Below are 144179 nucleotides of genomic sequence, written 5' to 3'. Positions count from 1 at the left end.
CTTGTGAATTAAATCTTATTGGTTGTAAATATTCCAAATTGTATGAAATTTAACTATGATATTTTAGTCAACACAACATAATAGTTAACGGCAATAGATGCAATCTCGAATGTAATCGTCCTCGATTTTCAAATATATTGATTCATAATATATAGTTCATCGGCAGTTAAGCCAAATTGATTGAATTTTGCATTTACGGTACAAATTTGAACATCAACAATAGAATAATTGAATTCAGGTTGAAATCATCGATATCGTTATTATCGAATCGGTGAATAGTAATGTTATATGTCTAGACTGGAATAATCATTCCATTAGCGTGTATTTAATTCACATCAGTCTATTGGCGCAATAGCTATGGATTAGGTAATATTGTTTTATCATACAATATTCAGATTATTGGGTTGATTGCATTTGCCGAAGGTAACTCATTTATCTTACATGAGAGGGAACTGAATTAATTGCACGTATTCGGAGTTAATAGACGCGGAAAGTGTACCATGACAAAACACAACATTAGGACAACTAATCGAATTGATTTTGTCCCAGTTTTAAAATATGATACATATTTATATAACTTTAACAAAACTTCATTGGTCAGAAATCATTCACAAATTGTAACCCAATATGTGTTTTGTGCTCACGATCATGTGCATCAAAACATTGTCAATTATTTATCAATTAAAGAATTTTAATTCAGGATCCTTATCTTATTAATAATATATTTCTTAATAGCACTTGTGTAGAGAATATAATATTTTTTCAATAATCAATATTAAGAATATTAAGAAATCTTATTAAGAAAGGATAGCACTTACGTTTGTTCGTATACATTCGTATTAATTAAAATAAGCATCGACATAAATTTTTCACTGATTGTAAATGTGGCATAATAAAATGTGTGAAATTTTTTTTATTGTATTTTTTTAAATATGATTTTATAGTTTAACTTCAATTTTAGTTTCAGACGAATACAGTTTTAAGAAGAATTAAATGCGGTCATTAATTATAGAAAATACTACAGAAATAAATTTTTCAACCAACTTTTGAAAAACTGTCAAAATTTAGCTTTTGATATAAGATTTCTATTCAAAAGAAATTAATATTATTAACATTTTTTCATCTTTTACTTTTACTGGATTGCTTTTCATAGGTAATTTTTAGTTCTGCTAATCCGGGATAGGAGGGGGCGGAGGTGTGAATGCTAAAAAAAATAATATGAATTTAAAATAACAAATACTATTTAAGAATGAAATAAAATTTATCTTTTTTAAATGAGTTTTTTTTTAAATCAGAATTGCTGACTAAGAACTTAATTATTCGATTATATGTTATATTGGATGGAATTATATGTTTTTTCAGCTTTCACGCTTATTATAAAATTTTATTCATTTTTTTTCATAATTGTTTAAAAATAATTAAAACTTATTCCAGGCAGTCAAAAAGTTCATTTCATAATTTATTGTTAATTTTCGTAAAATTGAAAATAAAAGTTCAAAATTATGAATGTGAGAGGCTATTTTAACTCGCCTCTTTCATATAAGCTCATATAAACTCAACTCATATGAGCTATACTAGTTGTACATAACATTTTCAAAAATTTGATGGGTAGTTGTAATTTTATTATCAAGTAAGAGCGAAGATTTAATGTAAGTCTATACTTTTCAAAAATCCGAAACATTCCGGAACACAAGATCCGGGACAATATTGCTTTTAGAATTACCCGCAACACAAGTTGGAAATCTGGGAGTGTCCGGGCCAAATCGGAACATATGGTCATCTTATTTAAGGTCCTATAATAATTATTTGTATTGTGATTATTTTTACCAATGTTTTTTTTTCTATTTAACATCTTCTAGGGTGAGTTATAAAAATGGCAAAAAATACGTCATATGTAATATGTACGTATGTATGTTCGGATACAGATTTTCGTCCACGGTTTCGAGAGCACAGATTAACCGATTTGAATAATTTAAAAAGCATTCGATTCATATTGATGAGGAGACGTGCTGATTAGTTTGTGGCAAAGGCGGGTCCAGCCATTTCGAAGATACGGGGGAAAAGTGCAAAAAATGGCAATTCATTTTTTGAGAGATCGGTGCGTTCGGTTTGAATGATTCAAAAACTATTTTGTTTGTATTGATAGAGTGAAGAATTGAATAAAATGGATATCAGTATTGCTTGATATCAGGCTGCAACTGGAAACCTTGCGATACTTACCGGCCTATTTTTCAACCAAATTAATTATTCAGTGTGTTCAATTTTGAACAAAATACGGAATAAAAGAAAACGTGTAATAGAATAACAACATATGCTTAGTTAGTTGATTCGTTGAAAATCCAATAATTATTCGTGCGTGCGTGTTTGCCACCAGTATCATTTTTGCCGGCTTTTGTGCGTGTGCCGAAACATTCATTTTGCATAGTTAATATCCGGCATATTATTCGGCATTGCGTTCGTACGTAGCGTTTAATCGACGGTGTGTTTTCATTAGCTTATCGCAAAGCGGGACGTCAACGGGAGTCGAAAAAATTAGGTACCTGGCAGCTCGCTCGCTCCACGCACGTCGGGAAAGCCGCCCGCGTGCGGTGGAGGACGGGAGCAGGAACTACCGGAGCCAGGTGTTTGGCTCTCGGAAAGAGCAAAGTTAAATATCTACGATACTCACATTTTTGTGCAATCAAAGTGTTATCACGTCGAAGATAAAATCAAGCTTTTAAGAAAAATATCAGAAAAATCAAATTATTTAATTAATTCCTTTACTTATTAACATGCAAGAATTTATAAACAATAAATATAAGTAATCAACCATAATATAATAAATAAAGAACGGAAGCAGGAAGTACCAGAGCCAAGTGTTTGCCTCTCGGAAATAACAAGTTTAATTATCCACAAAGTTTATATTTTTGGAAACCTAAAGTGTTATCACGCCGCAGAATACGTCGAAAAGCTTTAAAAACATTTTTCTTATTTGTTAAACCGAAAATCTCAGTTGAGTACACGAAATAAACTTCTTCTGTGCAAAATCATGTTAAAACCAATTTGGACGTACGGAATACAGCATTGAGGAACGGCACGCAAATCCAACATTGCCATAATTTAAAGAATTCAAAACAAGATTTCAAAAGGAATTATCAACGCACCCAAGGATGTCCCAAATTGGTTGGTTCATACAGATTTGAACATGAACACAGTTAAGGAAGAAATTGAAAAATTCAGCATGAGATACAAGGTGAGAATACAAAACCACCCAAACATCATGGTTAAAAATTTAGTAAAGTACCATGGCATCGAACGGCTCAAAAGAAAACGGCCCCTTTCTGAAATCCTTCACTAACATTTGGATACACATTATTCTATTAGCACTGGGTACTAATTTATAATATACACAATTACTATCGTAGGCTTTATTTAATTTTTTTACATCATTTTTTCGATTACTTTTATAAGTTATACATAATCAACAACGAAACGGACCACCACTGGGTGAAATTTCGACCTTTTTTCTTATGTAATAAACCATAAAAATTATTGAATGTTGTTTATAACGACAGATTGTAATTAATAAAGGTAAATAAAAAAAATATTGTTTTTACTAACATGAAGCTATTCAAAAATACATACAAATATAAATACACAAAGATAAAATCAAACTTTTTTTGAAAAAAATAAGTAAAAATTAAATTCCTCTCCTCAATATCATAAAGTTATTTAATACCAATAAATTTAGTGGTCTATTACAGACCGTATTTGCAAAATAAAATTACTTGTATAATGATTTGAATACATAAACGTTAAAACTTTGAGCTTTTACTTATTTGAGATTAATTTATTGACAGTTTAATTAATTACTTTCTTAATTTTGATTATTCATTTTTTTTAGAATCATTATGGTAAAGCATGTAGGAGCTATAGGTTTTTAATAAAGGCCTTGACAGTCATTTAAAATGCATTTAATGCAAGAGCATTTATCAAATTCAATTATTTATTATTAATAATAATTAGTCATGTCATATTGATATTTAATTACCAAAGTTAATTAATTTTAATTTTATTGAGTTTAAATGTATTACTATCATACAAGTTATTCTAGAAATTCTAAAATAAAATACATAACAAAATTGATAATAAGGATTATAGCTAGACTGTATCATTTTTTTCGTTCTTAGTTCTGTTGGTTCCGAGCACTGTTGTTTAGTTTATTTATTTATTTAGTTATTTTTAAGTTAATTTCATCAGAATTTTCATAGAACTTCTATATATAATGGTTTATTTATTTATTTAGTTATTTTTAAGTTAATTTCATCAGATTTTTTATAGAACTTCCATATGTAATGATGTCATATGTAATGGTGTATTTTATTTGGTTTAGACAGTATAATCACTTAAAGTCAAATTGAACCTTTGTGCCTTGCCTCACTCTATTATACCTTTTGTATAATTTTATGTATTTACCCTTTCAATAAATTGTTGTTATGGAATTATGACCAATATTGGATATAAAAACGTTCATTTAATTTGTTTTAATTAGTTTGTGATTTTTATTTTGCTGGTAATTTTTTATTCAATATTAATTACCTGTTAATTAATTTTAAAATATGTTTTAATTACAATATGTTAATTTAAATATGCAAAATTATTACAAATATTTTATATACGATAGAAATATTTTTATTCGTTCTTATGCATATATGCAAATAATTGTATGTATATAAATCATATGTATGATTTTATTCCATTTATGCGTTTGATGAAATATTTATTTAGGCGCATGACAAATAATAATGTTTTAATAAAAAAAAAAAAATGGTACAATTATTTTATGATATTTTTAAATATTCGCAGCGTGACTTTTTTGAATGCCTAATCTGAAAAATAAAATAATAGAGTAGTATTCAAAGAGAAAAACATCCAAATAATTGTGATGATATGAAACTTGAATTAATGAGTTGTTCTTGAAATCATTTTAAAAAAGAAAATAGGAATAAATAGTAAAAATAGGAGTAAAATGGTATAAAATATTATTTATAGATAAATTAGCAAAATTTTGTTTAGGGTAAAAAATTGAATATTTTGAAATGTTGTAGAAACTTTAGACTTTGAACTTTTAGAATTTGACGATGGTGCTGTAGAATTGATTGGTAATTGCGAGTTATTCACTTTTTCTTCTACATGAATTTTTAGAATATACAAAGTGGTAGGGCGGAGCACAAAGCTCCAATTTACTTTTGAGCAATTATATTATAAAAACCAAACCAATTACAACACAACAAATACCACATACCAAACGAATAACTGTCAGTAAAGCTCCCAGCTAAATCATCATTGCAGAAATTTGTTTTTTATACTGTTTTTTTTTTTTAATTTGTAATTTGGTCTTTTTTACGATAAAGGCGTATAAATTAAGACCATTGAGAGCTACATTATTCAACCAATGCATTTTTTTCATACTACAGTGAATAAACTTGATCTGATATGTATCGTCAAAAATATTCATCAGCAGAATTGAAATAATTATTTATTTAATTTATATTCTGTAAAATTGCTTTCTTAACTTTTTTTTAACTCACTTTATTATTGTTTAACTTTGCTTTTTTTTATTTTTAACACCTTTGCCAGGATGGTGCAGTTGATCCTTTTCACCCCACTTAGGTTCATACCTGATTTTCTTTGATAAAAATTACTTAAAAAATGTATTAAGGTCTCGCAAACTAAGCAATAGTGCTCATGACCACAAAAACTAACAACAAAAGAAAATACTTATGTTATGGGTATATTACCGTTTTTCTTGCGATAAAAACATCCTGAAAATCAAGGTAATGGCTAGTTATAGATCTTTTTCCCTCTACTTACAAAAAATTCTTAACTTCACTATTCTCAAAGATATTGGTCTGGATCCCGCCGCTCTGCCGACAATATACGTACTATTTTTGCAATGGGTGAGTGGAAAGGGTTGAAGTTTTACATATTGCATTTTTTTCTAAAATATAATTCAAGGTTTCCAAGACTTTGTTCAAAGCACAAAAGAATTAACTCAAAATAGTGATAATTATTCCATAGTCGTTCGTTTGCTCTGAAATAAAAGCATATCATTGTTAGAGTTTACAATCCTTTGATGAGCAATTAAGCAGACATTTTAATTTTATTTTACGGAAATGTTGCAAGTTGTTCATTAAATATTAAATATATTGCGTAAGCCTGTACACCTCTGGGTAGGCAATATATGATTGATGCAGGTAGCGAGCGTGCGTAAGGAGAAGTCGTGACAAGCGAGGGGTTGATGCAATTGCACGCAACTAACGCGCGGTGTTGTTGAACTCTCGATGTGGTGCTCCACCACCTTTTTATGCAACCCCACGGTGCGATTTGTGAACACCACTCGTCGCTTTTTTGCGTTTGTTAAGGAATTCGTACAACGGTTCAATTAGATAGAGGACACTGGAGCTGTCAAGTAGAATAACGTCGATGCGGTTTACTGATATTTTATATTATTTTGTAATAATTATTCTGATTTATCATTTTTTGGACATTTATTTTGATTTAATATAAAATTGGTTTTGTTTGTTTTTAGTATTTTAGTTGTTAGTGTTTAGTATTTTAAGTGATTCCTGATTTTGCATTATTTTTTATTCTTCTTGGATCCTGGATTTTTCTTAATTGTAAATGTCAATTTTGACATTAAAGCTAAAACTGATAAGCGTAATATTATTACTGAATTGGGATCGACGAGGGCTTAGAGGTCCGCCACTAAAATCGTCCACCACCGATATCTCAAAAACAAGTGAAGTTAAGATTTTTTCTATAACCGTTGTAAGTTGAGTTAAGTTTTATTTCTATAACCTCTAGAACATGTGGTCGGGGCAAGAAAAAAACACTTAAACCTCTCTATTGGCGAGGTGTAAACAATAAGAAACTAGTAAATAAAAATGTAAATTAAAAATATATATTTCAATATACATGTATAATTATGATAAATTAAATAGACAAATCAAAATTTGTTATAGGAGTAAGAGTTAATTTGTTTTTCTATTACGTTTAAAAATACATATTTAGATTATGAATTTAAATTCTATTGTTCAACTTAATAATTAAACTGCATCGCATTGATTAAATTATGAAAGTATTATTACATAAAAACTACTTCTCCAAGTTTTGCCCATTGCTATTAATTTTATGTGGTAGGAGGACCAAGTGACAATTTTTGAAAAAATAGTAAAAATATAGTTCTGTGGTAAGAAAATAGTTGGGAATTTAACTGAGTTGTTCGTTTGATGTGTGTTAACTGTTTTGATATAGTTGGTATAGAAGTCCAATTGGACTATCGTGCCTCGCCCTGCCCTATACATACTTTATTTTTTAATATGCATACTTATTTTTTATGTAAAGCTAAAAGTTATATTAACCAATTTTACTCGTTTTCATATTATTTTGAATTCTTTATTATGCCTCATTTTTTAATATAAATGACTATTTTGAAATTAGAGATAAGAGTAATATTAGTAGTGGGATCACTTGACAAATAGTAGTGCTTACTTCTTCACATCTGATATTATTTGTTAAACATAGATGTGAGCTAATTCTTATAAGTAGCTATTGAAATTGAATTATTATTGTTCATACGTGATAAAATATTCCACATTGAATAAATAATTCAATTTAATAAGATATTGCCCCCGATTTGGACAATTTTATTTTTTCTATAATTTCAAGCAATCACTATTTAAAGATTTTTTTCTGAAATGCTTATGCCTGGGATTTGATCAATGTGACTACTACTTCAGAAATAGATCTAAAAATAGTTATGACTGAATACAATTGGAATTTTATTTTATGAATCATGGCAATTGTGGAATTTTAAACGCATTTGAAACTGTTCAAGATGGACTTAAATATAGCTTTTATTCAATTAAAAACAATTTTGACTACTTTTCTTTAACTCTATAAAAGAGAAACTTATTATTTTTCATTCTTACCTAAATCTTAAAATATCACTTGAAAATACTTCTGATTAGTGTTTGGTGAAGATGGGCAGAGTTCATGGTTTTACCGAACAACCTAAAATATTATAGACCTACGAAAAAAGTCGAAAGCGCTACGAAACTTCGCAAAATTGAACACTTTTTTTTGACTTTTGCTAAATCAGACATTTCATCGATGTTTTCTCAAAAACTGCTGAATCGATTTGAAATTTGGAAACCATTCGACGAGAATTGATAAGCATACTCATTGGTTAGTTTTTTGATACGATTGGCTGAGACGTTTCTTTTAATTTGCAGAAAAGTTCAAATTTTTTGTTCACGTTTTAGTCAAAAACTCTGAATCTATTTCAAAAATTCAAAAACTATTCAAAAGATATTGTTTGGAAAGCGTGCTGATTCGTTTTGGACAAAAATTGGCCATTTCTACATAATAAATTGTTGAAAAAAATGTACGATGAAACTTTTTATGTTGTTAGATATCATGGTCCAGTTGAACATACTATAATATTACGTCCTTGTGACAACTAGTTTAATTCTTAAAAATCATCAAAGTTTAAAAAAATATGATCAAAAGAGTTAAAAGTCGCTTTGGTAAAATCAAAATTTGAATTTTTCAAATTCAAAAGACATTAGAATAAATTTGATAAAGAAGAGTCCCGATTAGATTTGCCAGAAGGTTAGAAATTAGCAAAAAAGTAAGTGAGAAAAAAATATAAAACTTCTCTAGATGTGTAAAAAATGCTACTATTAATGTATTTACTATTTATTTTGAAATAAACAGTTGAAAATGTTATCTAAATATCTAAATTTCATTTTCGGTCGATTAATTACTAAGGTAATCATACGTCCCGGTTTGGCCGGGACAGTCCCGGATTTCCACCTTGTGTCCCGAGTATTTCTAAAAGCAATATGTATCCCGGATTTAGATTTTTTGTACCTGATTGTTCCGGTTTCTCAAAAATTAATAGGTATAATAAACTTTTTTATTGTATTCTTAAATAGCATTTGTTATTTTAAAACACCCCGCTTCCCGTCCCAATTTTGACTTCTGGTCACCTTAATTATTACAGCTATCGTGAAAATTTTACAATTTGCCTCAAGGCTAAACGCTACTTTCAATCCATGTTTAGTGCTAAAACAATTAAATGATCAGAAATTACAAATACACATTTTCAATTTTCAATTTTGAAGGATTTGTTGTTAGTTATAAAATCAAAGTAATAGAAATATAAATAAATTTCACTACTATCGATTAATCCAATTCATTATGTAGAGTACCCTAAAATCTTGCGTAAATACAGGTATATCCATCACCATTAATGGATAGATTGAGTAGATAGTAGATAGTAGGTATACATACATTAAATTTGCCATTGAGTATCCAAGATATGTCAAATGGTATCTGTATCTGTACAAATGGGTTCGGAAAGGAGACTGTCGGAATTATTAGTATTCATTCCTACCGTTGCTTAGAGGAAGTCAGACAGGAAGAGGACTCTGTAGCAAAGCAGACGTACTTGTATCGCCGATTGTCACTTGGATATATAAGCACTGCAATGTGTGCGCCTATTTGAATCCAAATTAATTGATCGACTCAAAGGCGACTGGCAGTGAATAATTTACGATATGTCAGCAAAATCAACTTCCTCTACTCGGGGCACGGCGATTATCTGAAACTAGATTTTGCATTTTGAATTTATTATTCATTTACAGTTAGTGAACTTGTTGGAGTAAAAATTATTATAAAATCCCAATTACAAATGATATTATGAAATTTTAACTTCCCGTTGGGCATTTTATAGTAATCGCAAAAAAATCGAAAATGAAAATTTTTATATATCTTTACGTTTCAGAGGTTTTTGAACATTTTGGCATACCTTAGAAATTGATGTATGTGTGTGTATGTGTGTGTGTTCGGATACAAATTTTCGTCGACGATTTCGGGAACACGGATGAAGCGATTTGAATAATTCAAAAAACATTCGATTCATATTGATAAGGAGACGTGCTGATTAGTTTTTGGCAAAAGCAGGTCAAGCCATTCCGAAGATATGGGGCAAAAAGTGCCAAAAACGGTAACTCAGTTTTTAAGAGAACGGAGCGTCCGATTTGAATAATTCGAAAAACATTTTACTTGTATTAACGAGATAAAGTTTGGATCAAATTTTGATGAAGGCAGGTCCAGCGGTTTCAAAAATCTAGTAAAAAAGTAAAAAAAAAATGACATTTGGCGGTCAAAAATAATCATTAGACATGTGCACATCAAATTATCAGATATTTTATAGAAATTTTAACAATAAGTATAAATTTTGTTAACATTCCTATGGGTTCCGTACCAATGTTTATCCGTTAGACGGCGACGCGGCGCTTACGCGCTTCGATATTTCGTCTCTATGCAGTTAAAGCAGTACGATTGCTTTGAAAAAAATGTTCTGAATTTCCAAAATATTTTAAAATAAATTCTTCTTCAAAAATTCTTTTTTTTTCAAAAAAAGTAAATTTTTGTCAAAAATTTATAGATTCACAAAAATCTGTTTTTTTTCAGAGTAAATTTTTTTTAAAAACAAAAAATCACTAAAAATCACTTGAGGAAGTGAGGTGTATAGTAAGATATAACGTGTATTTATTTTTTAAATGATTTAAGAAAAAATCAAATATTTAAAAAAAAAAAATACAGTTTTATTACGTAACAAAAAATACACGTGAATTTTGAATATCATCATGTATCACCAAGGGGAAGTCATGTATCACCAAGGGTCCAAAAATCCTTACAAACTTGCTCACGTGATTAATGGACGCCCCTAAATTGACAAAATTATGCCTGAGGGAAAAAATGGCACAACCGTACTTAGTTTTCCCTATTTAATATCATCATATTTGTATCTTTATTATATTTTAATAAATATGTTTATATATTTTTTTTAAATACTTCATATTTGATGATTTGATGATTTGAAGATTTGATGTGCAAATTATGCTAGACTTTGTTCTTCCAACCTCGTAGTGCCTGATATAAAGTAGTAACATTAGTTTTCAATTGAAAATATGGGTGGCGAAATGTTCTGATTATATGTAAAATAGCTCTTTCGCGGCTTCTAATAAAAAAACATCACCATAAAAATTTTTTAATAGTAAAATACATAAAATAATAACAAGTCAATTGTTGAGTTGCTAAAGAAAAAAGCCACGTAGTTGAGAGAATTCATAACAACAGTTTATGGGACGTTATAGGTTATGCTGTTTTACAAAAAGAAAGCAAATTTGTAATAGCTAAGTGGTACCATAATATTAATCCTAAAAAATTTACTAAAAAAGGCATATAATTTATTATAACAAACTTTTATAGTAATCTCAATACGGAAGTTAATTAATTAACAATGATAAAACTGCAAGTGAAGATCGTGCAGTGAGTATTATTCAGTAAATAGTATCAGTAGTTTGTAAAAAATTACCGATGAACTAATTGTATCGCATTGGATTCTTATTAACCATTAATGCAAACATTTTTTTTAAATTTACTGGCAAAAATCATCCTTTTTTTATTATTGCAATGTGTTTACAATGTTATCATTATGAGATAAAAAATTAAAAAAACATTGTTAGTATGGTTTAGTTTATAATAACACATGAAGGAATCGAGTCACAGAACTAAAAAACGCATCAACACGTTTTATATTTCAAGTATCCCTGTGGACTGTATTAAACACTGATTTGTTGGTATAATTTATGTATTAGTTGCACGTTCTTATTACACTAATGATTTGTAACTAAGTTCTAATTGAAATACATATATTTATTGATTATTTATTACATATGTTGCTAAGCGGACATAAGTTTTAGAATTGAGAAAAATAAGTCCGATCTAAATCCGCCACCCCCTTTACAGGGTAGCAACCATCCTGCGTAAAAGCTCAATGCCATGAAGATTGTTGTCTTCATGCGCAATATAATAGAAATACGTTCGAACAACGATTGAATAATAAATTTCCTAATTACTTTAGTAATTACGACTTTTGATATGTGAATTGACAAAACGTTGTCGGTGTCTGCTTCCGATCCTAGTTTCCTCCTTCCCGATAGCGTTGCATGTATGCGCCATGTCTTCGCTTATGATAATCGTTAAACATACAAATTTAATATGCATCGTCGCGTCGCTTTCATAGATAGAACTGAAAGATTATTACATCGGTAACATTAAAAAATGAAAATTAATCTAAGTACAGAACAACGAGCGTGCGCAAATGCAATTAACCAATTTAATTTTTAATATAAAATTCACTTGTTTTGAACCTTCCGTCGGTCGTGGCGTTTGCGTGATGGGTGCACACAATACATGCGCTGCATACAGGTATAATTCATTAGTGATGTTTTGAATCGAACTCTTTTCGACTTGAATGAAAAATCAAATCGGTTGATCTCGAAATTGACGACGAAAAATTGTATCCGCACATATATACACACATAAACACACATACATCAATTTTTTTTAAGAATGCCAAAATGTTCAGAAACCTTTAGAACGTAAAGATATGCAAAAATGTTCATTTTCCATTTTGTGGCGATTTTTATAACTTACACTACGGGAGGTAAATAACGGTATTCATTCATAAACTTAATAAATTCATATGACTAAATTGGCCATAAAACAATCAGGATATCTATCAATGGGTTAACAGTTCTCGAAAAATTTATTAAAACTGATACAAATTTTTCTTGTATTTTAAAATTTTGATACACCGCCTTATATAATACCACTTGAAGACGATAATTCAAATACTTTTTGCAAATTGGCAAGGAGCGATATATCAGATCGACGCGAAGCTAAATTTGACAAATTTAATTTAAATTAAATTTATTCATGATCACTTAAACCGATGATTAACTTTTCCATTGCAGTGGCAGAAGATTATTTTCAGAGTAACCAAAAATTTGATTTTTGTACGTTAAAAATCGTTAATTTTTATATTGAAAAATATTAATAAATTCTTGGAATTCTAGAACGAATCCTAGTGAATATAAACAATTTGGAGATCAAGTATGAAGTACATTAGGTAATAATAATAAATCCACACACGTATTGTTTGTAATTTGTACTGTTTGTAGTAATATAAACATAAATACTAACCGGTAAACATTTAGCAAAAAACCAGTCATCACCTTAATAATTTTCGGGAAATAAACGAAAATGTTTGAAAATCCATAAAAAAGTATTTTATTGCGCTGTTAGTTTTTTAGTTTAGTTTACGATACTTGAATATAACTTTTAAGTCTGCGTTATTTAAATGATATATAAGATGTATTTTTTTTTCATATAACCTCTATAAAAGCTTACATGTAAGCGGGGCAAAAAGGACCATCTGGCAAAGGTATTAAACAAACAACTATCTGACTATGTTTCATAAAACTCCCACCTAACTCAACATTGTAGAAATGTGTTTTTTGCTGTTTTTAAAAAATTCGTTACCGTTCCTTTTTACCCCATGGTAGGTAAAATTGCAGGTCAATTGGCGCCAATCAGGTCAATTGTATTATTTTTAATTTTAAACGGATATAACAAAATAATAGCTACAGTATTCAACCAATGCAATATATAAATTTTCTGGAAGCATTTTTACAAAGATAACACTGTATATAACCTTGATCTAGTGTTGAAATACTGAGTTATTTGATTTGAATTCGTTGAAGCGATCCGAATCAAGACAAAAGTGCAGTGTAGTACTCACTAGAAATTATATATATATATATATATATATATATATATATATATATATTTCGTGTGAGTTACTTAATAGTAAAATGAGAACAAACATTTGTTCGTTTATTGTATTATCTGTTCGTCTTATCTTTCAATGCATCGTTCATTGTGCTTATTCGTTAATATTTAAATTTATTGATTTTTTTAAAAAACTGTCGGTAATTATTCAATTTTAGCTTAATGAGATGCAAATTGCCTCGGCCGGCCTACGGCGTTCATTAACTATCATATTTGTTACCGGGTGCAAGTACTTACAAGCTGTACGTAGAATTTGCTAATTGCTTTGTATCATGTACAAACTACTAGACACGTCCCTTCAACATATTGATAACATTGAATAAATTTTAATAAAACAGACGATTGTATGTGTATAAAACAACTGATTTTTGCAAAAGATTTATGAAAAGATATATAGCATTATTTTTATAATATAACACGAGTTATATATGTCCAACAGTATTCTCTGCTCTTCAATACTTAAAATTTAGCTAATTAGGTGCATTAGACATGTGAATTTTGAAATAACTTAAAAATACATCTTTTAAATGCACACGAATATATCATCGTTTGCGCGAATATTTATAAAACATTACTTATTATATTTTAACAGTTTTATTGAGAAATAAATTATTTCTGAGTAACTTCTTCATTCATCATTGTGACCACTTTCCCGTTCGCCAAATTGAGTTAAATCTACGTATAAACAAGTAGTATTTTATACTATTTTTTATTTAACAACATAATTCTGGTACTTAGGTAGAGAAGGGCGGGGCACAAAGATCTAAGTTCATTTTAAGTAATTATACTATCTGATCTAAATGAACTACATCACAGCACATAACACGTATCAAACAAATAACTACCGTACTATGTTCAGTTAATTTTTTAGTTAATTCCTAATTATAGAAATGTGTTTTTAAATACATAAATTTGTAAAATTTTTTATCTGTTCTTTTTTATCCCATAGGCGGGGCAAAATGGGACAACCAGGAGGCTTACAAATCGAATGTGTTATTTTTAATTTTAAATAAATTTAACAAAAAATATTTAACCAATATATCCCATTAGTCGTTTTTAAAAAGTGTTTCAGAACCGTATACAAATATTTACCTAAAATAGATAAATTCAAATTTCTGCAGCATTTATTATATGTACTTGTTTATAATAATGAAGAACAATTTGTTTCGACTTTTTAGTAAGACCATCAAAATACTATATCTTTAATTAATAGTGAACCAATAAAACCAATAAATTTAAAGGTAAAATACTGAAATTATTAGATGAAGGTGTGCGTTGACAAATTTTTGAACTTAATCTATTTTAACTTAATCTAAAAAAGTAAAGTTTTAAGTAAAGCTCTTCTTACAATAACCTTCTAAAATATATCTTTTTCTTTTTATTTTAAACCTTATATTTTTTTTCATTTTCACTTTTTTTTATATCCTATAGAATTTTTCTATATCATATAATGACGTGATTTCGATAATCAGCAATGAAACTCATAGTATATTATTTTTATGTATATTATGAAAAAAAAATCTATTTGCGTTTTTAATTACATTGCATTGAATTATGTGCACGATGATGGGGCTAAATTATTTAAAATATTATTTTCATATTTCGAAATTAATTAAAATTAATATGAAGATGTTAAAAAAAATCACGGAATAATGAATTTGAACTGTTTATGTAAATATCCATGAGGCATTATTATTAAATTTAGGTTACGCGATAACAATTGAATTGCGCATCAAATGGAATTCATGCAATTATTTTATTTCCATCTTTATTGTTCCCATTTTGTGATTAATTTATAAAACATAAATCATCGAATGAAAGCATTTACATTACACATCATCATAATTTATATAATACAAATTTACTGCGCTATATATTAATTAATTGTGTACGAATGCAGTTTTTGGAATTATCAATAACATCTCTTGAAAAAATTATCCTTGTATTTAATATGACATATATTTTTTGAGAACATAATCAATAATAAAAATATATAGAATTATATTATTCAACATGTGAAATAAGAAATAACTCTGTAACATTAGATACAATTAGTTACATCAATAAGAAATCAATATATTAATTAACGATATACAATGAATATATTAGATTAATATTATTCATTGCCAATATTTAGTAATAACATTTGGCAAACGGATTCTGCTAATAAAGCATCCACCTCGCAATGCACAACTTTGCCTTTCAGTGGTAGACCATACCATTGAATCTTTGATATTTTGAATGTATCAGAAATCTGATGTTTCATATGATTGAATTTACTTTGTTCAATTTGAAAAAGGAGACGAACGGCTTGATACGAATTGATCGAGGTAGCTCAAATCTGACTCGAATCAGATTATCATGGGTTTGTTTTGAATAGTTAGAATCATTTGATATATATATATATATATATATATATATATATAAAAGAAACGTAATAACTAACTAATTAACTATAATAATAATAATAAATAAATTATAATGATAATAATATATATATATATATATATATATATATATATATTTGCTAAATTGTAGCCAACATATTTCATCATGCATCTAAAGATATACAATAATAACTACAGAAATAATATAATAACTTCAACTTCATAAATGCATAAAAACAAATACATTTTTAAATTAGTTTTATTTTTTAGTCCAAAATAACCACTTGATTTATATTTATAGATATAAAATTTTTAATCATATTTAAGTCGAAAAAATGTTATTATTCATAATATTGCACAATATTAAACATCTTTATTAACTTGCTGTACGGTAAGTTATAGTAGGAGTCAAAAAATCGAAAAGGAATTTTTTTTGCACATGTTTCAGTTTCAGAGGTTTCTGAATATTTTAGCATTCCTTTAAAAATGATTTCGGGCGGACGAATCAATCTTTTTGAATGATTCAAAAAGCATTCAATTCCTATTGATAGGGAGAAGTGCTGATTATTTTTTTGCAATTTGGTTTTTGCGAGAACAGGGCATCCAATTAAAATGATTCTAACATTATTCGGTTCGTAATGATGAGGAAACGTGCTGATTGGTTTTTTGCCAAAGGCAGGTCCAGCCATTTTAGAGATATGGAGCAAAAAGTACAAAGATTATCATTGAGTGATTATTCAAAAAACATTTGACTTGCATTGTCGTGGAGATGTGCTAATTAGTTTTTTTCTGCAAAGGCAGTTCCAGCCGTTTTAGAGATACGGAGCAAAAAGTGAATATTAATGATTTTTTTTTCATTTTCAAAAAATATATTTTTTCAAATGTCATGAATGATTCTGATTTTAATTTTAATTTATGCTAAAAACATTCAAAATCATTCTACTCTTGCATTACGATATGTAAAGTTCCAGCAATTTGCCTTAAGACACAATGACAAAATCACTACTTCATATCACATAAGTAAAAGCTGATCTAAAAAATGAAAGATATAAAATTCTAAAGTTATAATTTTTATAATTACAAAAAATGTATGTGAAGAAATTATATATTTTTTTATTAATTTTGTATGTAGCAATCAGAGTAATGTAAGTATTGTGAGCTACAGTGAAAGCATAATCTAAACAAATTAATTTATAATAAAAAGTAAAAAAGAAACGTAATAACTAACTAATTAACTATAATAATAATAATAAATAAATTATAATGATAATAATAATTATGAAAACAATAGTTATATAAAAACAATTATAAATGAAATAAAATAAATTAACACTAGAACTAAGTACAATATTTCAAATGAACTGCAAAGTCACCAAAGACATGGTCGCTTTGCACATTTGAGATTTGATTCAATTGATGACCTGTCAAAATTGTTCACACTTACACATGCAGAGGGACTGATCGCAACGTAAATTGTGTGCATGACCTCTTATCTAATGTTTTGAAATTTTACGTGTCTTTGTTTACGCATTCTCGATCGGGCTGGAACAGCATGCGAGTCTTTTGTGCTGCTGCTTTCGAACCGTACGCATCTAACCGGCAATAGTGCAAGTCATCACAGGTAACCCTATAATTCTATTTATTTTTTAACTTTATATATTTTATTATATAAAATATATATCGTAATCTTACACTTTTCTTTTGATTTTTGTTTCATTTCCATATAATACTAGGTGCCTGAAAGGCATTCGTAATTTTGTATACTTAAATGTACAACAATAAAATTAAATGCCTAATCTGAAAAAATGTAAAATTATTTGATTTTAATCACGTGAATTGTGGATAAAACTCTGCATACGAAGTATATGTCGTATGCTCGTCGAGCGACAATTCTTCTGTTTACGTTTACGTAACTCAAACTAAATTTGATACATCGAACAATAACAAATTTATCTGTACACACACAGATATATATATATATATATATATATATATATATAATTTTGCTTATAAAATAATATATATATATATATATATATATATATATATATATTATATATATATATTATATATATATATATATATATATATATATATATATAATAAAAATGAATCCGAGCAAAAAATTGTAATGTTTTACTACTGCTACGCCCTTTGGTGTTTCTTTAAAAAAAATTAAACTTTTCAAAGAATTTCAAAGCATTCAAAAATTTACCATTACGTTACGGGAAGTTTCAGCAATTTGCCTCACGGCACGATGCCATGCACCACTAGTGCACTATTTATTAATTATTTTTTAAACTTTACAAATTTTTCGAGGCTAGGCTTGTTTTATCCTCAGTTTAATAAATTTTAAAATCACAATAATTTTTATATTATGAAAAGGATTTGCATACTATTAAATGGTTTTATCTTATTTTTTTGGGAATTTTCTTATATTCATGTTTTTTTTCAAAAACTTACAAAAAAAGTAATTTGTGTGAAAGCCACTCTGATAAGATCATCTTTTTTCTCGGATTTTTTATTCAGTTTTGATTCCAAGCTACGTATAATTTTTATAATGTCTTCGCATTTTAATTATCTATTCTGAATGGCAAAATTGGAAAAAAGCTAATATATCTTATCAGATATAATTGTATCTTTTTTATTGATGATACATTTATTCCAGTCTAATCCTGCATTTAAAATAAAAATATTTATTTTATAGAAATATACATATGTATATTTTTTCTATAAAATTGTCTATTTGTTTAGAACTTTTAAATTCTAATGAGATGGTTAGAACGTTTTGAGAATTTGGATTTTCTTAAATTGTGATTCCATACCAATAATACTATGCATTTATATTTGACAATCGAACGTTAGTGTGACCTATGGTCATTTAAATATTTTTTTACAGATTTGAATTACATGCATAAATTCTTTTTACTATATTTTCGGTTTTATATCAATATTAAAATCAATTTATCAGATATTTATAGACATTTTAATAAGTACAAGTTTTGTTTACATTTCTATGGGTTCCGTATCAATGTTCATCCGGTAAACTGAGACGCTATTACTTTAAAAAAAAGTTTGCCATTTTCTGAAAATTTCCAAATATAATAAAATCAATTTTTTCAAGTCACTTTTTCTTCAAAATTTTTTAAAGCTATTTTAAAATTTTTGCTATGGGAAGTTCCAGCAATTTGCTTAAGGCACGATGCCATGCATTACTAGTTTATGTTAAGAAATATGAGATCAATCGCGGAAGCACTTTGAGTAGGATGTATTATTTGTATATTTATATTCTGTTTTGATTTATTTTCTTATCGTTTCTTGTTTCGCGAACATACTCGTACATACAGATCGTCGCCCAAATATAAACACTTAAAATGTATTTGGTATATACGATATGAACAATGAAATTTAAAATATCTATAATAATCTAAAAATTTTAAAACTATTATTAATCATTAATCAATTTTTATTGATGGTTATTTTTATGTCTCGAATGTTCACAGTACGGGAAGTTCTCGCAATTTTCTTGAAGGCACAATGCCATTCATTTCTAACTTAATTAATCATGGTATTTGCAAAAAAATTGAAAATGAAAATTTATATATATATCTTTGCGTTTGAAAGGTCTGAACATTCTGGATCTTCGATATTTCTTCTCTTAAACAGCCACGCAGCGCGACTGCTTTGAATACCATATAACGTCAGAGTTTTCAAAAAAATTCGAAAAATGTAAAAAAATATAATTTTTTAAAAGTTTTTTTTTTTCAAAAAGGTCTAATGTTTTAGAAATCTCATTTATTCAGTTTTCAGAAATTTTAGTTTTTTTTTTTTAACTTCCCGTAAGTTATAGTAACCGCAAAAAAATCGAAAATGCAAATTTTTATGTATCTTTATGTTTCAAAACCTTCTGAACATTTTGGTATACCTTAGAAAAAATAGACGTGTGTGTGTGTGCGTGTGCGTGTGCGTGTGCGTGTGTGTGTGCGTGTATGTGTGTGTGCGTGCGTGCGTGTATGTTTGTGCGTGCGGATACAAATTTTCGTCGACGATTTCGGAAACACGGATGGAGCGATTTGAATAAATTAGCAAATTTTAAATTTTAACGAATTATCAGATATTTTATAGAGATTTTAACAATAAGTATGAATTTTGTTTACACTCCTATGAGTTCCGTACTAATGTTTACCCGTTAGACGGCGACGCGGTGCTTACGCGCTTCGATATTTTGTCTCTATGCAGTTAAAGCAGTACGATTGCTTTGAAAAAAGTTCAGAATTTCCAAAATATTTCAAAATAAATTTTTTTTCAAAAAAAGGAAATTTTTGTCAAATTTATAGTTTCTCAAAAATCTATTTTTTTAGAGTAAAAGTTTTGCAAAAATATTAATCTTTTTAAAAAAAATAATTTTTGGTACGGGAAGTTCCGGCAATTTGCTTTAAGGCACGATGCCATGCGCCCCACTAGTTGAAATTTTAATTTTCGGTAGATGTTCCGGCAATTTGTCTTAAGAAACGATGCCATGCACCACCAGTTTAACAAATTTCATATCGTCGATTAGCTAATGAAAACGTAATCGAAAACTTTATCTATTCACCCTCTGCTCTCATCGCCAGTCGAAAGCGTTCGTTTGTATGGGTCGCGCAGACGGCACCCACATCGTCAGCAGCGGGACCGCCGCGTCGTCGTATTCAGATGGCTGTGTCCTATATTCCGAACGCGGTCATTCGCATCCATACGTGAACGATCTCCCTTTCGTTTGGGTGTCCTCGTTTCGTTTCGAGCCTAGGGTTCGGTGTCGGGCATTGAGGCAGGTTGGAGGTTGTTCGCAATTCGCAATTCGTAAATTGTCCGTGTATGGGTGAACACGTGCCAGGGGTGGATACTGGATACTTTCACCGAAACAACGAACGAGACTTGAATGGAATCGAAGTAGATGGAGAGTCGGTGGTTATGGAACAATTATACGAAATGATTAGTCAGGCTTTAGTACAGGGTCGTTTCGTCAGGGATCCTATAATTATTAAAAAAAAAATTTGACTGGGACTTTGATCTTAAATGTTCAATGATCAATCTACTTTACCGGCTGTAAACTTGATTTCATTGTGTATATTATGCAATTTGTTTGATAAAAATTTGTGGTCATTGAAGGACATACATTTTCAAAATTAATTTATTTTTGATCATTTTATAAAGAATGGTGACGTTCAAAACAATTTCCAAAATGCATTGCTGGTTGATATTGACATGTTTTACAATAAAATGTTGTTCGCCGCCTTCTTCCTGGTGCTTTTCTGTCAGAACAGACAATACAATCCCTTTTTCTTTTATGGTTTATTTTTTTATTAAATTGTCTAATAATTCATTTATAAAATATAAAGTAGAATAATTTATTGGATGTCTTATATTGCTTGGTATTTGTAGTCGGGTGTTTGTTGATGTATGTCAAACTCGATTATTGAAGGAGAATCGGCACATTCGCTAATGTCTTCCCGCTCTTCATTTATTTTGTCGAACTTCTTCTTTTTGTTGGTTGGATAATATCATCATCACATTCATCGCTATCATCGGTGCGAATAGTAATTTCGTAAAATTTATCTGTATGAATGTCTATTTGAAACTCATCTTCACTACTGCTTAATTCACAAAATTTACTAGTCGTTTTGCCATATTTAAAAGCGCTCGGTCGTTTTAAATATTAAAAAAAAGACCATATAGCAAAAAAAAGACTAAAAATACTACTAAAATAATTTAAAATTATTTTCAAAATACAATTTTGTTTATCACTGCTATATGTAATTTATTAAACTTTTCGATGCAAACTGAGTCATTGTTTATAAAATAGCCTGTGCCTCACAGAGTATGTTTGTCCACTGAGGTGGACAACCGTCCCCAAAGTTTTAATACATCTATTGTCAGTTGATGTAAAACAGTTTCTTGTAACTAATTTCATTTTTCAGCCGAAGTTTATGTGTTTGTTGATTTTATTAAACTTTTATTAAGCAAAGACAGAAACCTAAATCTTGTTTTAATATTTTATATGGTCTCACTCGTGGATAAGTGGATGAAACGACCGGACCTAAATCCAAGGTCTTTGTTTCGATCCCACTTCGAGGAGCCTAATGTCAAGCAGTAGTAACATCCGTTTTCACTTGAAAATATATATAGCAATATATTTTCAATTGAAAATAGCTCTCATCTAGCATTGCTGCTTCAATAAAATATTCGCCTCATTACAGAAAATATAATAATAAAATTTATCACATAGAAATGAGACAACTGTTTGCGTTGCCATCTGTAATTAGACGTACAAAGTATTAAAACAAATTAGTCCCTTAGTGTTAATTCTATTCTATATTAGCTTGTGGAATGCATAAGTTCTGATAGCTGTTAATCACAAAAAAGTTTTATATTTATAACATACTTGTACGCTAATAACATACCTTTTGAGTTGATTATGGTTGAATTTTGGTAGATGGTTATAAATTTTGAGTAATTTAATATTCCATTTTTACTCAATTTATGACAAGGCATTTAAAATCGATTTCTAAGGCGCAAATATTTTATGTAATGAGAACATAAAACTTGAAACATTTTTCTCAGTGAAATAGTAATAATATTTGCAACTAAGTGCCAAAAAAATACCACATAACTTTCTTCTGAAATGCATTGTCCATTTTTATCACCGACATTTTGTCAACTTCCAAGTAACATCATTATTCCACATTCATAAAACTTCTGGATTTTATTTACAAGAAACTGAATCATTTAAAACTTGGCACCATCATCACTATTGATTTTTCTTTTCAAATTCAAGGAGTTTTGTAAGGATCAAAACAATAATAAATAATTTGCCTAGTGTCCAAAAATATGTGATGTCAATTATGGAATTTGTATTATTTCAACTGCATTGCTTAATTTTGTTAGATTGTTTGATACAGACATCAGAATTAGTCATTCGGTTAGTGATATCAGATAATTTCTTTTTAATGAACATCAACTGGTCAACCAGATCGTTTTTAATCTTTGAGTGAAAGAACATCAGAACGAAATTTGGCAAACCAATTTTGAAACTGCCGTTTTTAAGGCTTCATAGTCATAAACAGCGCATAACTTTTTGTGAATCTTAAACGCAAAATATGAGGAAAATTATCGATTTGATTATTTAGTTCTTTTTCCGCAAAGCTTCACTGCATTTATAATGACTAAATCTTTATATATTTTATATTACATACTTCCATGGTCCATGGATTTAATTTTTACCATTTGTGATTAAAGTCGTGTTCGATATATCATCATAAAATACTGAAATCAATTGCCTTAATATTGATAGAATATAAATTACTCAAAGAACACTTAGCATCTGAAGAAAATTTAGCATATGTTTTCGAAAGTGGTGATAACACCATTCAATTGCAAAATATTTACTACAATACATAAAATACAAAAACTTGTTTCTAATCATTGCTTAAAATTGTGTTAGGTGATTTTAATGCTATTCTGGGAGTGGTGTAGCATCCATAAAAATTGGAATTCTATTTCGTAGTTCTGCGGCTATTAAAACTTAATATGTGCCATGGATATAATAACGGTTTTAGCTTTTAGATATTCATAATTACATATTAAATATAAGTATGTATGAAAGAATGTTTAAAAAAAATCTTGATCAGAGTAGTGCAATAATGGTGTAAAGCTATATTGAAATTACACTTATAGTACAACGATTGTATAAGAATTGGTTTGCATTTGTAGATTTTTTCATCTCTCGATGAAATATTTTTGCATTTGAAATTGCATTTTGACATAGAATAATTTACATTATTTTATTTTTAATTTTGTGAAAAGATACAAATGATCTTTTTTGTGGAAATGTGATTTTTAAAATAATTTCAAAAAACAGTTACGAACAATAATTTTTCCAAGCAATATATACGATGCAATTTTAGTATATATTAAATTTCAATGTTATTCAATATAATTAATAACTTTACAAAAAATATCTTAAATTGAAAATAATGTAAAAACAGTAAAAATCGATAAATTATCATAAAAATTTATAAAATTATAATATTTACTTTAATTTTTACACAAATACATTTGGCATGAGTATTACGTTTAGTAGTATTTCAGTATTATCTCACGTGTTTTTGCAACACACTTCAGTTACAGATTTAAACATTTTTACAAAAAAAATGCTTTTCAGAACGATATATAAATATTATTTATAGTATATATTGAAATTCTATATATATATATATATATATATATATATATTATTTAACATTCAGCAGTAATATTTTTGCATACCTTTACGTTTCAGCAGTTTCTGAACATTTTGGCATACCTTAAAAAAATGGATATATGTATGTGTGTGTGCGTGCTTGAGTCTGTCTATGTATTGTATGTGCGGATACAATTTTTCGTCGACGATTTTGGGAACACGGTTCAACCGATTTGACTAATTCAGAACACATTCGATTTGTATTAATTGGGAAACGTGCTGATTAGTTTTTGGCTAATGCAAGTTCAGTCGTTTTGAAGATATGCGTCAAAAGTGCCAAAAATAGTAATTTTGTTTTTGAGATACCGGAGCCTTTAATTTGAAATTACCTAGAATAAAGAATAGAAATAATGATACTTGTCGAATGCATTACAATTTTTTACAATAAAGAATATTTTATGGTTTTGGCAAGTTCTTAATATTTATCGGATTATCAATTTAGCCAAAAGTATTTGATCCGAATCGAAGTATAGCCCTGTCTCGTGTAGATTCGGCGTGTCGAGTGCATAGGCCGCGCGTCGTGTTCGTTCACCCGCGCCTTTGGAGCGAAAGCCGTCAGGACACGAAACCCTTTGCGAGCAAATGTTTCGCGACTCGGGCCGGATACTGTATAATGATCTCACGTTAAAAATTCAACTAATTTACGGCTTCCGTGCACGACCCGATCGAGTCCCCCCTGAACCGGGGCGCCGATTTCACTTACGCCGAGTCTCTATGTCAAATGGATATTGTCTATTGATTTGTTATTAATGTTAGTAAAATTAATTAGATTTTTATATAAACTGCATTGTAATCCAAATACCATAATATCGTGTATTATTAGTTTTAAAAACATTGAAAAAAAAAATTAAAACTTTTATTGTATTCGCAAACTTGAAGATCATAATTGGGAATTAAATGTAGCCGTTCGAATTAACCAAATTAATTCGTGTTCTCGAAATCGTCGATAAAAATTTGTATTTGCACACACACACTCACACACACATACACACACGTGCACGCACACATACGTACATACATTTAGGATAACTGCAAATAAACGTTACTAGAATAAAATTCAATAATCTAACCTGGATTTTAGACAACGTGTCCGCTTATTTATATGCATCTAAAATGTCTCGCGATAAATTACTTATTGTGACTGAAATAGATTCCCAAACTAAAGTATATATTTGAAACAGATCATAGCATACGATGCAATCAGCTTTTTAAATTCCCGAAGCAAAAGTTTGGCAAAAAGGCCGAATTGCCAATATTGTTTCAAGTCTTTCTGAAACGATTGAGACTAAATTTAAAAAAAGTATGTGTGTGTATTTATGTTACCTCATTTTTGATCTTCTGTCCACGTTTTCTCTAAAAGGGCTAAACAGTTTTCAAAAATTTAAAAGCAATTCGTTGTATCTCAATCAATCAAGTTGATCAGTTTTGCAGTAGCAGAAAAGTGAAAATTTTTCGGTCCACGTTGTAGCCTGCAATCCTGAATCGATTTTATAAAATTCAAAAAATGTTTGAGAGATAGTTGAGTTTGAAAGAGGTTTGAGATTCGCATTGATCAGTTTTTGGTAAAAATTCTGCCGGGCCGTTTCTTCGTAATTAAATGTTGAATACAAAATTTGGATGATTTTGTTGAAAATCACTATATTAATGTAATATGCCACGGTCTGACAAGTGGTTAATTCATAAAAATTGATCAAAATTAAAAAAAGACAAAAGTCGATTTAGTGGTGTGATAAGTCAAAATTTGAAATTCGTCGACGGTTTTCTCTATAACGGCTAAACCGATTTTACAAATTCAATAGCCATTGGATTAAACTTGATGAAAAAGAACCTCGATTAGGTTTGCAAGTTAATCCACTAAGCCGTTATTTTGGAATTAGACAAAAAGTGCTTTTTCTTACATGTGAAGTTATGAATTTATGCATTGTTCACAGAAATTAATTAATAAGTATCTAAATAGATTTATATTTGTGTGACCTAACGAACAAGCTCTAAAACTTATAGTTGTGTGAAAAATGTCACCATTTATTTAAATGATTGAATAATATCAAGTGCACTACGTGATATTCGTAATTGTGCCAGTATTTTCTTATAGCAGATCTTTATATTTTACAAAATAATTCAATAAGCTTATAATGAAATTTAACATGCCGATGACGTTTTAAAAATTTATAGGTATAAATTCATTACAATTTGGGATAAAAGGCGCTTTTAGAACATACAAGCACGTGTTTGTACACCATAATTAATATAGTTACAATTATTATAAATGCATTTAGGAGATTTCAATTGGAAATAGTTACGTTTAGTTTAGGGAAAGTAAAAACTTTATTTTTGAAATAAACAGAAAAAAACTATCTAAATGTCTAAATGTCAGTTTTGATTGATCAAGTCAATCGTTACACATATCGGGAAGTTTCTTTTACTTGCCTTGAGGCAAAATGTTATTGTCTACAAAATTGATTACAATATGGTCGTATATATCAATTACGTACGTACATATCATAACTTAAGCATTGTTTAACTGTTCTTCCAAATTCTTATATATTATCAGTTATTTTATATTTATGTGCTGACAAAAGTAAACAAATTTAAAGACGTTTTTTTTGCGCCTAAAAAATCAAATTTGAAATGAATGCCACATGTTTTTAGAATGGTTGCTGTGTTATATCCATTGTACTCACACACTGAACGTACTTAAATTCGAAAGTCCGTCATAATTAATCGCAATATTACAAACCTCTCATCTTTGCTTTTTTGGAATACGGTTTAATTAGGGAATCTATTTTATAAAAAACCATTAAGCTATCGCAATAGACATTTGAGATGCATTTAAAGAAAAGAAAAATTGAGCCATGTTATATAAAAACAAATACTGCGAGGAGAATTTCTCCGTGTCATTGTGGTAAGACTTTCGTCCTTGAACTCGAGCTTTCATGTTTGATACCCACTTCGGATAACTACCTACTAATAGATATATATCAGTAGTGATATCAGCTTGAAAATGTAGATGCAAAATATCTGTACAAATAAAAATAGCTTTTTCCCGTCATTGCTGAACCAATTTAACACTCGGCTTTTAATGCACGTCTTATGTAAATTAATCATATTAGCCTATTTTGTCATATTAATAGAATGAGTATATAAATTAAATATCATATTAGTGTACGCAAATCGAATGCCTCGTCTGCGAAATACTAGTACGTGGAAGAGCCATGAAGCCATTATCACTGGACAAATATGTGTTTAATTTCAAATTCCAAATATAGCAGAAGTCGTTGACCCGATTGCGACGTCTGTTACAATCAGAGCGACTTATTTTTAATATTTATCTATAATGCTTCGGGACTACCTCAACATGCCTAAAAAGACTGCAAATTGTTTACAGAAGACCGTCTGATAAAAGCAATCATTTGCACAGTCTGGTATCGGTATGATGAGCTTCAAACAATATTATTTTTTTCGTATGTATTTTGATAAAAATGAGACAAAAATACTATTTCATATGACTAAAGATTCTGAAACCTCTGTGATATAGTTATTAATTCAACATTTTGAGTTAAATGTAAAGTATTTGATACTGTAAACATTGTAGAAATTAACGCAATCCTTACACTTTATGAAATATTTAATTTATATGCTCACCAAACCAACAAATATCATTGATCAAAATCGGAATGCTATTTTGTTTTTTTATTAATCGAACAATCAGAACTGATTTTAGTTGTGAGCTGATGTGATGTATTTTCCACTACCTAGCTTTATTAGGCGGCAACGACTTTCCTTTTTGTGAAGAAATTTTTCTTTACAGACTTGTAACGTATGATGTTGAATTGCAGCAAAATTTCCAAAATGCGATATTACTTATCATATTTAGCTTTATATTTTTAAGTTTAAACAAATACCACTGCTGCTTGATTTTACTTAGCACGGGATTTGAACTCAAAACTTCATCATTTCAAGAACGAAGCTTTTACTACTGTACTACGAACTTCCTGAAATGTCTTTAAATCACAATTTTTTACATTATCATTATTGTCGTTCTTTCATAGCTATTTGTTGTCAAATTCAAGTTTCTTCGAGAAATTGAAAAATTGAATAAAGTAAATTTAGCAAGATCGGATTTAATATTAATTTATTACTTACAGATTTAATATTAAAGTCTTTGGAGGTTCAATACCTTCAAAAACTGCTTCTTTATAAAAATAAGTACTTCGTGCCTTAAGAGTTTTAAATCCAAACAAGAGGATTCTGTACTGATTGATGTAGCATATGAGTCGAAAATTTTACAGATTGCGTTTTTTTTATTTAAGAAAAAGAAATTTATAATTCAAAAATATTTCATTACGAATATTTTAATTTGTTTTTTATTTAGATATGGCGCATGAGTTGGATCTGCTTAACCAATCATTTTGTCAATTATTTTAAGCCTCCGTCGGTCGAATATTTTTTCACCTTCGAACGGTCGGAAAGGTCTGGCTGGACCACCATTCATTATACATGCATTTATATGGGATAAATGAGTTTTTGGTGTCTTATATATTAACGATTATTAGTAGTAAATATTTATAGTTTTGATTTTTCTTTTTCTTACCGTCTTTTGCATGTGTTGAGCTTGCTTATAATAAAAATATTACATATTATACTATATAAAAAAAATCAAGAAATATAAAAAAATCGTTTTTTTTTGTTAATTTTTCTGTTTTATATCAATGAAAAACAATATTTATTCTTTTTCGGCGCCTTTGAAATGAATGTGAAATTTAAATGAAAACGAAATGAGGTGCGTCGCCTAGTCGCCTTTGAAATGAGCTGTAAAACTTCAAGTGAAAATATAATTTCACTAGAGGTTCGCAAAAAAAAAAAAAATTCGAACGCAGTACGGGTAAAAAAATTGTTAATAATGTGTCCATTACTCATCCGATTTTCAGTGTTTGCGATTACCAATAAGTTTGGTAGGTTTTCAAGAAACTCTCGTCATGAAAATACTAACATTCATGTTACAACACATAGCAAAGAATATATACAACGCAGTTTGAATAGAAAATACCATGAAAAAAGACAAAATACTGGTTTACATTACAATACTGGTATATTTCATACAAAATGTACAGGTGGTCTAGACAGACCTTTCCGACCGTTCGAAGTATAAAAAAGTTAATATCCTTATAAATATCCTTCTGTACATTTTTTTGTCCCGATTTTTTCATTGATCGACAGCTAATGAAATTTTAGGAAAAGTCTAGAAATTTCAAATCGATAGGATTACTAAAAGTATTTTTTTTTTAATTGAAGTCGAAAAAAGTCTGGCCAGACCACGCCGACCGACGGAGGGTTAACTCTTTCTATTCAATACTTGAAATTATGAGTAAAAAAAATTAAATATAAGTATCTAAGACATCAGCAAATTTTCTTTGTTAATAATTTTCTTCATTAAATCCAGGAGTATCATTTTTGTGCAGAAAGCTCATTGACTTAGCAATAATTTGACACCTTTATTAAATAATATTTATTTCTGCCTGCTCGTCAATACACTACATATATTTTCATTAATTACTAGCGTTAAAGATTGCATGCAGAAAAATCAAAATAAAACGCTGCTATTAAAAAATTACACACTTTGTATTTGTATGCAATGTTAGGAGAATTTAGCATTGTTTTTTTTATTTCTTAAATATTATATGCAATCATATAAGTTTATTGACTTCCCTTTTTAGTAGTATATATTTTTGATAAATGGTAAATTTCGACAATTCATATCCAAAGGCACAAATGGATTATATATATGTAAACTTAACGCTCACTGTCACAAGCAAACAAATAATACAAGAATATTAATGCACGATTCAACTTAAGATTGTGTAAGGCGTGAATTTAAACTTCGGTTAGTATTTTTTTTGGGTGAACGGTGTCTATTCTTCATCATTAGAATAGTATCCGCAATCGCAACACTCCGGGCAGTGGCATTCGCATTTCCTGGGGATTCTTCCACTGCATTCCCAACAAACTCTTTCCTTATATCTTCTAGTGAGCCTCTTTGCTCTAAGACTCTGGGTCCTACAATCAGTCAATACTTGTCCTCGCTCCAACAGTTTTCCAAATTTTGGTTTAAGCCATTTCCTCACTTCGTCTTTAAGCGTGTACTTTGACCTCCCTGCAAAAAAATTATAGTCCTGATTTTATTTCGTTGATTTTCTTTATTTTTGAAATTGTATTGAACCGTAATTTAGAATTTTTTTTAAATTAGCTAATAATCTTTGAATTTTTAACTATTGATCAGAGTTTTTAATATCAGTAATCGCTTAATAAATAGTACTGTATTGTTACTTTTCATTTAATAGGATGTACGATGGACATTCCTTCATCACGTAGAAAATTGTTTTTTTTTTTTAATTTTCTAAAATATATGTTCATTTATCATGAGTCGGATAAATTGTGTGTTATAACGAATACAGTATTTTTTTAAATTTTAATAAATCTCAATTTAATGAACCGGAAAAGGAGTACGTAATGCAATATCAAACGTAAGATAATCAGAAATATTTATCAAAATATTTCGGGCACTGCGGTGTGAAATAGCAATAAAAAATCTTTCACACTATTCTTCGCTGAATCGAGTTGCAGTTTAACTTAGCTCACGGACCTGCCCTAGGGCGGTACTACTCATTGTTCGTATGATTAAATTCTCACTTTTAATAATCGATGCGAAACCAAAATTGAGTTTTATAAAATGACTGAGTATTGAAATCAATATTCACATTCTCAACTTATTGTCGACAAATTGTTTTTTTTTTTAATTGCGTTAAAACAAGCAAATGGGATTGTGTAGCAAAAATGAACTTCATCAGGTTAGAGTACTTACCGACTTCTTTCAAATAACCACATTTTATTCCCGTAATGAAGTGTCTTCTCAGTATCTTCCAAAGAACATCCGAATCAGTATTAGGTTCCTGCACTAGATTGAAAATGTCCCGGAGTGATGCTCCTATTAATACAAGATATCGATATTAGCTGAATTTTACCAAGTTTATGTATTTTGTAGAACTGTACAGTATATTTACTTGTTACAATGAAATAACGAACATTTTTTTAGTTTAAAATATAACATAAGTAATTTATAATTAATGAATAATGAAAATTAAAAAATATGTAAAGAAATCCTTTTCTATTCAACAATTTCATATAAAAAAATTAATCTGATTAACAATGTTATATGATGAACAGCAAGTTCTCACTATAATAAACAGAAATTGCATTATACATTTTAGAAATATTTTCTAGATTTTTTTTTTGGGTAAAAGCGGCCAATTTTTTTGGGTAACCATTTGCTCCATTGCTCATTATTTTCCCTCAGCCGAACCCTAGCCAAAATAAAACTTTCATATCCAATATAGCACTTGCCGATAACATACCTCGTAGATTTTTAGGAATATGAAAAAATTATGTATGATCATAATATACAATACTATGATCATAAATACACAATATTTTTACTATGTTATTCAATTTATTTGCAAACTAAGGCACATAATTGACGAGTATTTAGATTAGTCAATAATTCCACTTCCAATTTCACTAATATTCCTAGAACGTAAATAAATATAATAAATATAATTTACTAACCTTCAGGATAGGCAAGTAATTGCAGCGCCTGCAGCATTCTTCTTGCCAGAGCTTTTCTTTCAGTTTTCGACAATTTAGGGTTCATTCTATTACAAATTAAATTTTTATTCGAATTTCAAAAATAAATTTTATTTATTGAAAATTTTATTTTTTAGATTGTAGAAGTGCCTTTGTTTCAAATATTTTGAACACTAGATATTGGCGTTTTTTAAAACATTTGTTTAGACAAATATCACTCGATCTAGCACGCATTTTCAAATATTATTCAAATTATTGCTTATCATAACGTATCAAGTTTGTAATTAATTTTTGATGAAAATTTGGATTATAATACATGTCTTTTCATATATGATGCTGTCCAGCCAGAAACATAATCATTGGCAAGAAAATTTGTATATATTTATTAGTCGTGATCGTGGTATAATTTTAACACTTTCGACTCGGATGTCGCTGCTCCGGCGGCAAAATTCATATAAATCTCGGAATTCGCGAGTGGAAAGTGTTGAATGCTAATTTTTTGTATCGTTTTCCGTAAAATATGACAGTTATACTGAGCTGATGTTGCAAGAACGGCAAAAAATGTAAAACTCATTTGGCAAAATAACATATCAAATAAAAGTATAGAGTGCAAAATAAAAATAGAAATGATAATATAAGAAAGTTATTAGTAATAAAAATATATGGTTGTTTTCGTGAAAAATTTAAAAATGTGAATTATTGTAATAGAAATTTAAAGCAATAACGTACCAAATAACCAATAACATTTGGTAATTTTACAATATTTTTGTACGTTCAGAGCTTTTATCTGAAATTCCATTCTTAAATATATATAATACTTTTGTATAGGGTCGATTTAAAGGTCACTTAGGCACATATGGTTTTCGGATACTAAAGATCAAAATAAGATACTTTGTTGAAGAAACCATACCTCTGAAATCAATTCTGATGTCCCGTGCGTTGACCCAAAAATAAGGGTTGAATGTTGAAAGACCGCTCAGGGGAGGCCCCAGGGGATGAACCGCGGGCATGGGTGAATCGGCTTTCCAAAGTTAGTGGGGGTCGGTCATACATTTGGGCGCAATTGGAGGCACTTTATATGGGTCAAAATAGATTTTTTTAAATTTCAATCCTTATTTTTGGGTCATTGCATGGAATATCAGAATTCATTTTAGAAGTAGTTTCTTCAGCCTAGCTTTGATTCAGTACAAAGGACTAAGGCAGTGGCGTAACTATAGGGTGGCGTGGGTGGCAAAATGCCACGGGCCCCCGACCTAAGGGGGCCCCGGCCCAGGAAATCGAGACTCGGAAATACCTTTTTACATTGTACCTAAATTTTATTTCATTTGAAACTTATATTTTATATTTTTTAAGTTCACAGTCTGAGTTTTTTATTCAACCAAGCTTGCATCGAACTTACATTCGGCCGAATATTTAGTTAGTTAAAACCAAAGAAAGTCGCCGCCGCATAACGAAAGTATTGTGTTTTATCTTTTATGCGATAAAGAGCTGCGATGGATCTGCATCGGTAAATCTTTAGTTTGTATAATATATCAAGAATGAATTAATGAATTTATTATTGTATATATAATAATTTATACTTTATCGACTTTAAGATAAAAAACGAACACGTGAAGAACTCTCTTCTCAACATCAGTAGCGTGCCTTCGCGGGCCTCGTATCAAAATTTATTTGGGGGCCCCCTTAAGAAGAAATTTTTTATCACAAAATATAAAAATACATGAAATTAGAAGAATAGTTATTTATCATTCTAATTATTTTTCTATTTAATTTTCTATAATTTTTCGAGCTTTTCATAAATGATCCAGATAAAATTATTCCCCCCTTATTCGAAAAACTGAATTATTAAGAGATCTTTAGATTCTAAAGTTTCTGTCCATGGGAACAATAGTGACAGGCCTGATAGACATTTCTGTCCTAAAGTTTTTACGTATTTTTTTTAGTTTTAATTTTGAATTTCGTCGTATTCGTGAAGCACATACAGAGTTTTAAAATATTTTCAAAATATTTTGCAGCAGAAATAAATTCTTTTGAAACATTAGCTTACAAGTTGAAGTTCAATACCGTTCGATAACTACGTTAAAGTTTAATTTTTTATAAATCATTGGTTTGCTTTAGATATTTCTTACGCTCGTTGGGCCCCCCTGGTCCGGGGCCCCGTTTCAAGCCATCCTGAATCAAATGAGACCATAAAAAGTATGTGTGTGCGTGTGTGTGAACAGATTTTTTGCCGTAAATCAACGTTTTCTCAAAAACGGCTGGACCGATTTCAAAAATTTGAATGCCATTCGATGTATCTCGATGAGGACTAGCGTTTCTGAGTTTTGAGCGACGATCGGCCGGGCCGTTTCTTTGTAAGTCGCAGAAAAATGAAAAAATTTCCTTCCACGTTTTAGCCCGCAATTCTGAATCGATTTTGAAAATTCAAAAATCGTTCGATAGATATTGGTTGGGAATCGTGCTGATAAGTTCTTGGTAAAGATCGGCCGGGCCGTTTACTTGTAATAAAGTTTAAAAAAAAAAATAACGACGATTTTTATGATTTTTTTTTTGTCATAATCAAAGTCTTGTAGATTATACTAAAAATATTACGGACCTATGACAAGTCGTTTAATTTTAAAAATTCTTCAAAGTTTGCAAAAAATTAGTATCGTTCTTTTGGCATTTGTCAAAATTAGACTTTTGATCGACGTTTTCTCAAAAACGCCTGAATCGTTTTCAGAAATTTATAAGCTTTTAAAGAATACTCCGAGTTAACGTGTTCGTTCGTTTTCAATTATGTATAATAAATCCACTCGGAATACTTTTAATTACTCATAAATTAATTTATATTTTATTGATTAAGTCGATTATTTATAAATACCGTGAAGTTCATGTAACTTGCCGCAAGGCAAAATACCATTACCAACTTTTTTTTTCATACATACAGTCGCCAATTTGTAAAAAAAAATATTTTTACTCATTGCTAGTTCGGGCGATTGCGACATCATTGTAGATTAATAATCTTTTAATTTTTTGCATTTCCGATGGCTAGGAGGGCTGAAATCATGTCAAGACTGATGTGCCAATTTTTTGAGACCACCCACTTTATCAGCTGCCAGTTTTTACAATTTTCAACTTTTTTAATTTTGAATTTTTATTTTGTTTTTTAATAATATTAATAAACAAGTGGTAAAAAATGGATAGTAAAAACATTCATTTTTTTCTTTTACGACACTTTAAAAATGACCTAAAACTCATCGCTCTACACTAGAATACCCCGTTAAGGCACGTTGCCATGCGCCCCACTAGTGCTAATAGATGGCAGGGACATTGGCCGAATTGAACAAACGTATAATAAAGCAGACAACTTTTATCGATGTAACGCCCGATTATTAGAACTCATCTCGCATATTGGACTTGGCAAAGCCAGACATATAAATAAATAGTACATGATTGGAGTATTAGCAATGAAATCAATGAAAATGATGTAATTAATGTACATCATGTATTAACGTGAATCCGTAAAATTAAAATCTTAACGAAACAGTTGTTCGAAAAAGTTTGATTTAATCATTACATTGTATATAAGCAAGACTTATCATAACTATGTGTTGAATGTCAATAAAAGTTCTAGATTGCTTTTCCGGCGCGCTCGATCAGACGCGACGCGATAGCCGAAACGCGGTCGCCTGGCGGTCGCTCGAGTCCACGGACTTACCGCCCTACCCCACAGGCGCCTGGAGACATAACAGTCTACGCAAGGGTGTAAAATGACAGGCCCGGAGAATTTTAATTTATAACTACTGGGGCGCATGGCATCGTGCCTTAAGGCAAATTGCTGGAACTTCCCGTACCAAAAATTATTTGTTTTTTAAACGATTAACATTTTTGAAAAAAAAATTACTCTGAAAAATTAGATTTTTGAGAAACTATAAATTTTTTGATAAAAAATTACTTTTTTTTGAAAAAGATTTTTTGAAGAAAAGTGTAATTTAAAATATTTTGGAAATTCTGAACTTTTTTTTTCAAAGCAATCGTACTGCTTTAACTGCATGGAGACGAAATATCGAAGCGCGTAAGCGCCGTGCCGCCGTCTAACGGATAAGCATTGGTACGGAACCCATAGGAATGTAAACAAAATTTATACTTATTGTTAAAATGTCTATAAAATATCTGATAATTTGATGTGCATATGTCTAATGATCATTTTTGACCGTCAAATGGCATTTTTTTTTTTTACTTTTCTCACTAGATATTCGAAACCGCTAGACCTGCCTTCATAAAAATTTGATCAGTTCCTCATCTTGTTAATACAAGTAAAATGTTTTTGAATTATTCAAATCGGATGCTCCGTTCTCTTAAAAACTGAGTTACCGTTTCTGATACTTTTTGCCCTATATCTTCGCCATAGACCTGTCTTCGCCAAAACCTAATCAGCACGTTTTCTTATCAATACGAATCGAATGTTTTTTGAATTATTCAAACCGTTTCACACGCACACACATACATCCATTTTTTCTAAGTTATGCCAAAATATTCAGAAACCTCTGAAACGTAAAGATATACAAAAATTTTCATTTTCGATTTTTTTGCGATTACTATAACTTACCCTACGGGAAGATAACTAGTGGTGTATGGTATTGTGGCTCAAGTCAAATAGCTGGAATTTCCAGAATTAAAATAATCGAAGAATATTAAAAGGTTTTCAATAGATTATTATAAATACTGAAACTTTCATTATTTGTTTGTTATAGACAAAATATAAGAGCTTATAAATACGACGACGTTTATATATGTTTATATAAAAATTGAGTAATCGAAACTTAATAAAGCGGAGTTAGAATAAAGGATCTTAACATATTTGTAAGAATTATATAAAATAAATTGCACAGTTAGAATTAAGTAATTGAAGTATTTAAAACTATTTTAGAATTTTAGCTAGAGTTAAAATTAAAATCCAAATCAATTTTGATATAAAAAAAAATAAAATTCTTTTTATTTTTGGAAATTTTTCTTTACTAAACTAATCGTTTTTTTCACAAGCAGAACGTTTATTGAATCATTCGAATCGGATGCTTTGTTCTCTCGAAAACTAGAATTTTTTACACTTTTAGCATCCTAAACTGGATGGGCCTGTCTTTGCCAAAAACTAAACACCACGTCTTCTCAACATTACGAATTCGATGTTTTTTTGAATATTTTAAATCGGATCCTCTGTACTCTCATAAAGTTTATTTCTATTTTCTGCACTCTTTGCTTCAAACTGCGAAACGACAGGACCGACTTTTGCCAAAAACTAAACAGCACGTTTCCCTTTCAATAGGAATAGAATGCTTTTTGATTATTTTAAATCGGTTGTTCCGTGCTCCAGAAAACGTGGAAGAAAAATTGTATCCCCACACATAAATTGTGCATACACATACACATCCATTTTTCAAAGAATGCCAAAATGTTCACAAACCATCAAAACGTGAAGATATGTAAAAAAATTTCATTTTCGATTTATGACCTATTACTATACCTTACCCTACGGGAAGTTAATTAACAAAAGAATTTTAGTAACTAACTAATAATTTATTTTTATTTATATCTTATTACTTGACTTTTTGACGATCGTTTTCATTTAAATTGATAATTGAATATGACAGAAAATATTAAAATTTATTAATAATTTCATTGTTCTTTAAATCATTTTATGCAAAAGAGCAAATGGTTTATGTATAATAGCGGGAGTATGGATAAAATGACATAGTATTTTGTATTTTCATGATACTACTAACTTATTCATATTGTAACCAGTCTCAATTGTTTTTACTCATTTTTGGTTCATTGACTACCAGTAAGATAGTATTTCATTTAATTAGGAACAATAATATCTTTATTAAGAAAAAAATTCAACAGATTACAAGAAACATTTTGTCCATATAGTGAGGACAGACTAAATTTTTAGGAAAGCCGTTCACAAATATTAAATCGTTTCGTCCTCTTTGGGGCATTTGCATAAGAAGCATTGAACCCAAAGGGTTCAAGTCAATCAAGATGCAAAAATAGGGTTTTGCAACAGTGTTTTTTCTTCGCCGGTTGTACCTTTGGTCTATTCTTGATTATTAAGATGTGAATAAGGTTTTAATTTCTTTTTACTTGACCCTGTAATACTTGGGAAATAGTATCATTTTATCCATACTAATGTCATTTTATCCAAAACTGAACAAATTAGAACAATTAATCAAATGTTCACTGAACACTTGCTCATTGGAATAAAATTGATCGAAATTACTAGTACTGGCATAAGATTATTCATTTTAATTGAAATAATTGCAAATCCACAAAAAAACGAACACCCTTAAAATTAAATTTCTAAGGTGCAATACACGTTTGAATTGATTATTGCAACAAGACTATGACAATGACGCTTAACTTCTGACAGGGTTGTTATTATGGCTTTCGTCATGTTATATAGTCGCGGAAACGTTAATGAATCTAGTCAATTTTTAAATAAGACCACTATGTCATTTTATCTATATATACTATTTTGTCTATGTTTATCCTACTAGATTTTTGTTTTATTAAAATTTCTGCATTCTTCATATTTTTATTTAAAACTAGCAAACCCGACGAACTCCGTTTCGCCACCAGATGGTTTCGTGAGAAAGATGAAGAAATTTTTTGTTTGTTTTATATTTGAAAAGGAAAAATTTGATCAGGAAAGAAAACCTGGCTATATATATATATATATATATATATATATATATATATATATATATATATATATATATATATATATATATAGAAGATAATCTATTTGCAATTATTTAAAACAATTATTGATTATTTTTAATACTCGAATTTTTAATTACGGTGCGTGAAGTTCCAGCAATTTGCATTAGGGCACGATGCCATGCAAGCTAATTTTCTTAGCTATAAACCTTGCGGAGCCCGAGACCTTTCCAACAAATACTAAATTGTCGATATCAGTTCGTGCGTTCTGGAGTTATTTCGTAAGGAAGGAAAACCCGACTTATTTTTATATATATAGAAGATATTATTTCCCGAACTTTACAAATAAATAATCCGTGTAAGAAATTATATCAATATGGTGTACGTATTTTTAAATTATTTAAATTGTTACATTCGTAATAATTAAAGAGATGTTGCAATTATATATCTCGAAGATGCATCTGTAGTTAAAAGTTGGCGTTATAAATTAATTTTAAGTTCCGCGATAAAAACTTCACCAGTTTTGCAATAATAGTAAGTTTTATTATCTTTGATTTACACTATTAATAATGATTATAAGTACAAGAATACAGTTACATTCAGATACATAATTGATAATTATTTCTTCATATGAATCATTTTCATAATCGAACTGAAAGTGCACACAAATAGTTTTGAATATTTGATATTGATCTTCAATATATCTTATAATATTCATACAAAGTTTAACATAGATATCTATTGATTTTAATATTGAATTTTATTGTTACAGATCCGTCTCTAGTTGAAATCAGTAGACGACTTCAATTTCGTGTTTGTTAGTGCGAGTCTGTGTAATTTGCGCAATTAATGTGTTTTTTTAGTGTTAATGTAATATTTTTTGTGTTTATTAATAAAATAAATATATGCAGTTTACTTATAATTGTGATTTGATATGACTGTGTTTTATTGGAAAAACGTTGCGTTTATAAACTGTTGAGATCCTGATTCGCTCTCTTCTGGAAATCGAGAGGTAAACATAATGTTTTTTGTCAAGTTTAATGTCTAGTCAGTAAAATTATATAACTTTTAATTTTTCTAGACAACAAATTGGTAATCGAGATGTTCCAGAAGAATCGGTGCTTGTTGGCGTAAGGTGAGTGCTATAAATTGCAAAAATGGTTCTTGGTGGTATGACCGATTTTGTCCAATACTTTTAAAGTTGTTTGAAGTTACTAGTCGACAAAAGCTTGGTCATATCATCAAATGAAATATGTTGTAATGTTTTTTTTTCAGCAGCGTTTAAATAAATGTAAGTGAATAGTTAAAAATATTGTTCTAATCAAAATAAAGTGTTACTTAATTTTTTTTTAATTAATTGCGCGTAAATCAAAGTGTTAGTGTTATCATTTTTATCAAGAATTGATTCTGGCTGTTATTTCTAAGGTGAGATATCGAACAAATAAATTCATTGACTATTACTTCTTTAATTCAAAATTCAAAAATATATATTGCATTTCATTTTCTTTAACATATAAATTTATACCTATTTTTTATTTCTAGAACGATGACGATTGTCACTTTTGGATCTGACGATTAAACCACAAATTTTAAGGTAAAGTTTTTGAAGTTATATTTGTGTGTGTTTGTATTTGTGTCTCATTAAATTCACATGTTTTCATAGTGATAGCTATCTTTTCACATAAATTTTAAAATTTAATTCATCAGAATTGTAACGTATATATCTATTAAGAAATTATGAATTTGCGACACAAATTTGGTAGGATCAGTGGTACGGTTTTTCGAGCATTTCATTTCAAGTTTTGGATTCCCTCAATGAGTCTCGTAAACTCAGTGTTAATAACGTGACTCTTAGGTCACCAAATGGTTGACAAATCTCTCTTTGATGAATTTATAATTAGAGTAACTCCTAAATCTCCCGGACAAAAACGGACGCTGGTAAATTTAGTTTTTGGCATTTCTGATTAAACCTTGATGACTTTATATTGGATGCAGAGTAAGGGCTATTTTTAATTGGAAACATTGCTATACTATCTATACTCAAGTGAAAACCGATGACACTACTGCTTGGCATCTATCTATCCGAGGAGATGTATTGAACCTGGAACTTCTGATTATAAGCCCAGTCTTCGGAGAAACCGAACCTCTTACGATTGCTAAGACGGATTCATTCAGTAATATGAGAATTATTGCTTTCGTTTTGTTCGTGTTAATACTAGTATAACATTCCAATGTTCTTAATAAAAAAAATATTTTGTTCAGTTTTAACCCAGAAGGAACCTCTATTTTTTCTATCATATAGATTGGATTCAGAAGCAAACTTTTCATGTAAAACCATTTTTAAATTTATGCGTTCAACTAAAAATACAACTATAAAATTTTGACTGTTTATCTATCTAAAGAGAAGTTGGATTTTCTCAAAAAAGAACATATTTGCTAATTTTGTTTTCTCGACGACTCATGTCATTCTGAATCAAATGAGAACAAGTTTGGAAAAAGTGTGTGTTAGGTATGTGGTTTTGGCATTTCGTCGACGTATTCTCAAAAACGGCTGCACCGATTTTGAAAATTTGAAAGCCATTGTATGTAACTCGATAAAAAGTAGCGTTTGCCACTTTTACTCGACAATCAGCCAAGTCATTTCTTTCTAAATAGCAGAAAATTTTTGTCTATGTTTCAGCCCATAAACTTAAACCGATTTTAAAAATTCATAAACTGTTCTGAAGATATATTGGTTGGGAAATGCGTTGATTTGTTTTTGGCAATGATTGGTCGAGCCATTTTTTAATAATTACATGTTAAAAACATTTTTTTCGCTTTCATAGTCTGAAATAACATCCTGAAGTACTATAGACCTACGATAATAAATTGTAAAAAATAACCGTTTTGTACGTAGCTACTGATTATAGTTGACATACACTTGCACATTTACAAAAAATAAACATTTTTAGAACTCTAAATGAAAGAAATGAAATGTTTTAAGTAAATTATATATAATTACAAATATTTTAAATATGTTTCAAAGGCATTTGGAAATTGCATTGATTATGTTTTAGTGAAAGCAAAAATGTTATTTTGAAAATAAGCAGTTGAATATTTTATATAAATGGCTGCATCTCAATTCCTTTTAAGTTGATTATCTACGCGTTTTAAGGAAGTTAATTCAACTTGCCTTAATGCAAAATACTACTGACAACAAGTTATCTATTTGACCCCAGTCCCCAAAATCTTTGCCACATCTGGGCGACACCAATGGGGTCGACGAACCCTTAACCGCCAGGGTCTTGATTAGCGAACAGTACACACACGAAAATAAAAAAAATATATACACAGAAGTTAGGATGGAAACGCAGCGATCGTTGGCTACTCGGCGGGGAGTCCGCGTCAAATTACTGCGCGCGAACAATTCGCTTGCTGAAAAATTGTCGTTTACTTGTCATTTGCGCCGTTTGTATTTTATGTATTATGCCGAGTGTAATATATATGCATACAAATGTTTATGCTTAATGTGACTCTGGAAGAGAAATGTGTTTATCACACAGAGATTCCAGGATGATTTAGTTAAATCTCGAATAATTTGCTTTGTTTTTGCAAAATTTGTTGTGCACTATACTTTGCAACATTGTCAAATATAAGGATTATAGAATTTTATGGTTTCACTTTTTATAAATAATAATTTCGGTATTTTAAATTTTGTTTAAATAATATATTTTGATTTATTTGGTGTGCAATTAGTAATTTGACATTAATAAGTGATACAAAATTTTAGTAACAAATTTATTTTTAAAGTTTTAAAAATTTGCTTGCTCAAAGATGCAAATTTTAATATAAATATTTAGTTGTAAATAAATAGGGTAGGGCGGGGCTAGTTGAGCAAATGTTTACTTGAACGGATGTAGCTCCTCAATGATAAGTCTCGATATATTTTTATACGGCTTGATAGACTTGTTGTTTATCGCTTAAAAAAAGTGTCATTAGTATTTTTTGGTAATGAGTAAACTTTAAGAGCTACAGCTGTTTTAATGCAAAGAGTCAAGTATGCTCAATGTACCTCATAGGTGGTGCAAGTTGAGCACTAAGAAAGTGTAATAAAACCGTAGGTTCAATTAGTGATGAAATAAGTGTTTAATGATCAGTTCTATATTTATAGTCTTTATTGACAGAGAGAACAAAACATATACTAATTTTCTTTGAATAATTAACAAAAAGTATAATCAACAAAACAATACCGAATCTTAGGAATAATTTTACCATTATATTCAGTCTTTTTGTTTAAAATCTTTTTTTTATATTATTACTCATAGACTTAGCTTAAATCTTAAAAATACTAATTTTTGGAAGTTTACGGTAATTGTCCTAGTGACAGAACAAGTGTAGCAACTATGCTCAACTAACCCCAACTCGGAATTTAAAAATAAAAGTGAGTTTATAAAAAAAACGTGAAAATTATACCCAGAATCTCTGTGCATATTAAAAGTACGACAATTATATGGAAGATTAACATTTACCTGATTAAAAAAATAACATTTGACTAAACCAGACGAAATTTCGTGAAGATTGACTTTCTTACTTTTTGGTCTCGAAATAAACAAACAACTTACTCCTATGCTCAACTAGTCCCACTCTACCCTATACGTTTCCATAAATTTCTATTTGATAATGAGAAACTACTAGTGGTGTATGGCATTGTGCCTTGAGGCAAATTGCTGTAACTTCCCATTCCGCAATAAAATATTTGAAGAATATTAAGTATTTCCAAATGTATTATTATGAAAACAAAAACCATTATCTTTTGAAATTAAAAAAAGCATTTTTATGCTTTCCCCAAAAAACAATCACACCGTCAATACAAGCAAAATTTTTTTGGAATTACTGAAATCGAATGCTTCGTCCTTTCAAAAATTGCCATTTTTTTCACATTTACATCCGTATCTTCAAAACAGCTGGACCTGTTTTTACCAAAAACTAATCAGCACTTTTCCTTATCATTAAAAATCGAATGCTATTCGAATTATTCAAATCGGTTAGTCCGTGCGCCTGGAAACACTTTCATTTTTTCTGAAGTTCAAAATCTTTGCATTATTTTCATGATTTTTTACGAGTTCTGTTGCATAATCAATTATTGGTTGATTTTGTGTTACCAAAATAATGAATCTAATCCAAACATGCGATATTATGTGTTCCATCATGTCATGTGATGGAATTTAAAAGTTTATCTGAAATTTATAACCCATATGCTATTTTAACTATTATTTTTCGTGTCGTTGAAAATATACTCACGACTGTTAACGGTGACAGACATATTGCTCGAATTTCAAGAGTTAGAGTAAAATGTTGAAAAATAACTATATAAAAATCATTAAGTTACAGATCTCCAGTGAAATACTTTAACTTCTTTTTATGTGATCTGTTGTTTTTTTCTTGAGCCTTCTTATATCAAGCCTTGCTAAGAGTGCAGAAACGGATGGGTTCTTGTGAATCTGTAGGAATTACCAGCATTCTTAATGCTTCAGACTGTTTCTTCTAGATGGTGAAAATTCATGTTTTATTGGTAAAGCCTCTTTGCTTCACTTTATACGTGCAAATAGCTTTAGTGATCGTTTGTAAATATGAACCTTGTTTTCTAGCAACAATCTTGAATTGTGACCTATTACTTTTAAATTATACCCTTTAATATTAATCACGTCGCAACCTCTCCGGAGGGTGGTGGCGGAGCCCAAATATGTGGGTAAGATGAACCCAATTCCAAAATTTCATGCAAATCGGAGCACAGTGAAAAAAATTCAGAGGTCATACCCTTTTTTCCTCTCCGTTTACTGCACTATATGAGCTACTATAAGGATTTAATTCTATTTTTCACTTGCCAATATTTGATTTGTTTCTTCTGCATTAATAGTCAAATTTAGTAGAAAGAACGTTTGACCTGCGTTTCGGGGACAGTTGTAAGAACCATTATTCAATAAAAAAAAATAATTCAATGTATGGCTATCAAGATATACTACTTTTACCTCAGTCGCTATTTTCCGTTTAATGTATTTTATGACTTGGTACCGTGTGGAAAATCATTTTGTTCTTCAAAGTCAATACGGATATCGTTTGTGCTTGTTATGTTAGTTTAAAAAGTATCTAGCGTACTTGGTTCCAGACAGAGACTTCAATAAGTTCATATATATCTCTCTTGTCACATATATAATAGAAATAAAATAAATCTATTGCTATGTAAAAGGAGTTTAGATCAATGGCAATTGGCTGTTATTGGATCGCTATTTATCCTAATGAAAGTCTTAATATGATTTCCGATTGGCTAGAAAGGATTAATGTTTGCAGCGGCAATTATTCATTTTCAATCATGTTAAAGTTCGCCCATGGATTAGTGGTTAGAGCTGTGGAACTTCAAGCAGATGTTGCAGAAACGATAACCATAAAAAGTTTGATGACAAGCAGTAGTGACATTCATTTTTACTTGAAACTTTCATTTGAAACAATTATTCATTTTCAATCATGTTGAAGCTCTCCCGTGGGTTAGTGGTTAGAGCTATAAAACTTCAAGCAGAAGTTGCAGAAACTATAACCCTGAAAAGCTTGATATCGAGCAGTGATGACATTCATTTTTCTGGAAATTATAGATAGAAAAGTTTTCAAGTGCAAATAGCCCTTACCCGGAATTGTTGCACCGATACAAGATTAATCAGTTTTATAGAAATTGTAATAATAAAGTTCATCACATAAATAGGACAACCTTTAGGTCGCCATATAACAAGCCACGGTAATAAGAAGTTAGGAATTATTTTGGACTATCACAGAAAAATATTTTTCAGCTCTAGTAAGAGATGATGTATGTAGTTAGAAAAAATTGGTTAAATTTATCAAAACTAGATCTTTCCTAATGATATTATTGCCACATCTCTAATTTACTATTACGTTATACTTTATTGTATAAAAAATTAAAAAAATAAAAACTACTGAAGAAAGTACAATCCTTCTGGTTAATGATGGAAAGTAATTGGCCGAGACAATCATTTAAATTAATTTTAGAAAAACATTTTAATTAAAAACAGACTATATTTAATGTATTATTTTACATGTAAATGTAAGAAAGTACGAATTATTTCTATCAAAAAGCAAATATATTTTAAACTAGTGGTGCATGGCATCGTACCTTAAGGCAAATTGCTAGAATTTTATTAAAAAAAGAAAATTTTTAACATCTTTTTACGCAATCGCGCTGCAAAGCTAATTTATAGTCGAAATATAAAAGCGCGTAATCGCCGCGTAGTCGTGTACCATGTAAACATTGGTACGAAACCCATATAAATGTAAAAGAAATTAGTACTTATTATTGAAATCTTCTTAAAATATCTGATATAAATACGATGTATATATGTCTAATGTTCACTTTTGACCGCCAAATGGCATTATTTTTTACTATTTTTATTGGATCTCCGGAGAAAATTTCATTAATTGTTCATTTCATCAATTAATACAAGTAAAATGTTTTTTGAATTATTTAAATCGGACGCTCCGTTATTTATACACGTTATAATTGAAATGCTGTTTTTGGCACTTTTTGCCCCGTATCTCCGAAACGGCTAGATCTGCCTTTGCCAAAAACTAATTAGCACGTTTCCTTATCAGTAGTAGGAATCGAATGTTTTTGAGTTATTCTAAGGTATGCCAAAATGTTCAGTAAAGATATATAAAAAAAAATATTTTCGATTTTTGCGATTACTATAACTGATCCGTTAATAAAAAGTAGAAAATGCTATTTAAGTAGCTAAATCTTAATTCTTACTGATTATTTCCACATTTTGGAAAGGTTTTCCATAGCCTAAAGATTTTCTAAAAAGCTTGATATTGTATTGCATAAATTATTTGATTTATCTTTATGATTTAATTGTGGAATGAGATATAAATTTATTATTTCATTTTCCTAGATTTTAACCTCCTATATAATTGAAATGGCCGTCTGTGCATAATTTCAAAACATGGTAAACAATTTCTTCTATCTGCTCTTGTATAAAGTACCGTTGCACGTAAGAATGCCAATGTCCAAATGTTTCATTAGTTAATGCACCGTTTTAAACGTTTTTCGTGATATTTAATCAATCAATCTAAGCGAAATTATACATTGATGTGGAATTATATAATGAAAAATGCGAAATGGATCGATGATGTGTGAGTCTTTATTTAGTTTGCCTTGCGATAAACGAAGTACATAAAATAATATGCAAATTGACGCGAATATAAATTGGAGAGTGATCAAACAATGTCAGTTACGTTAACGGGATGGGCAGCAGCTGCCATTGCAATGCAATTAGGGATTGCGATAGATAAAATAATAATTCCATGCATGGTTTGACTTACAAGTTGCTGACAGAGCATGTGCACAACCACGGAAAAATTACAAACACATACTTTTCCATCCATCTTTTCATAAAACTAGTGGTGCATGGCATCGTGCCTTAAGGCAAATTGCTAGAACCTCTTGTACCGAAAATTAAAATTTTCAAAAAAGCTATTAAATTTTCTGAAAACTTCGAAAGAATGATATTCTAGAAAATGTTGAAATTTTTGAAGAAAATGAGTTGTTTTTGAAACATTTTTTTTTGTTTTAAATTTTTTTTATTTTTTTTTGAAAATTTTGAACTTTTTTCAAAGCACAATCGTGCTGCGTAGGTGCGTATGTTTGTGTTAGGCAATTATTCATTTTCAATCATGTTGTGGCTTCCCTGTGGATTAGTGGTTAAAGCTATGGAATTTCAAGCAGGAGTAATAACCCCGAAAACGATAACCCCGGAAAGCTTGATATCAAGCAGTAGTAACATTCATTTTTACTAGGAATTATAGATAGAAATATGTTTTTTCAAAGTGCAAATAGCCCTCACCCGGTGTTGTTGCATTAATACAAAATTCATCAGTGTTACAGAAATTGCAATAATAAAGTTCATCACTCAAATAGGACAACCTTTGGGTCGCCATCTATAAAGCTATAGTATTAAAAAGTTAGGAATTTATTTTGATCATCATAAAGAAACTTATCTCCAGGTAGAGATGATATCGTTAGAAAAAATTGGTTGAATTTATCAAAAATATATCTTTACTAATGATATTATTGCCAGATCGGCACATCTCCAATTTACTAATGCATTATACTTCATTGTATAAAAAAATAAAAAAAATAAACAACTGAATATTTTTTATTCGAATGTACAATCCTTCTTATTGATAGAAAATAATTGGCCGATACGGTCATTTAAATTATTTTTGGAAAAACGTTTTAACTAAAAACAGATTAAATTTAACGAATTTCTATTAAAAAGCAAATATATTTTAAACTAGGGTGCATGACATCGTGGTTTAATGCAAATTGCTCGAACTTCCCGTACCGAAAACTAAATCATTAAAACAAACTTTAATAAAAAAAAATTGCAACATTTTTTTAAAAAAAATTTTTAACAAAACATTTTTTAAGCAATCGCGCTGCATAACTGATTTATAGTCGAAATATCAAAGCGCGTAAGCGCCGCGTCGCAGTCTAACGGATAAATATTGGTACGAAACCCATTGACATGTAAACAAAATTTATGCCTTAAAATAAAATCTCTATATAATCTAATGATCATGTTTGACTTCCAAATAACATTTTTTTCCAAAAATGTAATATTCTCTTTATTTTGACAATACAAGTGAAATGTTCTTTTACTTATTGAAATCGTACGATCCGTTCTCCCAAAAACTGATAAACCATATTTGGCACTTTTTGCCCAGTATCTTTAAAACGGCATGACCTGCCTGGTCCAAAAACTAATCATCACGTATCTTTGTTAATAGGAATCGAATGTTTTTTATATTATTCGTATTCCCGAAATCGCCGACGAAAATTTGTATCCACTCACACATACACAAACACATACATACACATACACACACATCCATTTTTTTCTAATAATAAGGTATGCTAAAATGTTCAGGAACCTTTCAAACGTAAAAAAAACAAAAATTCATTTTCAATGTTTTTGCGATAACTATAACTTACCCTACGGGAAATCCAATTGCAATCAGACACAAATATACTTTTAATAATTGTAGTGTAATTTGAGTATTTGATTAAATGTAATTACAAAAATAAACTTACTTTCTTACTTCACTTCTTAATCTCTGATATTTTCACTAAGTTGGAAAATGTATTTTTTATTTACACGTTTCTTTTGTTTTTCTACTGCCATACCAACTTCGCACCTATATCTAACTTGTGTTGCCACATTTGAAATCTTGAAGGTGGAAGACAGACTATGCAAAGTGATCATGTACGATTTTTGTTTTGAAATCGTCAACGCAAATTTGTATCCAGCACACATGCACACATACACACCTACACACAACCCTTTTTTTCTAAGGTATGCTAAAATGTTCGAAAACCTTTGAAACGTAAAGGAAAATAAAAATTCCTTTTTGGTTTTTTGCGATAACTATAACTTACCCTACGGAAAATCCAATTGCAATCAGACACAAATATACTTTTAATAATTGTAACGTAATTTGAGTATTTGATTAAATGTAATTACAAAAAATAAACTTACTTTCTTAATTCACTTCTAAATCTCTGATATTTTCACGAAATTAGAAAATGTATTTTTTTTTACACGTTTTGTTTTTCTACTGCCATACCAACTTCGCACCTATCTAACTTGTATTGCCACATTTGAAATCTTGAAGATGGAGGGACAGACTATGCAAAGTGATCATGTACATTTTTATTTTGAAATCGTCAATGCAAATTTGTATCCGTCCACATGCACACACACACATGCACACAACCATTTTTTCCAAGGTATGCTAAAATGTTCAAAAACCTTTCAAACATAAAGAAAAACAAAAATTTATTTTCGATTTTTTTGCTATTACTATAACTTATCCTACTGGAAATTCAATTGCAATCAGACACAAATATACTTCTAATAATTGTAACGTAATTTCAGTATTTGATAAATTGTAATTACAAAAAATAAACTTACTTTCTTACTTCACTACTTAATCTCTGATATTTTCACTAAATTGGAAAATGTATCTTATTTACACGTTTCTTTTGTTTTTCTACTGCCATAACAACTTCGCACCTATATCCAACTTGTGTTGCCACATTTGAAATCTTGAAGGGTGAGAACAGATTATGCAAAGTAATCATGCACATTTTTATTTTGGCATCTCATCTAGACAATATTAGAATATGATATAATTATATAAACGTTTTTTTCTCCCGATGTTTTCGTTCCGAAAAGTAGTGAAGGGGTCTTACGCTCAGACGCATCGGCGCTGTTATCGGCATTCAAATTAATGGCGCAAAATTTGAAATAAAAATTAATGAATTTTAATAATCGTGTATTTGAATCTAAATTTTGCATTAAAATCGTATTATGTTTTGTAATAATACAATAATAACAACAATATACTAGATAATAATATATTATAATAAATATACAATCACATCGAAATATAAATCATCAAAATCACTGCCGTGTTATAAATACATAATGCATAATCTACTGGAATATTTTTTATTAACTTATTGCTACAAATGCTCAGTAAAATTTAGTGAATAATACATTATATTATAGTGTTTATTATATTGTCTGATGTCATACTTAACTCTTATTAACCAATAATCATATTATGCAAAATTCGACATTCACAAGTAATTTTTCTTCCGAATATATTCAGAACCGTATAAAGTGGTAATCGATTTTTGAACAGCTGGAAGATCTCTAAATATTTTGTCTTTCTTGTAGAAGCATATACTTCATTTCTTTCAGAATTTTAAATGGTTGCTTTTTAAAGTATAATATGATTAGACTAATCTGGTAAACCAATATGTAGAATTTATGCCCTGTATCTGAGTTTGAAGCTGTTTTATTCATATTTCCAAAGAGCTATGCAATTTGAGAGCAATTATTAATGAACAATAAACATAAATAAATATAAAATACAAATGAAGAAGAATCATAATTTTAGAAAATGTCCTATCATGTTAATACACTTTATTTTATAATTTACTGCCGTAGTCATCTTGTGAGATTGGAATGCGAGAAGTGTTCTTTTCCTTGTCCGAATTTTATAGAAGATTTACCTTTTTTTCAGTTTTTTGGAAAGTAATTTGACTACTCATGTTTTATACTCTACAACTTCATGCACTATTTCGATTATTTTAAGAAAAAAGCATCCATGATAGGATGTAACTGTTCCCGCAAAAATTTTAAATAAGTAAATTTAAAATTAAGGCTCTATATCGGTAATTTTATTCTGTGTTTGCTTAGAAATTTTGAATAAGTGTATTTAATCTTTCTTCAAGTAATTAGTATACTTTTATAAATATACATAACATTAAACAAAACTTTCAAATTATTAAATTCAAATTATAAAATATATACACTTCTTTTGAAACAAATTTTATTGTTAGCTTTTCTCTAAATCTAACAATTTTTATATTGATGCGGCAATCTCGGGGAAGGGTTATTTTCTCTCGGAAACAATTATCCATCTATATTTTCAAGTGAAAACCGATATATCATTACTTATATATAATAAAAATGAAACTTATTTGTATTGAAATGATTGAATTGATCAAACTTCTATTATTCCGGATAACGAAACACTAGACTTGATTCCATGGAGTGAACTCTAAATTTCATATTATTTTTCTGTTTTTTCTGTGTTTTTTTTATGTAACAATAGCTTTTAAGATTTTATTGCATCTTGATTACTATTTTTATTGGAATAATAGATATATAAAGTCCAGATGATTCCATAACAAATGCGGAAAATTTTCATTGTCAATCACATGAATTACTAGAATAGATCATACACAAGTAATTTTATCATTGACATCGCTTACTACAGATAAATTCATCCAATTCAATTAAAATTGATTTTATTTATAAAATTTTTGGAACTAAATATCATTCATAATGGAATCGCATAGGGGTGTGATATATTATGTTTGATATATAACCATTTCATTCAAAATTATGAAATTATTTCATGTTTTATATATTTCCAACACATTTTTCAACCTTGAGCGACTATTGCTGAGCAATAAAAGTACATGCTAGACTTTGCATCGAATATCAACGAAGACAATGCTTATCTTCTTTTCATGTTTAATAAACAAGATTTAATTATAGATATAAAATAGATGTTAATTATACGGGCATAATTATTATTAGGAGTACTAATTAATGAATTAACATCAGAAGCAATTATAAATTATTAATTGTGCATCTGGCGCAAGTGAATATTAATTCAATTAGGAAATAATAGTTACGGATTTGCAACGAGATTCAGGTGAATATTAATTTTTTTTCACTATTTATTCAAAGTACATCTCAAATGCACTTTTGAGATGAAATCGTTGAAATTTTTAATTTTTTTCTATGTGCAAATCAGAATGATACTTTTGGTATATATATTATTTTTAAGTGAAAATATAATCTATATGTGATTAAACCCATAACATTGACAAATTATGAATTTGTAATGTAAATGCAATAAATTTTTAAATCATTCAATCATCATTTATAAATTTGCATGTCTTCGAATTAGTTTTATATTTAAAATGCCTTTTTTAAATTATTATATAGATTATAATACCAATATATAATCACGACTTTAATATTTAATTATGAATACTGCAAAACTATTTATTTAAAGAAAAGACTTGACAATGTTTCATAACTTGCAAATTCTATTAGTCAAATAATAATAATTTAGTTCATTTTTTGTTTGATCAGTTAAAGTGTAGAATATTAAAATACTGACATTGCGTGCAAATTTTACTAGTTTAAAAAAAAATTGTATATAGTTTTATGCATATCTTCACACAAAAACGTGTATATTAAGAGTTTTAAATACGAGTAGTATCTTTACTAATCACTTTATTTATCGATCTTTTTTTATTTTGAAATCTTAGTTCCCTGATTTCATGCAGATAATTATTGCTTTGATTTTAAAATCTTTTAAAATTAATGTTAAAGACCAATTGATCTTTTTATTTAATTGACCTTCGTTCATAAGCATACAGTCAGGAATTATATGATGAATAAATTTAAATGTATTCACAATATAAAAAATATATACATTTATTATGCAATTCTTGTAATACAATTTTATAAATTAGACATAATTTAGAAAATTTTACTAGGGATGTGTGCAAAACTGATTTTATTATGAAAGCAAACCTTATATATGAATATAAGGTAGCTGGTTGTGATAGTTTGTTTTCAAAATTATTCTATCCTAAGATCCTCTAGTTAAAAGTTAAAATTATTTATTTGAAGTCTCTCAGTGGGCTTTAGAACTTTAGCTAGAATTAAAATAAAATTCGAATCATTTTCGCTATTCAAAAAAGTTTTTTGAATCATTGAAATCGGATACTTAGTTCACTCAAAAAGTTAATTTTTGGACATTTAGCTCGGTATCTCCGAAACTTCTGGACCTACCTTTGCCAAAAACTAATCAGTTCGACTCCCTATCACTAGAAATCGAATGTTCTTAGAATCGATTCAAATCGGTTAATCCGTGCTTCCAAAAACGTGAATGAAAAATTGTATCCATACATACATACACACTCACACACATACACATACACAAATATCTATTTTTTCTAAGGTATGCCAAAATGTTCAAAAATCTTCAAAACGTGAAAAAATGCAAAAATTTTCAATTTCGATTTTTGGACGATTACAATAACTTACCCTGCGGAAAGTTAAAAAAAAAACGTTCTATTTACATTTAAATGCCACACAATATGATTACTAAATTACATTTAAATACCTCATAATATGATACTTAAATACAGATTGAGAGGATTTATTTCATCTTGGGACATTACAGTAAATGTTATCTTTTATTTGACGTTCCCCATAATTATTAATTATGCGTTTATAATATAATAGTTATTCTATAATATTTAAACGTACTACATGAAATAATTCCATTCGATCAAGAGTACAACGACACTCGATTCGCTGTGTTCATTTTATAAGTATATTTATAAACGTGCAAAATTTGAGATAACGAGTACAAAATATTATTTGTTTGTTTGATACATAAAATATTCGTCTCGTGTCAGTGCCTAATTAAGCATCGTACAAACAAGATAAAACCCGTGAAATGAGTTTAATAAATGCATCCAATGGTTCGTGACCTTGTGATTTGATAAATAAAATTGTCGAAGATCGACTTCTTACGCATTCTCAGAAATGCATGCGCATCGTAAAATATTGCCAAAACTTTCAAGGAACGTTTCAGTTTTATAAACATATCATTTTAGATGATACAATTTATTTTTTTAAATAAACCTACCCCCCGTTTTACACGGAAGACAAGTTCCATAAAAAATCGTGCAAGTAAAAAACAAACTGTTATGTGAAAAAACGTGATGAATCAAAATCACTATAAAAAAGCTCTATTTGGCCCACATTTTAGGTCCAGTCGCTCTAGCCACATACCCACGAGTGAGCCCACTTCTTACACTTGAAACCAAAAAAATGTAAGATATTTCTAAAAATTGTAAGAAGTTTTTGTGTCTATTCTTAAAGTTACGCACTTCTTTCAATACAAATTGAATTTAAATTATAATTTTATATCGATAGTAAAGATAGAAAGATCTGGAGAACGAGCATAAAATTAGCGTAATAGTCTGTGTACTCTAAAAAAAAGAAACTATAATCAATAATTACTTATTACAACTTACTTTCTTGCTAAAACTATATTATACTACATGCAAACATGCGAACTATATTATGCTAAATTGGATTTTTTTAATAACAATCAGAACATTACTTTGTATGGGTTATTTTTGTTTATATTAATTAAGTGTAATCACAGATAGAAGTTGATGGGTGATTACTATTGAATACAATTCACAGGATAAAGTTCATAGGCCATAATTTTTTTTTTAAGTCTTCTTAATTCTGATGTAAGAATAAATAAAATGAGTGACTTTATCCTATATAGTTTAGTTTTTGTGGCTTGAAAATCTGCCTACATTGGGGTTTTAAGTTTCAAAACAATATTTCGCAAAATTTAATAATTCAATTAATAATTGCATTGTTTAAACCATTGTAAAATAATGTAATGTTAACTATAACACTAGTGTATTTTCAACAAAGGTTTCCACCCAAACGTATGGATATAACAGGCTTGCAATTTTTTATTAATTTAGCTTTACTTTTACTTTAGTTTACTTGAAGTTCAGCTAGTATCAATTATCCTAGAAAAAAGATATGCCAATACTAAATGTATAATCTCATATATCCTGTATATATCATGTTGTTTGACAAATAACATATGAAATTTAAACAAAAATCACTCTAAATTTTTTAATTGTAATTCAGTCTTTGAATGGTGACACATATCGAGAATTACTCGTTTTGATTGAACATTTTGGCATACCTAAAAAAAGATCTATGTGTGTGTGCGTGTTCGGATACAAATTTTTGTCGGCTATTTCGTGAACACGGATCGACCGATTTGAATAATTCAAAAGAACATTCGAATGATATTGACCGGGAAAAGTGCTGATTAGTTTTTTCCTCCAAAAAGTCAGTTTTTGAGATGACACAGTGTCGAATTTGAATGATTCAAAAAATATTTTATTTGTATTGACGAAATGAAGAACTGGTGAATTATTTAGGAGGCATGCAATGATTAAAAGTAAAAAATGCCATTTGGCAGTCATAAATGAACATTAGACCTGTGCACATACAATTATTAGATACTTTAGAATTTTTGATGATAATTATAAATATTTGTTTACATTTCTATGGGTTCTGTACCAATGTTTATCCTTTAGACTACGACAAGGCGCTTACGCGCTTTATTAGTTTGTCTCTACGCAGCTAACGTAGCGCGATTGCTTTGAAAAAAAAGTTCAAAATTTCCAAAATATAAGAAAAATCAAATTTTTCTAAAAATTATATTCATTTCAGAAAAAAAAATTTCGAAGTTTAAGAAAAATTGTTTAATTTTTTTTAAATATCTTAATTTTCGGTGCTATTCAATTTTATTTTACTTAATATTTTGTTATTTGGCGCCCCCTTGTTCGTCAAATATTATAAACATTGTACGCTCTGCATTTGTATTAAGAAATTGCGTCATTTTTGATCTCGTTCAGGAAATGACAAACATGAAACTCTGATCAAAAAAAATTGAAGTCATGCCAAAATCGCTTCACTTGACCCCATACGCTTCGCAATGTCATGACCTACTCAAGATAAATCGATATTTATGTGCGATTCAGAGATATTTAAGTGAATGAGGAACACAAATATTTTGGCTAGAGGACACTGTTGCGCACTTTATATTATTTTATATTATCTGTCGACTTTATAGCTTCTGCATTGTTTTTGGTTTTAGAAAGACAACGGTGCATGCATATGATTAGTACTGTCTTTATCTACATATTACTTAATTCTAATCTCGTATAAAATTCAACTTCACCAGTCATAACTATGTTAATTCGTGCGATTTTATCAAAAGACTGACAGTTTAAAAAATATGCATTTAATAATATATTTTACCAATTTCTGAGATCATACTTTATATTTTCATACGAGTTTATAAGTTAAGTTTGATGCTTGTAATAATGTAGTAGTAATGTAGTATATCACAAACTAATTCTCAGCCTATTTGCCATAAACACACCGAGTATATATATATATATATATATATATATATATATATATTCATACTACATACATACACACTATAAGATATTTTCAATTAATTAGAGCTTCTGGTGGTTGTAAAATGCTTAATCTTGATAATATTTTATACATTAAATATTATTTAAATTAATTGAATAGTTCAAAATTCGTGTTATTTTCAATTTATGATTCAACTAAAATAAATAGTAATCTTTAGATTTTGATCAAAATACATTTTTAGTCTAGATGTTGTAAGAACTATACTTTTCTGATATTTAAAGCTCATCTATTCAAAAATATGTGTACAAGGTGATTTTTCAGAAATCGAATTATTTTGGAGATGTTCATACATTGATTCGGATTTTCGGAAAATTTTAAACATTTTTTTTTCTAAAAAAAACAAACTTTCTATCGATACGATACCCACGATTTTCAAACTTCTAAACTTCTACTAGACCAATTTATTAAAAATATTAATAGAGTCTTCTTTATAGAATTCTTATCAGTGTAAACTACGTTCATCTATTCGAGGATAGTCGCTATTTTTTTTTTTTGTAACTTGTTTATACGAATACGACATTATTCTAAATTAATAATCTTTTTATCTTTAGATTATTTGGAGGGCTAATATTTCAGGGTATGGGCACGCACTATTTTTTTGAGCACCCCACTTTATCACTTGCTAGTATTAAAGCTTTTTGCCCGTTATATTTTTTTCTTAAAACATTAATTAATAATTTATATAAAAATGAATAGTAAAAAACCTTTATACGGCCTTTCCAAGCTCAAGTAAAATTTATACCTCTGGATTTAAACACCACCTTTTACCACCAACCACCTTAAAGTATAACATGTCTATCAACAAACCAATTTTAATCTTACAATTGTCATATTTATATTAAATTTACAGTTTCAAATTCACTACATTTATATTAAATAAGTTTATTGACAATTATTTTGAAAAAAAAAACAAGTTGAATTCTGAGCTGAACGTGATTGAACATTATATTTAGATTTCTTATATTTTTAGAAGTAATGAAATAAATTATACGTATCTTGATCAGTTTTGGATGGTTAATTGCAAGACTAAAAATTATTCTGGCTTATTTTTTTTCTTATTTTGTTGACCCAAGCCAATAGTCAATATTATTATTAGGTTGTAAATTTATGCAGTATGTTAAATACTATACGGGAAGTTAACAAAGTCAGTTTTGATTTTAAATATTGTGTATAATAATGAATGGTCGTAATACGACCGCACTGTATAGACTTATAATAATATAGAGACAATGAATTATAAACCAGTTTTTCAAAAACCCCAGTACCAAATTACTGGTACCACTTAAGTAATAAAATACGGTGCTCAGTTAAAGTTAACAATTATTATTCAAATTATACCATTTTACTATATAATTCATGATATCTTATTTATTGTGCAACATGAATGTTACTGAATTTTAGTTAACTTTGCATAAATATGTTTCGCTGAATGAATACTCATTAATCTGCATAAATTTTATATATTTGTATTCTAAAGTACGTAATCAAATTGTAGATAATTTTATCTTGATTCATGATTTTATACGGTCAAATGAACTCAGATATTTCTATGCTATTCATTTTATTGTACGTATTAATTTTTGGGTAACTGCACATTTAAAAATTTAGGAGTTAAATTGAAAATAGTATTTCGTTTTAATCATTGCTCAATTATATTTCATGATACGGGCTGAAAAAATTCATCATCTCAAAGACTAGTCAAACGGGAGCAATTTGATATTTATCTAACATGGTGAAAATTGAAAAAATTATTATGTTACTTACGTTTTGCACAGAGTTTAATCCAAATCAGAAAGAATTTATTAAATCAAATTGTTATTTGCATTATCATGCAAAATCATCCGGTACAATTAATCTCATCAAAAAAAAACATAAGGCGTTGTAGGATATTTTAAATTGAACTCTTATGTATTAACCCTTCGTTAGGGTCACTCTAGTGAATTAATAAATATTTAAAATAAAGATCTAATTTTTGTCCGCAAAACGTGACAATTCTTTTATAAACATTTCAAACTAAACATAGAGGAATTAATAACGGCAATCCCAATCAGTTTTGTGTTATATTTGTATTTTATTTATATTCTATAGATTTTACTAATTTCTGCAGGAAGTATTTTTATTTATTTCACTTACTTTTTATGACTTCGATCAGTTTTAAACTTTATTTGATCGAATTAAAAGATTTTTCTACTTTTCAATCATTCATGGAACTATTAAGATAATATCTGCATCGGCAAATATTGCTGAAGTATTTATGTAATAGTCACTAATAGAATATTGCGATTGCGTTTCCGATATGTTCGTATATATATTACTTAAATCTTGAGATATTTGTATGTAAATTCAATCATGAAATCAGCTATTGCTTGCATTTCTCATTCATGTCAATTAAGCCAAACAAACATATTTTTGCTAACATACTTGCCGAGCAGATGTCATCAAAATACTTCTAAAAACGAGCGTGTAATATTATTAACATAATAATATGCTTATAGAAAAGTAAATATGTCATTGGTTAGAAATACTTTTTTCTAAATATTGAATAATGGCTATCCTACTAGATTTTTTTGCTAACAATATTGCAAGTCATAGAATGATGACTTAAATAAATTATGATAAATAAAATAAATAGTAATCGAGCTTGCCTACTGGTTTGTACAATATGCAAATCCTCTTTTAAAAAAAGCCAAAATAATAAATTGTACTTCCATAATTGATATTTAATATTTAATAATTACATAATTAGTGTTCTTTTGCCACAAATACTATCAACCCACTGTATTTTTCTAATATATTTATTATACCTATATGAATGCTTGCATTTTTTTTAAATCTTAACACAATATTGCAATTAGCTTCTATTTACAGCTCATTTAGCACCCTGTGCTAATTATGTAGCATAATTTATTGTAATATGTATATTTGGTTTCATTTAATTTTCTTCTAATTTTTGTTTGAGTTCTAAATTAAATTTAACTTTGAGAGTTGCAATTGCAGTACATAAAATTTTAATTTATTATCGAAATATCGAACTCAGTTATTTCCAAATACACAAAATTACTATCAATTATGCATTTATACAATAAATTTTACGTTTTATTTTTCATAGTAGATATAAATATTTTAAGTAATAAATTTTTAGTAATAAATTGAACGTATTCATCAATCTCCTGATGAAAAGATTTGTTTTCTTTTCGTCGTTTCAGCTCATTCTGAATTGTTCTGTAAATGGTTATTTATTCCAATGTTTTTCAATATATAATAAAAATATTGTATATAATCTTCTATATTAAAAAAACATTGTTTATTTATCATTAGATTTTCTAAAAGTTTATGTCAATCCAATGGTTCCATTAAAATTTTATCCTGGCACAATATCTTGCTCTATAAAAATAAATTGAGTCGCAGAACATGATTCATAGTTAAATTATCATTTTGAGAATTAGTAATTAGTATTTATCTTTTGATAGTGCAGTATCAATTAAAACAAAACTAATTACATTCCTAAAACAGTAATTCTATTGTCCGTTATATTGTTATTGTAGACTGTTTTAATTATAATTTAAGCGTAAATCTACCATAATTCCGCCTTTAGTTGTATTACAGATATAATTTTGCGCCAAATTGCTGATACATTGTCAATATATGAAAACAATTATATAAAACACGGCAAGTTCTATTGTAGCTCGTTTGATTACTGATTAGCAAATTTTTCGGAATATAAAGAACGTATCATAATTCTTTTTAGTCTGTGAATTTGCTTATATACAATAATTGTTTTTAAATGCATTTCAATAATTATAGATAAAACGTATATAAAAAACTAAAATCCTAAGTTATGAATTATCTCAAGTTATTTTTTCAGAACAAATTATACCATCAACAATGTAGCAGTATGTAATGACAGTCAAACTAACTAAAAGCAAAAGACCATAATTAAACAATCACTCCGAAAATGTAAACAATATGCAAACCTCTAACCGGTTTAGTGTGTTCACAACACTGATTCTGTTGTTCAAGGCCACAAAACGGTTACGGTTCAAAGGCCACCGCCAATATTTGTTTACAACATTACGAATGTTACTGATATTACAAAAAATTACAGTACGATAATCCGTTAAGAACAATACTTAGCAAAATTGATGATATTTAATTGTAATGAGAATTTGAGCTTCATGGTAAGAGATCGGTCTTCCTGGAACCATTGGTTCCAGGGTTGACAACCAATTCGAAGAGCTTTTTATCTAGCAGTAGTTACACCATAATTTAAAGTAGAATATAATTACTGCTGGATAAAAAGCTACTAATATAACTACTGCTAGATGAAAATCTCTCCGAATTGCCTGTATATAAATAAAAATATTGATTTTGGGGCATTGCAGCAATATATTAGCATCATAAAATGTTATAAAAAATCTAATTTCACCAGAAAGAGAACGGTCAACCTCTGCACATTAAGGGTGATTTCTGATAACTAACAAGAGAAATTTAAGGAATTACATCGCTCACCATAGATCGATATGTTCTGATTTCTGCTTCATTATAGAAAAATTCTAACGGCATTTTAAAAATACATTTCAACTCTATACCAAAAATACACAACGCTTATAAACTATTCGTGATCCAATTGTATCGAATAAATTGGGAAGAGAAAGAAAGCTATTGAAAAAGATTAATTTATTAAGATATTAAAATTGAATTGGAAAACTTTAACCAAAAAATAGGAAATATTTTTTAAATTGATTGATACCTGTAAGGAATACTCTCACAATCGGATAACAATAACACAGTTTGGATGGTTCAACCAGTCACTGGCAAAAAGATTTTAAATTATATAAAATTATAATTCAAAACCCAAAAAAAAGAAAACAATACAGTCTCCATTGTCCGAACTCATACAAAAACTATTGTTAATCAAAGACAAATAATACTGATGGCGTACATAATAAAGTTTGACACGAAGGCATCTAATTTGAAATGAAAAGTTGATTATTTGAATAAAATTTTATTCATTTTATAATTACTTTAGACAACGATATTTTACTTAAAGCAATTCAATATTATCGATACATTATTTGACAACCATTTTCTTATTGCTTTGCATAATACCAAATCATTACTAAACTTATCCATTTGAATTGATCTAAAAAGTGGAATATCAACATTTTGTACGAAAACATATCAGAATCCACAGGTGATTTCTATAAAGGATTACCTTACGGGAGACGACATAAATTAAATATTAAACATTTTCTGATTGTGAAAATTTTTATAAATTCTTTTTTGCATATTTTAGTTTTTATTAGTATTGTAAAACAAATCGTGTGTAATGATCTTTTGTGATGCTACTCGAACTCCAATATAAAACATAATTTATTTATATGTGCTTTTGTTTTGATTTTGTATCTGAACTTCTAATTTTTGTCATAATTGACATTAATAACCGTAATCTCAGATACGGTTAAGCATGCTCTACGCACGGATTAATCAATTGAGAGCATCGCGCGAATCGAACGCGGAAATCTTGAGGCCATTTAAGCGTATAAATCGAATTTCAGGAAATTGCTTCAGATCTATTTACAAATATTTTCCCACAGACGGCAGTAATATATTCAGCCGTTTTCAAGTATTTTGCATATCCATTATACCTGCACACACAAACGCAGCGGTCGCGAATGACATGTTTACTAGATGGTAGGAAGAGATCTGGTGGATAATTTTTTGACGAAATTTTTCATAAAAATTGTTGAAATATATGTATATTTTTATTAAGGAATACTGCTGAACATTACACATTTCTTCGTGTGCAAGTGGAAAATATAAAAGAACCTTTGAAGTGTAAAACAGTTAATTGTTAGCAGTTAATTGATTTTATTTTACAATTTTGATAAATAATAAATTGAAAATTTATTTAAAACTGCTGAAGACTAGGTAAACATGAATAAAAGGAAACTCATAAATGCTAAAATATTTTGATGCGATTAATTTCTTTCGTGTTGATATAGAAGTCTAAAGGTTCAGAACCAGTGTAACGAATTTGATACAATTAACTATTTTGCAGTGATTTTAGTATACCAACAAATTATGAATTTAAAAGTTTTTCAGATAAATTTTACTTTTTACTTATGAATTTATTTACATTATTGATCAATATCACAATTTTGAAAAAATTCTAATTAATTTTTTACTTTCATACATTTTTCAAAAATAAAATACTATATTTGTATGATTTTTACCATGTCTCTACCTTACACATTATATATATATATATATATATATATATATATATATATATTTCCAAACCACCTTATTATTCAGTGTCTAAAACGCTTTTTTCGAGATGCCGACAAAAATATAGCGCTTTTGCTTTATCTTGATATTTAACTGGTAGGTCATTTATAGTGCCATATTACATTATTGAGATTTTTCTACTACTGTTTATTCTACCTTATATTGGGTTTTACATATACTTTTTGTGTCATATAGGAGAAATATGGACAAAATGACAGTGTTCCTATTTAACAATTGTCTAGTTAAAACTTAACGTTTTTGCGACTATATAACATGACGAAAGCCATAATCACAATCTTGTCTGAACTTGAGCGTCATTGACACAGTATTGTGTCGCGCCTACATAAGTTTATTTTAAGGGTAGTTTCATTATGTTTTTTTGGAGACCTATTTATTGTTATTTGCAATTCTCTATATTAAAAGCACTGAACTTATTCGAGTAATAGTGATTTTGTCAATTTGTCGGTACTATATGGAAAAAGTGGTTTTTGTAGCTAGTTCCATTTTTCATTAATAAATGAGTTATTATAGTTCTTACTTTATTGAAAGATATTTGTCGAAGTCAATTATATTACTTGTAGTCAATGGTCCAAATATGAACAAAAACGATTGCGACTGAATATATCATTAAATAAATAAATATCATTATAAAATCAAAAACCATTCCCTTTTGTCTATTATTCTTAGTTTTTTTTTTTAAACAATGTACAGGAATTACGATCTTGCTATCACTTTTGTCAGTTGATCATGCTGCCATTACAACCGTGCCCTCCGCAATATAATAGTTTTTCTGTAGAATTTTACAGGAAATCAGAAATTTTAACATATCTATTCTGAATATCGTTTGCGTAATCGCGGAAGCTAACAAGGTTTAATCTACCTTGCTAATATATTCTCATCTGATAAATGCCTGTATATTTGCATTATTGAATTGCATTTAATACATTGCCACAAACAAAATTAATGTTGGTTAGTTTTTCTAAACTCAATATTTATTTTTGACCTGTGTATTTAACACATGCACACATAAACACAAACGCACATATATATATATATATATATATATATATATATATATATATATATATATATATATATATATATATATATATATATAGTTTCAGTTTTTGACCTTGTACATGCGTGCGTTGTCTGAGCCAAGTTACTAAGTTCGCTTTAACATAATGCAGCACTTATGCCAGTTTCAAAGTGATATTACTCAAATAATTACTATTTTAACGTAAATTGTAAAGTCAACATAGTGTTTGCACCAAATATTATTATTTTCTTTGGCATTATTAATTTCTTTCCTCTAATTAAATTTTTAAGTTTCATCTCTACAAATGTTATTTTCAAGATTAATTATAACTGCAAATTGTGTTTATGCCAGTTCTAACTAAATTAATATAACAATTGTTTTCCATGCGTTTCAATAAAATTGATAAGTTAATAAAATTGAAAATAACATTATAGTATTTATGATTTTTTAACACTTATAGTTATAGTTAACACATTAATTATTTGTTCAAAATCTATATCAAATCATGTATGTATCTTGCTAAAAGCAATTTGAAAATAAATGCTCTAATAAATTACATTATTTGATACTGCACTAAAATCATGAAAAGACTTGCCGAACTAGTGGTGCATGGCATCGTGCCTTAAGGCAAATTGCTGGACTATTTTTTTTTAACTTTGAAAAAAAAAGTTTTTGTCTTTTGAAATATTTTGGAAATTTTGAATTTTCTTTCAAAGCAATCGCACTGCTTCAGCTGCATAGAGACGCAAAATCGAAGCGCGTAAGCGCCGTGACGCAATTGTAAACAAAATTGATACACATTAACATCTCCATAAAATAAATGATCATTTTTGACCTCAAAATGGCATTTTTTTACTAGATTTCTGAAACCGCTAGACCTGCCTACCCAAAAAAAAATTAATCAGTTCTTCATCTTGTCAATACAATTAAAATGTTTTTTGAATTATTAAAATCGGACGCTTCGTTCTCTTAAAAACTGAGTTATTGGCACTTTTTGCCCCGTAAATAATCAGCACGTCTCCTGATTAATAGGAATCGAATGTTTTTTGAATAATTGAAATCGGTTGAACCGTGTTTCCGAAATCGTCGACAAAAATTTGAATCCGCACACACACATATACATACACACATACATCCATTTTTTATGTGTGCCAAAATGTTCAGGAACTTCTGAAACGTAAAGATATATAAACATTTTATTTTTATTTGATTTTTTTGCGATTACTATAACTGACCTTACGGGAAGTTAATAAAATTCAATAAATATGTAGAACGGCGATTAAAATGTCAAAAAAACATATGGCTCTAGCGAATCCAATTAAAAAATATGATGATTATTATTAGTATTTTAAATGTAATATATTAGAACAGAAACTACGTTGCATAATGTGTGTTCTATACAAGCAAGCGTATGTACCGTAATTCATTATCGAATTTAATCTTTAGTAAATAATTAACGGCGATTAAAATGTCAAAAAAAACATATGGCTCTAGCGAATCCAATTAAAAAATATGATGATTACTATTAGTATTTTAAATGTAATATATTAGAACAGAAACTACGTTGCATAATGTGTGTTCTATACAAGCAAGCGTATGTACCGTAATTCATTATCGAATTTAATCTTTAGTAAATAATTCATATTTTTACTTCAGTTTCGATAACCGATTTTTTGCGAGATTGATTCGCATTTGGTAACAAATTTGATAACGTTCGCGGCAAATTCCATTTCGACCTTTAGAATATTACGACATTAATAAAGCCGTTTGAAGTTTGTTCGATGGAATTTTTATGCTGTTGTAGTATTTTACATGCAAATTCGAAAATAATGAGTTTTGGAATTTTTTGACTATATTGGAATTAGTATGGGAAATTGATACTGTTTTTTTAGTTGGTTTATTGTATTGAAGATTTTAATATTATAATCACAAAATTTAGTTTGGCACTTTGATTCATTGAAATAAAAATCTAGATTTATATCTATATCATAATCATGTGTGTCAATAACGTTAAATATGTTTCGAAAGGAAAAAAACAAACTAGTGGTGCATGGTATCGTGTATTTAGGCAAATTGCTGAAACTTCCAGTATCTTAAATTTAAAATTTGCCAAATGGCATTTATTTTTACTTTTTTTCTTAAACTCCGAACTCGCTAGATCTGCCTTCCAAAAAAATTGATGGTTTTTTATTCCGTCAATACAAGTGAAATGTTTTTAAGGTTTATATATCATGTATAGGACGGAGCCGTGTGTTCGAATCTTGCTCTGGACCATATGACATCGTGCAGTAGCGATGCCAATTTTCACTTGGAAATACAGACAAAAATTGTTTTCAATTGAAAATAGTACATTTCTGGTACTGTGTTGTGAAATAGCAATGGGAAATCTCACACTATTCTTTTCTGAATAAGTTGGAGTTTAACTCAGCTAACGTCTAGGGCAGTTCTACCCATTTATATACATTTATATATATATATATATATATATATATATATATATATACGTACATACATACGTTACATACTAGACATACACACAAAGAATGATTAATATTCCAAAATATATTTACAAGTGAAATAACTCCATACTAATAAACAAATAAAATAAGTATTGTTTAATCGCCTGTGTAGATATTGTGAAGTCAGTAAGAAATGTTTAGTTGTAGTAATATTGATTAGATTTAAACATAATTAAATGCAAATTGCTAATCTACTTGTTTACAAATTCAATAAAATATTAATAAAGAATAATAAAAACTCAAAAGTATAATTAAATTGAAACTTCAGCAGTTAGTTGGGTTAAACTGGTTAACAAAAAAGAAAAAATAGCATTTACATTTAAGAGAAAATAACATTAAAACAATTAAGAGAAAATAGACATAAAATAAATATACATAATTATGAAAAATTCACAAACAAATGAGTAAAAAATCAAAATACTACTAAATGATGTATTTTCACGTAGTTATGGAATTAAACTCTCCCTTGTAGCTGTGGACTGTATTAGACACTGATTTGTTAGTGTATTATGTATTTGTTGCAGTTCTAATTACAACCACTTATTTGTCACTAAGTTATAATGAAAGAAGATATATTTTTATTTTATTTATTAGACATATTGTTTCGCGGGCTTTTATAAGTGGACAACTAGTTCAATCAAAACATTCCGCTACCACTTCTATCAGGGGTAGCAACCATTCCGTGTAAAGCTTAATGCCCTAAAGGTTGTCACCTTCATGACCAACATAATAAAACGAAAATACGCCCGAACATGATGTCTGAACGGTTCACGAAATTATTTTTGGGTTTATGGATTTAAATAACTTGCATAAATCGCATTGGAGATGCGTGAATTCTTGAGATAAAACTTTTGTTTAATTAATTGTTTAAATTACCTAACTCTAAATTTTACTTAATAATTGCATGGTCGTCTAAAAGTGTATTGTATACCAATGTATATTTTATGGATGTGTGTGCATATGGCTATGAAATAATAATAATTAATCATAACATTAAATACAAACATTGTAAATAAATATTGATGTCGATTTTTTTTCAGATGTCGCTATCCTTGCTACTTCGTACGTATTGGAGTAAATAAGATGCGGAAGTTAGCTGCATGACACGTTCAAAAATATGGTACTTCGTTTTTCGCATTTAGAATTCAAATGCATTTTCAGCGAATGAAGCGCCCGCCGAAGGAGAGCGAGGTAGGTACCGAGGGCGGTGACGGTTGCGGTGGCGGTAGTTGCGAAAATTTATACCCTCTTTGTGCAATTCCATTTTTCTGTACGTCATAAGCCAGTGGTAGAAAACTTATGACTGGCGTTATATTTGTTATATGGAATTTTACGCAAAACGATATTTTTAATATATTTCAAATCGAGTGCATTTGTTTGCTACGTCAAACATTTTGCTATAATTTCTTCATTCAGTGTATTCATGTGTATTATAGTTAAATCTATTAAGTGAAATTTTAAGGGGGTATTCTAGTGTAGAGCGATGAATTTTAGGTCATTTTTAAAGTGTCGTAAAAGAAAGCAATGAATGTTTTTACTATCCATTTTTTTACCACTTGTTTATTAATATTATTAAAATACAAAACAAAAATAAAAAAGTTGAAAATTGTAAAATCTGGCAGTTGATGAAGTGGGTGTTCTCAAAAAATTGGCACCTCACTCTTGACAAGATTTCAGCTATCCTAGCCATCGGAAATGCAAAAAATAAAAAGATTATTAATCTACAGTGATGTCGCAATTGCCCGAACTAGCGATGAGTAAACAATTTTTTTTACAAATTGGCGACTGTATGAAAAGAAGTGTTTTTTTACTGTTTTTTTGAGTTTCTCGAAATGTTTGAACATAGTAAAAATTGGAATTTGGGGATAATCCTAATTCGGGCTATAGATAGGTCTATAAACAAGACTCTCTGAACATTTCAAGTGAATCGGTCGATTAAAACTCGAGAAATCGTGTCAACAGTACTGAAAAAGTCTGTTCTGAGAAAAACGCATTTAAAGTTTTGCGTGAAGCCAAACCAGTATAGAGACCGAGTTAGTGAAATGCCTATATCTCTAATAATTCAAATTTTCAAAAACCTTCTCGTGCACATATTTTTAGATAGTTAAACTTTGAAAATATGAAATAAAAAAAATCGATATTTTTGAATTTCTACACTAGAATACCCCCTTAAAATTGTCATAAAATATTCATAAAGCTGAAGTATGTACATATAACAATAGTGTATTTTTAGTATTAAAGAAATGGTATACTATTTCCAGCGTTTCGAAAACTTTCATTGCAACGATAGAGTTTCTAGAACGGATTAGACCCGTAACACAAAATCTTTAGTAGAAAAAAGAAAAACATTTTGAGGAATTATTAAAATTTTGAAAACACCCAAGGACAAAACATAAGTCTCTAGAAGTGCCTTAATTAATAATTCAAATAAAACATATTTTTTAAATAATATAGTTCCTTAAATAGTGAAGTTTTAACTTCAGTAAATATATATTATGTAACTTATCGTCACCTAACCTGATCTCAATTTATCTTAATTTGAAAAATAACGTATCTTTAACATCTAAAAGCCCTTTAAAAGACGTATTTATAAGCATTTTTTTTATTATTATTTACGGTTTTTGATCTGTCGGTCATTTAGTCCCTGGTTACATTTTTCAGAAATAAATTTCATAAAATTTATTCAATATGTATGAGGTATAAGTACTTATTTAAAACTACTTAACAGTGAATACATCTCTCACTAGTCTATACCTTTACATTATATCTTTGTAAAAAAAACTCACTAATATTTTGTAATTTTTTTTATCATTAGTGAACATAGCCATTGTTCCATTGATTGAGAATATAATACCAAAATTATAAAGTTCCTGCAGTAACAATTTTTATTGACTTGGCACTTCCAAAATATATGGTCCAGATTATGAACTTCCATTTTAACAGAAAGAATCTTATGCCATATGCAAAGTTTTGCAAAACCCTTTTTTTTGAGAATGTTTGAAAAAAAAAAGTTTTTGAGTCTAAATTTATAGTTCAAATCTTCTGTCTTATATCCCAAAGCCTTGAAGCCATCATTGGTTAAAAAAAATACGTATAAGTGCGATTATAAATAAGTATATTGTAACTAATAATTATCTATATAATAAGTATATAATATAAACTAGATTATGAATAATAATTATAAATCTTCAGAAATTCTGACAATTAACAAAGATATACTAACACTGGTGTATCTTTATTTTCAATTTCAAAATAATCATTTTCAATTTTCAAATTTACTAATTTATAACATTCGAATATCAGTATTAACACTGAAACAAATTAGCAAGATATCGCAAGATTCAATACACTTATGTATAGATATTGATTATAAATATCAAATTCAACCTTTATTTAATTAAAATTAAATACATTTTAAATAAACAAAATATTTTAATAAGACATTAAATTATCTAACTCATCATCGTTAACCTGGTTTAACCCTTTTTATTATATTGTCAAAAAACTTGTTCAAGAAAATGCTATGAAAAACTACTGAATATTTTTTCAAATTTCTTTTTTTTACTTGAAAGTACAATTCTTCCGGTTAGTAATAAAAAAATACTTTCATTCAAAAGATTGCTTCGGCTGACTATGCAGTAGCTTACACGATGAAAAGTTCGCATCTTTATCATCGATTATGTGTACTTTCAAATTGATGAAATTCAAAATAATAGTTAGCTGAGCCTAAAGTTTTAGTATGATTTTTTAGTTTTATTTGTCAGGGCTTGAAGTAATCACTCATTTATACATTATCATTAAAAGATACAGATAACTATTAAAACAGGTATTGTTATAAGTTCATGCTTTCTATTGCAAAATGTTCTATGTTGATCATTATTATTAATTCTACGAATCAACCGTACTATATATCAATGAGGATTGATATTTTGATACCAAAATTAATTTTAATTGATATTTCAAAAATGATTCAAGTATTATTATCGGAGAAAATTTGAGGATATCGCAATTTTCAGTACTTGCAATATGCGTTCTGTGTGTTAACTTTAAGAAATTTACAAATATTTATTCCTTGCATTGTGAATTATGCTTCATTTGTTTAATTAATTGTTCATAAGTATTACATATGTAGGAAGTTGGCGTTTTAACATTATGCGACTTAATTCATTTTCGATTGGACAGTTTGGTCTCTTCCTCGATAGTCCTAGCAGCGTGGGAGTTGGGTTGCATATGGTTTTCGCCCTATTAGTTCATGCAGGGCCTTGGGTATTGTGTAGTCCGAAACAAAATAAAATCGTGTACAAATTGCCATCTCTATTATTTCTTTCTAATTAACTAGCCATCGCAAATGCTATTCAAAGTTTCTCGAAGAACAATGTGTTGTTTGGTCGTATGAAAAGCGCGCAGCTCGGTCTCTCTGCGCACACAATACAATGCCTAATCAGATATCACAAATGCTCGGTCATGAAATATTCACCTGCAAAAAAATATAGCGACTAAAAAGGAAAACAGCAACAAAACGAGTGCGCACGTTATCGATTTATAATTTGAGTGTTGTCAGCGGCGGCGAACTGCGAGCATAATATAATAATATGAACTAGAAGAAAAGGGCATAAAAATGCTTGAAGATGATAATCAATTATTTTTAAACCAATTAAAAAATATTCCATATTAATCGGTCTTAAATTAGCATTACAACGTTGGTCTCTATGTGAATTTTAACAAAAATTAATATCAAAAAAATTTTTTTTAGAAGAGTCGTCTAAAAAACAATTTGTTACAAAGATAAAGATATTCCTCAATCAATCTGTTTTAGAAAAACGATTTTCGAATAGTATCTGTTGTGAAATATTGGTGTAAACGGTTTTGAGTTTAATTTAAAAAAACAATTTGCTCAAATAATTACAAAATAAAATTTTGCCAGAAAGTTACGAGTTCTTAAAAGCAGTTTTTACTTGAAATTATCTACTATACAATTTTGTTGAAAAATTTTTTTTTGCAATCCAGTAGAACAAGAAATAATATTTGACTGAATTGAATAACTACCGAAACAATTAATTATTCGTTGTTTATGCTCTATTTTTACATACAAGATTCGAAATATTCTTATAATAGTGTAACGAAAGACAGCTCTCGATTTGCAACAGTGTTTTAGTTTTCATCTATCTGGCTAATTCATCATTTCAATTTTTTTTTTAATTTTCTTCATACGTCGGAACCCGATAATTTCTACAAACCCTAGTGGTTTTGCACTAAAATTTAGTTAACACTTAGCATTTTTCATACAAAATACCAAATTTTGACTCATCACAAATACCAAATTTTGTTAAAAAGCTGATGTTTGCTTAAAATAAAAAGATAATGAAGAAACATCTTTATTTGTAAGGAAACGAAATTTTCGAATGAAACTATACACAATAATAATATTTCTTTTTATCATATACAAAATTCCGGCATTTCGATGTTAATTCAAAAAATGATAATATTTGATCTACCTTTTCTAATAGCTAATGCCCTTTTTTACATAGTTAGATTTATAGATTTTACGAATAATTCAGATCGGTTGATTTGTTCTTTTGAAAACTCGCACAAACTTTGTATTCGAATATATTTACATACTACACAGCCAATCAATTTTTTACAAGGTATGCAAAAATGACCTGAGGATATTGAATGATGTAAAAAAATATTGCGATTTTTTGCGGTTTTTGTAACTCTGCTGAGAGTGCTAAGTTAATAGTGCTAAGAGATTTTCAAGTTGGCTCACAGGTAAATAATGTTTGTATCTCAGACGTATCTTTAGTAGTTTTAAACCATAATTAATTTTATATAATATTTTTATTTTGAATATAGTAAGTTCTAAAATACAAATACATACTGTGCATAGTATAATTTATAATTTTATAAAAAATATAATAATAATATAATATAATAATAATTATATGGCTTCTTGAGACACCAACTTCAAGAAGACTGAAGAAGAAGCTGCTCAAAGATAATATAGAGGACCCTTAGAAATATTTAAACTTTATGTAAACAGAATAGTAGAATCACTTATTGAAGTGATTCTCTAAATATGAATGTAATATTTATCAGATAAACTTATATGTGTGTTTGAAAGTGTGTGTGTATGTGTGCGAGTGAATGACATAAGCCAAATAGCTCATAGAATTGTCATGTATTCTGATTGCTATTGAAAATAAAATTTAAAAAAAAAATGGCATCTCGTTGAAACACCAGTGTTTTGTGGAATCATTTTGAAAAAATTGATACTACAAAAACACAGTGCAATGTGTGTAAACAGCAACTACAATTCAACCACGGCCAATTTAAAAAGCCATATAAAAGAGAAACACATTTTTGCATATGTTACATTAAAGAATCTGAGTTAGGAACACCTCAGCAGAAGCAGACTCGCCTTTCACCCTATGTGAGAAGCACCAAAGAAACAGTACCGAGCTGCAGTAGTTGACAACAGCAACATACAAATGCGCACCAAAGGATTTTTTAGACACTTTTATTACCAAAAAGATAAGCAACGAACAGAAAAAAATGATTGATAATGATCTAATGGATATGTTCATTGACAGTTTCTATTCATTTTCGCTAGTTGAGGAAAGATATTTTAAAAAATTATTGCGCTGGATTCCAGGATATGTTCCTCCATCAAGGAAAACCGTTTCAGGATCTATGCTGGAAGAAAAATATCATAATGTAGTTGAAGGTGTAAAAGAGAAAATTTTAGAAGCGGGGGCTTCTAAGAATTTAGGGCTACAGAGTCGTATGTGGCTGTTACAGGCCATTATATTACAGAAGACTACAAATTAAAAAATATGCTTCTCGGATGCTGCCAATTTGAAGGGACGCATACGTCTGAGAATATAGCAAAAGAGATACAAAGACTGCTCACTGAGTGGAATTTGCAACAAAAAGTTAATTTTGCCATAAGCGATAATTCTTACAATATGAAAAAGGCAATTAAAAATATTTTGGAAATAAAGCATCACGGGTGTTATGCACACACAATAAAGTTAATAGTGAACGATGGACTAAAATTAATTAAAAGTGAAATTGATGTTGTTAAAAAAAATAGTAAGTTACTTTAGAAGAAGTGTTACTGCTTCTGAAAAGCTTCAGAAGAATCAACTACAAATATACGGACAAACCAAAAAATTACTCCAAGTCATTGATACATGATGGAATTCAACTTTTTATATGGCTCAACGATTTGTGGAACTAGAAGATGCAATTAAAATGACCATGAGTATATTAGAAACAAACTCAGCACCAGTAACACCAGAAATGTGGAAAATGTTAGAACAATTATGCTTAATATTGAAATCATTTTAAAATATAACTAATTCTACAAGTGGTGAGAACTATTTAACGGGAAGCTTAGTGATCGTTCTAACAAGATGCTTGAATGAGTCTTGCTCAAAAATCTTGCTTAGAAATGACTTGCTGTCTATTATTAGAAAAATAACCGAAATACTTAAATCAAGCATTAATGATAGCTTTTCAAATGTTGAGAGGAGTGAAACATTTGGAATATTTACATTAATGGATCCAAGAATTAATTTACAGGGATTTTCTAATATAGAAAATGCAAACTTTATTAAGGGACACCTACAGCAAATTGTGGTAAATATCATCGAAAAAACAATAATTGCTGAGTATGAGGTTTTACCAGAACCATCAATTGAGTACACCGATGAGTATAACCCATGGTTTATTCTAAGCAGTTTGGTAGGAACGTCATCACTTCAATCGACTCCTATGGGTATAGCCATCAAAGAGATTGACATGTATTTTGCTGATAATGTACTACCAATGAAATCAGCAGATGGTATATTCAACTGACCAATGGAATGGTGGAGCAAACATAAGCATGCATATCCAAATTTACCAAAGGTATTTAAAAGATACTGCAATATTGTAGCCACTTCGGTTCCATGTGAACGAATGTTCTTTAAGGCAAGGATAATATTAAACGACAGAAGATCGAGACTGAAAAGCACGAAAGTAGAAAAATTCTTATTTTTGAATGTAAATCAAGACCAAATCTAACATATATTTGAAATCATTATACTATATGAATTATATATAAAACTGTCAATTATAATTTAATACTAATACATCTGTTTAAAATATATGTTTGAAAATAATTTGTTTTATTTGCAAGACTTTAGTAAAACTCCATTTAAATTCCACCAAAAGCCTCATTATTGCAATAAAGTTGATCAAAATCACTAGTTCTGATATAGGTTAATTATTTTTAGTAGAAATAATTACAAATATCAATAAATTGGTCTCCAAAAAAACACGAGAAAAACACTCTTAAAATAAATTTTTCACGAAACACGCTTGGATAGATTAGTGCGACAAGGCTGTGACAATGACGCTCAACATCTGACAGGATTGTTATTATGGCTATCTTTGTGCTATACAGTCGCGGAAACATTAATTAAACCAGCTAATTTCCAAATAAGGCCACTGTGTCATTTTATCAGTATATACCATTTTGTCCGTATTTTCTTTACTACGATTATCACTAAACAAATACACAAAATTATATGTAATTCGATAATTCAGAACTTAATTCAATCGTATATAGGTATACATATAAGATGTGTTTGTATGTTTCTAGTGCACATTTCTTGTAGACACATAAAACTTTATCCTTGCGCACGTAATACAATGTTGTTAGGGATTTCGCAGTATAAAGATTCGCAAGCGCATTTTAATAAATATCGTGATTTACGAATCATAAAAACTGCATTTTGTAGTTCTTTCTTACGTTTAATTGTTTAAATCGCATTACGGAATGAACGTGAGCTAAAATAAAATACTAAAATTATTTAACTAAGTATTTGCAACATTGTGCACTTCTAAAGATACCACTTAATAAGAATAAATACACTAGCACGGTAATTTAAATTAAACAATTCAATACATTAAGTACTTTTCGATATAAACGAGCATTTTCTGACGAGAGGATTTTGCAGAGTTAATTATAAGCTTGACCTTCTGAAAATGATTTTTATTATTTGTGCTTACATTATGTTATTTTATAATATAGTAGTTTTTTGTTACATGTAGCGTGAATAGTTTTTTAAAGATAAGGATGCGTTTGCAGATTTTTTGTACTATAATAATTGAAGAACATGTTATTAAAATTATATATTAAACTTGAGATATGAAAATAATGTATATATATATATATATATATATAAATTAAAAAAAAACTTCAGTTTTAAGATAGTCCTTTTTTTCTAAATATAAAGTTACTCTTATTATGCTTCCACGTTCAACTGAAATATATTATTTGATTAATTTAATGTATTCAATGGAGTTACAATAATTTAGGTTGCAAAGTTATTATATAGCTTTAATTATTTACATATAGTTATTTAAATGGAAAAGAGCGGACGTATGTTTTGTGGTTGATTGTTAAGCTGTATCAGATGCATCATCAAGAGAAATATTCCATTCAGCATCTATATATATCTTCAGAAAAGTTCCCAGTCATTGTCTAAATATAGAAATATCTTTATTTGCTATTGTTTTCTAAAAAATATAATTTCTCATATCTATAGTGGGCAAACACATCCATTGTCTCAATTTTAATTATAAGGGACATTTTGAAATAAAAATAGTAATATTTAATCAATGCTAAATACAAATTTTATGTGCACATATTTACAAAATTTATTTTTAAATATTCATCAGCAGATTTGGAATTACTATCAATTTAATTCCTGTAAAATTCTAATTCATTATACTTTTTTATTTACTACTATCTTATTTTTTACACTTCTGTCAGTGCTAAGGTTTTAGTTGGTACTTTTTACCACAAACCCATGTAAGCTTTTATAGAGCTTACATAAAAAAATCTGTTGAATCTAAGTATACCTAAAGTGGACATTTTTACCCGCGCACCTTTAGGTCCTGCTCTACCCTATATTTATACCCTATTTTATATTTATATTTACTTTATAACTCTACAGTATGTTTTTCTTTAATTAAGCTTTTTCATTAACTTAAAAATTCCAAATTGAAATTCAGTAAAAAACGTCTACGATTTAGCTAAATTCTAATCGGCTCTTTAATGGGAGTTCACCACTGTAGCAGCCGAAAAAAACGTATATATTTGCTGTTTTTTTTCGGGTGGAAGGAAAAGTAATAATGTCATTGCAAAAGTTGACGATACACTTAAATATGTAATTTTAAATATATGTAAACAAATCGAATAAAAAATTCAAATTGTTGTAGTTATTTTGCGTGCCTCGTTGAAAAATCGTGTTTCGAGAAAAACGCGTTTAAAGTTTTTAAATAAATTCTGGATAAAAAAAAAACGAAAAACTTTTCAGTTAAATTTTACCTATTGTTGACATTTCAAACAATACACAAAGTAATACATAAAAACAATAAGAAATGTATACACCTAAGTCTGTTTTTACACGGAGATTGGTTCCAGAAGAAGCCGTGTAAAAAAAAACGTGTAAAAAAAGACATTGATCTTATACAAAAATGGGTGATTTGTTCCTAATCTCTAAAACCTATTAAAATTAGTGAAAAACAACAATTTTTAAGAACAAGAATTAAATTAGTTCTATTCACATTTGCTTTGACCAGTAAAAATTGTTTGTACGCGCTAAAGGGGAATTCACTTAAATCTTTAAGCTAGTGTTCGCAAACTATCGATACTATCGATGGTTTCAGACTTTTTTCTTTCATAAATACTTTTTTGTGATATGAACATACTTGGCAAAAATTTAATTTGACAAAAAAATTTAGGTACATAAAATTTCAAATCGTGCTAAATGGAATAAATTCGTGTAAAAAAATTAAAAATATTCAATTTTCAAACCGTGTTATATCAAAACCGTGTACAAAAAGACCGTGTAAAAACAGACTTAGGTGTAATTTTAGAAAAGAGGTAATTTAGTATACGCGTCCTTATTTATATCCATATTCATGTATTAAACTTACATTAATAAGAAATATGTATATCAACACTTCCACATTTTATATCACATATTTCTAATTTACTTTCAATCTATCAATCTATACAACTTAATGTCATTCCAATGTAAGCGTCAGATTACTAGTTTGGTCATTGATAACTGAATTTTCCAGCTTCCGACAATCTTAGATATGTTGCAGGTTTTTTTTTTACTGAAAGCCTTTACATCAATAGTTTAGAGCCAGCGACCGGCAGCGATTCGTTGCTTTACAAATTACAATTGTCATACAAATGTTCAAATGAAACAAAAGTATTTTGGAGTTAGACGGTGGCACTTTGTTTAGTAAATTTTACTTAGAATATTTTTTGTATTTGATACTTATGAGCCGTATGTAAGCGAAATGTAGTAGCAAAAATTATGGCACTTTTAGGTTTTTATTTCCTCTCAAAGTTACATGATTTTAAAAATTGTAAATTAAAAAAAAATATATATATATAAACATTTAAACTCAGTCTTAATTCTCGAAAACTTGGAGTAATTGTACTTTCTTACTGTGGTAATAAAAATGTTATTCACGGTTACGATTTAAAACTTTAAATAAACAAACTTAATAAAAATTAACCACAATATCCCTGTTTCGGCTTGACGTCAAGGTCTGGGACACTGTATATATATATATATATATATATATATATATATATATATATATGTTTAATATTTTTACTGACGATATTTTGTATTACTATATATATTCTGCTAAAGCTCGACTCTCGTGCGTACATAAAACAATTTCCATTAACCGTAAGCCTGTAGTATTACCAATTAACGTTGATATATAGTTATGTTATCGATAGAATTGCTCATTATACAGATTATGCTAAATGAGACTCATTTAATAAACACAGAGCGACATTGCCGACAAACTAACCAGCCGAATGATGACAAATAGATGTGCACGATCAACCCATTAGATCAACCCACACGTAGAGTCTGCAAAACCGCGGATTGAATCGCGGCCAAACTGACGACCGGCGGTAAACCTCGGCTTTAGAATCAGTGCGATACGGGATACAATCGCTAATACCAGTCTCTAAGTTTGCAGTTTCACTAATGAAATTGACTATAGAACAAAATATTAACCAAATATATTTTGATATGTAAATAAAGATGTGCACAAATTTCAAAGGCGTGAATTAAAACGCCGATTCACACTTAAGGGGTTACACCACTGTAAATTTTTTGAAAAACCAAAAAAAGGCTTAATATACTTATAATATTATTAATATTTTATACCTTTATTTATTTATTTATTTATTTATTTATTTATTCATTCATAAGCAAGCCGTAATCAATAATAATAGATATTATTTCAGGCTCTTGTCAAGCTTAATCATAATTAATATTAATTCATAATTAATTCATAATTACACAAGCAATTATAATTAATATTAAAAGGATAGTAATTTTATATACATCATAGTAGCTGCACGAATTTCGCTTCTGAAAAAGAGCTGAAAAAAAGCATTCAAACATTAAATACAATGTTTATCATCAAGTTCATCATATTAAAGTCTATTTGACCACGAGTCATGCTCAAAATTCTTGCACAAGGTTGAAAGTTATACTCATTTAAAACCGTCAAAATTTAAATTTATAAAATAGCAATAAAAAAACATGGTTGTACAGGCGTTACTTATAATTATGAGCTCTTTTTACTTTATAATTAGAGTTAATAAACTGTAAAAGCATTTTAACCAATAGATTGTCAGTGCAGAGTCAACATAGTCAATATAGGGATTGACTATATTGCAGCTATATTGCTGGAGATAATTTCAACAATGGTCCAATCAAGTTTTACAAACGATAATAGTTTAGGAAGCTATATAATAAAGTAAACATCTTAGAGACTACTTTTTATCTATAAAGAGACTACTTTATGTCTATAAAGAGACTACTTTATATAGTAAAAATCTTATTACTAGTATTCAAAAATTAAATCGATTTTTTTCACTGCTTATATAAAGTGGTCATTAATGTTATATAAAATACATAGTGAAACTTATTTGATATGACACTCTTGGGAAGAATAACAAATACGTATATAGTGGCGTGGATATTGTCAAAATAAACCTGGATTACAAATAGTGCATGACGTATTTTAAGATGCTGAAAAAATGATATGAACAATACTGGTGCGCTATGGACAGTCATTTGGACAAACCAAAACGATTAATTTACTTCATTATTTAATTCAATCCTTCTTATATTGCGTTACTAAAATAGCAGATTTCTTATGAAAGATGTTGGAAATAAATTGGTCATCTTACAAAATATGCATACTCTAAGCAAAGTACAAATTTGCTATTGATATTGATGGCAGGCCTAATCTAAGAATATCATTACATTTTCAATTCATGCTTCAAGACAAGTTACTTGTATATATATATATCGGTCAGGTGTATAAAAAAATCATGACGGCTTTATCACTGAAATGATTGTGAATGGATTTTGCCTGCGGATTAGATGTTACTGAAGCCGGAGTGCAATTACCCCGGAGGCCAGCAATCGTCTTCCCAAGGAATTACATGTAATAGGCAGAGAGCCGAGGTGCTCTCACCCCTGAATTTAATAAGCATTTACATCTGGTATTGGTTATTGAAATATCAAATCAATTAAATATGAATGTGAGGATTCAGTTGTTCAAATACTTAAACAAATCTTTTACAAGTGGATGAAAAGAGTAGTATTGAATGGATCGAATACCATGAGGATTTCTTTGTGGAACTTGACCTCTTATAAATCAATATTAAATTGGCAAAATTATTAATCAAAATAATATTTCAAGTCGTCAAAAATTAGAAAAAAAATTAAAATACCCATTTCAAATGGTTCAGTTATATCAAACTGTTCATCATAATCATTTTATTTTCGTAAGTTTTGTATTTTTATAGTTTTGTCTACTAAAACTATTTTAAAATTGGAAGAATTACTATTTTAATGAAAATAGTGAAAAAATCTTTCATTGTGATATTATTGACGAATTATATGATGAAATTTTTATATGCTGGTGCCGAACTCAGTATTCAGTTTTAATGTATACTCAGAAAATCCGCAATTTTTGTTAGAAATCTAAAAATTTGATGTGAATAGGTTATATAAAGGCAAATTTTTCATAACCATTATTGGTTCATAATCATATATTAATCATAAATTTTTCATAATATTTATTTTATAATATAAACCGAAAGTTTATCACAAATATTTAACGTGCTTAGTAAGAACTAAATGAAGCTTTCAATGTGCCTGCTAAACGTTACGTATAGAAATAAAAAAAACATGTATGAATATTATTTAAATTTTTATAAAACACATAAAATTTGTATATGCTAAGTGTTTGTTTTTAGCTTTAGAAGCCGTATTAAGATCAATCATATCAAGTTCTTAAAAAACGTTTAAAATTTAGTTCAGCATTTACCAATATTTTCACAAAATTTCAATTAACTTTATATTTTTTAATTATATAATACTTTTTCAAAGTTACCAAAAAATTCAACTTTCAATCTTTTTAAATATGGAATTTGTGTAGCTCCAGCAATTTGTTTCAAGCAGATAACATCAAACCTATGTGCACTTTTATGATATCGTTTCTTATTATAAATTTCATGTATATGATAGAACGGGGCACAAAGGTCCAATTTGACTTTGAGTATTTACATTGTGAAAACCAAACTCTATGTTCAGTAAAATTCCCTGGAAACATAGTAGAATTGCGCTTTTTTTTGTTTTTCGAAAACTGGTCACCTGGTCTATTTTAGCCGCAGTAAAATAGGACCGCAAAGGGCAAACAGGTTCAATATCTTATTTCAATTTTCAAGACATTTTACGAAATAATAGCTACATTATTCAACGAATGAAAATATGGTACATATTCTACTGGGGTAATATTGTATATCCTTTTTGTCTGGTTGTCAGAAATATTTAACAACAGAGTTGGTGTAACTATTTCAATAATTTATAGAAGTGTAAAATTGCATTGTGTAAATGTTTTTTAATATAATTTAAATAACATATGTTATACGAAGATCTCGTAAACTAAACAACACCGCTCACAACCAAAAAACTACAAACAAAAAAAATTTTTTTTTCTAACATTGACTTTTATCTCTGTCGAAGTAATAACTGATAATATATTTTTTGCCCTCTACTTTCAAATATTGTTATAAAAAAATTAAAAGCTTGCTTGTTTTGATATAACGGTGGTAATAATTGGAATTTTATTATTTCACCAACATTCTTGTATATGAGGTATAAGAAGATCACAGAATTTCTCTTCAATAATAGTTGAGCACTTCTGCAAATAATATGCAGTATTAATTTAGAGCATCGACGGCTCGTACGTATCAATCCCAAGTCCGTCGTCGTCGCATCGAACATCTATTATCGTCCAATTATTAGGAGGATCATTTACTAGTTATGGAAATGTTACGATGCAGGAATCTTTCGTTTTACTTACCAGATCTCGGCTCTAGTGTCTCTATTATACGAATGCCGGGAATCGTTGCCAATAATTTTCTAGATGTTTTCAACAGATAGTTACAGACGTACGTCAGTTGGCCTGTTCGTTTTTTGTCAAATCATACTCGCCGTTCATAATCGCATACCTTATTGATGCATAAAATAAGCTGTCTGTATACGTAACTGGCAGTAATCGACTGTGTATTAAATACACTGAACAGTAAAATTTTTGTACTAATTATTAAAAATTACTCTGATGCATCGAAATATAAAAACATTTTCCAACGCAGAAATGGACGTTTTCAAGAACTCTGGTAGAAAAAAATGGTGAATCAGTTTATATGAACTACCAATTCAAGTCTAAGTAATTTCCGTTGACGCGTAGGAAGTGTAGAAAAGCATATTCGTAAGACTATTGTTGTTACTGTTATATTCACTAAGGAAGTTACTTTTTGGCTACTGAAAGGAAATTTGATCTTCGAAATTTTAGATAACCTTCGGTTACTTTTTATATATTTTATTATTATATATTATATATTTATTGTTATATATTGAATAGAATTCTTTAACTAGGTATTTATTCCATGTCCTCATAAGTAACGTGAACATACGTCCCGGTTTGGCCGGGATTTCTATTTTGTGTCCCGGGTTTTTCTAAAAGCAATATTTGTTTCGGATTGTCTCGTTTTTTTTTAAATTAGATGATGAATCAACAAAAGTTTTGAAAACAAACGCACAAGTGGTATTTTTTTTAATAATATGAAGAACATTGAATGGAATTTTATACAAGGCTCAAAAGCAAGAGAAATATATAGATCGAAAAATGTAAAAAATAATCATAGATAAAAAGTTTTACATATAATAAAATAATAAAGTTCTTACTAAAAATCTGCAATTACGATTTAAAAATATTGATTCATATAAAAAAAACTTTCTTTTATTGTCAGCATTTGTTACTTTAAAGGGTCTAGCATAACTAAAAATTGCCATCCCGGTTTTGACTTAAAAAAAAAACAAAATTTTTTCACCATTATATTTAGTTATATGGCTGTTTTGAACGCCGATTATGAATATTACTCTCAACAACTTGATCATCATTATTATAACTGACTTACATTTTTTATATATTTTTCGGTTTGTATTATATTATATTATAATCACACTGATAATTCGTTAACAGACATACTACCTCGCATTCTCTATAAAAATTGCTTCTATTGATAATTTTTGTAAAAATGGAAATAAGAAATATAAATAATGGCTTTTTTGATTTCTTATTATTACGATTTGTCCTAAACTTGTTTAATAAGTAGTGATCAATTTTATCATACTTTTTTCTCTTGCAACTGATTCTATAGATTATAATGTATTCAATTATCTAAATTGTTACTTAGATTTAACTATATTAGCGGGCAGAGTCATATGGGTTTCCCAAATAAGTCATTTTTATGGACAAAAAATCTCGTTGAATATTATTTTTATTCTAAATGTAATTACTATTAAATAAATGTAATTTTATAGTTTGGAAACTTTTATTATATTTTTTCATAATTTAAATTTTAAATAAAATATTTAGATTTTATGCAGCACCTTCTGTTCAATTAAAAAAATTAGTGGTCTTTAAATTTATAGCCAAATCTATTTGTTTTAAATGTGAATAGAATATCAAAAGCTCAGATATATGATCAGATAAATACCCAGACAATTCTTATGAAAATATTATATTAAAATATTTAAAATATTTTATGAAAATATTTATCAACCAGCTCCAAGCTTTTCCCTGAATTTCCTTTATTTTGCTCACTTTTATTCTTAAATATTGAAATTGAATTAAATAAGCAAATGAAAATATATTTAAAAAAAAGATTTTGCATTTATAAGAAATATTTAATATTTTAAGTTTCTACACTGTAACACTAATTTACTCTAATTTAATCTTATCTTTAGTATTCAAAAATACGTTTTTGCCTCGTTGTTGATAAAGTCGACAAAACCATTAAAATCATCGAGGTCGTAATGTTAATGATCGTAGTTTGCCCAAGATTAAACTAAAAACTATAAAGCTAATCTTAGGTATAGAACTATCGCTGTATTTTAAAGCAAGCTCCTAGAACTTCATGTTTTACAAACAAATTGAATGTGAAATGTTGAATAAAATCAACGAACAATTTGACAATAGTAAATTTGCGGATTTTATTGGAAACAGTTATAACAAATACTTAAATATAAATTTTAAAATTTATTAACCCTTTCGACTCGGATGTCGCCGCTCCGGCTGTAAAATACATACAACAAATTCCGGAATTAGCGAGTGGTAAGGGTGAATATTCTTTTAATAATCTTTTTATTAAAAATATTTAGTGATAGTTTCTTGGCCTGAAATGTATGGATAGGTTTATGACAAAGATAATGAAATATACTACTATTGATAAATCTATTTGAATGATACTTTACTATAAAAAATGTTCAAAAAATGTTCCCGATGCTGATGTTTGATTTTATTTTTTTTATATTCATTCATAAAATTTTCAATACAAATATTTCGGAATTTATCTAATAATAAGAATACTTGCTATTGTCACATATCGAAAATATTTTCAAATAAAGTTTATTAATAGTAGCTTATTGTTAGTACAGAGAATACTTCGTAAATGTTTTGTATTTGCGTTAACTATTTATTCAAATTTTTGGTTTTATATATAACGCATTTAGTTTTTTTTGTAGATTTATTTATAAAGCATTCAATTTGGAAAATAGCTGAAATGGTTTGAACACAACCTTTTTGTATTACTACATATATTTGATTAATCAATCAAAATTAATTTTATAATTATATAGTTAATAATGTATGTATTTTTCGACCAAAAAATGGTGAAATACTGCATGTTGTATTTTATATGTTTATATTTTTATGTTTATCTGCGTTTCTAATTATGTTTAACAAAAAACATTTCTCTATGAGAAAAAAAAGTTTAAAATGTGTTTGTCGTAAATAGTTGACATAAACATGACATGTTTATGGTTACACTTCAAGATTTATGGTAAATTATCTAATATCACAATTTATTTTTTGCGTACAATATCGTTTATATTCAAATACGAAATAATTTATCAATTCAAAAAAAAAATGATTTTCTTGCAGTCAAAATAGGATACAATTAAAATTTATTTTTCCCGCTATAATAATTACAGTAGATAAATGTTAGTTTCTTATAACAATATAGTTAAAATTTTAGTTCCTATAATAATTATGCTAGAACAATTTTTGTGCTTTGAAAGTCAAAATTTATTCTACTAATTGTAAGCTCCAATAATTATGCTGGATTTTTTTTTCTATTTAAGAGGTATGGTCAAAATTGATCAACTATTATGACAAATAACTCTAACACAAAACCTAGCGGCAACGGTTAAATTGTCAGTTTTCAAACTGTTTTTGTTAAAATTACACAATTCCGTTATCAAACAATGTGGCAATTCTCAGAATATGCATAAGACATTTTTCAATTTCTCAAAAAAAAAAAAAATTGTAACGTGGTCGATTAATAAGATCGGCGAAAAAAAATTATATGAAGATGTACTACACCATGATTTACTACACATTGATTTATTTGGAATTACCAAGTTGTTAACATCTCTTCCATATATTGCTGGTGATGAGCAGTTGCTTGAATTGAAACCAGTCAATTTTTTAAAAAAAGTTTTGGTTGGCGAATGACGTCAATAGCTTGCTTCCAAGGAAAGAAAGGAAAGATTTTTCGACTCCACTTGTGGATTTCCTTATTTTAAGGCTTATGGATTTATGGAACAGAATTTTATTCATGAGTACATCATAAGCCAAGATTTGCTTGCAAAAAAAATGAAAATTGTAGGAACAATTTAGGGGAAAAAGAGAGTCAACAATTGCTAAAGTGTATAGAAGAGTGTATAGAAGAAAGGCAATAAAAAAATTTTATCTTTGTTTCTGAACATAAATTAATAGGAATAGGAGGAAGCATCAAATGGAAACCAGAAACTATTTAATTTTATAATAGCAAAAAAAAAATTAGTAGTTAATTAGCAGATATAGAAAACATGTTGATATCAAAATACAGCATTAGGTCGAAAAAATATTAATGGCCTTTTTGAGAGATTTTTCAATATTTTGGAACTAACAGGAAAAGAGATTCTGTCCAATCAGCTTCAGGACTTGCTGATACACATACCAAATCTGGAGAAAAAAATCTTTCACTAATACCACCGTCCACAAGTTCTAATTTGTGTATACAAAAAACTTGCCAAATGAATTTTCGTAAATGTTTTAATTCAACAAAAATCTTTGAAGCTGCAAAAAACATGGTGGCGAGAAATCCACAATCCAGACTAATACAAATAATTTTCTAAATATAATGAGAAAGCCAAATAAAATCAAATATGTATAATGTATTATATATCATGTATAACAATTTTATTTTTTGCTTTACAATTTTTTTAGAAATAAATAAATTCGTATAAAATTTCATTAAATTTTTTATTTTATATACTTTTATCTATCAAGTCAACTGTGATTATCCGCATTAAATTGAATAATAAAATAGATAACTTTTTAGTTACTTGTATATTTAACCGCGTTGTGTACAACAGTTGTCGGTAGGTTTAGTATTAAAGGTCTATTCTAAATTTATTTTAATATATGTAACAATAATACTACATAGAATATTTTTGTACTTCAAAAGATATAGTTAAAAATTATTTTACTAACTGTAAAAATTATATTAAATTATTTTTGTGCTTTGATAGATATAGTCAAAATTTATTTTACAAGCTGTAATAATTATACTGGATAAAGTTTTACTCTTCAAAAGTACTACTTAAAATTTAGTTTGCTTTAGATGTGATAATTATATTGGGAAAAATTTTGTGTTGAAAATATAGCAAAAATCAATTTTACTTGCTATAATAAATCTTCAATTAACATGTTTTAGTGGTGAATTAATCGGTCTTCAATAAACAATGACTGTACACGACGCATGTTCGGCCGATAATTAATTCTATTATTTCCAGAATTTCTTAGAAGTGTATCCATATACATTGCGTCGCAAATCGCAAATTACAAATCGCACAATGTCATACTGTAATTAATCGGATTCATCTAATACGAGGTTGGAACGAAAACACATTAGAATATTTAATGCGAATAGTTTATGATTTTAACTATTCAGAAAACCGATTACATTATGTATTCATGTAATGACTAGGTAAATGTGTTTTTGTTATCCATCAAAAGTGACCTATGAAAACCGGCTTTTAACTTCGAATTGCATACGTTGCCGGTATCTTGATGAAAAAATCGTTGTTTAAATGATGTAAAAAAGATATTTTGCATATGCAACGAACAGAAAATTTATAAGACTGCTAAATGTATTCAGCTTTTGCAAATGTTACTTATATGGTAAATTTAAGATATTTGGAATTATCGTGTTATGAAAACTTAAAATAAAAAATCGTATTAGAATAAGTTCATGATAAGATGTCATGAACATCTATTAAAATATGAGTCAAACTCGAAGTTCGAAATCCGACTTCTCAAACAAATTTGTATATTTTTGACAAACTATTAATTAGTATATTTGAAAACTTTACTTGAGAATTTCACAACAGAATTATTTAAAAATATTATCCAATCTGAGTGGCGTCGGAACTGTGTAGGCTGGGTGGATGGGCGTAGTCTTCCCAAAATATCAATCTCAAAATATAAAATATGTCCTTTTACATTACATTTTCTATAAAATATTTAAAATGATTTAATATGATATCACTGATTTCCTTTGTCTATAATATCATTCTTTAATCCAACCACATCCATGTATAATATATAAATCGCTGAAGGTGCAACTGACTGTTCTGGAAAAGAATATTTATACGTTTTGTTCATCCAGACTTACTCTCAATGAGGTGTTTGTTGGTCCTTACAACCCAAAAGACTCCAAGGCTCTACACTTGATGATGCGCGTAATATATTGGGAAAAAACAAACCAGTTTAAAAAATTTTGCACGATGAGCAACCCAAATCGATACATGTACATTCTCTTGGACTCGCACTGGAGGAAGTTACCAAAGAAAATGATAAAACCTGTGACATTTTTTGCTTGGTTAAGGATTCATCTAATTCTATTTTGGAATCTTAAAAAAAAATTACGAAAACACTGTAGTTCATGCAACAGAAGCTAAGATTTAGAAGGAAGGAAGATTTGGAATTTTGTGTTAGAGCTCTTGTACTGTACAAAAAAATAGTATCCGAGGAAGATCATCCCGAACGTAAAGTGACAGTACGTGGCTCAAAAAAGCTATTTAAGTTTGAAACTTTGTTCTACTTGTATTGTATATTTTTGTCTTTTATCTTAGATTTTTTGTTAAATTTTTCATTGTATTTCGATCAAGATTTTTTCTGAGATTATGGAAAAGCGTAAATTTATTCGCTTTATCCGTTGAATTTTTTTTAAAACAATTCTTAGATATTGGCGACGAAAAAATTAGCATCGATAAAGCACTGCTTCTTGCATAATCACTAATTCTCAGAATTCTCTAATTGACCAAATATTTCCCGATGTGTACAGTGCATAGTTTATGAATTACTTTGCAGAAATCGCAATTTTAGCTAAAAAAGCAGAAATTGAATATTAAAAGCTGGTTAGTTTGGGTAAATCTGTATTAATCGTGTTATTCGATGCTTACCGTGTACAATAACTACTGCTCTTACATTGTTAGAATTTTATTTAGCGTTTGTTGGATTATTTCTGCATTTGCCATAAGCCCATATGAGTATTATTACTGACTTACAGATTAGCAATTTATTGTTGTACGACATCTCACATTTTCTACTTATGTTGTCTGAAATTTTGCGTGATTCGTTTTTTTTTTTGTTTTATATGTATATTCCACGTTAAAAAAATCCTAAATATTTTTTATGACTAACAAACGTTCGCCGGACCAGTCTAGTATATACTTATAAACATATACAATATAATATCCACAAAAAATATACTTCGTTAAGAAATTATACCAGCTTATAGAATCCGCTTTTCTGATTGTTGTTGAAATATAAAAAAAAATAAAAAAGTTATTCACAAAATTTTGAAAAATTCGAACGTTTTCGCAATATGCACTTGTTTTTTAAGTATTGACTATTTTCAAGCTCGCACAACTTAAATTAAAGCTAGATGGCACTTACACTTAGTTTTAAATTTATTTCTTAGAAAAAAAAAACAATTTATCGTCTTAGACATGACAATATAATAAAATACGATATTGCAGATGACATCTTGTGTAAAGGGCGTTCCCGATCTAAACGAGGGCATCATTTGTGTTATATAAAACCAATAAATCCATAGTTTACGAGTGTTTTAACGTATCATTGATATTTATATAAATTTATTACCATCTATAAATAAACACGATTTCTTTGGATTCGCTCACGATATAGATCTATTATTGATCAATAAATTAATAACGTGATATATGAAATTACACGGAACAAATGGCATTTTTTCTAATTTATCGTTCAACAGAATGTTGCGGATTTACGTGATGAATAATTTCAGGTAATTATACGTTTGCAATACGGACATTTGAGTCATGACATGACCAACTGAAATATTATTGGACGATTAGTCAGACTTTGTTATTTGTACATGATATGTAAACAAAATTCAATGACGATCAAGATTTTAGATAATTTGTTTTTGTATTCTCAGAATTTTGTATCTACATTAGAGCCGAATGGAATACGATTATATTTCTGAAACTTGTTTATTTGTGAAGATATATGTATCACATCTGCAGGCCTTTTATTTAAATCTGCAATTTATGATGAAAATTATTTTTATAAATTTAATCATTATATATATATATATATGTATATATATATAATTAACTAAATATTGAACCTCGATTTGCGAGATAATGTGAATATAATGCGACATTTCATAAAAATCATAGTCATTCAAATGATTCTAAAATGTAGCAACATTATTATGAAATTAATCCGTTGACATACTACTTTGATATTTCCTTATTTTTTATTATAAAACTTCCTGATAATTTTGGCGCACTAATAGCTATTCTGAGATTAGTGTGCAAAGGCCATTTTTGAGATACACATTTCAAGTTATTATTTTTTTCATAGAGATATTAACAATTAAGATAGTTTTTTAAAAACTGTGTAAATCTTATGTTTCTAAATTTCATATCCTTGGTCCTTTATTTTATTCTATAGAAAAGAATATTCAACAAATGTTGTGCTCATTATTTTACATATTTAAATCAGCATCGAACAAAAAGTATACTCCATAATATGAATTTTATTCGTAAGTCTCATGTATTAATACTTAACATATGTATTTATGCAATATTGAAAATGTAATTGTTGGGAATCATGAAAACTACCAATCTTATACTTTATCGAATGAGCAATTAACTAAAGTATCGCAGTTTATAATTTTTAGGAAAATGCCACAAATCAAGAACATAGAAGTGGATTTTCAAGCTAAATTATGCTTGATAGGTATATAAAATAAAAAATTATATAAAAAAATTCATATATACATTTTCGACTTTAAATAAAGATTTCAATATAAAATATAATTTTCTTTGAAAAACCTCGAAAAAAATATTTAAATTTTAAATAGGTTTTGCCTCTAAATACTATTTTACACAAAATAAGTAGAGTATTGTTATTTTTTATAATTTAAGCAAACTATATTTGGAAATAAAGCAATTGTAGAATCGATAAGAAATTTTTCTGGGAATAACCGCTGAGATCATGCTTTGTCTATTGTAAATATATTTTTTAAGTTTTTATATTTTCACCAAGTACATATCTCTTAACCGTGAAATAGTCGTCCTTACATTTTTTTATCCTTCGATAAAATGTTTATTTTGAGTACCAAGCAATAATGATACAAGACGTGTAAGAATTTATATTAAGAATCTTATTGATTGATTTATCGTATCTAATCATAATTATTATTACCTTGATCTCAAACAACCTTGGTCTATATACCTTAGATCAATATAGATTATATTAATAATTACAGTGGATTAATATGTTTCCATTAACTATGAAAGGTATATTTTCTTTCTTATTCAATAACATGGTTATTAATAATTTTTAATGTAATGGGTATTGATTTTAATTTTAAATTGTTAACTAGTGCTTGATTCTATGACTTTTAGTTTTCTTCGTACTTAGTTGTATCATTACATTAATTAAATACATTAAATGTAGTTCGTAAAATATACTTTAGTAATGGTAATACAGAAGATAAAAAGTCATTAGCTTAAAACATATTGAATTTTTGTTTTAAATATATAAATAAGTATTATAAGTAATTTTACATTTATTCACATCAATATTAGAATCCTTTAATTACTTTTAGTAACAATGATTGTTGACCATCAACTTGCGTAAAAGCGAAGGCAGGTCCATATATCTCTGAGATACGGGGCAAAAAGTGACAGAAATGTTAACTTACAAGCAGTTCTTGAGAGAAAGAAGCATCTGATTTGAATGATTCATAAAACATTTTACTGGTATTGGCGGAATGAAGAACTGATTAATTTTTGGGAAGGCAGGGTGAGTGGTTTCAGAGATCTAATGAAAAAAGTCAAATCAAATGCTATTTGGCGGTCAAAAATAATCATTAGACATACGTGCAAAAATTGTCAGTTATTTTAATAAGTACAAACTTGGTTTTTATTTTTATAGGTTTTGTACAAAGATTTATAATGTTCCAACGTTCAAGCTTTTAAACATTTTAAAATACGGTACTGAAAGTTTCAGCGATTTGTTATGGCACGATGCCATGCACCACTACGAATTTTCAGTAGCTTTATTCAATATAAATTAGATCTTATCTTTGTTATAAAATGTGACAGTGCCCACAGTAGTGATAGTTATGGACTGTAAATAATTTGTTATAATTTTGGTTACGTATTTCATTTCAAATTTGTCAATATTACCAATTCTATATAAAAATAAAAATATATGTAGCTAGTTCAAAAAAAACTATAATATAACTAGGAATACAATAAATTAGTAGCTAGTGTAAAAAGAACTATAATATAACTATTAATAAAATAAATTACTCCAGAAAGGGCTAAACATCTACTCCCCCTCCACTTTTAACATTAATTTTTAAAGTTTAAACTACACCACATAAAAAAGGAAATTTTTAAATCTAATGCAAAAATAACTTTAATAACCAATATAGTTTCTGCCTCAGCTTCAATACTTGTACCAATCCTTATATTTTTAGTTGGAAATTAGTAAATGGTAATTAGTAGAAGATTAGGTTATTACTTATATACTATTACCATACCAATATAGATGTCTATTGTTATCAAAAATATCTCTGCCAGTATATATAAATTACCTTCGTCTCTAATTAAAATGAAACTTAATATTTATTTTTAAATCCAATTCCTTCGTTCTCGCGAAACGTCTTCACCGCTACGTCCCGAGCGAAATATGTGCTACGTTGCGGTCATTTATAATTCGTAGAAGAGAATTCCCAAGTCGGTCGCAAGTCGTAGAATGTGGAGCTGCGCCATTTTGCAATACGCAAAAATAATTATGGAACACTATGGTAACGCTCGGACGAACACATACGGTCAACTCGTAGTGCGTGTTTGGACCTACGGGCGCGGTGCGGAGGGCGGCGGGCAGCGGAAAAGCATGGAAAATATTAGATATCGGTCACCTTGCAAATTGTTTAACGAATTAACCTAATTAATGACAAATCGTTGTTCGGGCATGCTTAACAAATTATGTATTTAAATTATAGAGTTATTTTTATCATATATTTTTCTGTTATTCTTGACGTTTTTATTTATTTTATATTTATTTGTGTAGCAATCTATCGGAAATTTTACAGGAGACATTAAGTAATCATTTTGTTATTTATTTCTTAAACTCTTAATGCTGAATGCCATTTGGTAAGAAATCAAATTGTCCAAAGAAGGTCGAAAGCCCGCGACCTGTGGCTTTTCTCTAAATTTGTAAAACCATTGGGTGGACATCGGTTTGACTCGTTTGAAAAAATAAAACCCCAACAAGAGAACGAACTAGCGGTCATTCCGGAAGACGAATATAGAAAATGTTTTGAAAATCGTAAAAAGCTTTGGCATAATTGCATTTCATCCGCTTTTTTTGGTGGGTTTAAATTACATTTAGAAGAATAGATAGAGATTTAAATAAAGTTTAAAATAAAGTCTTACTTTTATTATTATTATTATTATTATTATGATTATTTATTAAAGTCTCACAATAATTCATTACATTTTGAGTAATTTTAGAATATCGATTAGAAATTTTCATAGTTATTTTTTACAGAATTTTCCTTTATCTGCAAGTATATACTGAGCACAAAGTATCTATAAAAATTTATATTTTTATTTTAAATATTATTCTTTTTAATTTCGCTTATTAGTTATAAAAGATGGCTGTTGGAAAGCAACCCTCAATTAGTTGACCTATCTATATTTGATACATTTTTATTAGAATTATTTAGAAATATTTTCGATTTTAAAGATTAATGTGTTTCAATATTAGTACATATTTCTTATGATCGAGATACAGTTAATTTCGTACTTAATTTAAATATAACTCCAACTGCAATTATCATTCTGCATTAGTGATTATAAATTTAAATCTATCTCGAGTCATAATAACAATTTTAACTTGTCTTGAGAAAAAAAATTCAGAAATATTTTAGTAAAAGAGTTCTCAAAATAGAGTTTAATATAATTGATTTATTTGTCTTTATTGCCTTGAAAGATATGTCTTTGTTAGTAGGTCAGACGAGCCGACATAAACAGAAATATCTTGCGATTAGAATATTTTCATAAAGTTAGGATTCGAAGCTATAATTATATTATAAAAATAGTATGAAATATACTACATTAAATTCTGTACTAAATGTACTAAATTTGATGTGCTAGTAAATTGACTGTTCCACCAACCTCATATCTGATACAGCTTTGGTTGGAAACTGAATGTACCTTTACATCAGCTGAGATTGTGGGATTTTTCTTTATTTAGCCACTCACCGATATTAGTTTCAGAAAAGAATCCAGTTCAGTTTAACCATTCGGCAGGAAAGTAATCAATGCATGACCGGAATAAATCAACTAAATTATGGCATTGATTTCATTGTGAAATTGTTATTGAAATAATATCTAATATCTAAAATCACCCCGACTGCAACATAATTGTATGAATTTATTGCTACAACAAAGTTAAAGCAAATGTGTTAAACATCTTTAATTTATATATGGCTAGACTTAAATAGTCTTTAATATATAGTTCCCTTCCCGATGTGCAGAAACAGTTAAATGCAGTTCATAAATGATTTACATAAAATCAATTTTTGTAAAAAAAAAAGGGAGATTGAATATTGAACGCTGCAAATTCGAAAGTTATCAAAAATTAAAAATTAAGTTTTTGAAATCTTACTCGATTTGCTTAACTTGGCGAATTATAAATAAAAAAATAATGTATGTTTGGATTTTGCTTCGTAATTGCAAAATTACACTACATTAACATATTCGCTATCACTTACAACTGAACCTTAGTTGTAAGTGATTTTTACACTAAACCTTGTCTGAAATACTTTTTATGATTAGACGGCGTTTTCCGGGTCAACTAGTATATGCATATATTATGTTTTCATTTTGATGACTTGATCAAAATATATCAGCTAAATTTAATGAAATTTAAGTTTGGAACCTCCAGCTCTCGAACATTAAATATTTACAGCAAATATCTTTGGCAAGAAATATCTTGAAAATTTCTGTGGTACTGCCTGAACTTTAAATAGTTTCCTTCCATTATACATGAGATTCAGACCATTTAGAATTTCGTAATTCTTGCCGGTTTACTTTAATCCTAGATGAAAATCTACTTCACGTGCTGAGAACGTAAATTATACAATTTGTTCTCTTGCATACGGCTATATCATATTTGTATGATGATACAAGAAAAGTTTCATGGTTATATATACATATATACATATATGTATATATATATATATATATATATATATATATATATATACAAACGTACATACATACATACATATTATATTAAGCTTGAATGTATCAATTTGTACGTATATGCAATCATAAGAGTTACAAAAATGTCTCATTCTTTAATTTAGGCTGTTAGACTCATAGACGACCAAGCTTTCACACTTCCCAATATTTTACAATTTACTCTACATTTTTAATAAATTTTAATTTTATCGAACACCGAAAGCTTCCGATGAAACCATAAGTTTGAAAAAATAAAACCTATTTGGTTAAAACACAGAAGGTCCTATTACATCAGCTACAATATTTTTTAATAGTTTTACTAAACCAATAAAACGTTTACGGGTTATATATATATATGAAGTACGGGAAAAATTTTATTGTTTTGATTTTTAATAATATTTATTTATTTCATGATATTATGACCAGTGTCAGTCGTTTTTACTCATCTTAGATTTATTGACTACCAGAAACAAAGTCTTTCAATTAAATAGGAATTATAATATATTTATTGCAGCTGCTTAAAAAAACGGTTCACACATAAACCGTTTTGATCTCTTTGAAACATTAGTACATGAAGCATAATCTCAAAGGGTACAAATCATATATCGTAATCAATCTTCACCGGTCGCAGAACGATAAGAGTTTTGCAACAAATAAGTTTTTGGTGAATCTTTTGATTTGTTGCATTTAAAAGCCTATCACCTTCGACATGTTTCAATTTCTTGGGTTTGTATTGCTTGCGAAATATTACTACGTCATTTTGTCCATTATTATAAGTATGTCTTTTTAAAACTAAACTAAACAAAAATAATCAGAAATCTATCATTCAATGAAATTGATCAAAGTCACTTGTACTGGCGTAAGCTCATTGACTTCTCAAAAACCATGAGAAAAACACCTTCAAAATATTTTTTTTAAAGTAGCGAAATAACTGATTACTGCGTCAAGACCGTGACAATGACGCTCAATATCTGACAGAATTGTTATTATGTCTTACTTGTTATTGTAAGTCGAAACGTTTATAAAACTAGCCAATTTTTAAAGAAGGCTACTGTGTTATTTTGACCATATATACCATTTTTCCGCATTTCGCCTACTATATGCAATTTTAATTATATATATATACCATTTTAATTACAGCATAATAAAATATAATATAATACATGCTTTCAAAGGTAGATTGCATTTAATTCAGTTTTATCGAACGTAAAATCATTGTAAATGGTAAAACTATGTAGATATAAACGAACTAAAACCTGATTTGTATTTTGTTCTAAATAGTTTCAGTCGTTCCTAAACTTTAAGGTCATCTGCTCGGGTTACTGAGCATTATGAAGTACAACATTTTTATTAATTTAGTTGTTCCATGAATCTAAAATATGTATTTATTGTGGGTATCTGTGTATTTTGTATCGGTGCGGCGGAATGAATTCCTACTATTTTCTCATTGTGTATTATTGTCGGTTGTCTATCGCCTTTCGTGCTTCTTTTCAATTTTTCAATTGCAATCGAGTCGATATTTTATTTACAAAGTTTCCCGGGAACATGATGGATAATACGATAATCATAATTGTGTTTGAAAAGCAAAAGCATCGAGCGATTTGCACGGTCCATAAATACGGTGCAAATGTCACAGTCTTTCACGTGCCCATTCCGGAATACAAACTGGTTCTCACCTTTAAATAAAATAGTTGCTTCTAATATCCGTACAAATTATGCCGTTTGATATTTCATGTTTCCAATTTACTCAAAATGCCAAATTGACCATTCAATGATGGTATATCATGGAACTTCTAAATTGATGTATAGAATACAATTAATTAGTGGGTAAGCATTGCGCCTTAATGAAATTGCTGTAACTTTCCGATCTATAAACAAGTACATATTATGTGAATAAATTCATTAAACAAATTAATTTAATAACAAGTATTTGACAATCATACCTATAAATGAATTTCATCATTAATTGATATTGTCGAAAACTTGGATTTTTTTCAATTTTGGCAAGTTTTATGAATTTTTGATCATTTAAAAATATTGTATTATTTAATTTTTGATAAAAATTCAATTTTTGTAGAGAATGTTTTTACAAAGAATAAGACATAAGATAATTTAGTCGTTATGAAAAAAAATAATTTTACAAAAGAAATATATTTATTAGTAGAGTGGAAAAACAATCATTTTAGTTTATAAGTCATAGCTTTTTAGTGCCAATACTATGTCATATAACGTGTTTAACATATAGATTTGGAATTGAAAATTAGTTCAATAAAAAAGATTCAATATCTAATCAAAATACAAAACAATAAATTTATAGATTCTATCTTTATAAGTTAGTTTTAAAACATTGAATCTTCTCTCAGAACTATAAATTATAACGATATTTTTGGAACTGAAAGATTCCAATGAAAGGAGATTCAACTGAAAGATCTTGATATGCAATAATATCAAAACATTTTCATTTTTTGTGGTTTCAATCAGTTGCATCCTAGTAAAACATTTTTTTAATCTGTTTTACAGAGTTCACATATTTTTTATTTTATAAAATTCTGCTAAAATTCACATTTTATTTTGTGATTAATCATTAAAATCACTTCACATATTTTTTAACAATATTTAAATACCAATCAAAACAAATGTAATTTATGAATATATAAAACTTTTAATTATCAAATTATTTAATTTTTTTAATATTATAACAATAAATAAAGTTTATAATTGATATTGTTAAGCAAATCTGAATAATTTTTTCTAGAGAAATAAAAAATAAGCAATTTTACAAATTCTTCAATAAAAGTTTTGGTAAGCTTCTTTTTTGAAGTATTGAAGGATATGTTATTATTTATTCAAAGTAGGCAGTCGGGGCTACTGCTCAGGGCATAAAAATTTTGAAAGTGAGAAAAAAAAATCGTACAATATAATTAATCAGTTTTTAATTTTTTATCAAGAATAATCAATTTTCATTTCATATTTTATATTTTAAGAAATATAATTAATACATGCATTAAGTTTTATTTATTATTTATTAATGCATTATTATTGTTATGTATCAAATTAAAACTTTGTATACTATAATTTTGAAGATTTAAGTGAAAATTAACAATGAAATTAGTTTATTCAATTTATTTGAATGTAGATTTATTAAAAAAATTTTTTTTGGGAATTAATAAATTTATATAGTTCTTCTGAAAAAACAAAAATATTTCCACATTATTCATGCCTTTTTGAAAACAAACTTCAATTCATCACCACGGCAAAAGTTCAGTCATAGGGCGGCATAAATTTGAATCGGGCTCTGTTCATTTATACCAAGTTCAATTTTATGTATTACTCATGGTCAGTCTATTGTGTGAAAATTTAGGCTGCATATAACATTTTACACTATTATCACACATAGGTACAATATTCTTCCTTTCTCTTACATTTGTTGTAATATTAATACATAAATGTTGTAATAAACTGTAGTTTAATATTTAGTAGTAGTGTTACTAATGTGTAATTCAAATAAATTAACAAACAAATAAAAGTAAATCTAGTCGTGTAATAACAAAAAGCAACCGCTTGTCCAACTACAATATGTTCGCGGCTAAAGTTCTGTATGTCCTTAATAGCGAATGCGGTATCAATAATGCACTCGCCGCAGATTGCCAGGTGTTCACCTAATTCCGCAGCGCGAATTGGAAAGAATTCTGCGCGTTTTATTAACGCGCGTTTCATTAACGCGAACCGAGGCTGACTCATCGCCACCGCAATCGGAATGCTTTAGCGTGCGTTTGTTAATGTGAAACCAGTAGCGGTTTTGGGTACAAAAGTTCGACTAGTAGATCACTAGTACTTATTATTATATTACCTAAAAGTATTGAATATAGTGCCAAATGAATTCTAGCGTTGTTATATACTGTCAAATTATTAACTTTCCGTAAGGTAAGTGATAGTAATCGCAAAAATCGCGAAAATAAATTTTTTTATATATCTTTACGTTTTAGAAGTTTCTGAACATTTTGGCATACCTTAGAAAAAATGGATGTATGTGTGTGTGAGGTTTTGGGAACACGGATCAACCCATTTGAATCATTCAAAAAGCATTTCATTTGCATTGATAAGGATACGTGCTGATTAGTTTTTGGCAAAAGCAGGTTTAGCCGTTTTAGAGATACGGGGCAAAAACAAGCAAAAGTGGTAATTCAGTTTTGAAGAAAACGAAATGTCCGATTTGAATCCTTCAAAAACCATACGTTTGAATTTTTGCAAAGGCAGATTTAAAGGTTTTTGAGATCGAGTGAAAAAACAAGATAATGGAATATGAATTTTATTTGCATTTTTGTGTTCCGTACCAATGTTTATTCATTAGATTGCGATGCAGCGCCTACGCGCTTTCATTTCTTCTTTAAAACAGCCACACGGCACGATCGCATTAAAAAAAAGTTCAAAATTTTTAGAAAAATTCAAAGTATAAAAGATGTTTCGAAATATAAAAAAAAATCAAAATTTTCAAAAATTTCTCAAAAATGTTTTTTTTAAGTCTCGCAAAAATTTAAAGATTGTTTAATATAATAATATAATATAATACAAAAAATTTAAATAATTGTTGGTACAGGAAGTTCCTTAAAAATTTGCCTTAAGGCAAGATACCATGCACTACTAGTTTAAGCACATTTGAGATGTGTTGCAATAATTTTTTTACTAATATAATTAAAAATTAAATTAAAACTGGTAAGGTTACGGTGCCTTCCCTTGGCATAGTGTGTATAGAGCTATGGTCTTCCAACCAGAAGATTTCAGGTTTTATAAAAATATGATTCCAAGTGATTACAGATATACCCGGAATTGATGCATCAAATTAAAAAAAAAGCATCAGTGATAGACAAATTTTAATAATATGAATACATAAATTAAATAGAGATAGGTAACTGATGGGTGGGTTACCTTCTAAAAAGCCTAAACATAGTTACGAAAGTTTCATCACAACAGCTCATATGACTGATTGATAATAAATGTCAAACTATTATGCTTGTAGAAATTTAGAGATATGGTTCGATATTGGATGTATGTATAAATTAGGAATAGACTAGGATATAGAAAAGGGTTTAAAATAGTTAATATAAAATAGAGCATAGAACAAATGTGACTAAATGCTGAAAATGTCGATGCTAATAATAATTGAATAGAGAGAGAAAATAATTCGACAGAGAAAATAAGACAATATAATAAAGAACAAGAGAGTATAAATTGGAGCAGAGTACCTAATCCTAAATAGCACCTCTAATTTCGAAAGTGTGCTTTTCGCAAATAAGTGATTACAGATTATCAAACTATGTAATATTTTTAACAGCAGATTTTTTTGCATTCAAAAGCGTCAAAATTAATAATAGAGATAACATATGAAATATTCAATATATTCATTTCTCAACTCATTGCTGTATTTTTTTAAACCTTTTGCTACCACAGAGTTTTCCATAAGTGATACACTGCAGCTGCCCAAGATTTTTACACAACATATTTTAAGAAAAAATATATTTATAAATAAATAATTTCACTTCCAAAGAACAAAATATTTCAATAACAAATCAGAATTCTCCCAGAAGTTTAACTGGGAGTAATAAATTTTGTAGCAAGAATCGACAAACTGGATGTCGCCTATAGGCAAAACCCGTACAGGACATCATGCCCGTATAGTCCTTCATGCGGATGTCGCCTATAGAAGACGCTTATAGCGAGAGGAATAAAGTACATGAATCACCTGCTCTATATGTGATCCTCTGGGCACTTAATAAATCTGCCAATTTTTATTGAAATGCTTTTAACTTGGTAATAAATTCAGGTTTGAATAGTTTTACTACAGTTTAAATCATTGTACATAGTATACTAGCAAACGCTTAAATATAGCTACACTACAGTTTTATCTTAAACCAAAATAGCATAATATTTATGTATTCCATTTTATTATTACATTCGTGCTTGTAATATTGTGGCGTAGAGGGCTTTGCAACGACAAGGTTCCGATTTCTCTTCTAATATGTATTATTAAAAATAATTACCAACATCATAATCATCGCAACAGCTTATAGAACACCAAATTCTGATAGCGGCTCAAAAAATAAATTAGTGCCAACAATTTCTGTTCCGCCCGCCGCTGGATGAACGCATTATTATTTTTGCTATTATTATTATGGGTCATTACATAATGCGGACACCGCAATAGTGTTGTCTTCTAACAATAGATATATGGACCGTCAAACGAATTATAATTCAGATTTTCTACGTTTTTAGCAAGGTCTCGGCGTGGAAGTGCATTCAATTTGCTGCAAACCGAACGCGGACTGCCGAAGTTTTCAGAGCGTGACCGGTTTTATATTTGATCACGCTTTTCCGATTATTCTAATGTTTTCCTCTTGTTTTTTTCCTGCGAATGCATTCATTATACTGAACGCAATTACGAATTATGTTCGCCACGTACGCGGGACTGTGCGGAAAATACCATTTCGGAATTGAATTCAAATTTTTATATGATTGAATATCGTCATTGCATTCAAACGAGTTTCAGTTGTCTATTTATATTTATATGCTATATATTTATTTATTCGTGTATAAAAAGTAAATAAGTTAGATAATATTGTTACTAATTAATAATCATTTTTTTTAATTTTTTGTCATTGAACAACAAAATGAACGAACATTTAAGCAGTAATAATAAAGTAAGCTCATAAATGTTTACTAATTTTGTAACTTTTGGTTTAGTTTTGTAAGAAAATAAGTTCAGTTAGTATTAAGGGGGTTGTTCTTTTTTTTTGTTACAAGAAATGCAAGGTAATTGTTTTTCTTTTTTCTCGAAATGTATTTATCATAGAGACATGCGGTTTTTTTTAAACAAAAATTACAAAATCATAGAATATTACGTGATTTTCTTCTTTTTTTTTTGCGCCGTCATTTTTTAACCAGGGGGCGCCAAAGTCGGTCTTGCAAAATCGATCTCTTTTGCGTTGCCAGAGATAAATCCGTTGCGCATCGCCCGAAACAAAAAAAAAGAAATTACGTTAAAGAAGAAGTTTTTTTTCAGTCCCGCTACCAAAATGAAAGAAATAAAGCAAGAAGGAAAAAAATGGCAGCTATTTGAAAAAAAAAGTGTCAAAAAAGGCCTTTTTTTGGGGCAAAATTTTTTTGCGTAATGTTATCAAGTTGTTTGAGGTAGGGGGACTAGGTGGTGACCAAAGCGGGTAGTGGTGAACAAATTAAAAAAAAATGCAAGTCGATCCGACTTGTAGTTTTTGTTTAATTTGTGGCACCGCATTGAAAAAAGTCAATTTGAGAAAAACGTATTTAAAGTTCTTAATATAATGTACTGAATACACCATTTAATTTAATGTACTAAATACACCATGGTGTTCAAAGATGCTGACACATTAAAGAGGTCATGTGCATGAGGTATTATAATGAAAAAGAGGAATCTGGCATACAATAGCTCGCGGAGCGATAAAAAAACGCTTTCAGTGGATCATACATATAGAGATATATATATTCAATAGATAAGTCCTGGATTTTTTCAATATATTGATTGTTTCTTTTCCGAACAGTAAATCCAATAATAAAAAACAATTTGTTTTTTGAAGATGTTTAATACGACGTTTCGGAACTAGGTACGTTCCATCATCAGTACGAAACACGAATAGATCAGATAATAAATACACTCCGAGAAACAATAGATAAAAATACTTTTAATAAATTTTTAGAATTCGAAAATAAAAAATACGATAAACACTTTCATATTATTAAAAATAAACAAATACAGAAATTGAAAAATCTTATACAAATTCGAGATAAAAATTATCCATTTCATGTTTCTAAATTTTCGATAGACAAATGGCTAATAAATAAAACCAATATAGTCATTCCAGAAAATATCCAATACATTTTAGCACTCGGTCCAAAATTCAATTACGCACCTAGTAAATACAGAAATAATGACTTCATAAAAATTTTAAGTAACATAGAATACAATATCAGGAACATTGAGACTGACAAGCAAAATCGAATCAGGTCAAAACTATGTGAAAAACTAGTTAAACATTTAAAAAAAGTTGATAATAGTTTCCAACATATTCATCTTAAAAGACTACACAAAGATATAGCGGAGACCAAATTATTCATTAAATCTAATAATATAATTGTTTGTCCAGCAGATAAAGGCAATATGACGGTAATCCTTGACAAAGAATTTTATACTAACACTACATTACGAATGCTAAAAGATGATACTACTTACAAAATCATTACAAATGATCCAACACAACAGTTTTCTAGACAATCAATTAAATTAATTAATGAATTAAAAATAAAAAATTCATTTCTGACAAATTTGCCTATAATTTAAAAGTACAACATCCTATTTCCCCAAAAATGTATTGTCTCCCCAAAGTCCACAAACCTGAATGCTCCTTTAGACCCATTGTATCCTACGTTGGCTCCCCATTCTATAATATCGCTAAACACATTGCTAATATTTTAAAAAATGTCACAATTTCCTCTCCTCACTATGTAAAGAACTCTTACCAATTTGTGGATCTAATCAAAGACCGAAACATTACGGACGATCAAATTTTTCTAAGCCTTGATGTAATTAACCTTTTCACATGTGTTCCCCATGATTTAATACTTGATTCAATTGAAAAACGCTGGCCCACTATTTGTAACTACACCGACTTTCCCATAACTACTTTCAAACACATCATTAACACTGTCCTGAATTGCTCTTATTTTAATTGTTTCAATAATTTTTATCTACAAATCAAAGGTACTGCTATGGGTTGCCCATTATCCCCTGGCATTATAGACCTAGTTTTACAAACCCTTGAAATTTCCGTTTTCTCCACATTAAATTTCCAAATATATTTTTATGTCAGATATGTAGATGACACTTTTTTTATAATAGACAAAGAACAATCAGATATGATAATCGATACCTTTAACAATTACAATAAGAGCATTCAGTTCACACATGAAACACAAATCGACAACAAATTAAACTTTTTAGACGTGACTGTACACAAAATTGACAACATTATTTGCACAAATTGGTACAGAAAAACTACATGGTCCGGGAGATACCTTCATTACGCGTCATATTGTCCCAAAAATTATAAAGTCAATACAATCATTTCTTTGATAGACCACGCAATCATGTTGTCTCACTCTTCTTTTCATACCCAAAACACAACATTAGTAACTAAAACTTTATTAGAAAACGGATATCCCCTCACCCTCATCAATTCCATTACCAATAAAAGACTTTCCTATCATAAAAGTAACAATTATCAATCCATCTCCAAGTTATTCCAAGACAACAATATTAAACCAACTTTTCACAGCATGCCTTACATTGAAGGCTTATTTGATTATTTTGCCAAATTACTCAAAGAAGAAAATATTTTCATTTCAGGAACAGCTCTATATTCTTTTAAAGAAATGTTTTCAAAAATTAAATCCACCACCCCTCCTAAATTCAATACTAACATAGTTTATTCCATCCCTTGCAAAAATTGTCAAAAACAATACATTGGCCAAACATCACAGTACATTCATAAGAGAATGAGACAACACGAATTAAGCGTCACTCATCATAAAAGCCGAAATTTCCAAAGTACTCTTGTTCAGCATTCCATCGAAAACTCACATAATTTCACCTTTGAACCCAATATTTTATATAGAGAGGATTGTACTTTTAAAAGACTTTTTTCTGAAAGCAGTTTAATCTTTTTGAATTCGTCAAAAAGTGTTAATAAAAGATCAGATCACAATATCATTCATGACTCATATTTAAATTTTTTAAACCTGATTAAAAATAATTAATCCTAATAATTTTTGAGTGTGTATATATATACATGTATATATGTTATAATATATGTACATCCATATATGTGCTTATATGTATGTTTTTGTGTGTACACTATATACATGCACTTGCATATATGTTCATGTATATAATTGTGGATACATTAATATATAGATATGTGCATATGTATTTATGAGTATGTAGGTGTGCATGTACATGTGCATGTATGTATGTATATATATATATACATAATATTTCTCAACATTTACTAAAGCAATATTTCCACTTTTTTCGTAAATTACCAAACAAGAGCCATAAAAAATCATTTTTGCCAAGAATTCCGTGCGTTGTCCTTTACATCTGGCAGACAGAAATCCATATCAGTGTGTTTAAGTCTTGTGTAGTCGTAACATCTACAAATATCTTCCAAAAAAATCGAGTGTTTTTAACAAAAAAAAAAAAAAAAAAAAAAAATATTAGTGATATGGATATATAAATTATTACAGGTAAATAATTTTTGCTTCTCAATTTTATATAAAACCTTTTTTAGTTAAGTTTTATTACTCTTTACCCCGGTACATAATCCATTCCTTTATAAAATTTTTTTTTTTCTAATTAATCTGTATTGACCATCGTTAATTAATGTTAATCAATATTTTTTTTTTTAAAAAAACATTGTATTTGACAGAATAAACCTGATGATGGAACGTACCTAGTTCCGAAACGTCGTATTAAACATCTTCAAAAAACAAATTGTTTTTTATTATTGGATTTACTGTTTGGAAAAGAAACAATCAAGATATATATATCTATAACTTCGTCAAAAAAATAGATATTGAGATGATTTTTTTTAAAATGATTCTAAGGTTTTTATCTTTCATAATATCAAAAAATCTCAAAACCGAAACAAAGAAAAATAAAAAAAGAACAACCCCCTTAAATTAGCTTTTATGATATCATCATTTCATTTGATGAAGAATTTGTGAAATAGTTTTACAAGAAAATAAATGAATATTATTTTATTATGTATGAATTTATATATGCTTATGTACTATAAGAAAGGACTTTCCATGAAATATATAAACATGAATTATCGAAAATCATTTCAGTATTGAGAAATGGAAAAATACTAAATTAATTTTTCAATTCTGTATTCTTTATTGCAATTTAACTCAATAAAGAGCCATTCTAGAGTTACGATTCCGATCTTATAAAGATGATTCAACGCCTTAAATATTTTGTGCATCATTTAGTTAGCAAAAGATAGTTTATTGTGGTTTATTTAAACTTTTTTTTTGCTTTTTGGTTACTTTTTTAACAATTTCACTTGATATGAAAGTAACGTGTTTATTTACCCCGCATTGACATGATAAAATCAGCTCTATCGCCTGATTTTTCAAGGCAATATGATTTTTTTCTATCGGCCATCCAAAAGAAACAATGTACGCCGGACTGTCCTTATGCCATGTATGCCTTAAAACACCAATCAGAGCAGAAATTGCAAAAATACTGCCTGTAATGATAGCAAAAACTTCAGAGATCGCCAAAGTCTCTGTATCTCAAACATGGGACATCATTTGACCAATCTTCTTGCAAATACTCTTTAATATAATGTAAACATTTAGCATTACACAAACTTTTCATTAATGTGTTATTCATTATTTCCAGTATTTCGAAAAACATACATATGTTATATCTGCGGGACCTTACACAATTATTTGAATTTCGGCAAGCAATAACTATTATTTTATCACTTGTTCTGAATGATAAATTGGATTGGATAAAAGAATATCAGTTAGTAAAATAAATTAGCATATTTTATACTAAATGGTATTTTTCGCGGATCATTCGTATAACCATATCCTTGTGCCAAAACCATTCCCAAAATAACGTACATGTTGGTGTCGTAAAATACCAACCAATCACGTATACTTTTTATTGAAATCTTTTATTGTAATTATAATAATTCTTAACCTTAATTTATTATTTTTAATCTTCTATTAATTTTTTTCTTCCTTTTTGTGTGCATTATTTTAGTACATTTATTTTGGACGAATTGGTTGCTCATTTTTTTCAATATCAAAATTATATATATATATATATATATATAAATGTATATATATATGTATATGTATATATATATATATATATTATGTATATATATGTGTGTGTGTCTGTAATTCTGTAAAATTTAACAAAAACGTGGTCGGTTGGGGATCCTTCTCATTTTTTTATCCGCAATACGTGAAATGTAATTATGGTATATATTTCTGATAAAAGTTGTATGTAATTAATGGTATTGACTATTTATACTTCAAATAAACACACTTGAGAGATGGACGCGAATATTGGAAATCAGTTCCGTTCACCTTATTTGCACACAGCAGCACACACATTATATTCGTATTTTAAAAGCTGATCGATAAATGAGTTAAATTAAAAATAAACAAATCTGTGCATATAATGGCTTTTAATATATTTTTAAATTAACTTTTGCAATTCTCGTCTCGGAGATGTTTTTGTTTCGTTTATTTTTCGCGATACGAAATGTTTGAAGTGTGTAAATTAGTTTTTCATTCGAAATTATTAAATAAATCAATAATTTCTAAAAGAAACTATTAAGCGTCCATCTTGTGTGTAATGGGTTTTATAATCACAGAGCAAATATGAATAATCTAAATATACAAACATACGGGAAAACTATTGCCTGTAGGCAAATTACGTCTGGTACTTAAATACCAATAAATTATGCTGCACAATTTTCTTTCATGATTTTATTTAAACTCATCGCAGCTTGAGTTTTTATGTTAAAATGCAAGCTTGCGATGTTATATTTTTATTTGATAGCATCGCAGGCTTAATCATTTTTTATCAAGCTTATGTATCTATTCAAATATAATTCAAACTTGTACGTATTAATACTCTTACTTAGCACTATACTTATGTATTTGTTATATGGTTCAAGTTTTGTTATATAGTTTTTGATATTAAGCAGATAATATTTTAATATTTATACAGTATACGCTTTGCAATGAGCTTCGATAAAAAACATTGTTGTTACAGCAAACACAGAGAGTAGGGAATTTAACCAAAAAGGGTTATTTTTATTTTCATATAATATACATTTGTACATATGTATGTATGTATGTATGTATGTATGTATGTATGTATGTATGTATGTGTATATATATATATATATATATGTGTTTATTTTTAGCGAAATAGTCGAAATAAAAACAAATAATAAATGATTTTGTACGTTTTGACACTGTATATGTGTCATCATTCAGCAATTTTAATAAATTTAAAACAGTAAAAAAAAACACACACAATTTTCACCTTCTATAAAAGATCACTTTCACAGTGTGCATATCATTTTCATTATTGTATTTAATCATGGAACCTGTTTCTACCTCTTTTTAATACTTACTGAAATCATTTAAGTAACTCAGTAATTTTTAAAAACTATATATCTAGGGCATTTATTTATCTCAGAATTTCTCTTCATTTATTAAAATGAGCATTTATAGTTTATTTGGTATAAAATATGCATTTCTCCCTCGTTCATTTCAATTACCGTCCGACAAAATGATTTTTTGTTCTTTTGCCACTTTAGAAGCGAGTTCAGACATATTTTTATATCGCAAATGAATTTCTGCAATACGAATAACTCCGGCGTACGTAAATATTAGCGCATTAGTGCCGGGTGAAAATTTCAAAATAAATAGTGGTTATATTTCAACAGTATTCTTACGGGATTCGTCTAATTTAACCTTTGCTCGGCACAGACAATATTCGTGACTTATTATGCATCCTCGTTCATATTTAATGCGCACTTGAGATAGCTGTGTTACACCTAACTGTGCCGGCGCTGGAATTCCGCGTTTCACTAAAAATTAGAAAACGGCCAAACGGCCACGAAATTATATGGCTTTGCTCATTTTCTTAAATGAACCTAATTGATGGGTACCAGTAGAAATTACCTGCATATATATATATATATATATATATATATATATATATATATATTTTTGAATATTCTTGAATTTGATGTTGATATATATGTTTAATTTGAGTTTAATATTCGGGCGTAACATCAATAAAAATAATTAAATATTTTTATTGATGTTACGCCCGAATATTAAACTCAAATTAAACATATATATATATATATATATATATTTATATATATATATATATGTATATATCTGTGTGTGTGTAGGAAAACACAGACAAAATGACATGGTGTTTTGCTTTTTTGATAATATTATAATAAGTCTCCTTCGTTTATTTACTCATACTTGGTTGATTGACTATCAGTAAGATAATATTTCAAGTAGAAACTATAATAATATATACATTAGGGAAAATGCAATCAATTACAAAAACTATTTTGTCCATATAGTACGGACAAAATGGCACATAGAGGAAGGATATACTGAGATACCAATTTTTAAATAAGCAGTTCACAAATAATTCGTTTCGTTCTCTTTGGACATTAGCACATGACGCATGAGCCCAAAGAGTACAAATCATACATCGTAACCAATTTTTGCCGGGCTCAGAACGGAAAAAGAAGATTTGCAACAAATTCAAGCTTTTTCTTTTATGGTAAATCTTTTGGTCAATTTTTCGCAAATATTTCTTACATGTTCGGAGTAGAAGTTAAAAACTTTAACAGGTTTTAATTTTTTTTTTCAGGGCCCTATAATACTTTCAAAATAGTACTGTCATTTGATCTATTGTATAAGTATGTCATTTTGTCCAAAATTGAACAAAAGTAAATTAGTATTCAAAATTCTACTAAACACCTGGTCAGTGCAATGGAATTGATTGAAATCACTAATATTAGCATAGCTTAATTGATTGTATTTAAAACAATTACAAATACGAACAAATAGATACCTAAAAATATGAGAAACACCCTCAAAATAACTTCAAGGCTCGTAAAACGCTTGGATTGATTGCTGAGACAATGAGGCTCAACATCTGATCACTGTGTCATTTTGTCCATATTTACCATTTTATTTGTATTTTTCCTTTCTATTCTAAATATATATATATATATATATATATATATATATATATATAAAGAGATTGATGTAAATGCTACCAATATCATAGTCCTATAAATCATTCTAAATTGTCAACGTAATTAGTCGTATAGGTTTTTATGATCAATATAAAATCAATTACTAAATAAAATTATACATGCTCTCATGTTCTGCGGGTTCATTTTTTTCTTTTTTATCTTTTTATATCTACTTTTGTAATTTATCCTTTCATGTATATTTTGTGTCCCGGTCTTCAATTGATTTTATTTTTATTTATAACTCTGTCTTTATTGTCTTCAATTTTTGGCTCCATATGAATATGCAGTTTATCTAATAATGTAGTGAACTGCGGTCCATCCTTTTTTAAAAGCGATCGCGATTCCTTTTTCTTTAAGAGAAGAATTGTCGAAGGCATAAGCCAAATGGCGTTTTTTTAACTTTGGTTAATTTAGTTAGTCCAAATTTAACCATCTCTTCATTTCGTCAATACAAGTGAATCATTCAAATCGGACGATGTGTTCTCTCAAAAACAGTATTGCCATTTTTTGCTTTTTTTGGCACGTATCTTCAAAAAGGCTGGGTCTGCTGTTGTGGAAAACTAATATGCACGTCCCCTAATCATTGGGAATCGAATTTCGGGCATGGTCCGGTATGATGAATGCAAGTATTATAAAATATTTATTCATACGAAATTATAAAACAATAAAATTATTTTTATTTTTATGATAAACCGTACACTATGGGGGAAAATAGTCACAACGCCGCGCCAGCTTGAACAAATTTGGGCCGACATTTTCGAATCTAAATTGTAACTTAAGAGGTTAAATATATATTACTTTCATTTGATTTAATTTACCATATTATTGTCTATGTACTACGTGAAAATTTCTATAACTCTAACTCTATTCACATTGTATTGTTTTTACAGCTATAATAAATATCTAAAGATCAATGTGTTGAGTTGAATAGATTTTTACTCAGATTATTAATCAAGTTAGACAAAACATTAAAATATACCATGTTATTCAATTAGTTCTTGGACGGTTATTAATGATAAGAAATTTCAGAACTTGATCTCGAATAAATCCGAATATTTATTATAAAATACGAAGCACATAAAATTCATTGCATAAGGAACTTGAGAATGCACTTTTCCTGCTACTTAAACCGCGATATTATCGCTATTATTTATATTCTTATTATTTACACATGTGAACATTTTGTTTAATTAGAACCGTTCGCCTCGTATACACATTCGCAGCAACCTTATTTTCTGGAATGAAATCATAACTCTAACTCTATTAATTGTTCAGTAACTGTGTTTCCTAAACATTAAATTACATTTAAATAACGTTCGCCAGCAATTAATGCTATAATTTGAGATGTATTTAATTGTTAGAGCGTTTTCTTAGGCCTTGCGAGCCGGCTAACGGTTGTCTTACACGTTTCCATGGATAATTACCGGCAGCGGCTCGGAGTCGCGACCTCGCAGCTCCCGAGCCCAGCGAATGCACGCTCCCATTTGCTCTTATTTATTGGTTGGACGCCGCGACCGATCCGGCGATTGGGACAAATATTGAAAAGCATTCGGAAAGCGCATTTCCCAAAAAAATAATAACGATTTATGTTTGAGAGTTTGTAACATATTCTTAGCGATTATCAATTCCTACTATTTATTTTCCTACAACAATCTGAGTCTTTAACCCTTTCGCTACGAGAGAGTTTTCGTTGATGTACGGAAACAGCGTGTCGATCAATTACACTACTGAAAGGAAAGGCACAACAATACAAAATCAACAATACATACAAAAATTGTGCTACTAATGAACTAGAAATTACAATAAGACTAGAATTCTTAACTCATAGTGATAAATCTTGAATCGAAGGCAAACACGACGTGTTGTCAAGGGGCGATATCCTATGCGGAAGGGTTAATGCAATTATGATCAGTAAACGCACTTTCGCCGGTAGACATCTAGCTCACCAAATCTTGTAGCGCGGTTTTAAGCGTTTTGCTTAACCCTTTCGGTACACGCGGTACACATGTGCACGAGAACGAGTATCCAATGTGGTCTATAAAATATCTTGCGATGACTGTGATTCCACCTATATTGGCGAAACAGGACAGAACCTTATCAAACGTTTGAAACAACACGATAATAACTCAAAAAACAAAAATCAAGGGCAAACAATGAACACAGAACATTTAAAACTAAATAACCATGAGTCAAAAGTCTCACAAAGGCGTTTATCAGAATCGGCCAATATTTTCTTGAATAAAAATGGTTTAAACAAACGTACAGACACCAGCTTCATCTGCGAAAATTACCACACAGTTTGAAAATACCTGGACAGTTGAATTTATATATGAAAGCAATGCAAATTATACCACGAGGTAATGTAAGTGTTTAGCTGTGAAATAAAATACATATGATCCGTAAATCAGCACTTACTTTAGAACCAATCACGTTTTGTTTATCCGCTCATGCCACGTTGAAAAAATCATACTATTTTTAATAAAATACAAAAACTACTTGCGTTTTTCGGTTATTATAAGTGATTACCATTGATAACAAAGCGTGATAAAGTAGGCAAATATAACTATGTTTTACACATTTTGTATTTATTACTAAATTAGATTAGTGGTACACATACGTACCAGCCGTCTATTACATTGGTATAAATGTGGACCACTAGTCTTAAAAGTTCTCAAATAAGAAGTACTTAAAAAAAATCGTATATATGCATTTTTTTGTTCTTCGCCTAGTTAATTTATATTACAAATAGCGAGATACAACAGAAATATTCATAATCTGTAACTATCGCAAAGCAGATGTCCTTCAAGTTACAAAATCCATAAAATAATAATCGAAAATACTTATTTTATTTCCAGAAGTAATTTCCAGAAATAATTGTCTTTTATCGAAAAAGTATGGGCGGCGTTGATCGTGCCGATCGTAGTTAATATATTTATGATTGTGAGATAATTTTGCCAGTAAACTTTTCTAAACTCTTCTAAATATGAACTCGATAATTCGTAAACTATCGAATAATGATAAGAATTCATCATTCTTATTAGCTTTGTCTGAACTATTTGCTCCAATAATTAAAAATGCAAGTGAAAATGTAAGTAGAAAAGGACCTACCTTTTTTTTAAAATAAAAGTTGTGTGGCAATGTATCATTGCTATGCGATAATTATCACATAGCAAAAACATAGTTTTTGATAGATTTTTATAATCTACACTCATAACAATTCTTTGTTATTGGAAAATTTGTCCCTATATCTTATATCTATGCTTTAACCCTTACGTCTTAAGGCGTTTCACACATAATATAATAACCTACTAAGCACAAAAAAGTCAAATAATAATTTCATCTTAAAAACATCTTTCTAATGTCTCATTGGTAAAACGTACGCGAAGGTATGTGTAAAAAGCTTGACCTGACCGCACAGCAAATGCACATCTTTGGTAGTTTGTTACTACCAATTCATACAAATATAGACCGATAACATAGTGTTACCATAACATTTCTATTTTATTGGAAAATTGGCTTTTTATACTGCCAATTTTAAAAACTTCACATTACCTAACGGTTAACATGATTCTTAAATATTTTCTTTAAATTAATTTTATCAATTTCTGTTCTACTATAATTTTAAAATAAGCAATTGAATTGCCACCGCCTAAGAAGCATAATAAACCTGGTGTGTTTAGTATCATTCGAACTCATTTGAGCCGATATCAAGTTTTTACCAGTCTCATGGTTAACACTGGAAGCCAAATTGTGAGTGAGATTTCTCATACTGTTTTGAGTGATGAATTTAATTTTGATAGTACCGTTATTTGCGCCGAGTGGGTTGGTCTATGCAAATTTAATAATTCACTCAATGCAGTGCTCAAAGAAAATAATAGATTGATTGTTAGATTAACAAAAAAAATTGATATTAGGCAATTCCAAGTTGCAGAACCTGAATTTTTCAAAAGTGTAGTTTCAAGTAAAAGTATCACCCCCTTCCTTCTTCTTGCCTTACCGATATCACTCTCAAAGTACTAATTTTGTCCGACAACCCTGGCAGGCGAGACTCGGGATGAGTCTTTAAGTACATTTGTTAGGTTCCAAAATTAGTAGTATGTTAGGAATGGTGTAACCAAGTGCTGGGTTCTCTAGCATAGTTGCTGGGATCGTATCTTGTTGCAAATTTTGGTACACATCATCCTGGCTGGAAATAGCCTGACGTTTTTGTGGCAAAACAAACATTCGTATAGTTACAATCACTTCCCGGTATGACAACCATGCTGTAAATTCCAGAATTTTGGTCGCGGCAAATTCAATAATGTTAGGATCTTGGATATTAGTAGGTACGTTATCAAAATTGACTAATACAACAGGTACGGTCATTTCATTCCCAGTGCCAAACAAAAGATTCTTGCGAGAGTGATGATTTAAAATTTGCTGATTTTGATGAATTCTAGATTGCCAATGCTTTTTTCGCCCTTTTGATTACAAACCACACTTTTTATGCTTAACTGAACATTGGCTAACTGATTTGAAACTTTTGAACACGGCAGTGTTTGTATTTTTTCCACAAGAAAAATTAAATGGAAAAGCATTAAAACTATATGACAATTTAAAATTGTAAATAAAACCAGATCAGATGATTTAAAAGTTATTCAACAACTGTGGTATGAAGTTAAAATGAAAGTGTGTTAAATTTTCTTATCACAAAATTATTTTAACTATATTGGCTGACTTTCTGTTTTACATACAAAAAACTGAGAGGAAAAACAGCAGTTATTATAGGCAAACGAAACACAAAGTTCTGTTTAAAACATGTTTTTGGTTTTATTGAATTGTGCCATTCAAGTTACAGCGATTTATAATGTTGGCATATATATATATATATATATATATATATATATATATATATATGTCTATTAAATTGATAATTTCGTTCTTATATATTGATGATTAATTGAGCACACGGATAACAGAAAACGCAGTTGATTTACGTACTATTAAGCGTATAAATAGCGTATAAAGCGTTTATCAAAGAATATATTAATAAATCAAAAGCTCTCAAGATATCTCATTCAACATTATTAGTTTTTAATAAAGCTATTTAATTTATACAGGTGCGTTTCTAAGGTAGAAAAGTGGGCGTTGCATAGTGGCACAATATCTATTAATTCTATGAGCATCTAAATCAACCGGATTCAATTAACTAAACGCACAGGCACCTTCCTCAATTAATTTTCAATCGGCAAATGCGATCACTGAAACCTTCCAGCTCAATAGCAATATTTTATAGGAATACTCAATAAGTAAATAAAAACAATATATCAGGCTGATTTGTTGACCTAGATTTTGAAGTAAACCCGTTCGTATAGGCGCTGCAGTTTGAAAACTAATCGAGTGCTATTATGATTAAATTTAGTTTATATGTAATTATGGTAGATTGGTTTGAAAAGCAATTTAAATATTAAAAATATTAATCTTTAACGTTTTCATAGAAATCAGACTTGCTCGTGTTGTTTTCTTTGCTTCTCGTGCTTAAGAGTGATCTCAATCTTTATTCTTATATAATTTGCATTTTTTCAAGTTCGAAATCTACTTCAAAAGGTGCATTAATGATGTATTACAATAAAAGTTTAGTAAATCATACCCTTATATGTAATTGATAATCATTATTATATAAAATATTACCAACGTTTATCTAATAATCAGAATCATGTCAATATTTTTGTAATCGATTAAAAAAAATTAAACCACAATTGATGATTCTTAAAATATTTAAAAATCGTTTTACATTAAACTTTTTCAAATTTTATAAATTTAACTTCCTGTATACAATATAAGGATAAAAAACCGACTACTATTAACTCAAAAACAAGTAAAGTTCAAGGTTTTTCAACGATGCTATTTTAAGGCAGAGGGTAAAATTTGTCAAACCAACGATCGGCTTAAATCGGGTAACGTCGGTATCTCGCTATAAACGATCACTTTGTAAATTTTTAGCGAAATCATTTTTTAGCGTTGTTAGCTTCATAGGTTTGAGCTCTGTTGTTTAGTTCACGATAACTGAATATAATTTTTATGATGCTTTATTTAAATTTTTATAAGGTGTATTATTATTTTTAAGTTAGATTCAACAGTTTTTTTGTATATTAAATCTGGAATAGCTTTTATGTGGTCGGGATAAAAAGGACCAAGTTGAAAAAGAAATTTTTAAACAGATAAATCGAATTAATTGTTATTCCAACTCTGATGATAAGCTCTTTTGACAAAGTTCGATATGAAGGTTGTATGTAGTGATGTGCCAAGTCGAATCAAGTGATTCGAATCATTCGAATCAAGCCTTTAACGACTTGATTCGAATCAGATTTTACTTGATTCGAATCAACTCGTATCAAGCCGCGAAATATTTACTGTGATAAAATATGTATTAACACGAATTTTTCATAAATATAAAATTTTTCATAAATATAAATATAAAAAAAATGTTTTAATTTAATTCAATATTATAATAATATAAAAAATAAATATCATAAATATAAAAAATAAATAATGGATTAAATCATGCGAGCCACCCGACTTTAATATGCTTAAATGTATCGGCAGACTCCAATCGTCTTTATATGACTTTAACCGCATTCATCGACTAACTATATCATTCGACTTCATACGGCTCAAACCGAATCAAGCGGCGATATGAGTTATTCCGACTTCATGAGTCAAACCGAATCAAGCGGCGATATGAGTTGTTTCGACTTCATGACACAAACCGAATCAAGCAGCGATATGAGTTGTTCCGACTTATGAGCCAAACCGAATCAAGCGGCGTTATGAGTTATTCCGAATTCTGATTCGAATCATCCCGACTTCAAGCCGTTCGAGCGATATGAGTTAACCGTATGGGCGATACAATGCGTCGTCGTTCTTGTGTGTTTATTTATTTTACGGAGAGCTGAGAGCGATTTTGTTCGTGAAATATCAATACCCAATTTTGATAATAATTAAGTGTTTTAGATCTTAAATGTTATCAGAATAAACCACTCGAAATTATGAAACGAGTTTCGGGAATCTTTCAATATAATTCTCTTTTGAAACAATTACTAAACACCAGAAAGTCAGTAAATAATATGTTAACTTCTAATTATGTAAGTAATGGCAAATTCACATTAATTAAATTAACTTTCAGCTCTCAGTTTAGATGCGATCCTTTACTGATTACATAGTAAAATAAACAATCGACCCATGATTCCAAATATTATTTTATAGACTTTAGTGATGCACAATTGTTCGGTAATCTATTATGGTAAATTAATTTGAAGATATGTTTCAGCCGTCTTCAAAATTATATCATTTTTAATAATTTTCAAAATATACTTTTTGATAGTAATTTATGATTACAATTTCTACTTTGTCGGTTATATTGGTTGAACTGACAATTTTGATTATAAATTTGGATCACTTTTACTAAATTAATACATCCATGATTTTTTTTTTGTCCATATATATACTTGATTCGAGTTGATTCGAATCATGATTCGAATCAGGTTTTTTTCTGATTCGAATCATTCGAATCGGGAATTTTTCGAGTCGGCACATCACTAGTTGTATGTGTGTTTCGAACAAAACCTTATTTTTCACCTTATTTGTATTAACTGTTTTGCAAAAAAGCAATGACTATGATTGTGATAAATTAAACAGAAATACCTGCCAAAATGCTATCAGAAAGCAAAATTAATGATAGTACGATCTTCGTGAAAAATGTACCTATATAATATGTATTTCAAACAGAAGTTGTATTCACCTTATTTATAATAACTGTTTTGCAAAAAATAATGAGCTTGATTCTGATAAATTAAGCAGTAATTAATACCTACCAAAAAGCTACAAGAAAGCAAGATGTACGATAGTAGTAAGAGTTTAAAAATATATATTTAGATCATAATTTTTAATTTTGGGTCTTAACGTATTAATTGAATTACATTGCATTGATTGCATGGTATAACTATTATTCCCTAAATTAAAAATATAATAGTAAACTTTGTTGCTCCCTCCTAACCTTTTTTACCTCGCGTATGGTGTAAAAAGAATCGAATAACAAACTTTAGAAAATTAGCAAAAAAACATTTCTACAGTAATGATTAAGTTGGGGAATTTTCTGAACGTAGTTTGATAGTTTTTTTATTTGATACGTGTTATTTGTTGTGATGTAAATGATTTGGTTTTCACAGTATAATTACTAATATTCAAAATGGATCTTTGTGCCCCGCCCTAACTTGCTTAAATTTTTAGTCACCAAAACGGTCGCTGAATGGTTTTCGAAATTTCTTCTTGATTATAATCATCCAAAGTGTTAATATCCATATATCATAGTAGTATATCATATTCTTCGAAAAGCTACCAAACTAATAGGCGATGGCTTCCAGGCAGGTTCTTACTGTGTTAATGCCTGTTGCGTGTTGGATAACGATTACTTGCGAACGTTTTCATGCCTAGTTTTATTTAAACAATAAATAATGAAATCAATATCAACATTTTTCATTTTTACACTAGGATCTTCTTCCGATAAATTCTCATTTATATGTTCTCCTAGAGCACGTTCAGATAGTATTTTACTTCTCCATCCGAATGTTGTGTTGTTCGAGAAGCAATTAAAATAAATTATCTTACGCGTTTATCATAACAAGTTTTAGCTTACAGGTAATTAGAATTTACATATTTTTTGTTTCTATTGTTAACGGGGAATTTTGTTTTTAATCGCATTATATATTTGATGTAATTAAATAAACTGGTAATAATTCGATGAATTATGATGCTCACATTTTTAATATAATTAATAGATACATTTAGAAAATTATTTAAAGACAACATTTTCTTGAGAAATTTTTGTGAATCACAAAAAACTGAAAACGCTTTGATTCAGTCTTTTTGCTACCATAAAATATCCATAACTCAAGAACAACCACGTTTATCATAGGGCAAATATTTTTATGAAAATTAAATATTTAAAAAAGAACTTGTTTGGTCATATTAATTAAAGCTAAAACACTTTAAAATCATTATTAGTAGTTTGTGAACATACAACTTGTCTGTCTATAAAAAGATTGTGCTTTTCTAAATAAATTAGCGAAAAATGTTACCATTATTTTTTTCTCATATGATGTGTTTTTTGGTAAATACAATTAAAATTATTGATCCATTTTTCCAAGGGGGCGCCCATTAATCACCTGATCAATTTTTCAAGGATTTTTTTACCCCTCTTCCCCATTGGTGATTTGTGGTGATATTCAAAAATACTCTCCTATATTCTCCAAACATCACGTGTAATTTTAGTTACGAGAGAAAACTGTAGAATTTTTGAATTTTTTTTTGAAAATGCTTGATTTTTTTTTTAAATTCAGGTAAAAAATAAATACACGTGATATCTTACTATACCCATCCCTCCTCCACGTGATATTTTGTAATTTTTTGGACAAACTCCCCCTAAAGGCATATCTAAATGATCAGAAATTGCATCGTAGATAAGATATGAAAAAAATCAATCATTTTTATTACAGTTGGTAATATTTTTATAGATAAGGAATGTGAGAATTCCAATATGTTAATGATGTAAATAAAATATTAAACGTTTTATATTATTCAAGAATAGTATCCTGAAAGCATAATTGTCTTACAGTTATTAGAAATAAGATTTTTGCTGTCGTCTATTTGACCCAAACTATCTGGGAAGGTGTATGTACGTATGTATAATACTGTGAGAAAATCCCCATGACAAATTTACTTTTAATATCATGAAACAATAAACATATTGACATTGGAGTCAAATTGAAGCGATGAATTCTAGCTTATGTGCATTCCTGAGATAATGCATGAATGTCAGCAAAATATTCTGGCCTAGACTTTTAAAGATAAAATAATAAACACGTGCGGAATGTATACTTATTTTTAGAGTAAGATAATATTTCAACAACTCGAATAAAAAAAGAGTTAATTGTGAGTAGCATCGCCGTGCCTCAAGGAAAATTACCATAATTTTTTTTATTATATAAACAAATATTATACAAATAAAATAAGGAACCGATGGATTTTTTTTATATGTATTGTTTTTAGATAAACTGAAACTTATTGCAACTACTTCTTTGAATGTGATTTTTTCTAAAAAATTAAAATTTTTCATGTTTGATAACTTGATGATTGATTGTCATATAATAACCCTTTTCAAAAATATTTTTGATTGAATAATTTTAAGTTCAGACTTCCTTTAAACTCAAATTGACTTTGACAATAACTTATAACAGAAAGTTCAAGTTAACACAAAGCTTTAGTATAAAATGATGATAATAAGTAAACATTTGAACTTCCTGCGTAAAAGCAAAAAAAATACTAATATAATCGTTTGTACGAATTGTAGTTTTGAAATTGATCAATAATGGTACAGAAAAATGTATTACCAATTATGCATATTAATAAAATTTTAATAAAACTTTCGTTAATTCAGTGTACAGTTTCTTATTCAGTTGTATTTATTTTTAATTTATTGATAGAATCATTGCTGAATTATCCGGGTTTCATTGGTAGTTAAATTTAGGCGAATCTTTAACTGATTCAAATAGTTAATTCAAAATTGACTTATTAGATTTTATTTCTGATTTATTAATGTAATAAAATAACACCACTTTTCGTCTTACTGTTAAATTAAATGAGCGCTCTACAATAATTATTTTGATTTGAAAGTTGTTTTAAGAAGACTTGTTCCTAAAAGTAGCATCAAATCTCTGAATTATATTGTACCTGTATTACCTTACGTGGTATTGTATTATTTAGTTTCTCACATTATACTATTGCTTTCGATAATAAACTGCGATAAAACACATCGTACCAAAATTATACGTTGTAGCATGTTTTTGCAAAACGCGATGAATAAAAATGTATGTAGGTATATACAATTGAGATATCAGAATGCGCAACATGCTTTTATGGTATTTGGTAAAACGAAATGTATAATAAATTCAATTACACGAAGCCAAGGGCTAAGTTAGTCTTTAGATACAAGTGTTTCAGTGTTGGACGACTCGGTCGATTTGAATCCATCTGTTCTTTATTCTAATAGTCTCCAGTTAAATATTTAATCTTCAGCTCAATCCTGACGTGTATCAAGATTATTTAATTTTTATGCTGAATTACAGGGTGATCCATAATCGGTCGACCGCCTCATTTCGCTATGCTGATCATCTCGTCATAAATTGTCTCCAGTTACAATCACTAGTTAAAGAAAGAGATGTCAAAATTCACAGTATTGACAACATGACTTGTCTGAAGTTAGGGAACCTCAATCTTCAGCTCAGGATTACTGGTTCCGAGTTTGAGAATATGAGTTTTTCAGATTAAGCTTTCGAAAAGTCATCAACATTTTCATTTTCTTTTTCAAAACTCAGTAATTGATTAGTCAAAAAACAAAGCAAAAATTGTAATCAGAATGAATTATGAATTATGAATTTACCAAACTAGAATCCGAAGCAAAGGACTTCGATTCGAATTAATAGTAATTTGTCGGGTTCTTTGAAGAACAGTTAATATTTTGCTTTTTAGCCAAGGTAGTCGGTGGTCTAACTACTTGAGAGAATTGCTTGGAAAAATGTTTTTTATATTTATCATAGCCAAGTCGGTGATCGGATTTGCTGAGGTGGTTGGAGATATCGACAGTCTGGCATCTGATTTTAGTCCAAGTGACCATGTCGTTGTTCTGGTTGGAACAAATGATGACCCATCCAATAACACTATTCGTAGTGTTTTGAAAAAGACTTGTCGTTCATGAAAAAGACAAATCTTTGTTTACTGACAATTCCATATAGGTACGACGACGTGCGTCGCAACAGACTGATTTTCGATGCCAATTGTTGGATTCCATGATGGTGGTCAAAAAAAGATCAGGAATCTTCGGATTCTTGATGTCAACATGTATGTTAATTCATCCAACTACACCAGGCATGGTTTATATTTTCTTTTCAACAGGAAAAGACAATTATGTAGGGTTTTAGCAAAAGAGTTCTTGAGAGACAACCAATTTCTTTCGTGTTGACGAGGATTAGTTGATTGGTCCATTTCCTTGACGTATGAAATAATTGGAACTTTTTGAAAAATATTCCAAAGTCATTTTTTGTGGCGATTTTAATATACATTTTGATAAGCAAACAAATCTTCGATTTCAGATTAAACATGCAATCTTTTGACTTAATACAAACTATAATTATCCAACTCGCTTTGCACAAAAAGCAATAGAGCTGATCATGGCTTCATGGCCCAAGGCCAAGAGAATGGTTAACCACTGGGTTGTCTTATAAGAAAACTCGGTTTCTTTTGTCTTGAAATAATAGCAGGCAAAATCCTGACATCATGATCATTTAATTCTTGTGCTGAATTACAGGGTGATTAACAATCGGTCGACCGCCTCATCTCGCTGCACTGATCATCTCGTCATAAATTGTATATAACTTTAGCATTCGGCAAGTACATGCGAACAGCAGTCAACTTACGTCATTGTGCATTTAACTCAAATCTGTTTGTCTTTCATGTCGAGCTTATTACAAGTCGCTCTAATAAATTCAAAGCTAATTCAATTTAACAAGATGAATGGTGGATATCCTCAGTTGCCAAAATCTTGCGTTTGAGATATTGCGTTTCTTGAAAATAAATACCACCGTAGCATGATTACTTTATTTAACAATTTTTGATATAAAATTTAAAAGCATGCATAAACTAGTAATGAAATATTGTATATTTATTTATCAGTTAATTAGGTAGTAAATTAATTATCATAAGACTATATGAATTTACTTTCAATAAAAAGCGCCGCATGTTAAAAACTGTTCTTTTTAGAACGCATGTTTGCTGTAGGTATCATGTGAGCTAATATTTCGTTTATTAATCATTTACATTAAATTCATATAAAAAGCATAGACATTAACCTCAATTAGAATGATAGAAAAACACGATTTATAGATACCATACAACAGTTTCCTGCAAATGATTTGATTCGTAATTCATTCGCAGTCATTAATGGTATTAACTACTTCATCCTCAATATAGTTTTTCGAATGGTAATGCGATGAAAGACTTATGTCGTATTCAAGCAAAACTTGTTTGGAAGACTAATTACACTAAAGAGAAGATATTCTTCTTTGCCGTAATTACCTGAATGTTATTCAATGTCCGTATTCATTTGGATCTGGTTGGTTTTATCCGTTCATTACCGATACGTAAAATGCAAAAAATCTCTGTAAATCAAAACTATTACAATTTTTCCTTCAGAGTTGAGTTACTCATACAGTAGTTGTACTCGAGCTAGAGCTTTACATCAACAACCAGGTACATACTGTAAACTATTTACCATCTACCTTATAGAATGTAACAATCATTATATAAATCATTTAACCATTAAATTATAGGCAATAACTGGTATATTTTTTATACAAAATAATAAAATATAGTCATAAATATTTTTTAATACAAATTTGTCTGTAAGTTTGATGAATGTTTATTATACTAAAAAAAATTCAAAAGTAAAATCAATAATTAATTAGCTTTTATTAAGTAAAAGCTCATTGTATTATATGTAGATATGTGTGGTTAGGTGTTTCTGATGTTGCTGATGTATTTTCTGAAATAAGTGAAAATTTAATGATAATTGCAATAGTTTTCTTGAATTAATTAGAATCTTTGGTGATAACCAAACATGATTCTCTAGATTTCCAAAATCTTGATGTAAAGTAACTAAAGCTACAAAATTATTTTAAATATATTTGCAATGTCTTTTCGCATGCTGAAATATTTTAAAAAGTCTTTAAAAATATTTTCGATTTTTAAATTCGCACTACTTTGTTTAAACATCGACTTTTACTATTTATTTTATATTACTCAGATTAATTTTGAAAATCGTAAACTATAAAATTATTCAAGAAAAAACAATTAATTTAGTTTCGTTAATTGTGTTATGTAACGTATAAAAAAATAAAGATATAATAAGGGTAATGTATTGTAAAATTAAATCATTTTTCAATTCATTCAACGAATTGAAAAATTACTATAAAAATAAATTGAAGTGGTAATATGCGGTGTTCGTAGTGGTAAAAGTTCGGCTTTGTAATCACAAAATCTCGGATTCAAATTCGCGGTTTGCATGATTTGATATCAAAGAAAAGTGGTATCCATTTCTACTTGAAAATGTTCACAATATGTTTCCGAGAATGAATAACCCTTCCACTTTTTTATACTAGAAGACAACCGCTTAGGGTAACTACTGATAAAAAAAATCGTCACTAACATAAAGGACTCATTGCCTTTTAATAGCATGGTTATAGAGTAAGTACATCACAAAAGCCTATAGAACACTTATTGCAAGATCTGATTGCTGTTTGAGAAAAAACATAATTTATTTTTTATCATATTTACATTTCACATTTTACATTTGGGGAGATGGATACCAGAGAGGACCATCCCTCAAATCGGGGTAAACTGAGATAAGGTTCCTCAAACAATGTTGTCAAACTGAAAAAAACGTAATGTTCATATTTGTCGTCAAAAAGTCTGCTCTGGCAATAAAGTAGTTCCACGTTTTACAAAAATTCAGAGTGGACTACGGGGATTCTATTTCAATTATATAATGAATACTGATAATAGTTTTTTTCATTGTTATAATTACAATCTGTCACACTTAGAATATTCAGTAATTATTTTGACTTTTCTTATTATATGAATCTTGAATAGATAGCAACCCAGTAGTTATCCAGTCCAGTTATGACTAATTATCTATACTCGAAGTATTTGCTGACATTTTTATTATATATGCAACTATACCCACGAGAGGCGATTTTTACTTGAAACTATATTTGAGATCTATAACCTTAAATGGAAATTTGACATCAAAGTTGCCTGATGCAGACTTGGCGGTAAGATAATAAGAGATAATATAAAAACATTAAAAGAACTGTTAATTTTTCGGTATAGTTTAATGACGCTTGGATATATTTGGGATGGTCCACTCCAGTTACCAATCTCTCATTTATGCAAGACAGTTTTCGACTCAATTTATACAAATTCTAATTTGAAGCATTGCATTATTAGAAACCCGCTAGTTTAATATGAGTGTTATTTAACTGTTGTCCTAGTATGAGACATAGCATTTTGAACTAATAATTATGCGTATGGCTTCGTTTCAGTAAAAGCGTGAAACGTGCATTTGAATTGTGTGTATATAATATTAATTCAAGTATTCGTGAGTGGCGGCTAAAAAAATAAGCGAATACAAAAACGGGGATTCGAACGCTATCGGGCGCGCTGTCGACCTACATTTCGCAAGAAAAGGCTCAGCTGAGCGCGGTGCGTGGGAAACGCTAGAGCTGAGAGTTCGTCTTTTTGATAACGAGAGGACAACTTATGCACACTTGCGCTTTCTAGCTTTTTTTTTTGAAAACTTGTAATAGAAACCTTGTGAAGTTAGGATAGAGTCGTATCAAGGTTCAGTGAGCCATGATGAAAAAAGTGCAGAAAGATTGATTGAATATTTAATAGATTGCCTAGCGCAGTAAGCAAACGTAACGTGATGGACCGTTCAACAAATCGGGACAATTTGAGATACGATCAGTATATGATAAGTTTTTCTTCAACTAATGTTGCCACATTAAAATAAACATAATATTTATATCTGTCTTAAATGGAACCAAAAATATCTTCTAGCTCTTCAGTTTTTTTATATTTACATATATATTTACAACTGTCCAGTTAAGGACATTTATCAAATTTGATAATTCACAATTGTCAGTTATGAAAAGACATTGTATAAATAATATGTTGTGAAGAACAACTCAATAGTTGACTTTCCATTCACTATAAATAATATTAACAGTATTTCAAAAATTGCATTATAAACTCAATATTTTTCAAATAAATGATGAAAGATTAAATTATTACATGCTCATCAGAAATCACTGTTGATTAGATCAAGTGGCCATTTTCTTTTCAATCTACGACGGTAGTTTTCCGTTAACAAGGATTTGGTTAGTAGATTTGTGCGGCTGTTAAGTTTGTTTCCGTGTTTATGTGCTGTTATTGTTATAACAGCACACACAGGCAAAGAAGCCAATTAGGAACATATTTTGGTGCTCCCGTGCCGATTTTAAGTATTTTGTTTTAAAATTTTTGTATTTTATTTATATTAGTTTTATGTGGACTACCCCATAATTGAATGCCATAGCACCAAATTAGCTTAAATAATGATTTGTATAGAAGTAGCTTATTATATGGACTAAGTTTTAATTTAGACTCTAATAAGCCAGTACAGCTTTTTTGTTTTTAGTTCTACCTTCTTTCTGCTCTAAAGTTGTTCAACGGTTTAGGAAAACCCAGAGTAGACTATGGGGTTTTTCTTGTCATTTATATAATGAAAAGATCAAGTACAATAATGTAAAGATAAACAATATGTGCATAGTATGTAAACTAGTTAGATAATATGAAAAATTAGAAAAATTTAATATTTTTTGACGTGGTTTAATGGCGTTCAAGTATATTTCGGATGGTTTTCTATGGTAACTCCTCATATATATATCCTCATATATATATATATATATATATATATATATATATATATATATATATATATATATGTATATCCTCATATATATATGCTTTTTTGTAGATGGGATTGAGTGCAACAGGTTGGTTGTTTGCATAAGTGTAAGCAAGACTGTGCAAAGCAATTTTGTCAATTTTTAATTGATGTTTGCTTAATTGAACTTATGGCAAATAGAAATATATATTTTTATAGTAAACTAGTTTCGTATATTTTTCTTTGAATTCTTAGATTTTTAACTAAATTATTAGATTACACTTGTATTGTAAGAGTATGTATGGCAATGTGCCTAATCAAAACTTCACTTATTGTAACAATATATTACTTCATGACTAGCTGTGAGTTACATTTTGCATTAAAGCAAGCTGCTAAAACTTCCTGATACGTATACATAATCGTCTTTATCAATAATAGTTGTGATTTTGAACACATAAAAATGTACAATATGTATAGATTATTCTTTTAAAAGTTTATAAAATTAGTTTTTATAAAAAAACTTACGATTTTTGCAAAATTTGAAATTCTTAGAAAAATTTGATCAGAATAAAGTAGGTACATAAACATATCAAACTTTTTTGCAATTTTTATAACTATAAAATGGCGTTCTAAAACTGCAATAGTAATACGCAACTAGTCAAGAAAACTCTTTTAAAAAAATGATAAATTTGAAAATACTAGCATTCACTACTGTATATGAAATTTTACTTACTGATAAAAATAATACTAATTATAACTATAATTTTAGTTGTAATAATACTATTGGACTAACTATTGGAAATATCTAACCAGAATTTTCGATATCTATTCAGTGATATTATGATGACATAGTACTCACCACTAATTTAATGAGTAATTATTCACATTAGGAAGCTAATAGAAGATTAAAATATTCTCAAAATTTTTATATTTTTTGTTTCTTCAAAAATAATTATTTTAACAAATCCACGATTCAGTACCTTAAATTTTATTTTTATTATTAATATATAACCTAACAATAATTATTGCTGCTGGCTAGTTTAGGTAATGAAAATTATTAAAATGAAATAACATAAAGACTTATGAATTTAAATTTGAATATGAAAAACATTTTTTTCAGTTAAAACGTTTTATATTCATTTCTAAATATAATTTCGTGACTATTACGTGCTGCATCATCATATAATTTTATTACTACTATAATCTGCATTTTTATAAATGTTTATACAGTGTCCATGTTTGCAATCACCAATGCAATTAAAATTACTGCCCTGCAGCATTAAATAAAGAAACAGAGTTATGTGTCATGCATAAACATTAATGTAATAATTTGCATTAATATGGATTGTTTAGCAACGCAAAAACTTTTCATTGACTTTTTAGTACTTTAGAACTTCCACGATGAAAAAATGCATCATTTAATGGGTAGGAAGTTGTGTAAGTTTATTAATAATTTGTTTTCTGTTCGTAAATGTTACAAATCAAAGCAATGAAAGGAGGTTTGTTAAAGGTCAGGGAAATAACGTATTATTGTCGACAATTTTTATAACTTTGACTCAGATTTGTAAGTAAAAGTTTGACATAGTATAATACCGGCCATAGAAAGGTAAAAAAAATATACCCAGCATTTTGCATATGGGTAAAATATTTGAGTATATTTGTTCAGATCAAGATTTATTGAGTTGCATTATTACGATAGAAAAGGTTCGATGGATATTTCTTCAGAACATAATTTGCTTTAACTTTTTGATTATAGACCCATGAATTAGTGCTTAGAGCTATGGGATTTCAAATAAAGGTCCTAGATTTGCCTCAAGCAACCTAACATAAAGGAATAGTGACATCGATTTTCTATTAAAAATATAGAAAGCAATATAATATTTCCAAGTAAAAACATCCCTTAGCCGACATTGCTGCATTGATGAAAATTTTACACAAAATGTAATAATACACTTAATCAAGTAGAAATAGAACAACCATTTCGGTTGCCATCTATAAAGCCACATCATTTAAGAAGTGACCACAACAGTTCATGTAACTCGTAAGTTCTGATTGCTGTTTAAAAATAGAATTCGATTCCACTAATTTTGACATTTAGTCAACACGAATAAACCAATTTAAAATATAGATTATTCTTGTTTTTTTTTATTTGTTAGTCTTTTATTATATACATTACCGATTGTATCAAGACAATTCATAACAGGTATTAACTTCGATTGCATCACTCGAGCAAAAAGTTAAGTGTATTTCCTTGCCAATAGGCATAATTGCTGAACTAATTGCAAATGCTAATATATACTCAATCAAATAATAATGTTTTTAGTCATCGACATGAATATCCGAAAGTGCATACAATATTATATTACATAAATAGATCGTGACATAATTGCAAAATTGGACCTTCAATGTTTAAATAAAAATTCAAAGATATATCACAAGCGTATCTCATAATAGACACAAATTTCAGTAATGGGGTATACGTTTTCATATTATTCAAAATAATTTAAGGGTGAGTGTATTTTATTCTATTGATATTGTTTTGAAAAATAAAGTTATATTTTTATTGAGTTACTCTAATTACTCTATAAACTAGTAGTGCATGGTATCATGCCGAATCGCTGGAACTTTCCAGACCGTAATGAAATTTTCGAGTAATAGTTTTCAAATAGATTATTATAAAAACAGTAACTTTCATAATTCGTATATTTCAGACAAAATGTGAGCTTATGTATTGCTCGACAACGATTTCATATATTTACAAAAAAAAGTAAATAAACAAAACTTAATCAAGGGGAGTTAATGTTTATGTCATAGTTAAAATTATTCATAACAAGTATATAAGTGAGTTTTAGAATCTCTGCTGGCATTAAAATTAAAATACAATCACGTTCAATATTTAAAAAAAATAGTTTGAAAAATAATTTTCTCACCCTTCCCCAAAAACGAAATATTTCTTCACACTGTCAACACAAGCAAAATGTTTTTTGAATCATTCTAATCAGATAATCCATTCTCTCATTAACTTCTCTTTTTGCACTTTTTGCTTCGTATCTCCAAAACGGCTGCACCTATCCTTGCGAAATCAACACATCTCATTAATAATAAGAATCGAATGTTTTTTTAATAATTCAAATCGGATGATCCGTGCGCTCGAAATCGTAGACGAAAAATTGTGTTCACACGCACATACAAACACATACACACATCCATTATTTTTGGTATTTCAAAACGTTCTGAATCGTAGAGATATGCAAAAATTTTCATTTTCGGTTTTTAGGACGATTACTATTATGAGTTACCCTGCGGGAAGTATCATTATAAGGTAATTGAAGGAATTTTTTTCAAAAAGTGATTGTTTTACCGATCTTAAATATTAAAAGATACCTATACATTGTATTGAGTATACATATTTAGAACTTTACGCTTTTGTGCATATTGTAGTTAATACTCTGTTTCATTTGCTTCAACCGACTTTCATCGCTATTTCTCCAATCTCAGAGAAGTTTTATAGTTACGCTCGAAATAAAATATGAGGTCGGAATGAATTGTCATCCACAGCTGCGAAAGATTTAGATATACATTAAAACACTCTTGAAAATTGCGCAATTTTTATTACATTGTTTCTGTGATACACTGTTTTCTGGTGCTTGAATAATGTATGGTGTTTTTAAAATCTATTGTGTTAGATACAAAGTCACTGGAATGAAATTTGTTCTGTGAAATGTAATCGTTATGCGTATTGTCTGAAAATATCTTATTTAGCTACAAGCGGTTGCTGAGGGTTATTTTTGTGAAAAATCTTTGGTTCAAAAAATATTCTCGAAAAATCATAACAAGATTATCAAATGTAAGAATTTTCTTTTCTACCTTGATTCAAATGAATAATGAATTAATATAGAACAAAATATATTATGAAGCATGTCAAATATATGCTCAATTTTAATAAGAAACTGTTTTAAAATGCTCTACAAAAAGTCGACTTGTACTATACTGTGATTTTGCTATGGTATTTTATAATATAGAACTGGTTGTATTTGTCAGATTAAATTACTTAGATAATCCTTATCATAACTAATTTATAAATGTAATAAATTTCATAGTTATATCAATTATTTAAAATAAATTAGAATTCAATAGTTAAATAAATAAAATCTTTTATTTCAAGTTGTCTTTTATCCGACGATCTCAAAAGTTCTCTGCAAGTTAACTATTTTATAACAGTGATTGTCAATTTCTCGGTCTATGTTTACCGCAAAAATAATACTCTTTAAAATATTCATTTTAATTTGCTTTAATTTTATCTCATTCGTTGAATTCGAATATTTACGCTAGGCTAAGTTTTTTGGTAAACAATATTTTATTTCTAGTTTTTGACACCCCAATTTAGGAATCTAATTATTAATTAATAATAATAATTATTTATTTATTCAGATATGTGAGTAAATGTTACGCGCTAGAAAGCTATATTACAAGTGCCTATTACTGCAACTAAATGAATACTATTTTTAATTAATATTTGAGTAACTTGAGCTCTAGGCTATAAGTCATGATACCATGGTATTACGACTTTATGTATACTAACTTATAAATTTAAGAAGTTTTAAATAATTGTATATAATATTTGTGGTTGGTTTACTTTTGAGTCCAAGCGACTTCCCATTATATTTAGTAACCAAATCATATGTTAACCTGTGACATGGGTAGAACCAGTTTATGGAATCTGAATTTGTTAGAAAAACGGATAAATAATTGAGGGACGAATTATGGATGAGATGTCTTACAATATATGTAAGGAGTTATTTTATACTATCAAATAGTGCAATAAAATGGATCATGTTTCATTATTGCCATCCTGTAATAAGAGCATTAATTTTTTTATATAATTTTATTAGACCAATGTTGAGCTTCAGGCGTTAACAAATGAAGGATGAATATTTACTTAAAATTAGACAATTCAAATAAAATTAATAATTCGTGATGAATGGCATTGTGCCTTAAAGCAAATTGCTGAAACTTTCCGTACTAAAATGAAATTTTTTAAAAAACTTTTTAAAAAATTTGAATTTTTTTTATATATCAAAGTTTTTTTCTACTTTGAAATTTTTTGAAGATTTTGAACTTATTTTCAAAGCAATTGTGCTGCGTGGCTGTTTCAGAGAGAAATATCGAAGCGCGTAAGCGCTCTCTTGCAGACTAACACACAAACATTGATACGAAACTCATAGAAATGATAACAAAATTATTGAAATATTATTATTAAAATTTCTATAAATTATCTTGATATAGCCACAGAAGCTTTTTATACTTTTTCACTCGATATTTGAAACCGCTAGACCTGCCTTTGCAAAAAATCTAAATAGAACTTTATTTTGTCAATACAAATAATGTTTTCTGAATAATTCAAATCGGACGCTCCGTTCTCTCAAAAACTGAATTATCACATTTCGTTCTTTTTGCCCCGTATCTTCGAAATGTCTATCCTGCCTTTGCCAAATCAGCACGTTTCCTTATCAATACAAATCCAATATTTAGAAATCGTCGACGAAAATTTGTGTTCGTACACACACATACACATCCACATTTTCTAAGGTATGCTAAAATGTTCAGAAACCATCGAAACGTAGAGATATGCAAAAATTTTTAGTTTCGATTTTTGGACGATTATGATAACTTACCCTACGGGAACTTAATAACACAATTTCATAAGAATTCTTAACAAAATCATTTAGCAGAAATTTGGAAGACATAGAATTGATAATTAACAGAATGAAGTCTCTCACTCTATCGAGATCTTCTATTCCCTCGAGATGTTTGGTCAGATCTGCATATCGACCTGAAGATCGTGGACTGATAGTATATCGTTCCCAATCATCTGGGCTGGTAATGTGCGGCGTGTCTCATTTCTGTAATGTCACTGCGTTGCATTACCGCGACGACCTTTAAACTAGTTGCGGAGTCGCATAGAAGGGGAGGACATAACAAAACTGCTGTTGTTTTAGACGGTGAATGGAAGGTTGCGATTATTACCCGATCGACTACGAAATCTCAACGACACATAATTCTGTGACAATAAAAAAATTTTAGCACTAGGTCAAGTGATCGGTTTTTCAATACCACTTGAAAATCGAGTTGGAAAGTAATTAGATTCATCTAGTGAACTTTCTTACAACTGCCTGTCTAGCTTTAATGACTTGAATAATAGGTGAAGAATTAAGAAATATATATTGTATATAATTCATAACTTAAGAATCTTAGATTTGTAGTTCTATATTACGTGTATCCTGATCATGCAACAATAGACGATTAATACTGTCTTTACTCTTATCTGTCATAAAGATGCTCTCTAAGAAAAGAGTCAGGGTACTTCATTTGACTCTTTGATATATATATATATATATATATATATATATATATATATATATATACATATATATATATACAGTAAACCCTCAGTTAACTCGGCACTCTGGGTGCACGGTTCCCATACTACGCAGAGCTAAAAATCCGACATCCCTCTGACTACACGGACTTCCTATTACACGTTTTTTGTTAAACAGCTCATAATTTCCTTGCGCAATCTATGAGTGATTCTAGAAACTTGATGTCAAAAGGGTATTAATGCAAGTTTTGTTATCGACTTTTATCTTTTAGATATGCCTGAGTATATAATAGCAGTCTAATAACACGTTGGAACTGACTACTACGTCGCGCTAATTTTTGAATGAGTTGTTTATGTCATACATCTCATTGCGTCCGTATTACTCCTACATCAAATTGTATTTCTTGGTCTCCATACAGCACGATAAAAATGGTGCGATTTGTACTAACTCTGAGTTTCTCATAGCGCGGTTCCCATACTGCACTATATAAGTTTCCATAGAACGCACGACGAATTAGCCTGAATTGCACGTTAAATATGAATTTTTTATAGCACGGTCCCTGTGCTGTAAAATTATAGTATACGGTACGAACTTGCCACATATATATATATATATATATATATATATATATATATGATTTAGTTGTTAATTTTGATGTTGAGATATATGAGTAAGTTCTTGTGGGGCGATACATCAAAGAATAAAAAGCAAAGATTTATAAATTAATCTTTAATTCCAAACGTTTCGACATTCAATTTAATGTCATCATCAGTGGATCTAAAAACAGTATGAAAAATTAGTATATCTAGGTAATTATAATATATGTGGATTGGTATAGTAGCTATAAAATAAGATCTTATTTTGAAAAAAAAACTAATTTTCATCAGAAGACTTGCCCAGAGTTCTACTGGGACTGAAAAGCAAAGTATCATAGCACATGCCGATACGATTATTCTATTTAACTTTTAGAAAATTTAATATTGCTTATTTTTTTCTTAATGTTATATTTTCTAATATATCAAAGTCGGTGAATGAGACGCATTTCAGAATTACATGTAGCTCAGTAATAAATTCTCTGTAAAAGAATTCGTTTTTGTTTTCAAAATATTGGATTGAAAACTATAGATAGTATAGTTTTAGGAAAACTATTAAATAATATTCATTCTGTACCGCCAATAAATCCAAATAGTTATACCTAATTTTTTTGTTCATTATCGAATGAGGTACATGATTATTTTTGAGAGTCTTTTCTGTTATATTCCTTTTTTTTTCATCTAAACTACAACTGCCTGAGAAGGCATTCAGTAATTGTTGTGATTAGTTATTAAATAAGTTTTTAAAATACTACCAATTGGTAGTATTTCAAGTTAGTATAATAAATATAAATATGTGACAATAATTGCAAGCAGATAATAAATATAAATATGTGAGAATAATTACAAGCACTATACTAAATATATAACTACACTAAGTCTAATGGATCTAATCTTCTTAGTCTCTTGACAGTGTTCGCAGAAAGTAAGTCCTTTGCTAGTTCATTTGGATGGTTCTCTAATCTACAAATCTACTAATTTCTTCCGCTATTGATTGTATCCTGATGAACAAGCCAATTAGGTACATACCTGGGAGCCTCTAGTATTTTTTTGAGAATCTTGGTTTGAGCTCTCTGTAAGATGTTTATATTAGATCGACTGGCACTACCCCAGAGGGAAAGGCCGTAAGTCCAGATTGGTTTTAAGAGGACTTTGTATACAAGAAGCTTGTTGTAGGAAATTCTCTTCAAGCTGGAAACGTTTTTTCATTATATGATTTTTCCACGTAACCCTTCTGTCTAAGTGACCGTTATATTCCTAATCTACATATTGTTGCTTGTATTAGCGTGCAAACTATTGGCGACTACTTATAACGCAATGTTTTCAAATACAGGAATAAATAGATTAAATCATTATATATCCATACAAAGTGAAATTAGATGTATCCGAGTCCTATCGCTGCCCATAGCAAGAATATCTATTTACAAATGAACTGATAGATAGACTGAAACAGAACAAGCACATCCCGATGATGCAGCCCGACAAAGTAATCATCTAATATATCTAGAATCACAATTACCAGAAAATAAGTTGTAATTAAATGTGTGATTAATTCATCTATGCCTGATGAGCATCGGGACGGACGCACAATACGATTGTTCAATTTTAATTTTAGCACGACTCCGAAGAATAATTATACGCTAATTATAACTTCAAGGAATTCTGTGATTCGACACATATGTGATTGTGTCTGAACCTGCGAGCACCTCGATGCCTCTCTCGTTTAATTCATTCATAATTACTAAAATTTTTATATTCCAAGGACAGTTTATGAATCAATAAATACTTCTATACGTTCTTATATATGCGGACACATTCTAATTGCTAATTATTTATATCTTAATGTACTACGATTGCATCAGTTAATCACACCTTGCTGACACGATGACAGCGAATCAAAAAAAGGTCTTTTAGTCGATGACACATTTATTTGCTTTGTCTTAGATCATAAATTTTATAGTGTTTTTGATTCAGAGCAATATGTTATTAAAGCTAATAATCTTATAAGAAGCAGACCTATGAATGATAGATTATTTGAACAGCTCGAGTTTTTGAAGGATACTAATGAAGATTTGCGATCCAAACTAATTTAGTACAATAGTGACATCGCTTACTTGGCATTCATTTATTTAAAAAAATCAATGAATGCTATCTTCAACTTTAAGGCGATAAAATAAATTTAATGAAATTAAAATCTGTTTTTATACAAGCGAAAATTTGGACGAGGGAAAATAACCCAGTTTCCAAACTGAAACAAAAAAAAGATAGCGACATACACTCTTACTGTGAGCACTTGGATGCACTCCATTCAGATTTTTCTAATTGTAAGCGATTCGAAGATATTATGCAAATGAATATACCTGATTGGATTTTCGACCCTTTTTCAAGTGCATTTACAGAAGATTCTCCACAGCTACAAGAAGAAATGATGGAGATAGTAACAAATGATAAATTGAAATTTAAATTCAAAAGTGGGTACCAACAATTCTGGCTGCAAAAAGAGATTCCCACAAATTTGGTTTGTCATTGAAACATTTCTGATTGAATTAATAAAGTTATGATTGACACAAAAAAATTTCGCCATCATACTTAGTGGGACGTGGATTCAGCACTGTAACTAATTTATTAACAAAAAAAAAAAAAATATTCAATCGTGGTGATTTCAGATTGCTATCTAAATTCAGAAACACCACAGTTAGGTACTAGTACATTATATTTTTGCATGGAAAATATAATATCATCACCATATATTACCGATAAAGGTAATTTTATAGATCTCAATGATCAAGTGAAAAGGTTCATAATTGAAAACGGACATTGTAGACCCAAGGGCCCTTTCTTAAAAGATAGCGACAATAGATCTTTTTCAGAAAAACATTATTATATTATTGCCAAGTCTGACGTGAAACTTGAACGTACATGGCTATCATATTCTTTAAAACTTCAGAAGGCATATTGTGAACCGTGCTGGTTATTCCCTAATCGTGCATGTAGACAACTACAAAATGTTTGTATTGAGGGCTTTGATGACTGGAAACATATTGTAGAAGCCATACAAATGCACGAGATATTGAAAATTTATCTTGATTCATGCATTACATATCAGCAGTGGCACTACATGGAACACTCGATGAAGGGCATGAATCTGCGATCAAAAAAGAAAAATCTTTTTGACGTCAAGTACTTTCGAGGCTTCTTCGTGTTACCTTGACTCTTTCAACCTGTAATTTAGCGTTTTGTGGCCATAGACAAAATGTAGATTCAAGCTCCAATGGAAACTCTTTGAGTATTATTGAATTATTAGCAAAATATGACCCTATACTACATGAATTAATAAGTAAACCAAAGGGCCAAGTATAATTTTTAAGTCCAATAATACAAAATGAGCTGATATCGCACCATTCTACTTCATTATATTTGATACGACTCAAGACATATAAAAAACTGATCAAATGTGTGAACTATACCCTTATTGTATGATCGAAAAAGACGAAAATGGGATACCAAAAGGACTCGTAAGTAAGGAGACATTTTTAGGATTTCATGAAGTTAAGGATCAAACTGCCTTAGAAATGCCGAAGAAAATTATTAAATCTATTACTGATAAAAATATCCCTTTAAATAAGTGTTGAGGGCAAGGATATGATGGTGCTAATACAATGAAAGGGACTTATGGTGGGTTCAAAAACTAATAAAAGATGTCGAACCAAATGCCGTATATGTGTACTGTGCTGCTCATAACTTGAATCTAGTACTCAATGATGCAGTGAGAGAGATTATTGATATGCAATTTTTTTGAAACAGTTCAACAAATTTATAATTTTTTTGGCCATAGCATTAAAAGATGAAACATTTTATCAAGTGTAATATCTAATAGCGAAAGTGAATCAGCAGTAACACTAAAAACATTAAACCCTACTAGATGGGCAGGACGTTATGATGCCGTTTTTGCTTTAAAAGTCCGTTTTGTTAAAGTACAAAAAAGCACTAGCAAAAACAATCTTATTCTATTGTAAACCAGATGAAAGAAATGAAGCTGTTTCACTTAAAAAGAAAATTGAAAACTTTAATTTTATAATGCTACTGGTTTTCCACTGTAAGATCCTACAAATCATCTATGCAGCATCTAAAGCACTTCAATCTAAAGATTCCGGTCTTTAAAACGCTTGAAAATTTGCATGGAAGAATTGGAAAAGTATCGGCATGACTTTGAAAATGTGAAACTAGAAGCTAATATCGTAACAGAAAAATGGTCCATTAACTCCGAGTTTTCTAAATCTCGTCAGAGGAAGGTAAAACGCCATTCTGACGAGCTTTGCGAAGATGAGCGTCTTCAAGATCCGGAAAGTTTGTTCAAAGTGAACATATTTTATCGAGTTTTGAACATCATCATTAACCAACTCAAATCGCGTTTTTATCCAATGAATGAACTTATTTCAAATTTCAGTATTTTACAGCCTTCAACATTAGAAGTATTAAATGATTCTGAAATAATGAAAAAAGCTTTAGAATTTGTTGAGGTGTATAAAAAGAATATATCTAAATTTTTTGCCAGAGAAATTCTTAGTTTTCTTAGTTAGAAATAGAAAAATCTTCCTGTATTTAAGACTTAGCCAATTTATTATTAATTAAAAACCATTTTATGTCCCGCAGAAATCTCGAGATGTGCACTGCATTATTATTATTTCTTACAATAACTGTGACTACAGCTAGTGCTGAAAGATCATTTTAAAAATTAATATTAATAAAAAACTATTTGAGGAACTTTATGGGACAGCGTAGATTATCTAACTTGGCTATCTTGTCTATTGAAAATACTATGGCTCGTTCATTAAATTTTGATGATGTTATAGACAATTTTGCAGAACTGAAAGCACGAAGAAAAGATTTTAATTAATAAATACCTTATTGAAATTAAATTGTTGTTTTTATTTCATTCTTAATTTATGCATATTTTAAATAGGTTTCTTCACCAAAAAGGCCAGCGAGTAGATGACGAATATGAAGTCTTCAAAAATATTGAAAAGGATTAGATTGTTGAAAAAACACGCGAAAAATTGATTGTTAATGTTAGGTTATGTAATAATTATTTCTTACCCCAAAGTACTACGTTTTTTCTCTATTGATTTCAGTCATAAAAAAATTACTTTCTATAGTTTATTTATTACAATGTTTAAACACAAAAATTTTATGTTTGATTTTCAAAACAAAGTTTTGTATATCATTCATTATATTTATATAATCGTTAATAAATTATTTAATAATTGTACTTTTAAATTATTAATTTTGGGTTGTAATTAATTTAATGTTTGTTTTTTGTACATCTTAAATAATTTCTTGATTTAAAACCATAAAATATGAATAAGTCGAAGTAGATTTACTCATTTTCAATACAATTCATAACAAATCGTGGATATATACAACGTTAAAATCAGCACGTTGAAAAGTTTCGAGTTTTTTTTTAAATTAAATTAAAACCACTTGATTTTAATGATGGGGCCCCATCAAAAGAATTTGCCAGGGGCCCGAAATGGCCTAGTTACGCCACTGATTAAACTACATGGTCGAAATTTTATTAGTGGATGCTTTATGTTGGAATAGTGATTTTTTAATTTAGATTATGCCTGTATTAGAATATGTTTAAAAATATTTTGTGCAAGCGCATATACAGGGTATTCCAGATTTTGACGTCAAGTCGAAAAGATAATATTGACTTAACTATCCTGAAAAAAAATTAGAAAAAAATTATCTCGCGTTGTTTGGAAAGTATGAGCTTTTAATTGCAACCTAGAGCTTTTGTAAAATTATGACCATTTTTCGATAATTGTGCTTATTTTTTACTTATTTTGTTCATTTAAACTTTGGAACCGTAACGGTGAATAATATTTTTAGGACCGCAACCAAAAACAATAGCGCAAGTGCTATAAGTTTTCAAGAAATAAAACTTTTTGTTGAACTATGAATTTAATATTTTCAACATCAGTCGACTTTTAGAGGCTCTAAGAAGTCACAATCTGTACCGCAGCTGTACCGCAACAACAATTGTATCACTTCGTTTCGGCTTGACGTCATAATCTGGGACACCACGTATTTATATAGTGGATATAAAGAGCTTTACATGCAGATATATATGATACTACAAAATGCTATCAAATTCTAATACTTTTATTAGGCTTTAATTCTTATCTATTTAATTGCAGTAAAGTTAAAAAAAATTCATTGTAGAATTTTGTTTGAACTCTCTGTAAGTGTCGTAAGCAAAAAATCTGCTTCGAAATGCTTTTGTCGCCATGTCTTGAACCTTTATGGAAATATTCAATCAAACCCGATATTTTTTGTCCGTCCATATACATTTTTTCTCATTTTAGACTCTTGTCGAAAGTTGAATGCATAATTTTTTATTGATTTTATATTGTTTTTTATTTTAATTCTGACACCTCCTTTGTACTACTGCATCCTTTCCCATCGCTGTCTGCGCGTTGTCGCCAGCTCTGCCTTTTGAATAACGAGTTTTGTTTCAATCGATTTTTTGCGATAAAAACCAAAACCATTGAAATCTCTTGCATACATTATATTAAAAACAATATTATTATTTTGGCTTTATTAATTAATCACATATTTCTAATGGTAATTGCCATTATAACTTTGTCAGATAGGGTAGATTATATTCCGACCGATATTTACAAAAACTAAAATGTTGTATTCATCGGGTGGATGATAATGTGTGTGTGGTTTCAACGAACATTTTTTGTCCGTATAACAATATTATAGGCCTGCAAAAAGTGGTTTAATTATAAAAATTAATTAAAGTTTAGAATAATAGGCTATATACACCACGTTTGTTCGTAGTGGTTGTTCGGCACATTATTACAAAATATCATTATTTACACATATCAGGATGTTTATGCAACTTACCTTAAGGCAAAATGCTTCTTACAGTTAGTTGTTTATACTATCTCAGACATATAGTTTAAAACATTTTTTTCTGTATAGCAAAGGACATGTATTTACGCATAGCAGACTAGGCCTTCTGTATGGTTATGTTGGACTCAATAAATACCAACTAGAACCTCCGCTTATCTCTTGCCTCGCGGAAGCCACCGTTATGCAATACTTCAAGGGGGGAGGGTCTAGAATTCTATGAAATCCACTTTTAATTAAACTCGCATCCTAATTGTTGCTATTGACTCCTTTTTTCCGAAAAACGCGAGTAGTTAGAAACATATCATCTTCATATCAATGTCATTGGCAAAATTTGCAGACATCGAAAATACGTTATAAGCCTGAAACTGTAATTAATTTAAGTAATTAAAACTAAGTCTGAAATGTCACTATACATGGCTAAAATAGCTATTTCTGAAATTTTGTAACCGTACAAGTCAAAATTTTCAAACCTCTTTATTTTTACTATACGCGGGTGAAAAAAGATAAGCAGCAAAGATTATTTTTAGATTGGTTTCGGATTTGGTTTTGACTGAAAATCTTTGGTAAGATATAAGTGTTTAATACACTTTATGTGCTATGTATAAATTGTCGGAGAATTTGTGGTTTTGTAACTAAAATTACATTCATATTTATACATTCTAAAGATTTTAGTTCCCTCGTTGATTTTATTGCAACCGCGTATAGTATCTAAAAAGCATATTGCTTGCGATATCGATTTGAGTTACTTTGGACGTAAAGCATCACATGAACGCAAACAAAGCAAAAAGTGTCATTAAAACCGGCACATTAACACTAATTGCATAGCAATTTCCATAATGAAACTTTAATTATACATTGTAGACGAAACACGGGCAGAATCAATAACAATTAATTATGAATAGGTGTATTGTTTTCCAAAAATATGTAACTATTATATAGGTTGCAATAAAAATTATTCAAGACTTTGTATGAAATATAGTTATATAGTTTTATTATTTAATTATAATGTGTTTTTGAATATCTTGAAACAGTTTACAAATTTTGAGTTACGGATTTTAATCTCGTTGTGAACTTTTTCATAAGCAGCAACTTTTAATTTTGAAATATAAAATCCTAATACTAAATGTAGTGTCGATATATCGACACAAAAATATCGTGACAAAAATATTGATTCTGTCGAGTAATGACTATTAAAAATTGTTTTTCAGCAGGAGAAAAAATGACTATGTACATTTTATATTCAATATATGTGTGTAATTTACGGTTTCGAATCAATATACATATAAGGATTCATTAAAATATAATGTATATAAGTTCTCACATGAGCTAAATCATAATAAATTTAAATTTTGTTATTGTAAACATATATATTTGTTTTTTGGTTCAACTCAAAAATTTTGATCCAAACAGGTTTTCATATATGTATGAACTTTAAAATTGGAAATTAGGATAATGTGAAAACCCTAAAATGTTTCAAATTTTGCTCGTGCAACTTCGATTTTTTATTGCTGTTTATAAATAAATTTTAGAGCGAATACTAATCAAAGTTCCAATTACTATTATTGTTTAAGAATAGACATTGTTAGTTATAAATTTTGGAAATGATTTGAATAATATAACAAGAAGTATAATTATTTTTTTATATATTAAAACATTTTTTGTTGAACGCCATGTGCAGAGCTCTATCATAAGGTAGAGCACATTCGAACATTTTAACCTGTTGAGATTTTAATTCAGATTTTTTATATTAGTTAATTTTATACTGTGCAAATTGTAGGAGATCATTGTAGATTATTATAATGTTATTTTATTAATTTATCATGTGAAAATCATATTCTTCTTCACTAATATTCAGTATTCAGGTATATTTTTTTATTTAAATCATTACTTTTAATACTTTTAATTCAAATATCTTAAATGGTTTAAAATAAGACTATTCTTAGGTAGTTAGGTACCTACAATAAAAATTAATTATTGACATTACTTTGTAATTAATTATATTACGTTATTAATACACATAACATTTGTACAATATGATTTTTATATTGTTTTTTTTTTCAAATTATCTTTAACCATTTTTTCTAAATTCTGATCGACTATTTTTTATTTTTTATCTTATTTATCTTTATTTTTTATAATTTTAGATTAATTAGCAAGTGTGTTTGTACCATTGTATAGTAATTGTACCTACTTATTGCCTAGAATATGTAGATAAAATTTGATTCTTTCATTACCTAGAGAAGTAAAGATTTAAAAAAAAATATTTTCATTATATGATGTATTTTGATTGTACATATAGTTGATATTTTGTTTCCCGAAATAAAAACATTGAAGAACGAGCTATATTCACAAATTGGAAATCTTTTGAATAAACAATGTAGAGACTGAAATTACTTTCGAAGGACGCTCTCGAGAAATACCGTCGTATCGCCTAGGTTAATTTTCTTTATGATGAATAATCTTGATTGAAGATTTATGAATTTTTCATGTAAATTGCAGATGTTTTAGTTATCGATCATGTCCCATGTGACATCTCCATGCCTGTCAGTTTCTTCTGGCTTCATACGTTCCGCGCACGGCGACATAATTTCCGGGAAGCCGATTTAATCGAACCCTTTCTTCGCGATGAGTTAAGAGGTTTCAAATAGTTTTTTTTTTTATTTATTTATGTCAGACTTGGTTCAAATTGCAAATAATCTTTAATTAAAATTATGGAAAAGCTATTAAGAAAAGCGTTTGAAGATAAATATTTTCCTTGAAGTAAACATTGATGTAGTGAAGTTTATATAAGTGCATGTATGTTTACTTGTGTAAGCATGATTATTATGCTTGAATTGGATAGTTGAAATTCATGAATTTCCAATTTTTATATAATTTATGCTCCATTTCCAAATAACAAATATAATTCATAATTAGTTATTAAGTACCAAAAATGTATTAAAATTGTAATAACTGCTTAAAATGTTATTATTGGCGAAGAGGGCTAATTAGATTTTTAGTTATCTATAAAAAGTTAAGAATAGGTTGAACAAAAATGTGCTCGTTTCTTACTTCACTGGATATATAGTTATTCCCATAGTTTCTATGGGGAAAATAATAGTACTATCGCAAAAAATCAAGAATAAAATAAGTTTTTTAGGGATCCTTACGTTTCAAGGCTTTCTGAACATTTGGGCATATTTTAGAAAATATAGGTGTATGCATGTGCTTGTTTGTGTGTGTGGAATTGTGGATACAATTATTCGTCCACGATTTTGAGAGCACAGATGAACCAATTAGAATGATTCAGAAAACATTGGATTCCTACTGGGTTAGCCGTTTTGGAGATACGGGGCAAAAAGTGCAAAAAGTTTACGTTACACGTTAATGGTGCATTCGAGTAAATTGATTCCAAAGGATTTGAAATCGATTGACGTTTGATTCGAATTGATGGCGAGACGTGTTGATTAGTTTTTGGCAAAGGCAAGTGCCTTTTCGGAGATACAAAGCAAAGAACGCAAAGAATGGCAGAATCAGATTCGAATGATTTAAATGATATTTTAACAATATCATTGTTAATAATAATAATATTGTAACAAATGAAACCATTCACAGCGACCTCAAGATGAAAACGGTGCATTTAACTTTCCAAGAATTCAAGGAAAAATGCAAACCCAAACCGGACTCACATTCGAACCCATCTATAGTTGAAATTACTAAACCTTATGGTACATGGAGATTGAAACGACAATGGCCTTTAGACTTAGTCTTAGATTAGGTCTAATATAATATTATTATAGATTGCTAAATAAAACGAGTTAAAAAAAAAAAAATTATATTTTATTTATATTGACGGAGTGAATAATAGATTAAATTTTTAAGAAGGCTGGTCCA

The 144179-nt window shown here is 28.8% G+C and overlaps 1 long non-coding RNA gene across 1 annotated transcript; it reads left to right on the top strand.

Annotated features, from left to right (window-relative positions):
- Positions 1–40068: 40068 nt before the first annotated feature.
- Positions 40069–78450, top strand: LOC113378534. Its single transcript, XR_003367194.1, has 4 exons — positions 40069–40179; positions 40297–40348; positions 67406–67556; positions 78238–78450. It is a non-coding gene; the product is annotated as an uncharacterized LOC113378534 (long non-coding RNA).
- Positions 78451–144179: the final 65729 nt, after the last annotated feature.

This window comes from Ctenocephalides felis, unplaced genomic scaffold, assembly GCF_003426905.1.
Source record: "Ctenocephalides felis isolate EL2017-DRISC unplaced genomic scaffold, ASM342690v1 CF-g0.4_SCAFFOLD_01886, whole genome shotgun sequence".
NCBI classification, from domain to species: domain Eukaryota; kingdom Metazoa; phylum Arthropoda; class Insecta; order Siphonaptera; family Pulicidae; genus Ctenocephalides; species Ctenocephalides felis.
This window is presented reverse-complemented; position numbering and strand designations above follow the sequence as displayed.